The 121,896-nt window shown below is 46.6% G+C and overlaps 1 protein-coding gene and 1 non-coding gene across 2 annotated transcripts; one reads left to right on the forward strand and one right to left on the reverse strand.

Annotated features, from left to right (window-relative positions):
- The first annotated feature begins 5,390 nt into the window (after positions 1-5,390).
- LOC149350580 (A.superbus venom factor 1-like) lies at positions 5,391-121,579 on the forward strand. Its single transcript, XM_089579621.1, has 39 exons — positions 5,391-5,546; positions 22,957-23,114; positions 25,270-25,470; positions 26,144-26,214; positions 30,971-31,102; positions 31,371-31,413; positions 35,631-35,715; positions 36,299-36,404; positions 46,564-46,809; positions 50,250-50,402; positions 51,898-52,026; positions 53,032-53,103; positions 54,533-54,727; positions 57,614-57,769; positions 59,135-59,264; positions 61,927-61,980; positions 65,050-65,229; positions 65,568-65,691; positions 71,645-71,873; positions 76,848-77,060; positions 77,370-77,466; positions 77,735-77,833; positions 81,107-81,295; positions 83,092-83,167; positions 85,955-86,108; positions 88,147-88,224; positions 89,716-89,884; positions 90,305-90,474; positions 90,683-90,841; positions 91,543-91,653; positions 94,055-94,124; positions 96,742-96,811; positions 99,473-99,560; positions 102,751-102,925; positions 104,516-104,608; positions 105,176-105,295; positions 107,696-107,779; positions 119,516-119,660; positions 121,231-121,579. Exons 1-39 carry the CDS (start codon positions 5,476-5,478, stop codon positions 121,355-121,357), a joined length of 5,022 nt encoding a protein of 1,673 aa, XP_089435747.1. The 5' UTR covers positions 5,391-5,475; the 3' UTR covers positions 121,358-121,579.
- TRNAP-CGG (transfer RNA proline (anticodon CGG)) lies at positions 18,111-18,182 on the reverse strand. The gene has a single exon. It is a non-coding gene; the product is annotated as a tRNA-Pro (tRNA).
- Positions 121,580-121,896: the final 317 nt, after the last annotated feature.

Genomic DNA, 121,896 nt, shown 5'->3' on the forward strand with positions numbered 1-121,896 from the left:
AAAAGACCGCTCTTCTTAAATGTTAATAGCCCACGACTGTATTTCACCTCCAGCCTCTAATATGCTTGATTTTTTGTGCTCGCGTTTCAGTTATTTTGTTCGCATTTCATTTGACGCTGATAGTACATATTTAACCTCCCATGGGTACCTAATTCCTTCGATGTACATTTACTACCGGTATAAGCATGTATTTTGACACTTGGTGGATATCTTGGTCACCTGCCAACTATAATATTCTTTTCTGTCATTTGAGCGGGCGATCCTGGCGGCGCCGTTTAGTAAACAGCCGAGAAGCCGGTCACGTTAAATTTAAACGGCTTCTCTCTCCCCCAAGCCAAACACGCACAAAAGAAGCGGTGGAAAGATAGCAAGCTCGCTGTTTTTCCCTATTTTGTCTCTAATGGTAGTCCCGCCTGAGCCTCTTGGGATAAACTGTCGTTTCTTATTAATTTTTTTTTCTCGCTGCAGTGTTGTCAGTTCTGGCTCATGCTGCTTGCCGGGCAAACACCGTCGCATAGATGGCGGAACACTCGTGGCTTTGCCAAATACATCTTCTCCCAAGGACTGCAGCGCGCCGCCAACCGTTTCGACAGCGCCTGGCACAGGCTCTGGTTACGCAAGACAGAGGAGCGCCGTTGCTAACGCCACAGGGAGTCGCCGTCCAGGCTCCCCCTGTCAACGTGGGCACTGGAGTCGTCCCCATTACGAGCGCATCGATGCCTTCGGACCAGGACGCATGGCGGCTGATGTCGACATCGCCATATCTGCAGACAGGTAAGACACGGTACAGGTAGCAGACTGCTGACTCTGTCGCACAAGAAAAAATGGAAAGGAATCAACAGTATTGGCAGCTTTGATAGTTCTATTTGACTGTGTGACCAGAATAAAATGGTGTTTTCTGGAACCGTGTAACGCGCACTGCGTAAAATGGCTTGCAATGTAATAACATGCATTAAATTTCATAAATATACTTACAAGCTAAATTCAACACTTTATTTCAGGCACCAGTACGGCGAGTAATCGGAAGAGTGGCCTCGAGTATATGCTCAGGCACTTGTAAAACCGAGGAACGATACAAAGGCGAATACAGGCAGTAAGACACAAACAAGCCCCGCGACGCTTGTCTGCGTCTTCCTGTCTGTGTTCGGAAACCGGTTTCACAACAAACTCGCCCAGCAACAAGCTCTGTTACCGTGCGCTTGAATTCAATGTGCTAAAAATTCCTAAGTGTTGTTTCTCTCAGTTCTAACCTCAACAAAGCAATACGGCTGCCTAAGGCACACAAGAGGGACAAACCGGGACGATCGGTTCATGTTGTCAAAAGAGGAGTAAATGGCACAAAGTAGGACGAGACTAACATAGAGGCGCTGTAAACCCGTAAAGAATTGGCACTACTTCAGAAGTTGCCACAAAACGTAGCAACGCTGGCACATCAATGCGGTTGAAAGAAATCATCGTTCTGCGCAGTAGTCAGTACGTTTAGCTCGGGCATTCCTCTAGTCTTTGTGCAGTTCCTCAGCTGATGTGTCCTTCTCTTCATGATCCACAGCCGAAGGATACTGGATGCATCCGTCGTTTAAAATCTCGCAAAGTTTGTCTAAAGTCATGTCGCTATTTAAGGGGCGCTAAGCGCACGCTAAACCATCTTTCTTTTTTCTCTACGTAATTTTCTTTTTTCTTCCGCTTTATCTTTTTTCTTTCATAGCGCAAGAACCATTTTCAATAATTTCTTTATCTGCGCAGCTTAAGCGTTTACAGTCCAGCTTTAGTATTTGCTCTCAGTAATTGGCTCACACCTCTTGCGAACCATCGCATCGCTGCACGTCCCCTGCTTCGCAGGCGGGAAACCGTTCCACTTCGGTAGAGTAGGTATTGCTGCGGAACTGCTTCTATTCGCTTTCAGTCAGGCTATTACTTTTCCCCGGCACGTGTCCCAACAGGAGATGTGCTGCTGGCATTGCCACAGGCATATAGCACTGCGTGTAATTGCTCGTTGGCAGCCACTCTTGAGCGCTGAAGTACCAAACATTAAAATATCCTCCATGTAGACGCCAGTAATTAAAGAGAACTACCGTGTAAGCAGGAAATTATGGTCGTGTAAAATCGCAAGAAATTTGTCTAAATGTTGAGAGCAGGCGGAGTTTCGACCGGGAAATTTCTCCTAGAAAGATGAGGATCCTTAGGCAGGATGTTCTTTACTTGTTGTGTGTGCACGTGCTAGCGTGGATAGGTGCGTTCTTGTGATTGGAGGCCCAGCCAGCGGAGACAAGCCAGCCGGGCTGGCGCCATCGGGCTACGCTGACCTTTCGGAAAGCGCTGCTGTTTTTCGGAGAAAACGCAACGAAAAGCTGGCCTGGGGGCGGCTTCTGGCGACGGCGTCGGCGTGAACAAAGGCTCTAATCCCCTTCGCCGGCGATGCTGAATGCGGCTCTGGTGCCGAACTGCGCTCCTGGGGACAAGCAGAGGAGACAGCGAGAGGCGGTGGCGGCGGCGCCAACCCATTGCCCGCGTGCGCCCTGAGCAGCCGACAAAGCGGGGGTGGTCACGGCTGATTTGTCCCTTCCACCCACCTGAAGAGGTCACCGGTGTGAACCGTCAGCACTCGCGTCTCCCACGATCGGGATCGCCGCACAGCAGCGAACGACCTTTTGGGCCTGGTCGGCCCGCGGCAAACCAAACAGTTCGCGACTGTGAGGCGCCAAGTTCCTCCTCGCCAGTGTGTGTCTATGCGGTGGGCGCGGTCACGTGAGGAGGGCGGAGCCTAAGAAGAAGCTAACGGCCCATTGGACGCTCAACCAGAGATCAGATTCCCTAGCTGGGTGCCTGGGGAATGTAAACTGCATTTACGCAGCAATCTGTGGTGTGTCACAGAGCTTCCTCCCTGGCCTCTTGTCGAGAATCCCTTTTCTGACTTTTGGTCTCCTTGCTATGCTGTAAATAATGTAAATAAATCTCCAAGTTTCTTGCTTCTCCTGAAGACTTCTCTCCGCGGTCTGCCTGCTTCGGCCTCATGCAGTGAAGACCCCGGTCCAGATCCACCAAACACTTCAAATGGTGGCAGCGGTGGGATGCTGATGCCTCAAGCACATCAACTGGTGGCAGCGGTGGGATGCTGCTGCCTCAAGCACATCAACTGGTGGCAGCGGTGGGATGCTGCTGCCTCTAGCACATCAACTCGTGGCAGCGGTGGGATGCTGCTCCACCAAGCACATCAGCGTGTAGACGGGGAATAGCATCTGCTATACGTGGACGTGCACACACATTTGCTTTTCGAAGAAATTTCAGGTTTGGTTGCCGCAAAGTAGTTTCTCTGCGTGGTCTAGTTGAAAGTAGTCTCTGGCTTTGCTTCTCCAACGTTCCTGCCGTTACGCACTTACTTATTTATTTATTTATTTATTTATTTATTTATTTATTTATTTATTTATTTATTTATTTATTTATTTATTTATTTATTTATTTATTTATTTATTTATTTATTTATTTATTTCATTACCCTCAGGGCCAGAGGGCATTACAGAGGGGAGTGGGTTACACACGAAAGTGAAACAAAAATACAGCTGTAAATACACTTAAAAATTAGACATAAATGAAGCTCACAGAAAAAACGAACAAACAGGTTACGTCAAAACATTAAAAAAATTAACAGCGCATATCGCAGAATAAAAACAACAACAAAAAGCAACAGCATACAAGAAAAACAAAACGACAAGAGAAATCACGTTCAAAAGGCAGTAACATGCGCGCATATAAATCAAGTTGAACAACCGTAAAAAAAAAAAGATGACAGTGTTAAGGATTCTCGAGTTTATGACAGCAGCAGGTTGGTTAAAGCAGATTTAAACGTAGAATTATCAGAAATTTCGACGATAGATCCGGGAAGGTGATTCCAGCTTCTTTCCTTTCTCCCCCTGGCTTCACTTTTCGCCTCCTCAACTTATTCTTATCCCCAGTAGGGGAGGGGTCCACACGTGTCCCTTTCGGGAGCCCGATGTACGCCCCTCTTCCCTGTTAAGCCTTCTCGGCTGTGAATGGCACTGCGTGACCGAAGAGACGGAAAGTGCAGCGCAGATGAAACACCGTGACAAACACTTGCTCATAACATAAGCTTCGTTCCTCAGTACAGGAACTAGATATGAATGGCGCTTCTTCTATGTTCTTTTGCGGTGTCCGGTCCGCGCTGCTCATTTCCCTAAAATGTATCAAAGCGAATGTCAATCGAATAACATGCGTCTTTCAAGTCTTTGTCCCGTTCCTTACAGGCAGTCAAACGGAACCATCTTTGGATGACTTGCCCTGCCTTTCCGTACACTTTTTTGCCTTCACACCACAATCGCAGCTATCGATTTCTTATTTTCACTGTTGGAATGCAGAGATGTGTGTGCATTTTAGAACGCGCACAATGCACACGCAAAGTTACGCTGAACGACAACATGATCGCAATGGCACCCCGTCATGTTAGTTAATTTTCAAATAGGTCTTGCGCTACACCAATCAGACTAAATAATTAAGGATGTAACACGATTAAAACACTAATCATTTATCGCTTCAGGTCGCAAAAATCTTCAATAGTCTAAGAATAAACTTGCACTTTTCCTCTCGCGTAGCTTCAAGAGCTCCGGCAAGCGTCAGTAAGCCATTGTCGATGGATTAAAGTTTCAAAAACTCGCGTTTTTCGCCACGGCCATTGCAGCAGCGAGCTCAGTCAACTGTTGCCTATTCCGGACAAGGTACTTCCCAAAGCTAATTTCGCCGCTTCAAGCATGCCCAGATCCTGCGCCGTACTCTCCTCCTGTTTCTCCCAAATCCAGTAGCGCCACCGTCGGCGATTAGCTGCGTAGCATCTGTCACGCTGCTGCCGCCGTGACACTGATACGATGAACAGTAGGCAAGCTATCGCAACCTTCAAATTCAGCCTGCATCCTTTTGATTGTAACGTCCATAAATGCAACTGAATGGAAATAAACGTGTTTTCAATCAATAAACCAATAGAGTTGACCGGAAAACGGTTAATTCTTATTACATGGTCTTGTTCATCCGAGCGGAAATCGCGTTCAAAAGCTGGGACACAAGACCAAATGCCGTGCCTTTACCACGCGTCAGCTGCGCGATCGTATAACGATGGCAGGGATTCACGGAAAAATTCTCATAACCAACTTCAGTAGATCTTACAGGCTGACAAACAAGTTTCTCGACACACTGCAACAAAAATTTCCTCCGTCAAACGGAACTGGTTCGTTACTTTTTCGAGTTTTAGTTCTTCGTGTGTAACACGGCGCCCCTCGAGAGGCGAACAGGACACGCGCTATCTAGGCCTGATAGGGGGCCCCTGCCGCCACCTAACATTCTTGCGCCCAGTTTTGCAATCTCCCACAGACTGGAAGGCAACACGCTAAGCTGACCAGAAACTTCCTCGTCGATTGTGGCCTATAAGTCGGCTGCCACGCTGTCCGGCCAACTAGTCGCCCTCAAGCCAACATGGCGGGCACACTGGCACTGGTGTGTGTCCTCTTCGTGGCTTTATGCGCACCACGGGTGTCTGCCGAAGAGTAAGTACGACTCCGCCGCATTTTGCTCGACTTTGAGTACGCAAGAAGCCCTCTGTTCAAGTTGTATCCCATCCATCTAGCTTTGGGCAGTTTACTACATTTTTACTGAACATAGAGCCGCAGTTGTCTCTTTAAGCGATGGCGACTCGTAATAGAAGTGTATCGGAGAGCGTAACAAAGAAACGGGGAATAATCTAGCCGTACTTCTAACACCTGCTAATGGTTTTATTTTTGAAACTCAACAAAAATATTAATGAGCTTCAGCAAAAGTCTAATATTTGCTTTTTTCCTCAAAGCATTTGTCCCAGCGTTCTACCATAACGTTCCGTTCAGACACGTCGACTAGCGCCAGAACCGTTGCTCAGAAAAAGGTTGTGTGCATACGTCCTGCATACGTGACCCTCATTTTTGCACATTTCCTTGCTATGATCCTTGCCTCCTTTTGCTTTTTCATGCGTTTTCTCACGGTACAAAGCAATCCCAAAGCATACATTTGTCGATATTTTAGGTGCGCAGATGTATACGGAAGATAACTTTCCATAAGGCGGCCTTCCATGATCCTCCGAGAGAAGGATTCCAACAGCTACGCTGAAAACTGAAAACTGCACTTCTGAGTGGACTTTTTAGTTTTCAGGTTAACCTGAAATGTATTTACATGTCCCTACAATTAAATTCTGTTTCCTATATTTTGCCACAAGGCTACGGAACTGCTGCTAACACACTCAATCATAATTTAAATTAAGGAAATGATGATTACTAGAGGAGCTTGTTTTCGAAATGAGCAAAATCCGGAAACCAGAAATCCAGAAGTAAGATTAAACTGTAATAGCAAGCACATCCATACATCTTTCAGTTGGAAAAACTCTGATAACGAAATTGGCCCCTTAACGCTTAGCAAACCTGCCCGCCGATCCTATTTCAAATAAAAATGCGCCAGATCCTGCTGATGTACGAATCACAATGAATCAAATCCACTCGTGAAAACCTTTTTTGTAAACTTCAGTTTCATAGCTTGGACTGTTAGGAGCATGGCTTGATTTATTCCTGCTCCAGCGCTACTTTACGATTTAGTGCGTAGAATACGAAGGATTCGGCGGAAAATAGGAACCTAAAGGCGACAATAATGAAAGTATTATTAGCCCCACCACCAAGGAAACAAGGATGCGACTCTGCTACATTGAATTTTAAGCCGTTTAGTTGGCCTAGTTTGTATCGGGTTTCTAAATTCATTTACCAATATTTCACTTACCAATATTTGCCAATATTACCAATATTTCCAATATTTCAATATTTCACTTACCAATACCAATATTTTCACTTACCAATATTTGCGGCTCTTCCAATACGACAGAGTGTTGTGCATGAAACTGTTCATATACGGTTCATAAACACGCAGAAGGTTGAAGCCTTTATGTCTATGGTTGAGAAGGACAAGTGGGCAGATATATACGATATTATGGATCCTTCTAAAGCCTACAATGTATTTATTACTAGAATGAAAAAATGCTATAAAGATGCATTTCCCTATAAACCTGTGATTAAGCACAAAAAGGCTCGAAAAGAATGGGTGACTGGCGAGCTTTACAAGCGTATTAAACACAAGGATAGATTATTTAACTTTTTGTACACGTGATGCAGTACTACTGCAGGAATTTAAACAAATCAGAAACAAACTGAGCAGTTACCTAAAGAAGGCGAGTTCAGAATTCTATGCACGTAAATTTGAAGCTTGCAAAAATGACTGCCGTAAAATATGGAAAACATATCGCGAACTAACCGCCAGCAACGCGACTGGCATACCAGCTGAATTTATTCTTAATGGAAAGGCTTATAAAGGTGCAGCGCTTGCGGACGCATTTAATAACCACTTCTTAGACGCGGGGGCATCGACCTCCAAATTTCATGTTTCTTCACAACGCAGCTGTGAACGGTATATTAAGCAAACAATCAGCGACTCTTTATTCTTCCAACCCACGTCAGAGGATGAGATTATTTCTATTATTAATTCCTTAAACAATAGTTCGGCAGCTGGCGAAGATGAAATAAGAGTGATACCAATCAAAGCAGTTGCTGAATTTATAGCAGGACCTTTAACACACATCTGCAATCGCATGTTCGAGACCGGTTGTTTTCCAGAAAAAATGAAAATCGCTCGGGTTGCTGTAATTCACAAAAGAGGACCATATAATAATTTTTATTATTTTATTCATTCATTCGATACTGTCAATCCCATCAGGGATCGTAACAAGGAGGGCATTCAAAAGTACAGAGGCACAAAAATAGCAATGGTAATTAATCGAAGTATACAAAAAAAATATGACACGAGATTATACATTAGAAGATACGTATAACAAATAAACCAGAATGAGGAGCATGTGACAAGATTTTGGCGGACAAATAATACCATAAGTGAAAACACAAACGGAAGGAATAACTTCGCAACGACATATATGAACTCAATAAATACTAAGATATAATTAGTTGATTTTCCACACGTGTGCTGAAGGAATTTAATGATGGATTACTAACAATGGATGTGTTCAAGGTGTTCCATTCCCGTATAGCACGAGGGAAGTATGAATATTTGAAAGTGACAATACGGAATGAAAACTCGTTTAGAGTGTGTATGTGATTATTACGTGTTTGTCGCGTAATAATCGAAGTAATTATAGGCCTATTTCGGTTCTTCCGCGTTATTCGAAAGTCGCAGAACGTGTTACATATGTCCGTTTGACTAGCTTTCTTTCGTCACTGCATGTAATTACGAACTGTCAATATGGGTTCCAAAAAGCCAAGTTGACTGAATCCACATTACTACGAGTTAAAAATAGCATTCTTAGCAATATAGAGAGCAAGGTTTTTACAGTAGGAATTTTTTTAGACTTTCGAAAAGCATTTGATTCTATTAAACACAGCATTTTATTACGAAAACTTGAGTTATATGGAATGAGGGGTATTGCACACCAACTAATGCGCAGTTATCTTCAGTCGAGACTGCAGTATACATCAGTGCACGGTGTTTCATCCGCAATGAGTGTTATAAAATATGGAGTTCCACAGGGATCTATACTAGGGCCTTTACTTTTCATTATTTACATTAATGATATAGTAAACATTCCTTTAACCAATGACATAATTTTATATGCCGATGATACTAACGTTTTCTTTCATGCTGAAAATCTTAAACAACTTGAAATTATTTTTAATACTTGGCTACTGGAACTTAGAACGTGGCTTTTCCTGAATAAACTTGAATTAAATACATATAAAACGAAGTTTATGTTGTTTTGGGCAAAAAATAAGCCCATATCCCATGTTGTGCGACTGTCGTTTCGAACTTCTGAGATTGAACAGGTTGAAAATCTTTCGTTTTTAGGAGTTACTTTTGACAGGAAACTTAGTTGGTCAGATCATGTTAATAATGTCCGCATCAAGGTTGCAAACTCAGTTGGCATGCTATACAGGCTTCGTAATCTGTTGCCCGTTTGGCTCAAGAAACGACCGTATTTTTCTCTTGTTCAATCTCATATAAATTATTGTCTGTTGGTATGGGGAACTACCACAAAAACTGATCGCGAAAGACTATGTGTGCTCATTCGGAAAGCTGCACGTTTATTTCAGCCAGCAAATGGACAAGTTAGTGCTTCTGAGCTTATGATCCACTAAAATCTACCGTCTTTCATGTTTTCATATCACCTGAAACTGAGTCTGTATATATATAAAGAGATGACAACAAATTCTTCGGTGTTTTGTAATCTGTACCTTGATAGAGATACCGGTTATTCATTGCACCGTACTACCTTACTGACAGAAAGGCCAAGAACAAATTATGGTACACAAACTATCGAACATCAAATTTCAAAGTTCTGCAATTCCTATCCAGATATAATAGCTACTACAAAAAATGTTACATCTGTACATAAGTTTAGGCAAAGAGCACGTGCCCTATTGTGTCATTGATGTTCTTGTTTGTTTGTTTTTGTTAAATACTCCTGTTTCTTCATGTCGCTATTAAGCAAAGTGCCATTTATGTCTCGCAGCTTGTGCATATGTATATTGCATGTAGGATTATATAATCATCTGATCTGATCGTGATTAGGATGTATGCTTAAGGTGATATGTTATGTACTACTGCCTCTGCTGCGCCCGGCGAGGCCAAGACCTATTCAGGAGACTAATAGTCTCCTTTTGTCTTGCCTCGTGGGCAATACTTGTATTGCCTAAAAAAATGAATAAATAAAATAAATAAATAAATAAATAACAAATTGTTAATAGCGAAACGCAGACGCAGGCAGGAAAAGACAGGGCTAACGGCTTTTCTATCGTTTTGTGTCCTGTCTACGTCTACCGTTTTGCTACTAATCATGAATTTAGGACACTACAGGAAAGCAGAATAAATTCTAGATCCCATACGTTCTAGCTGGCTCACTTTTCCACTACTGAAGCGAGAACGCAGCGAGACAAGGCTATCACGTCCGCGCTAGTGACTGAAACCTGCTATTCACACTTACTCGCTTGTGTTGCTGAAGCACAGCAGCGCCCTTAATTGCACACAATAACGATTCTACTTGTTTTTCTTCTAAATTCACTGCCTATTTATATTACGCATTATTTTCACAAAGTTTTGCATTACTACTGCGGAAATAAACGTTTGGAAGAAAATGTCTAATGTGGAGCTTCCCCTCGAAAAGAGCCAAACCCGAAGTTTACAAGGCGATATTGACCAAACTATTCGGGTAATTTTTCAGTATATGGTGGTGCAGAGCTCCTTTAACTTACACGAAACGCATATTATATAGCAGCTTGCAAAGCACTACGATTTATGCGGATAAGAAACTCGCGTTTTTCTCAGTACATGTTTAGGTGGATTTAACTCACTTCGAAAAAAAGAAAACAAAAAACTCCGAATTGCACAATGAACCCAGTCTCGTTAAACCGATCAGAATATCTGTATATTAGATCTAGAAGTTCGGGGCAAAACCTTGCGCTTCTTGTAGTAATATCCACGAAATAAAGAAAGATTGTGAGCGCGCATTTCGAACAATCCCCGGCACCATCTTTTGTAGGTTAATTTTGTTGCCGTTTTACATCCCTCGCTTTTGCTCATATATCTGACAGCATATCACAACTTCAGGTGGGGCAAAATACTCTACGTCACCTAACACTGTGTCCTATATACCTGGCTTTTTTTTCTGGCAAGTAAAGAAAGAAAATATCAAATTTCGTTATAAATGCTCTAAATATATACCACTGGCTACGTGGTGGACCTGTGTGTCAACTGCATTCTGGTATTCAAAAAAAAAAAAACCAGCCTCGTTTGTTTTTGTTACAGAAATTTCTCCACTTCCTTTGAAAACCAGACAGAACAATTTTCACGACAACCGAGAACACATAAGCCCTTCTTACCATTTCGAAGTTATAAAGTAGTTTTGGTCACGACGTGTTTCTGTTTATGGTGAGGTGTCTTCTGTGAAGCGAAATTTAGCTTTACGACGCAGCAGAGAGGCCAGCCAGCAACTAACTTCTATCTTTCGCTTACTATAAATTCCTCGTCCCCGTAGCAGAATTCTGCATCAAGCTTCGGGCTACATACTCCTGGACAGAGCCACCGTGAATATACAGGGTTTTTTTTTTTAACCGTTTACAGATTTCTTTAAAAAAAAAAAAGACGCTGATAGTATCGTAAATGCCGCCTTCGCGGAATGTGTATTCGGCTCGGCGGACACAAGATAAGGACATAGCGGTCAAATTTATTTAATTAATTAGCCAAATTTCGTTAAATACCTTTCTAACTCTTCACTTTACGCTGAATATTAAAATCGCAGTATTGAAGACTGTAAAGATTCAAAGCTAATACAATTTGCAGCATGTCTCTAAGTGCAACTGATATTGAGATATTCGCGATTGAATTTTCAGACTTTTCTGATCCGATTCGAGAACTAAACGCTTAGAGTGCGCCGGAAATCCCGCCCATGATAATGATGACAAAACTCGACGGCACCAAGACTAGCTGCGACTGCGGCAGGAAGGCGCTCGAGAAGAGCGTACTGCCTCCGTGAGCAGCACGCGCTCTTTTTGAGGCCTTTAATGCCTCATCGTTGTCAACAGAAGGTTGTCAGCAGAGGTGTCACGCTTTTGACGGTGTCCACCAAGATATGTGAGACAGTTACTGCGTAATTTTCTAATTTTCTTTCCTCAAATACAATTTTCATTTTCTTCGTTTCGGCCCCTCTTTCACTTTCTTCTTTCGCTCCCACTGCCTACCTTCCTGTACGGTGCGGTTCGGGTGTCCACAGAGATGACAGAGAACTACTGCGCTATTTCCTTGCCTCCAAAAGCGTTGCGTTCAAAGGGCAAGGCATCGCGCCGATCGGGTGGTGGCGTTCCGTGGACTCCCTGGCAGCGCTACAACACGATGTCGCCTCCCACTCCTAAAGGCGAAGCTTTTTGCGGAAAACGCTTTCGCCTCTATGCACTATAGACAGTCAAAGTGCCCCCAGAATTTTTTTGTTATTGGCATTGAACTTAGAGGCACGTTTCCTGCCGTCAGCGGCTTCGAAAAATTAGGCTGTGGCTTAGCTGTGGTTAAGCCTGGGTATACAAGCGAAAAGCTGCAGTTATGCTTGGTTCGACGTCATGGCTGTCGCAGTTCGCGCACAATGCACTGGGAGCCCCACGATAACGGTGGAGGCGTTCGGCCGTCCACAAACTGCCTGTGCGGAGGCTTATCGGCTTGTGATGTATTATTTTTCACCGGAATCCCCACTGGTCCGCTGCCGGCTGCCGATTCCGTTAACAGAACGAACAAGGCTCCTGCAATACTATACATATGAACTCTGAATGCGGGTAGGAATGGCAGGGCAGCTGCAACCGCGATAATCGTTGACCGAGAAGGTACAGATGGTTGTCGCCTCAGTAAAAATGAATGGCAACGATCGCCTCACCTTAAAAAAAAAAACAACTGCAAAAATAACTGCAGTTTGTCAGAAGCTGACAACGCCAACGAGGCGCCAGGGCTGAATTAGGCGCAACGGTACACGGCAACCCGTCTCCAAGTCTCCGACTAGCTGCTGAGCTACCAGTTAGAAGGAGAGGGCAAAAGTAGCCTACACACAGCTGAAATAGGACCTTTTCATCGGGGAAGCGCGGGGGGGGGGAATGGAATGGGTGGGCGGTGACTTTCTCTCCTACACGTACGGCACCAGTGGAATGGCGGGATTACAATATGGCCCCATCCTCTTGTCTTAACTTTCACTGTTCATTTTTTGAGAATACAGGATTATCAGCATCATCGTCTTCATCAGCGCGATTGCGCCCACTGCAGGGCAAAGGCCTCTCGTGTGTCCCGCCAATTAACCCTGTCGTAGCCAGCTCCGGCCACCGTATTCCCGCAAACTTCTTAATGTCATCCGCCTACCTAACTTTCTGTTGCCCCCTGCTACGCTTGCCATCTCTTAGAATCCACTCCGCTACCCATAAGGACCAGCGGCTTCGCATTACTCGCCCCGCCCAAGCCCATTTCTTCCTCTTGGTTTCGACTGTGATATCACTAACCCGCGTTTGTTCCCTTACCCACCCTGCCCGCTTCTGGTATATTAACGTTACATCTATCATTTTTCTTTACATAGCTCGTTGCGTTTTCCTTAACTTATGCTGAACCCTCTTTGTTAGCCTCCCTGTTTCTGCACCATAGGTGAGCACCGATAAGATATGGCTGTTGTATACTTTTATCTTGAGGGATAATGGTAAACTGCCATTCATGATGTGAGAAAACCTGCCATATGCGCTCCACCCCATTCTTATTCTTCTAGTTATTACCCTCATAATCCGGATCAGCGGTCACTACCTGCCTTAAGTAGACATATTCTCTTACTAGTTCCAGCACCTCGCTACCATATGCGAACTGCACTTCCCTTGCTAGACAGCTGAACATTACTTTGGCATTCTGCATGTTAATTTTTACCCCACCGTTCTGCTCTACCTGTCTAACTCACTGATCATGCTTTGCAGTCTATGTCCTGAGTGACTTAGCAAGGCAATGTCATCAGCGAATCGCAGATCACTTAGGTATTCTCCATTAACTCATATCCCCTACTGTTCCCATTTCAGGCCCCAGAATATATAGCATTTGCGAGATCGTGTCTCTCTGCCTGACACCTTTCCTTATTGGAATTTTATTGCTGACTTTACGAAGGACTATGGTAGCTGTGCAACCGTTATAGATATCTTCTAATATTTTTACATAACACTCTTCTACACTCTGATTCCGCAATGTCTACATCACAGCTGAGGTCATTTCCCTCTCATGATCTGGATCCGCGGTCACTACCTGCCCTAAGTAGGTGTATTCCCTTACCACTTCCAGCACCTCAATAACAATAGTGAACTGCAGTTCCCTTGTGTGACTATTGAATATTACTTTGGTTTTCTGCATGTTAATTTTCAGACACGCCGTTTTGCTGTGCCTGTCTAACTATCTATTTCTCTATCACCTGATTCATAGAGTGAATATGGCCTATTGTGGATTATACTTTACGAAAGTCGGCCTGATCATTTGGTTGATTGTCTATAAGCGATTACCTTAGTAAATACCTTGTAGGCAACGGACAGTATGCTTATCGGTCTGAAATTTTTCGAGTCCTTGACGTCTCTTGATCAGGCTTTGCAAGTTGATCATGCTTTGCAGTTCATCTCCTGAGTGACTTAGCATGGCAATGTCATCAGCGAATCGCAGATTACTTAGTTATTCTCCATTAACTTTTATCCCCAACTCTTCTCAATCCAGGCCCATGCCTCGAAATACCTCTTCTAAACAACATGTGAACAGCACTGGCGAGTTCATGTCTCCCTGCCTGACACCCTTCGCTATTGGAATTTTATTGCTGACTTCATGGAGGACTATGGTAGCTGTGCAGTCGTTGTACATATCTTCCTGTATTTTCACATAAAACTCTTCTACATCCTGATTCCGCAATGCTTGCTTGCATGACTGCTGAATTTTCCACTGAGTCAAATGCTTTCTCGTAATAAATAAAGGCCATATATAAGGGTTGGTTATAATCTGTGCATTTCTCTATGGCCGGATTCATAGTGTGAATATGGCCCATTATCGAGTATCCTTTACGAAAGCAGGCCTGATCATTTGGTTGACTGCCTATTAGCGATTACCTTAGTAAATACCTTGCAGGCAACGGACAGTAAGCTGACCGGTTTGTAAATTTTCATGTCCTTGATGTCTCTATTCTTAAGACTAAGGATAATGTTAGCGTTCTTCCAAACTTCAGGTACGCTCGAGGTCATAAGGCATTGCGTATACAGGGTGGCTAGTTTTTCTAGAAGTATTTCCCCTCCGTCCTTCAAGCGATCTGTTTTTACCTGATCCTGACCAGCTGCTTTCAGTCAGTCAGTCAGTCATCAGTCATTTATTCAACAAAACAAATAAATCATAAATCAGAATCTGTTGGGCCCATAGCCATAGCTAGTTTGGGCCCATAGTTGCGCACACTTGCCATCACAAGCACAAATAGTGCAAATGCATCCCAGACATCATACAAAAAAGAAAAAGAAACAAACAGAAAATCGAAAACACTACATGTAATTACTATACACTGCTAAGAACAAATCTTTCTACTCAGTATTCAAAGTTCGCGGATATTTTCACCTCCAGCGGGATGTCATTCCAAATATTTGCACCATAAAACTGCAGTAGTCACTGACCATAAATATCCCGTGTTACAGGGAGATTGAAGTTGAGATGGCTAGCATTCCTAGTGTTACTGGTAGGTATAGTAAAAATATGGAGTGGGTAGTTGTTGGATGTAATGTTGTGGATTGTACATGGCACCTTAACCTGAAACACAAGCATGAACGTAAGTATTTTAAATTCTTGATAAAGCGGACGGCTTGGTTGGTGTCGATTGGAGAATTAATGTCACAATACGTATCGCCCGTTTTTGAAGGTGTATAACGGGATCCAAGCAGGTTTTGAAGGTAGAGCCCCATGAGTTGCAACAACAAGCGAGGTGACAATGAAATATGGAGTAAATGATTTTCAGGACAGTTTTGTGAAAGTGGGCTCTACTTCTGAGTAGAGCATAACATGATGATGCTAATTTGGAACACACATGCGCAATGTGTGGTTTCCAGTTCAGGTTGTAATCCAAAAGAATGCCTAGATATTTTATAGTGCCAACTTCTTCTAATAGAGAATTGTCAAAAGAAATTTTTAGAAATGCGTGTCAATATGCCACGTTGCATTGCTCCCATAAGGCTTTCTTTACTTCCTCTTTCGTTACTGGCGGCATGTCCCATTGTCTCTCTCATTAGCGTTCTGATTGCATTGGCTACTGTAAGATGTTTGCAGAACACTTCGGCTATTTTAACTATCTTATCCATATGGCTAATGACACTGCCGTCTTCGTCTCTTAACACATACATCTGGTTTTTACCCATGCCTAGTTTCCTCTTCAGCGCTTTTAGGCTGCCTCCGTTGTTTCGAGCGTGCTCGATTCTCTCCATATTATACTTCCTTGTGTCGGCTACCTTGCGCTTATTTATAAACATTGATGGCTCCGCCGGTTCTGTTCTGTCTATACAGGATTATACACCTTCTTAATTTTCAACCTTTTATGCACATATGACCTTAGCTTTGTCGTAAATAAGCTAACCGCAATTCCAAGCGCGAAATGGACATGAGGTTTCACGGTCATCAGCTATCTACTTTCCATTATTCACTACTATCAGCCCTGTGACGGATACACTCCATGCTACTTATTGGGCTCAAAGCGGACAGCCGCGGCGCCGTAACGATACGCCAGGATTCGGACTCATGGCTGCCGGTTCATTATCAGGACGTGCTTCTTTTAGCACACGCATGATGAATGCACTTCCTGGCGTACGCATGCATAAACAACTTCTAGTGCGTCTACAGCCCATATATGAGCAGGGTAGCGACCGTCCTGTCCCTTTCTGTATCTTCACATACAATCCGTCGCTCTGCTTTTAGATGACAGTCTGCACCAGCTAACCCAGATCGAGTTGTGTGCTGTGAGTAGCCTATATTCGATTCTTTCGCACCAGTTCTTAGGACACAGTTGTCAACTCCCTCGTTATTCAACAAGTTCGTGACAGCTCTGCCTGTTAACAAAGACCTGCATCTCGTATATGTCAATACCCAACAGATTTGGCGCCACTTCAATAGCTTGACGCTGCCGCCCTGCTCCGCCACGCTATTTGTCGCCGTTCATTGGCTCTGGAGTTGACTTTTCTTTTTTAATTACAATGGATGGGTTGTTACAGAAGGGATGTGAATACGAATTATACCTACTGCATTTACATGAAAAGCCTTGCAGTTTTTAAAAAAAAGTAAATTTCAGATTTCATACGCTCTGTATTTACACTTACAAATTACTTTGAGAGCCGTATTTTTATTCTCCACCTTTTTTCAGGGATACTCACCGAATGACATTGTTTTCTACTGTGTAGCACCGAAAGAATTTAAAGGATGGTACGAGGTTGGGGGATCGATTGGAAACATAAATGCAGCGCGAAAACCACGAGCACGTAAGAAAGAGACACGTACAGATTTCCGCAGACCTCCGCAGCGATGGTCCGTGTCTGTTCGCGTTTCTTCCTTACGTGTTCGTGGTTTTCGCGCTGCAGTTATGAGTCAAAAAAGCAAGGAACTTTATTGGAGAGGACAGGCGTCCTGTAAGGCGCTTGTGAAAGGAATTCGCTGCGACACTTGAGCCCGTTAGCTCACTCACGCTTAGCCTTGAAAGAGGCGGAGGTTATGGCCAGAGAAAAGAAGCGCAAACTACCACGCGGTGGCTCACTGGTTACGGCATTCGGCTACCGAGTGCGAGGACGCATGGATCAAATCTCGGCCACGACCGCCGCGTTTCGATCAAGGCGAAACGAGAAAGACGTCTATGCGTTGTGCGATGTGTGTTGTACGTTAAACAACCCGTTACATTAACGGGTTAACTTAAACCGCGGCCCTCAACTACGGCGCCTCTTTCTTCCTCCTTTCTCTCACTGCTTCATTTCTTCACAGTGCGGTTGAGGTGTCTAACCGAAGTAAGACAGTTACTGCGCCTCTCCTTTCCTCATTCTCAATTTTAATTTTATATTTTCCTGCATTACAAATACGGTAAGGCGCTTCAAGAGACACCGTGTGAAAACAAGATAGCCTGGCTGCCGCGAATACACTTATGTCCACCTTTCTTGGAGAAAAATTTTTTATACTACAATATTGTAACAAAGTGTTACGTAAATATTGAAGATAATGGCCCATTCTTGCGATGAGTAGCAAAATCATTATTTTAAAGTGTTTCCGTCACTCGCATCAGGCGGTTGAGACTTCCATAGGAAACCTATAGGGAACGTTTATGACGATAGATCTTCGTATATATTATGAAAGAAGCCAACAGCCACAGAAACCAAGGGGCACATGGGATTTTTAATCTATTTATTTATTTTGTGGTGTTGATCAATTTAGAATATTACTGAATATGTTGTCGCTTAAAGCTAATTGATTAGAAAAGCAGAAGAAAAAACAACCATTGCCGCCGGTGGGATCCGAACCCACGACCTCCGAATTCCGCGTCCGGTGCTCCACCTCTGAGCTACGGCGACGGCTGTCAAATCTTCTGCTTTCGGGGTTATTTATGTTTACAAGTAACCTAACCTTGAGAGTGTTCATCAGCGCCACCCACGTTCATAAGCGGCGGACGTAGAACGTCCTGAGATACCGCAGGTGTGACGTAGAACGTCATCGAACGGAGACAGTTATAGTGAAATCTTACAATATATGCAAAAAATTGCTTTCACGAAATAATTTCCGCTGAAAAATGATTTTGTCCAGAATTGCTGGGTATGTAATTAGAAAGTGGAGAGACAAATCTTCTTTTTTTTTTTACCGCTCTTGTCCTCTTGCCCTCTCAGCCTTGTTCCCCGGTTCTCGCGTACTCGCTGTCAGTGGCGTCGCCGTTATGCAGGCGTGTCCGCTATCACGCGATCACGCAGCTCTTTCCGCGCACCTCGTACACCTTCGTTGTGATGGGGAAGGGGGAACTGTCGCAACAGAACACCGCTAAACGCCTACGAAACGTCTCTCGGAAAAACACGCTGAAATTCGTGAAGTCCTCCCTCGTCGGTTTCCCTTGCACTTCGCCAATCGTCCTGGCTGGCCATTTCAACGCCGACGTCATGAAGCGCGAGCAATTCGTCGCCGACGTCGCGTCACGGTACTTTTAGAACCTTGCTAAATCTTGTAGGCTTGTTCTAAACGGCAATAATATTTATACTCTACTAGGCCAAAACTCCTTGGAAAGAAAATTGTCGTCGCTAAATAATAATCATGCCGCAATTTATTTTTATTCCAGTAAGACATTGGAAAGATCACTTTCCCTTAAAACGCGAATATCATTTAGTTAAGGTGCTTCCATAAACTCGGCAACAAAATTACCTGTGGTAAACTTAGTTACAATGAAGTTATTGCAGTGTGATCGGCTAATGGATCTGTATTAGTTACCTGCAGTGCATAAGCGAATCACAATGCGATGTGCAATTTTGCAGTGGGCTTTACCGCAAGATAAACTTGTGTATGCTTCTCAGTATTACTCCGATTTCGTAAATCACAGCCACTTAGAAAAATAAAAGTAAAGGAAACAATTTTTCGGGTCTACATAAAAGCAAGTAAACCCGATTTACTGCATCAAATTATTTAATTTCTGTCCACGGATTTTATAACCGATTAATACCTCTATTCGTCCTGTACTACTGGCCATCATGGGCACTGCTCATAGAGGGAAATAAAGGCTTCATACCACGTTAAATCGAAAGGAAAGCAAAGCCTCCATCGGCAGTGCTTATTAAATCTGAGCGAAGCAACTGCGTTTAAAAAAAAAAATGGTTAACACGAGGAGTTCGCTTAGGGCAGACCTTGCGTTCAGTGGGAGGCATATAGATCCTCTGACCCGCTCTCTGAAGTACTCATCCTGTTTGCTCGGCCGGCAACGTCTGCATGCACTGCTAAGCTTGTAAAACGAAGCCGCTAATGCGCAAAAGCAACGAGAGAAACGGGACCCGCTGCCAGTCGCAGAGTTCCTAGAAACCAGAGATACGCTCGTGTGGGGGTTCTTTCGCCAGGAAACTTTCGCCCTGCTGTTTACAGAAGCGCGTTCTTAGAAAGACGAATTCACTGCAAAGGGATAGAGCTACTTACTGGTCGTTCCAGCGCACCTCTGCGCGAAATCCTGCCAGGTTTTTGCGGCTAGGCAACGGGTGGTCACCATCACAATCGCCACAATACGTGCAGGCTACAGTCGAATTGCAGTGACGCTACTTCCGTACCTGCCTCAACTGCCAGAGACGCGCAATGCCAACCGTAACGTCACGCTGATTGCTGCAACAAGTAAAGGTGGCAGGAACGTGACTGCCCTAAGTGTTCACGGTAAATTACGCAATCCCGTCTTCTGAGGACAAATTAGTCATGTACATGGTAAATTACATCACACTCGTAGCAGCAGACGAGCAAGCCACTCTCCGACAGGACACCGGAACCGAGACAGGATGGCACCTAGTTAAGAACACCACCTTGAATCTATCACGGCAGCCAAGAGGACAGAGCGTGACGGCCCCATTCCTGAAAAGTGCTACTGTTGAAGCTTAAAAATTCTAAAATCTTCATGATCCTTTAGATTTGTTTGCAACTGCTTCCACAGAGTAATGCAAAGTGACTTCCGCAGCACGGGACTTGTCGCAGCTTCGGAACGCAGGTTTGTTTACTGAGGGGGGGGGGGGGGGGGGGGGGATTTTTTAGCTACAAAGGTTCGACAAAGCTGTGCAGCTTTCCTTTGGAGCCGTACGACCGCGTTCAGGCAGATGTCGGTAGACGTAACTCAGTAAATCCTTCTCCAAGATGCAATGGATCAGCGGAAAAAACATGTGCATATCTGTGACAAAAAAAAAAAGAAGAAATTGAACAAAATTATTTAAAAGCACCTCGTTGAATAGACTACATAAAACAACATTTTTTTTATTAAATAACCGAATGCTTACGACGCTTCAATAATGAGGGCCAGAACTATAAATAAATCGTCAGGATATTCAATGCTTCCAAACCGAGGAACCCTTTCGCGTTCTTTATAATGAGCATTTCGCGGTTTATTGCTGAGGACTACACATCATGAAGGCTTGGTTTGGTTTAGTTTACGTAGATTAACGTCCCAAAGCGACTCAGACTATGAGGGACGCCGAAGTGAAGGGCTCCGGAAATATCGACCACCTTGAGTTCTTTAACGTACACTGACATCGCACAGTACACGGGCCTCTAGAATTCCGCCTCCATCGAAATACGACCGCCGCAGCCGGCATCGAACCCGCGTCTTTCGGGTCATTAGCCAAGCGCCGTAACCACTGAGCCAACGCGACGGTGCATCATAAAGCCAATACATTTAAAACTTACCATATAACATACATGGTGCTTACAATTGGCCTTCACGGATTTTTAAAACATGACAAGAGCAGTACATAAACGTTACAACTGTAAATGGGTTACGCGGCCAGGCGGACATAAACGGTGAGAAAATATGTCATCGTAACCTAAGTAATTAGCTAAAATTCATTAACTTTTTATTCATTGCAGTATAGCGCGCATGCTTATATTGAAAACTTATAGGCAGTGGTATTCAGACTATTTTATTCTATTACTTTTCTATTTTGTACAGTTTTAGTTAAACGCGCCTGTGTCCTGCGGTATATATACGTCTCAAATTTCAGCCCTATCCGTGTAAGCACGCATGCGAGACCGCGGCGCTCGGCATGAAGCTCCTCCCTGGTGTGACGCAGCTGTTGCTTATGGCATGACAAGAATGCCCACTTACAGGCGATGGTTGTAAATTTTCGCTCTTGGCCAGCAGTGCTCTATCGCTCCTCTTGACTGCATGCGAAGTCTAAAGCGGCACCACGCTTCATCACCCACTCAAGTAGCAATCGCTTAAAGAAGCAGTGCTCGCCTCACGTCGCCGGCGCAGTGTTTCTGCGGTTCCCCTGGCCAAGAACGAGAAGTTACCACCGTCGCCTGCAGCTCCACACTCTTGTCAGGCGAAGCGCCGTACCGCGTCACATCAAAATCATTGTACAAAATATAACAGTCGTTGAATGCCGCTGCATCTAAGTTTTCGATAGAAACATGCCCGCTAACTACAGTGAATAAAGAGTTGATGAATTTTATATAGTTAGTCAGGTTAAGATTACAATTTTTCTCACTCTTTGCGTCCGCCTGGTCGCATAACCCATTTACAATAATGGCATTTGTGTACTGCTCTTGGTATTTTTTTCTACCCGTAAGGCCTAATTTTGAACCCTCTGTATGTGGTAAAAAAAGAAACAAATAAAGAAACAAACTGTACCAAATACTATTTACTCAGAGCTTCATTAGAATAATGAGTTAAACTGACTCGCATACTTTGCATATCAGTGATGCAGAAGTTTGGGACATAAGATCAGGGGCGCGCTAGAAGAACGCCAGTCATTTTCAAAGCACACGCACAGTGCCCTCATTCGGGTACACTCAAAGGCAACCACTGTGTTTAACGCCAAACGCATCCACATCACAAACGTAGCTGCCGGCCAACTGTCAATCGCTGTGGCTTCGAATTCATTGGCAGGATAGAGCATGAAAGCTATTCTCGCACTTGATGACAACGATGTAATCTTTGCATCTGTTACCGGATCGGTAGAGGTGGTTCAACAGGCCGTGACGAGGGAGCTAAACAGCATTCCGGTCTAGGCGTTCCTGGAGGCGTACGAAAACTGGAAAACTCATTGGCAGCAGCGTGTAGGTGCGGAAGGGTGCTACCTTGAAAAATTGTAATCGTTTGTGCTATTCTCTTGAATAAATTTTGTTTAAAAAAATGAGTCCTACTACTTTCAGAACAGACCATGTATGTCATACGCCCTGCTGTCAAAGGTGGTACTTATATTTATAAAAGATAAAAAGAAAAAGAATCATCCCCCCCCCCCCCCACCAAAAAAGAAGTTCGCTGGAAAATATGGCTCCTATTACCCTTACTACTTGCGCCTCCGCGGTGGCTCAGTGGTTATGGCCCACGGCTGCTGACCCGAAGTACGCGGGTTCAACACCGGCCGCGGCAGTCGAATTTCGATAGGGGCGAAATTATAGAGGCCCGTGTATTGTGCGATGTCGGTGCACGTTAAAAAACCCCAGGTGATAGAAATTTCCAAAACCCTTCAATACGGCGTCCGTCACAGTCTTGAGTCCCTTTGGGACGTTAAACCCCCATAAACCAAACCAAACGAAACCTTACTCTTTGCGGCCTGACCACAGCGTTGTTCCAATTTTATACGCCTCCTTCCTATTCATTGACTTCAAAATTCTTTTCAGGAACTGCTTCGTGGTGGCACCGAACGTCTTCCGGCTGGGCACAGACGAAACCTTTGCAGTGATGGTGGACGGTGCTAAGAAAAAAGTGACGGTCACGCTTCAAAACTACCCGAGTAGTAGGGGAGCGTTTTTCCATTGGACGCAGGACGTGGCCAGTGGTGAGTACCCGAAGACAGTGTTCAGTATCTGATGCTCTTTCAAGCATGCATTGGCAGGCGTTACATGTAAATGCAATCCTGCGCGCATAGAAAGAGCGGCGCCTGTATGCGACGCTTTGTTCTAAGACCGTGTGGCTGCCAACCCCTGGCTTTAAATACTACTTTCAGTGCATCAATTCGTGTTTCGCGCGGTTATATTTCATGGCTCACTTAGAGAACTCTTTAGCGTCCCTGGTTTACAGTGCCGATTGATGGCTCTTATGGAGGTTATACTTCAAGCCTTCTGACGCATACGATTCCGCCGAGGCACTAAGGGACGTAGGACATTCTTGATGGCCATACTATGTTATTTCGCATTGCTTCCTTACTCCCAGCTCTTTAGGATATAACATCGTTTCGTTTGCTTCTCTAAACGCCCGTGTTTTATTAGGGTTCAAACACAACTACAGTGCTAGCTTTCGAGGCAGAGCAGTCCAATCCTAGCACGTAAATTAGTCAGCCATTGAGCAAGTGCTACTGTACACTCGTGGAATGTGCAACGAGCGTTGTAGTGCGGCAGCTCGCGGAACACAGTGCTAGAGCCACCTGCTAGCCAGGCCTGTAAGGAACAACGACGCCTAAATGTCCTCAGATGTGAACTTCTGCCGGCACTTTACTAAACCACAGGGATTCAAAGCAAGCCGCAATCACCAGTCGCCCTTGAGAAACAGCTCTTCGACCGTCAGCTTATTCTTTTCCGCATTTGTTTTCCAGCTATAGGGTCGCTTCCAAATTCCGTGCTTCTGTATGTGATTCAGTGACGACCTATTTAGCAGACAAGGGAAGGGGAATGAGGGGCTCGCTATAACATACGTAAGACGGAAGCCAACAGCCACCGAAACCAAGGAGCATGGGGGAGTGTCCCTATTATTTTTTAATCTGTGGTGTTGATCAATGGGAGATTAGCAGCGTCATTATTTTATCGCTTAAAGATAATTTATTAGAAAGTAGAAGAAAAAATACGTGTCGCCAGTGGAATCCGAACCCACGCCCTCCAAATTTCTCGTCCGGTTCTATACCGAATTCGGATCTCGTAAGTTCGTATCCCATCGGCGGCATGTGGCTTTTTCTTTTCCTGTCGAATCAATTAGCCTTCAACGATAAAATAATTACACTATTATTCTCCCATTGTTCAATACCACAAAATAAAAATAATAATAGAGACATTTCCCTACGCTCCTTGGTTTCGGTGACTGTTGGCTTCCTTCTTATGTATCTCATTACGAGCACCTTATTTCCCTTCCCTTGCCTGCTTAATAGCTAAAGGAGGGCCTCTGTTCTGGCAGCCTTGATGCCATAGGTAGCATAAGAGGGCTCTCGCACAGCTTCCGCCTTCACCGTTCTATGACGTTTTACGTCACACTCGCGGTAATACAGGACGTACTATGCCCGCTGCTATGGACGAGGGTGGCGCTGGTGAACACTCCCAAGGTTAAATTGCACGTAACATAAATACCCCCCAAGCAGAATATTGTAGAGCTGTCGCCGTAGCTCAGTTGGTAGAGCACTGGACGCGGAATTCGGAGGTCCTGGGTTCGGACATTACCGGCGGCATGTGGTTGTATAGAATGGTTCCAACCAAAACTCTCGTGTGAAGCCTCAGAGTAACTCAGGTAAGCTCGTGTTAGTTCGGAGGAGCGTCGCGCCAGCTGTAGCCAATGAGAGGGTGACCTTGAGGGCGACCTTGCCCAACCTCAAGGTCCCTTGCTTTCGCACGTCTACTCGGTTTAACTACGTTAAAATCCTAGCACTTTTTTCTTCTGCTCTCTAATCAATTATCTGAAGTGATAAAATGATTACTCTATTAATCTCCCATTGATCAAAAACATAAAATAAAAAAATAATGGAAACATTCCCCTATGCTTCTTGGTTTCGGTGGCTGTTGGCTTCTTTCTCGTCAGTGACGACCTGTATTTTTTGTAGCATTGTATAAGCAAGTGCCTTTTTACCTTCCCTCTTTTCAGTCCTTGTTTTGTTAGACTCGCATTTTGTGTTTACTTTCAATACGTCCTCCCACTTACTGAGCTCCCTGGCGCCTGTAAGGTATAATGAACCATAAATAAATTTCGACACAACTTCGCACGGGTGCTCATCTAAGCTCGCTTTGCGTTTCCAGATACTCCACAAATACTGGACATCGTCGTAAAAGAAACCGACTTACCTGAGCTACACTACGAACACGACCAAATCTACGTCACGCTGGAGGTCTCTTGCGGCAGGCTATGGAAGAAACAAACGCAGGTCTTGGTCAGCCCAGCATCTGGAGAGCATTTCTTCCTCCAGACAGAAAAGCCGATCTACCACCCGGGAAGCGAGGGCAAGTATCTCCCGCCTTTGTGTTGTGTTGACGAAAGGCTTCGGGCTTTGTGCGCCGTCGCTTCAAGTATGTCCTAAAATCACTGATGTTGGCGCCGTGCAGATAACTGCGCGCGCACGCCCGACTCTCAAGCGAAGAAAGTGTCCACAAGTGCATGCAAGAGTCTTGCTTGCGCAATCTGCAAATCCTGCCTCGGCCAGAACGTTGTGGTTGGCTGAAGAGCCAAAATTTCGAAATTTCGGAGTTCGTTTTCCAAAAGCATGTATCAAACGATACTTTCCACGCGCTGCAGACGTGTAACGGTGGAGATATAGCGCCAGCAGTGACGAAAAAAACGCAATAACTGAGTATTTCGCAAAAGCTCCCTGCGAAAAGTCGCGAACAAATCGAATATCTGCCGAAAACCTCCTGCATGCGGGCGATATGAGCTATGCAAAGTCGCGAGAGCTGAATTCTAAAGCAATGCACGCTGTGGTTCTTGTTTCTATTCACATCCCTTTTTCAGGACAAAGCGGGGCTTGAGGATTACAGTTAAACCTGGCTCGCTTCCGATTATACTCTACGCCAGAGCGAACGCATTGCGAAATATTTTTATTATCCAGAATACAGTTCTTATTCATGGAGTGCATGCTTCGCCCCTAAGTCTTTAATCCTGCTTGTCTGTTTCTCGCAGTTAACATCAGGTTCCTGGCTGTAGATGGAAAGCTGAAGCCATCGGCGAGTTCCTTCAGGCTCGAAGTTAGGGTAGGTACCATTTACTTATTTTTACTTATTTATTGCAAGTACCTACAGCGCCCATGAGGCATTATTGTAGGTGGGATAACGACATGTATTATCACACGCAAAGAAGATATTGGGAACGTGTCAGCAAGGTAACACAACATAAGAATGAAAGAAGAAATGAATTCACAACTAGTTAGTATCAACGATAACATAAGGTACATGAAGTTATCATTTAATTAACTCTTTAAAAATTCGGTGCGCAAACCCCATTCGGCAGATTATTCCAGTCAAGAATGTGTTAGGGAAAAAATTAATGCTTTAATACATTAATACAGCATTGATAACTCTTAATCTTTTTTCTGTTGTCTACTCTCCGATATGTAATGTGGCTGCTTCAGATAAGCGCTTTTATTAATACCAGTGCCTTCAATATGGTCTGTAGCAGCGCCATTTACGGTCGAGATGAGTTTGCAAATGCGCCAGGCATAATTTAGTCTATCTGCATTAATACAAAAAAAAAATAATTCGAGAAAATGAAAAGAACTGCGCCATATTTTGTCACTGGGTCGTTTCCTATTTATTCGCTTTCACCTCCTCATCGGTGTGTCCCACCTTTGATACGGTAGCCTGCGATATAGATTCCTTTCTAGTTATATTAGCCATGATCTCACGTGCGGTTGCGACTAATAGAAGAGGGGAAAAGAGGAACGGTTAGAAGAATCATTAAAAATTACAGCCCCTGTTTTCCTTACTTGCTTTCATTTTTTTTTTCGTAACGTCTGTTTGAGAAACCCTAAGCACTCTCGATCCAACACCAATCCAGTTTTCGACAATGTTCTCAGAAGAGTGATTTCCGCGCGTTTAGCGATTCTCTTAATTTAGTTCGACTGTGTAGCATTGCGTAGCTTCCTTTCTACTGACTTCTCTTCTAATGAACTTGAATTTGTACCTCGATCGTGATGACGTAACAATTCTATTCCAGTTAGAGTCCATTTTTATTTTATTCGTATGTCGTCACTGCCTCAAGGCGGATTCTACGTTGCCGTTGTCACCTTGATGTTCTAATAGGCGCGCCGCACAATAGTGATGCAACAGAATCGAAGAAATCGTTATGTTGTGTTGTGTTACGGGCGCTCGTGCGGCAGCCGCCCGTGCTCGAACATTCTTTGGCGGCCGCATTGCGCCTGCTGCTGCATACCATGTTGTTTTCTATGTTTGAAGAGATGTTCGTGTCGCTGTCATGAAACCTCCACGGAGGCAATCAACGTGACGAAAAAATAATAAATAAATAAAAGGCACCGACGAAAAGAAAGATGAAATGACGTTTCGCCTCCCACACGGGAACCTTGTTCACAATTAAGGCGAAGCGGAAATTGTTGCCTTAAATGCGGCCCAAGCCAGATCCCAGACACCCAGCGTATGCTTGGGGTAGATTGCCATCGCTAGGGTTCAGCGTATCTGTTGTCGTTTGGATAATCAGCGACTCGAGATAGAGCCGCGATTTTCGGTTCTTTTCTTTTGCAAGGACACGTGCCTGTTCCCAGTCAGTGTTGTGGCCGGTAGATACCGAGTGTTCGGCAAGTGCGTTTGAAGCCTTCAACGTGTGCAGGAAACCAACTCATACCGGCCACTACCTTCATTTGACTTCCGCCCACCCTGCTTCTCAAAAGCGTTCCGTGGTTGTCTCGCTCCTCCGCAGAAAAGAAAGAATATGCACAAAAAGCGAAGACAAGGCCGCTTACTCGTTGCACACACGTCACGATTGGTCTGCATGCGGCTACCCAGGGCATTTTATTGACTGCGTGGAGCGCCAGCTCGCCTGTCCTGAACTGCACCCGCCCCTAGGCACCCAAAAACGGGCTTCAATTCCGTATGTCCCAGTAGTCAGCGAGACGCTGGCGCGCATACTGCGTCGGTATACGACGTACAGATTGCGCATGTGCCAGCTCGCAAACTTAAGAATGAATTGGTGCGAGTGAAGGATCCACTGAAGAAAGAAAAGTTTCCTGGCGTGGCATACGCAATTCCATGCGCCGACTGCGCAGCCGTGTATATCGGTGAGTACGGGGATTTCGCACGAAGATTTCGATACCACCACAATGACGCGAAGAATCGACGGGTGGCTTCAAACGCACAAGCCGAACACTCAGTACCTACCGGCCACAACATTGGACGGGAACAGGCACGTCTCCTTGCAAAAGAAAAGAACCGAACATCGCGGCTCCATGTCGAGTCGCTGATTACCCAAACGACAACAGATACGCTGAACCCTAGCGATGGCAATCTACCCCAAGCATCCGCTAGGTGTCTGGGATCTGACTTGGGCCGTATTTAAGGCAACAATTTCTGCTTCTTCTTCATTGTGAACAAGACTCCGGTGTGGGAGCCGAAACGTCATTTCATCTATCGGTGCCTTTTATTTTTCGTCATGTTCCCGAAATCCAGGCCAGACGAGCTTCCGTCAAACTCTTGACATCGAGGCAATCGACGACGTTGTAAAATATTTTTTTTAATTCTTGTGATTAAGTGGCACCTCAACTTCATGCGCCGCTAAAAAAAAAAAAATCTGAAACGTGGAAAGGGATAACGTAGTTGCCCCCAACATGTATACCGATAACACGTCATGCGTGCATATGCATGCATGCTGCCTTTTGATATCGGGACGACTACTACGAGCAATTTTCCCTGACTGACGATTAACGATACGCTTTTTCACGATTAGGTTACTCTCACTATGCGTTGTTAGGGTACGTGTATGTGTCCTTTGCCTTTTCTCCACATGTTGTAGAAGGGGTAGAGTAAGTGGCATGGTGAGACGAACACGACACGGAAGCCAGAAAGAGGAAACTGACTTTAGGTAGCGCCATTCGTCGTGGTCTGGAGACACTCGTGTAAATGGCCACTTGCCGCCACCGAAAGCACGGGCGCATACACAGGCACCGCTGGCTTCGTCGTTGGCGCACTACAGCTTTCTGGGCTTTCACAGCCGCATTACGATTGAGTGTGGCCTCTACTTTTTACGCTCACACCTTCATGCGCGAACTGAAAGGGAAGAGGGCAGGCTAGTGGCGCCTCTCCTCCCCCGCCACTTCTCGTTCAAAGGGAGCGGTATCCAGAAGCGAGTCGCAAACTCGACTCGCCTGTGTGAACATCTCATGTTGCTCGGCGCCCGTCGCTAGTCGGCCAGAGCAAGTTGCATCGCCTTCGCGACTCGCCAGTGTGAACGCGCCTTAAGCGAGTGAAAAGCTCAGAACCACCACAAGAGAGGAAAATTTATTGCTACTGGACATATGACTAGAGCTTAATAGGCAGCATGAAAATAAAATTGTCCAATCGAAACTTGACATAGCGAGCAATTGTGGGCAAAAGCATTTTTGATCGGTAAACCGTTTATGAACGCAATTTTTTTTCATATAATGTAAGATTTCACTACAGCAATCAATATGTCCGCAGGTCACCCGACGGCAGTCTTGTATTTTTTTTTGTCTATTAACGCTTTCATTATCGTCAAAAGCATCCCGCATTGGTTTTCTATAGCAGTCTTAAATCTTCGATGCGATCGATGGAAACGCTTTAAAAGAACGACTTTGCTACACATCGGAATAATGGACCATTACCTTGAATATTTCCAGAACAGTGTCTTACAGTTTTCCAATTTTCCAATTTTTTTGTCCGAGAATGTTTGTCATGTCGTGTTTTCGTGTGAGTGAATTCAGCTAGTTAACACAAGTCGATCGCACAATCGAAGTCACAAAGCTAAGGCATACCCCTCCTCATCAATCCAATTGATCATTTGCGAACTTTTACGAGGCGCGACCGCTGTCAGGCGATTCGATTTTGCGTTCAAACGGCTGACGTGCGTGCCCAAGAAGGCAGGTCATGCAGCTACCACAGTAAAAAAAAATTGCACAGGGTTGCTAAAAAGTCCCAGGGCCATAGAGTCTGTTTTAGAGCCGTAAGCCCCCGACGCTCCAGAATTGTTGAGGGTGAGGAGGGGTCTCATCCTCACCTCTGATGACCTGAGTAGTTTGGGGTAAGAGCGCAAAGACGCCGCTCAAAAGCAGACCTTGTGGCCTGGGTACATATGATCAACCTTATACCTGTCACTAATCAATCAGTCCAACGGCGCCGGTACCTGTGTGCACGTACAGGGTTGGTCAAGAGGTATCAGGCCACAGGGTCGCTTTTGATCGGCATATACTGGCACTTTTGACATTTTTCGAAGCGCTAAAACAACATGGACGCAGAGAGAACAGACAGGGACGAGCGCTCGTCCCTGCCTGTTCTCTCTGCGTCCATGTTGTTTTAGCGCTTCGAAAAATGTCAAAACTGCACCAACTAGCCCTATCCGCTACCCTTCTGATACTGGCACTTAAGATGCCGATAAAGCTATCAAGGTTCTCACAGGCTGTAATGATACTTTGGCTACTCTCTACAGATGTTTTAAGCTTCGAGGGTGTCGTACCTGCTCGACTATACTGCTCAAAAGCAGACCCTGTGGCTTGTGAACTTCTGACCTATACATCCGCAGTCACAATTTTGTGAAACAAATTATGAGCGAAAAACACTTCCTTTCATCAGGGTCTCTGCACGCAGCCTGGAAACGGAATGTTCAACGAAATTCGGAGTGTATGTTCAATAGTGTGCATGCGTGGAAGAGCGCGTTTAGTTGATGAGCGGCATCGCGCGGTTAGTTGTGTTGGCTCCGGGTGTTTTTCAAGATGGGCTTGCGAGCGAGGGCAGCAGCGCATTCTCAGCCTGGCTTGTTCTTTCGCAGAACCCCCAAAACGTGGTTGTGGAAAGGACCGAGTTCCGGCCGACAAAAGAACTGATGCTCACGCACACCTACCGGCTGCCCGAGCGCACGCTGCTGGGAGAGTGGGTGCTCGTCGTGAAGTATGGCTACAACGTAAGCCCCCACTATCTACTTTCTCTTCGCGATAACTGCGGCGAAAGAACCGGTGCCAATAGCAGAGTCCGCCCGAAAAATTAGCGCACAGAATTTATTGTCTCAGTCACTGGAGACTTGTGCCTTAATAATATCCCTTAATTTAATCGGGTCCAATCCTGGCACCTTGCAACTCTCTTTATGCACGAAGTATCCCCCAAATCCTGGTTCTTAGGGGTTCTATAGTATAAAAATGTAACGTTTTTTTTTCTCTCTCTCTCTCTTGCAGTTTCAGCAAAACATAACAGCCACGTTTCTGGTTGATAAGTACGGTATGTATAAAAATTTCATGGCATGTTATTAATAGGCAATAGTGAGTTCCATCCATTTAGACATATATAGGTGGGTACTACACAAAATATTCGATACGGATCGGGTACGTTCTGATTTGTTTCGCACTTAAATTAACAATCTCGCGCGTGTTATATCAATATACAACCACCAATGAAGAAGCAGGAAAAAGCAATTCGCGCGAGCTGCGAATATGCCAAGATAACCAACAAACTGTACACACGTGTAGCAGTACTTGACGTGCCATTTATTTGTTTCATACCTCCGATCCACATTGTTTTCAGCGCAGCGCCAGTGATCTTCTGCGAAAAGCATAATCCTTCTGCGAAAAGCAGTAGTTTCTACTACACTATGTATATTGTTTGTATTTTCAAAGTTTGTTCTCTTCACTAATTACAGTGGCGCACGAAAGGGATTACCCAGAAATACTACCACCGCCCATTTGGCGTCTTGACTAACAGAAGCAATGTCGTTGATACAAAAATTGATGCTGTTGGACTTGAAAACTTGTACTTTCGTCATTAACTTGATAATCTCAAGTGTAGGCACTATGCAGCAGCAGCAAATTTTCTCCCTGCATCGAGAGTGGCTACGCGCGAGAAATGTTATTCAGGTTGTGTATGGTTCTTGAGTTATTTATTACATGCTGGTGTACGAATATTCAATATTTAACGCCCTTTCTCCGTATTTCTTCCCTCCAAATATTTGTTTTAAATATTGTTTGACAGTTTTAAACTCTGCGCATTCAAAATTAACAAACAAAAACTTGGAGGCCTTCTTAACCGCATTTTTAAAGAAAATGCTATAGCATTCAGTCTAACCCCCGTCACACGGGCATTTCGAAGGCCCTCGAACCGGTAGACTATCAACTCAAAAAGCCCAATATTAGCGCTGCTACACGGGTGGTCTCAATGGGCATCGAGCGAAGGGAGCGGAACCAGATTTCGAGGGCCTTCGAGCGGCGGCTGCGTGCAATCTCGGACGACGCGGAGCGCTCGCAGCAACGCGCAGGGGAATAAATTTAGAGCAGTATCATTTCAAAGCGATAGCTCTACTATAGTCGGATACCACTCAAGAATGAAGCGGCCCTTCCCTGTCAAAGGACCCATTTCCAGCCAGTGGCGTCGGCCGATTCTCATGAACCTCTTAGCGTGAAAATGGGAGTGACAGATGAAAGGGAATAGTATCCTCCCTACGTGGTCCGGAGTAGACTCCTTCCTGCATTCTCCCACTAGCAGGTTTATGAGAATCAGCCGACGCCTTTGGCTGAAACGGGGTCCTCTGACGGGAAAAAGCCGCTTCGTTCTTGAGTTATATCCGACTATAGATGCAAAAGTTGATCTGCGTGTCGGTGCGATCCTTGACCTTGACTGACCTTGATAAGTCGCTTAGCAACAGCCTTAAGTTAAACGTCGGATGTCAAACTATAAGTGACCGAGCCCGACACTATGCTGACCTCCAAACTTGGCCCGAGCCATTTCCAGAATTTCACCTTGGCTATTTTGTAACGCTTTCGCACTGCAATAGGTTTAACCAAGTTATAACCCCATGTTGTACCGTGTCTACCAAAGGTACACCATGGTGTCTCATGTCCACCATGGTGGCTTGACTTCGGCATTTCACTTTATATGAGTTCGTCGAAGTGGTGCTACTGTCAGCTCAAGTGACGTGACATCAACGTGAGGCTCGTATATAGACGCCGCGTAGCCGCGTTTGCCTCATTATCCATGGTAGAAGAGGAGACGGGACCGCCTGTCTAGCCATGCCAGAGCTATCGCTCAACCTTTGGGTATAACCGTGCTTAAACCCTGCCCAACTTTTTTTAAAGACATGGAACTTCAAAGTATATAGCTCATTTTGCAGAAGAAAAAAAGACAGCCCACGCGTCAAAACAGTGCAGCACGCATAAAACCATTGTTGCCAGCCATACAAAAACAACCAACACCACCTTCCTCAAAAGTACATGAATGCTACTATACATCTTGTCCAAGAAGGCGAAGTTCATTTCAGTAGTGATTAATACTACTGTAAAGATTAAAGCTTTTGTTTTTAAAAATGTCAATGTCACCTGACTGTTTAGTAGGATACAACTTTTAACAAACAGCAGTTGTTAGCACTGAGCCACGGCACGCGGCGTCCTATATTACTCCGCTAGCCAATCACAACAGTAAATGAAATATGCTTTATAATGTTTGGCTTTACTAAACAAGCCAGGTATCAAAATTATAGGGCTTAAAATATTTTTTTCTGATTAGCTTTTTTTTTCGTCTTGAATAAACAGCGCGAACGAAGACGAGCACAAAAGACGAGAAAACGGACGACACAGCTCGGGTAACAAGAAAAGTTTTAACGAACAACTTTATTGTCGTGGAGGAATTCTGTGCGGCGGTCTTGAATACGGGAGGAGCTTCACTGCGGACTTAAGTTGTATCCGACTATAGCCGGTGACGGTGGCGTCACATCACCTTGGCGTGCGATGATCGAAACTTTCGATGGCGATCGAGTTTGCTGGGTAGCAGAGACACGATTCTTTCGAGTTTCGATAGCGATTGAGTCTCAAAGTCTTTCGACTCGATAGCCTTTGAATGTGCTCGTGTGACAGAGGTATAATATTGTAATATATTCTCTACTGTCTAATCTTCTTGAGATTTTCTCTCCAAAACTATAGTTGGAGCCGGTTCCATTGCCCTTGCATGGTATGCATGAGCCATCACCTTCTACAATGTTCGAATACCTTACATTGCATTATCATATGGGGTTTTACTCACCTGACTTACTAATCCACCTTTATCCATTTTCTTGAGTGGGCGCACTTCTAAATTTTTGGGGATCCTTATGAATATATCAGGGTGGGCCAACTCTCAAATTTTTGGAGGCCCTCATGTTCAAATTTGGTCCCAGCCGCGGCGGTCGCATTTCGATGGAGGCGAAGTGCCCGTGAGCTGCGCGATGTCAGTGCACGTTAAAGAACTCCAGGTGGTCGAAATTTTTGGAGCCCTCCACTACGGCGTCTCTCATAGCCTGAGTCGCTTTGGGAGGTTAAACCCCATAAACCAAACCAAACCAGGTTGCTTTCCTGCGCTCCCATAAGGGTCCTGCGCAGCGCCACGGTGTGCAGGTGGCAGCTGCATTGAATTTGCTAACGGTGGGCAGTTGTCTCACAGTACCATGGGCTGGTTGTGATGATAGCATGAGGTCACGTGACCTCGCTCGACCACTCAGGAAATTTCAAACCACAGTGATCCCCAATAGGTCAATTGGGGTCACGTGATCCTAATGACATTTCGGGACATTGACCAATCAGGGAATTTTGTTACCTAGAAGCCGGAATTTCTTTGTGCGAAACGACATCCTAAATGTTATCCCATGAAAATGAGAATAATTGGCGTAATTATTGCCGGGAAGTCACTCCTGCGTTTATTTCCTAGTCCGTATAAATCTTTAGGATACTTTTGGGTGTGCGCATACTATTGCTTGGAACGTAAGGTGAATATATTTACCACCTTACATTTAGCTGCGTCTTATATTTTATTACAGATAACTACGCAGAGTACAGTACGAGAAAAGCTTTGTAAAGAAAGTACTTTTATTCTAGCAACGATGGGACGGATTCGAGCAAAATGGTGCCCGCCACTACCGCTAACCCTTACACACTACATGCTCTTAGCCTTTAAACGACACGAATATGGGAGGGCAAAGATAACCGCTCATTATATAATTTTTCCTAGACCAGTTTCCAGCAACAATGTGCACAGAGTTTCTTTTATCTCCTGTAACTTCCCTCGTCTGTCAAAAACCCAGAAATGTAACAGCCGACTTAAAAAAAAAAAAAAAGACAGCTCGGACTGAATAGAATTTATAACCTTCGATCAGCTACATGAACACAGTACGTTTATAGTATTTCTCATTCTTTTTAGCCTCAAAAATTTTCTGCGTCAAAGCATGAACATTCTTTTACGCTGTTCCACTCAACGCCTACAAAAGAACGAACAACAGTTGCTTCTTTGATGTTCGTGTACATCTTCTAGAAGAAACGCACAGTTATAGATGGGATGCCACAGAGGGCAGCCTCCTCGTAAGATCAACGACACAAATTATCAACTAGCGAGAATTTTAGTTACATTTTTAAACAGGATATTATGTGAATGGTGCGATTTATACCAACTACTCCTGGTAATATTTCCCCCTTTCGGTGCAGTGCTCCCCAGGTTCAAGGTGGACCTGAGCGTTCCGGATTACGTATTGGACGATTTTTCCACAATACCCTGCACAGTGAAAGCAAGGTGAGTCGCAACCTAAATGTCACCCCCCCCCCCCCCCCCCCCCCTCTCAAGCCTGCTCCTCTGACATGCGAAGAAAAACAACTATGTTGAGAACGTATAATGCAACTTTGCCAAGCCCACCTTGAACTGTTTACTTCTTTTTTTGACACCGAGTGTATAGAAGTATAAATAAGACTAAAGTAATATATCTGAGGTGTTCCTTTCAAAATAAATTATAACACGACAACAACAAAGGTAGCAGTCAACGTCCAAATATTAGCTTTGTAAACAATATTGACCCTTTACCTTAACGTTCGTTAAGCAAAATCTACAGGAATGCGACTACGGCACTCTGATTCACATTCAATCATAGAAGATACGTCGAAATGTACATATGGGCCGATATTACATACAGAAGTCAATACTGCACCTCCTGCCACTGCATAGGTGTGTTTCCTTAATTTCGAGCACATATCAGGTGTCATACAGAAATCTTCCTCATTTAACTCGCCAATATGCGCAAAGTCAATGAACATCATTGCTTTGTATCTTTTTCTTTGCAAAAAAATGAACAGCGATGAAATTGCAATGTTACGTTTCGCAGCTTCGTGAACAAAAACCCTGTCCATGGAGTTGTGCTGTTCGATTTTGGGCTGAGGCACGAGGTTGGAGACATCTGGTGGTTTACCAGCAGCAAATCGCCGAAACTTGTGAGAATGCCGTCATTTCACAATTCCTTCTCTCAAATTCATTAGCCTCAGTAGTGGATTCGTGCATGAGAGCTGGCGTACGCACCCACTACAGCGGTACGGCCGCCGTCCCTTGAAAGACAACGAACGGCTTATCGGCCGAAAACTGACGCCGCCCAGTGACAGGCCACATCGACGGAGTGCGTCTGATACGGATACGTTTCTCAAGCTCCCACGGGGAAATTATCTTGTAAGCTGCATGCCGTAGAGCCTACCTACCCCCACCACCCATACTCTCCCGTATGCCACGCCCACGGCGGAAGTCATAAGTGGAGACACATCGGCCCGCGCCCGTCTCTAGATAAAGTTCCCAAGCTGCTCTTAGCGCCACGAGACGATTCTTCACTAAGCGGCCTGTGACGTAGTAGCCGGCAATGCTTTACAATGGTGAATACAAGCTTTTTCAAGGCACTCTCGGAAACTGTTGCTGATGAAAAGAAGAAAATACTTTGCCGCATTGTTTTCGTTATTGATTCCAGTTTTGTGAAACAGCGGCCTCGTGCTCGCTTATGTGAAGGCGCAGGCGGCGATGAATTTTGGCGCGTTTTTTGAAGTAAGCGCCAGAGCCTTGACAACCAATTAATAACTACCACTAGTTCCGTTTGTTCTCTAGACCGATGGCTCGTTGGTTCGTGCGTTAGTTTGCCCGCTCACTCAATAGCCCGCTGCACGTCCACTCGTTTGTTCGTTGTTCGCGTGTTAGCTAATTACTAAAATAATTTCAGCATATGCTGCTGTTTTCGTACCGGCCGTTCGTTCGTACTTTCGTTCACTCGCTTTTTATTTCGTTCGTTCACTCAATCGTTCTCTTGCGATTTTTTTCTTTTTACGTTCTCCCGTTCGCCTGCTCGAGCGCGCGCATGTTTTGCGATATGCTATGCCCAGCTTCATGGCTTTAATTTATGGTCACTAAAACGTGAGACAACTGTTTCCCGAGCGCCTACAGTAGAATGACTATTATGACTGAATGTTCAAGTTATACGCTCTTCACTCCACAACACTGCAACACCAAGCGCAACATCAACCTTGTCTTCGCTTCGTTGAAACTAATGAAAAGCCTCATTAATTTAACGTGCGAATGACAAATTATTCTGGTTTCCCTTCTGCATTGATGCATTAGGTGTTCTCAAACTACTATGGGCCGCAAGGTGCGCCGAAACGAGATACTGACTTTTGATCATCTACTTTTTGCCCCACATCCATGCCCTTTTTTTTTTTTTTTGCGCCTCACTGCATTCCGTTCACCTTGCCTTTCCTGAGCATGCCAACAATTCGTGGCACTGCATTTACAATATTTTTGCTTTTGCTCACAAAGGCAATAAAATCGCTACTCTCCGATACTTGACAACGCCTACAACCAGTCATTTTTCGTCATGAAGAGCTATCGCTGAAAATGTATGCAATTCGGAAAGCTGGCGTGTCGTTTACCAACGGTTTATTCATTGCCACAGGGTGGGCTCCTGTTTCAGCGAGTTTAAAAAAAATTGGCGGAGGCTTAGCTTTGGTTAAGCCTGGTAGGTTGCGAAAGCAGGTGTTTTATACTGCATATGCCGCGCCTCTAGTGAGAAGAGCGCGGCGCGCCGTGCCAAGCGGCCGCCGTTACCCGACGAGCAGAGTTCGTAGCCAGTCTCTCGCTCCTGGTATGACGCCACGCTGTGGCGTCACTAGGCATGGTATGAGGTCAGGGGTCATTCTAAAGGTCAAACGTGCCAAGCGGCCGCCGCTACGCGAAAGGCCGTTCTTGGGAGTAGTATTGCTTTCGCAAAAAAACGCTATGAAAAAAATCACCTCATTGAAAGACGCTTTATTTTTTCACTGCCCTTCATATAGTCAGCTGAGCCATAAGAGTACATTAATATTTTTATCTGCCGAAACAAAAAAAAAATATACATGCGCTGTTTGATCAAGCTGCACAGACAGGCTACTTGTTGAAACACGAACACATAAAGGAAACTTTCCCCAGTTTTGTTGGCTTTTTGTATGCAGAAGGCCCAAGCATGCACAAGACTTTGGCCACTTGACATTCTGCACTTTAGAGTGGACCAAAGAGCAAATGGTCTTTTACTCTTCCATATAAGCAACTGAAAGGTATACTGAAATAAGAAATTTATACCACACTGAAAAAAAAAAATCTTCGGCTCAGTGCAACCAACATGAGTGAAGTTTTCACAGTGCCTGGACAAGAAATGAAAGAATTTTGCACTATTGCGCAAGGAGACAACAAAACTAGCTTTGATATATAAGCAGTGGAAAGGTGGACATATGGCTTGAGTAAATCGCACTGAAAAAAATGGCCTAACACAGCCTACATGAGCGTAACAATAAGTATCACCTTCAAGTAAACAAAAAAACGGTCAAACTTTCCGAGCGCACGAGAAAGAAACGAAGATTGACAGAAAGGACACACACCACAAAGCGCCACTCGTGCACTCGGAAATTTTGAGATGTGTAACCAGCTAGCCCGCGAGTTCGTCCTGAAAAAAACGGTGTCCGTATCTGTGTTAACACTACCACATCACAACCTTAAAGGTAGAGCTTAACTGCCCCCAATTTTTTTTTCTGCAAAGGAAGTCAATCTGTTATCAATGCTGCGTCAATGTATTCGCAGTACAGTCACAATGTTGTGTCAGTGTGGTCTCAGTGTTCTGCAATGCAGTCTCAGTATTCTGTCAATGCAGTCTCAGTATTCCGTCAGTGTAGTCTCATCTTCCGTCAGTGCAGTCTCAGTGTTTCATCAACAATCTCAGTGCTCAATCAGTGTAGTTTCAGTGTTCAGTCGTTGTAGTCTGTGTTCAGTCTTTGTGTAATCTTAATGTTCCCGCCAGTGTATTCTTCATGTACTATCAGTGTAGTTTCAGTGCTCCATAATTTTTTTTTTGTACAGGAAATATTCCGTGGTGTTACAAAGCACCAACTAGCCCAGCTGTCTACTCTTAGTGATATCCTTTCTAGTACACTGACAATGTCATGCACCTAGTCCGTGCCAAGCACGGTTTTCAAGTCTTTGCGTGTAACAGTGTAGCCCCAGCTGCGCTTGATCACCCTATGCTCGCCACTGCTGCACTGCAGCTCTCTATGGACAGCTTCTCGTATCCAGTCATCACTGGCTGCTGCTGCTCCTGTGGTGAATGTATTCTTGACGTTCCATCAATGTAGTCTGTGTTCTGTCAGTGTATTCTTCGTGTACCGTCAGTCTAGTCTTCGTGTACCGTCAGAGTAGTCTTCGTGTACCGTCAGAGTAGTCTTCGTGTATCGTCACAGTAGTCTTCGTGTATCGTCAGAGTAGTCTTCATGTATCATAAGAGTAGTCTTCATGTATCGTCAGTGTAGTCTTCATGTATCGTCAGTGTAGTCTTTGTGTATCATCAGTGTAGTCCTCATGTATCCTCAGTGTAGTCCTCATGTATCGTCAGTGTAGTCCTCGTGTACCATCAGTGTAGTTTCATGTTCCATCAACGTTTTTTTTGTTTTTTATTTGTAAGAAAAAATGTCATAGTGTTACAAACCACCAACTAGCCCAGCTATCTACGCTTAGGGATATCCTTTCTAGTACATTAACAATGTCATCCACCCAGTCCGTGCGCAGCACGGTTTTCAAGTCTTTGCGCATAACGGTGTAGTGCCAGGTACGCTTCATCACCCGATGCTCGTCACCTCTGCTTCACTGCAGCTCTCTATGGACAGCGCCTCGTATCCAGTTATCACTGGCTGCTGCTGCTCCTGTGGCGAATATATTGGTGTTGCATCAGTCTAGCCTTGTGTTCTGTCAGTATATTTTTCATGTACCGTCAGTCTAGTCTTCGTGTACCGTCACTCTAGTCTTTGTGTACCGTCAGTGTAGTCTTTGTGTACCGTCAGTCTAGTCTTTGTGTACCGTCAGTCTATTCATTGTGTACCGTCAGTCTAGTCATTGTGTACCGTCAGTCTAATCATTCAGTGTAGCCTTCGTGTACCGTCAGTGTAGTCTTCGTGTACCGTCAGTGTAGTCTTCGTGTATCGTCAGTGTAGTCTTCGTGTAAAGTCAGTGTAGTCCTCATGTATCGTCAGTGTAGTCCTCGTGTACCATCAGTGTAGATTAATGTTCCATCAACGTTTTCTTGTTTTTTATGAGTACGAAAAATGCCATGGTGTTACAAACCACCAACTAGCCCAGCTATCTACGCTTAGGGATATCCTTTCTAGTACATTAACAATGTCATCCACCCAGTCCGTGCACTGCACGGTTTTAAAGTCCTTGCGCGTAACAGTGTAGTGTCAGGTACGCTTCATCACCCGATGCTTGCCACCTCTGCTTCCCTGCAGCTCTCTATGGACAGTGTCTCGTATCCAGTCATCACTGGCAGCTGCTGCTCCTGTGGTGAATGTATTCTTGACGTTCCATCAATGTAGTCTGCGTTCTGTCAGTGTAGTCCTAATGTTCTCACCAGTGTATTGTTTGTGTACCATCATGTAATCTTTGTGTACCGTCGGTGTAGTCTTTGTGTACCGTCGGTGCAGTCTACCGTCGGTGCAGTTTTCGTGTACTGTCGGTGCAGCCTTCGCGCACCGTCGGTGCAGCCTTCGTGCACCGTCGGTGCAGCCTCCGTGTACCGTCGGAGTAGCTGCACTCGACCATTCGTTTAAAAAGCAGCCTGTGCCAAGGTGCACTTGAACTGCCGGAACTGTCGCTGCATGCTCGAGACACCGCCGCAGAACTTTACACAACTGGAGCAGCAAGCGCTGGCGAATCGGACAACTTTTACGCTGTAGACCGTCTAGCAGAGAGAACGCATGTGCAACGGTTCAGGTCGCGGCTGCTCACCAACGACCGATGCAATTATACGTTCTTTTACGCTGTAGACCGGCTATCAGAGGGAACACATGTGAACGGTTCGAGTCAAGGCTGCTCACCAACGATTGAAAGTTCTTTTAGCGGCAGAAAATCGAAACGCTGCGCTTTGGTCCGCAGAATACAGAGTTACGTACCTGTGGCAGGCTTTCTCGCAGTTCACTGACGACAAAGTAGATCGAAGGCCGTCTCCTTCGGTACCCGCGGAACACACGGCAAAAAGCTCGTGGAGAACGTTCGAACCAGCGTTGCCAACGTCTTGACAACAAAGCGCGCAGAAAACAAGGACGAAGACAAGGCACACACAAGCGCTGTGTCAGTTGCGCAGTTCCGCCGCTCGGGAGACGGCTGAAGCGGTGGTCATGGGAACTAGTAGCGCTGTAGTCGGGCTTTTTGTTTTTTTGCATCGTCTGTCAGTGCGGAAGTTTTGTTCGCTGCAGTAACGACAGGCATGTCGGGTTTTCAAGCTGGTTTTTGTGTAGATGTAGAAAAGCGCGACTGCAGCGCCGTTTGTTTCCAGCGACGTAGCCGCACTAGTAGGTGGCAAGGTGCGAAACTGATTCCCATGCTGATTGCCTAAAGGCGTTGGCACGAACCTCGTGCTCCGTCCGTTCTCTGTTCGCGACGTCTAGCGATAAAGCGCGGCACTGATAGCATGCCCTGTCTTTTCGCGGCTTCCTGGCCGACGTGGCTTAGCCACCTCCTTTCGCCGTGAGAAGCGCTGTCTACGGTGCCACTAAAGGCGTTGGCACGAACCTCGTGCTCCGTTCTCCGTTTACGACGTCTAGCGATAAAGCGCGGCCACACTGATAGCATGCCTTGTCTTTTCGCGGCTTCCTGGCTGACGTGGCTTAGCCACCTGCTTTCGCCGTCAGAAGCGCTGTCTGCGGTGCCGGCAGCGAAACGGAAACTGCGAAAACTAAGCGGCTGGACGCGCGATGCTTGGCTTCTTTTAACGCGAGAGCGTAAAGGAGCTTGTAAGGCGGACAAGCCGGTGTCGTCGCCGTTGTCGGATCGCCAGAAGCCGCCGCGGCTCCGTCTCGTGATTAGTGCGCGAAAAATCCCTGGCACCAGCGGCGGGGAAAAAAAAAATGGAAAATTGTTTTCTGGGGAAATGAAATGGCGCAGTGACTGTGCACATCACGGGGGAGACCGGAACCACGCCGTAAGGGAAGAGATGAAGGAGTGAGTTAAAGATGAAAGGAAGAAAGAGGTGCCGTAGTGGAGGGCTCCGGAAAATTTCGACCGCCTGGGTATCTTTAACGTGCACTGACATCGCACCGCACGCAGGAGCTTTTTGCGTTTCGCCTTGTTTCGCCTCCATCGAAACGCAGCCGGCGCGGCAGGGTTCGCACCCGGGGACTCCTGCTCAGTAGCCGAGCCCTAACCACTGAGCCACCACCTTTCGCAGCTTCTAAGAACATAAGCTTTCCACTTCTCGCGGAGGCCACCAGGAGCGCTGTGAGTGAGTGTGAGCATTGTGAGTGAGAATTGACAACACAGTAAAAAAAAAAGAAAAGCTGAGCATGGTGGCAATTGCCACCACCCAGTTTCAAAGGGGGCGCTCCTATCTAATTATCCATCCATCCAGCATCGTGGCAACAGCCACCACCCTGTTTTGAAGGGAAGGCTCCGATCTTCCATCCTCCATCCATCCATCCACGCCATCGTTCGTACTTGAGGAAGCGAGTCGAAAGTTCCCATTGCGCACGGGGGCCTTTTTTTTTTAAGCGGAAGCTTTACTACAGCATGTTCCGCGAGTTTCGCCGACCGCGTCGCTTTGACCTCGGGCTACCTTCAGTCGCTCTGGAGCTGCGCCGAAAAAGGTGAAGAGTGGGAGCTTCGAAAACAAAGGCGCTTAAATGATCCCCCTAGGACAGTGGACACCTCAGTCGCGCTTTAAGCTACATAGCGGTAGTGACAGATGTGCGCTGCATGTGTTGGCATTGACAACGCTGTGGCAGAAGCGCGGCACTGAAGCTATAGGCCTTCGGCGTTCGTTGTGTTCATTGGCGTTGGCGTTGTCAACGTCCTAGACTCCGATGATTTTGAGGAAAGGATGGGCGCATAACTGGCTCCCTGGGCCAGTGGACGCCTCAATCGCGCTTTGAGGTACGTAGCGGGGGTGAGATAGAAATTTGTGCTGAATGCGTTAGCGCTGACAACGTTGTGGCAGACACGCGGCACTGCAGCAATAGGCCGCAGCATCCATTAGGCGAGCAACCTCTCACGATCTATACCCACCTGCCAAGGTGGCAGGGCGGGCGCGCTGCCTATCCAGTATCCGGAACGCACTCAACGTTACAGTCACCAAGCCACGTCTAGTTGCCCGATAGACCGCAGCTGTCGCTCTCTAACCAGGTTCAACATCAGTTAAACCGCAGCTGTTTTTTTTTTTTTTGGAAAGCAAAATGGTAGGTGTAATGTTAAGAGGTCGGAAGCGGGTAGAGTGGGTGAGAGAACAAAAGCGGGTTAATGACATACTACCTGAAATCAAGTGGAAGAAATTGGCTTGGGCAGGGCAGGTAATGCGAAGGCAAGATAACCGCTGCTCCTTAGAGGTAACGGAGCGGATTCCAAGAGAAGGCAAGCGTAGCAGGGGCGGCAGAAAGTCAGTTGGGCGGATGAGATAGTTTGCGGGGATAGGGTGGCCGCAGCTGGCAAGGGACAGGGTTAATTGGAGAGACATGGGAGAGGACACGTTTTGCGGACACTTTTTGCTCACGCGACATAGCCATATAATGCTTAGGATTAATAAAAAAATTATTCTGGTCCTCCCTTCTGCAGTGATGCATTGGGTGTTCTCAGACTTTTACTCTAGGCCGCAAGGGGCGCAGAAACGAGAATAAGATACTGACTTTCGATCATCAACTTTTTGCGGCACATCTCATTCCTCCCGTATACTTTTTTTTTGCACATCTTTTTTTTTTCCGTTGCGGCATTTCGCTGGTCCTGCCTTTCCCGCGCAAGCCAGTAACTTGTGACACTGCATTTTGCAGTATTTTTGGTTGTACAGCCATCAGCAGGCCTGTCGGAGCACTGGGTAGTGGTCTGCTGCGGGACAAACAAATTGAAACCTTCATTTAGCTCATCCATTGCTGATACAGTGCAATTGCTGGAGCAAATTGCATGTCTATGCAGCTTCGCTCCAGCGCGGGCATTGTCTCTAGAACCGCACACCTGCTTAAAAATTTCCCTTCCTTTGTGCGCCAAGGCGGCGTTCGAGCGCTCTATAGACAGGAGTGCTGACGACTGTATACTTACAACGGCAATAAAATCGCTACTCTCCGATACTCGATAACTCTTGCCACCAGACTTTTTTGTTTGTTTGTTTGTTTGTTTGTTTGTTTGTTTGTTTGTTTGTTTGTTTTTGTAATGAAGAGCTATCGCTGAAAATGTGGGCAATCCGAAAACCTGGTTTGTTGAGTTTACCAAACGTTTCTTCTTTGTCGCTGGGTGAGCTGCAGTTCGAGCGAATTTAATCAGAACCCTGAAATGAAAAACATATGATCTTGTTGAAAAACGTTTTATTTTTACTTCATATCTTCAGTTGAGCCATGAGAGGACGTAAATAGGGTGTCCGCCAGAAAAAAAGCAACAGACACGCCTTGTTTGATAGACGTGTGCGCATGAGGTGGAAGGAAGTTGTCAGGCCTCCTATCGGCAAGAAACTTTTAGGCCATGCGAACGGCTCGTGCGACAGAAGCGAGCCATGCGATATCATCAGCCTGATCGCTGTTGCAACGAGAACATTCATGCACGTTTGTGTTTCTTCTGGCGAAGTTTCATCCCTAGGCCGACGTTGACGCTCCGATCAGCGGCACGGTTCAGAGGAGCGAGGCTGGTATACTTTATCTGGCTGCTTGCGCCCAGCGCGTCAGCTGTGCTGTGTTCCCAGCTATAATCTTACACCATGGCCACGCCTACGCATCGCGGGTAGTTTCCGGCGAGGGATAAAGGGTTATAATCGCCACTCCGAATGGGGTTGCTGTTCCTGGTTCCAAATGGCAAATTATTCTCAAGTTATCAGTTAAGAAACGAGCCTGTACTGTTCTCCGCGTGGATGAAAAGAGCGAGGCTCCTTGAAAGTCACCTCCTTTCAAACGTAGCCGAGTACATCCCGTGTACTGCAGGGCGAAATTTTTTACAAGGCCACGATTGGCAGCCTAATGCGGTAGTGCGTTCGGAAACGCCCAATGACACGTGGTGATTGTTGGTTTAATGTACGCTGTTATTTTAACAAGTAACATCATGATTTTTAGTGATATTTCTGTACCAGTAGGTCTACTTCACAGCCACTCGGTGGCTACTGACCCATCACCCCTCCAAAAAAACCTTGCGCATTATTCGGGAGCAAAGACGCAGGAAAAGAACGCGGAGAGGCAATTTTAAACGCAGTCTAACCCATTCGCCTGGTAGACCGCGATGACGCAACTATAGGGAACCAACGCTGCCAAGGCGACAGCTGCGATTATTAACACGATAGTGTTAAGGCGCCCGTTCTGCGGAAAATCAGGGCGTCTTCGGCGATGTGAGGGGAAAATGCTCGGAGAAGCAACCTAGGCCATGTGGTCTTGTGGTGTCATCACAACCTGCCCACCTGATTGTGAGCAAACTGCCCACCGTGGCAGGTGGAAGTTAAATTAATGATTGGTCGCTCGGGAAGAGCTACATGGCTCTTACAAGCTCCACCGGTGCAGCACCTGCCATCGCAGGGCAGTGGCGCATCGCTTAACCGCTGCACCACTGCGCCAGAATTGGTATGAGGACTCCCAGGGATCTATGAATGAAGAGTCGAGAATGACCAATTCCGCATATATGGGCATTAACCCATTATCGCTATCGCGTCATACCCTTAAGGCGGAGCTTAAGTGACCCCTTCATTTTTTCCCACTGCTTAGCTAAAAATTACCGCCGATGACATGGTTCGAGACTGAACTCTATTACGCTGGAGCCTGACAGGTAGCGTTCCTCATTGTTCGTACGCCCAACACTGCCGTGTCGACTGTTCAGTCTTATGTTCCACATGTGGCTTCAGCAGGACGTGAACATTCGTGCCTCCAGAAAGGCCCGCCCAGGCACAGCGTGGTGAAAGAGCCTGATCAAAGCTTCATCCTCCCCCAACTGTAGCTATGCGTTCCGGCGGCACGATCGGCCAAGGAACCGGCAGCAGAAATTCTCTCTAAACTTCTGCCACGAGACAGCTCTTAATGCATGCCGCATGACCATCTCTCATAAATCAGTGTTCAGGGGGTTACGATAAGGTGCTGATTCAATACATGTGCTTCGCAGCTCGAGGGCGGCGACGCTCAGTATACGCTGACGCGAGAAGCCCTGCAGCCATTCATCGGCCGCAAACTACAGAACTTATTCGCCACCCACGGTCGTCTCGTTGTGAGAGCAACGGTCACAGAGGAAGCCACCGGCGCAAAAGAGTCTGCGCTAAGTGAAAAGACAGTCTTCTGCAGCACACCGTTCGTGGTTTCTCTCAAGAAGAACCAGCGAAGCTTCAAACCTGGCTTGAAGTACTATATCACCGTAAGTATGAGCCGAGGTCAAATTCTCTTTTCCGATTTGTACCGCATTAGAAAACTGGCATTGCGCGCAAGTAAAGACTCCCTAATGTGGCGCACAAAAGACGGTCTCCCATGAACGTGTCCCACGTGCAATACCATTGAAAGCTACAAATAAAGAACCGGGAAGTGAGAAAAGATGTGAAGGTTAGCAGGGGACAGATGTTTCTGACAATGCAGAAGTCGACGTTGGAGGTATACTTCAGAGCTATAGAGGTATGGGTAGATTAGATATGAGTATTCTCACGGACGAGCCGGATGAAGTGGTTCCTAAATAAACTCATTATTGGGCTCACTTGTGCCACAAACAACTGAACGAATCGGCGGTGGTGATAGCAATGAGCCTGCAAGGCGGTTGTCGAGGGGCAGAGTGCCTGCCGCTCTCGGCCGCGCTCAATTTATAGCTGACAAAAAAACTTCCGAGATAAGACAAGGCCCCAAAAGCAACTACAACAATCTGGAACTATGCGGAAGCAGTTTCCCGAAGCGGCGATAAATAGAGATAAGTGGGGTCGCATCTCGCATCGAAAACAAAATGACAGAGCCGCGTGCCGGCGACTTTGAACGTGAAGAAACAGTACAAAGCTTAGCGGAAGTTTAGACAAAAAAAAAACATTCTGCAGAATATTTCCTTGTTGTTAGCCTCAGAAATACGAAATATCTCAGAACTATGCACAAGGGAAGTTCAACAAACCAGCTCGATTACGCTGGCAACGTACTATCGGAGACAGAACTAGTATACTCCACGCGTCGGGAGCCGGTGCAACGGAAAACCAGTGTTCCTGTATATGCTCCCGCAGGGAGCAGAGTTGCGCGTCTGTTTTCCCTCGCCGTTCCGAACGCCATTCGCCGAGAGGCGATCACATGGTTTTCGTGGCGCCAAGTGTTCAACACTCCGCGGAGAAGCTGACTTCACAGGCGCAGAGCCGAGCGAACCCTTGTCTGCTCGACGCCTCATGTGGGCCCGCGCTGTCGGCTGCATTTTATACATTTTTCGTGCACACCTGTGGCGTAAGGTTTGGTGTTCTGCAGAGTGGTAGTGACGAAAAAGTTTCGCAAATCTTGATGCCAAGAATAATTTCAGCCAGAAGACAGCAAATCAGCCTACAACCACTGCTACAAAAAATGCAGGAGTCGCGAAATGTTTTGATACTGCGACCTAAGCCTAATCTACGTAGAAGGAGTACAAAAATGCACAGTGGAACGTGAAATTATTTTTTCCGAACAATAAGGATGAAGTAGGCAGGAAACCTACCACAGTAATCAACAACTATTATAATTTAATAACTAAGGTGAAGAGATAATGATTTTTAATATAAATGAGGAATGTTTGTAACATAATCGTGTAAGAGTACTTTCAATGTCCTTTAAAGATTCGTCCTTTCTCTTCATTTAGCAACGGGGTACAATTTGTGAAATTACTTGTTCCAGAAAGAAAAAACAAAAACTCGCAGTCCGTTTCCATTCTTCTTTCGTCAGTTTGTCATCATTACGATTTGCTGTTAAACTTTGGCAATTTTTTTTTTTTTCATGCTGTACGCCCACCCTAGGAAAATCACAGATTAGTTTTCAGCGTTACGTTTAGAAACTTGCATTGAGTGCAATTTGCACGCAATTGAACGAAAAAAAAAAGCCCAAGCACTCTACACAGCGAGCTCATGAACGCAGCCCCTGTATGAATGCAGCCTAATACGTGACCTTTATTATCAGCAGGCATGTCGCTTGGCTCGTTTCAATGTTTCGTGCTTTAGCTAGCCAAAATGCCGCAGTTTTCCGTTGCTCCGGCTCCCGCCGCGTGGAGTATACCACTTTTGCCCTCGATAGTACATGTCAGCGAACTGCAGCAGTCAAAAACTGTTTGGTTTATGGTTTATGGCGGCTTAACGTCCTAACGTGACCCAGGCTATGAGGAACGCCGTAGTGAAGTGCTCCGGAAATTTCGACCACCTGCCACCGAAATGCGACCGCCGCAGCTAGCACCATAATCACTGAGCCATCGCGGGGGCTATTGTGGGTTGCGTTTCAGGCAATTTATACAATGTGGCTATTGTGGATTGTGTTTCACATAATTTGTACAATGAGAATTAGAAATATCGAACTTTTTGTGCGCTGCTTTTGGAATAAGCACGAACGAGCTAGTATTCTCAATTTCCAAAGCATCGTCATCAAGCTTGAAAAAGCCGTAGTGGAGAATACTATACTGACTCCGTGAAATAATTGAAAATAAACACTTTTGTGCTGCATGTTTCACTCATCTCCGGAAAAAAAAAATTCTCAGACAACAGAGTGGGGTCTCCAAGCTCTATCTCGCGGTTTTTGAGGCCGCCACGGTGGCTCAGTGGTTATGGCGCTCGGCTGCCGGACCGAAAGACGCGTGTTCGATCCCGGCCGCGGTGCTAGCATTTCGATGGAGGCGAAACTCTAGAGGCCCGAGTACTGTGCGATGCCAGTGCACGTCAAAGAACCCCAGGCTGCCGAAATTACCCGGAGCCCTCCACTACGGTGTCTCTTATAGCCTGAGTCGCTTTGGGACGTTAAAACCCATAAAGCCATGAAACAATCCACAATAGCAATACCGGCTCGGTAGCTCTAGCTTCTCTTCGGTATTGCAGAGTGCGTGGCAGCCCTTCCATGAAGCAACATTTACCAGCGCCTATTTGGTCTCGTACACGGCTGAGAGCGCAGCCGGCAGTTTCGGGGGACGACAAGATGACATGGCGTCTTCTTTGCTCTTGAAGTTGCTACAGTGAGCACAGGCACGGATATATGTCAGTTGCACGTGGCTGACCACCCGCCATCTGCTAGAAAGGTTCTCGGTCACAGATCTTACGCGTCAGGGAAAACCCCCAAACGCCTGTGACACGCGTATGCGGTGTGTATAAAAGTGCGGCAAAGTTTCTCACGCCTTATCGTGGGTCCCCTTCTTTCCGTTTCCCTCCCCACTTGTCGCTACCGCGTCTTCTGGCCCCGTGTCCAGATCTAAACGCAAGGCCTGCTGCAGTTAACATCTCCGCGTGTTCTTTACTTCATTCTCTCTTCCTCTTCAGTGATGTGTCTTTAGAGCTACGCGCTCTAAATTCCATCAATTCTCGCAAAGGCACCTTACTCTTGATGCAGGTGAGCCCTCTTTACTTAAAGACAAGTCCTATGATTCGCTTACGTTCTTGTATGCTGCTCAAAAATATTAAATGTTTCATTCATGCTGTTCAGTCACCGGTAGGTAGAATTATCAGCACTGCATCTCTGAACACCTGCGAAAATGCGTCCAACTCAGTGTTTCTCTTGTAAATACCACAACTGAAGTTTGAATGAATCTAAGTTACAACCCTAAACTCAGGAAGAAAGGTGTTGCCGGAGACTAACAAGCTAATGAGAAGCTAATTACAACATGTTCGCGCTGTGCAGGCTGAAGTGACCTATGTGAACGGAAACCCAGCCGCAAACGTGCGGACCAAGGCCACGCACTCAACAAAAACCATCACGGCCATGACAGGCCGTGACGGCCTGGCAACCTTCTTAATTCCGACGGTTTTTGATGATAAAGCACTGTCCATCAAGGTAAGGAAACGTCGTTGTTTGGCGCTACCACAGCCCAATAAGCTCGACCGGTAAAAAAGCGGGTTGCTCGTACAAGCTGAAAAACTTGCTTTCACTGCCCGAGTAACAACAGCTTCAGTCGTAAGTCACGCCACGTCTCGGGCACAAAGCAGCGCACCGACACTGCAGATCGAGCTCGGTACGCTATGGCGGCGGTCTCCATGAGCAGAGCTCTAGACACATTTCCCTCCGGACAGCCGCCGTACCACGGAGTGCGTGAGGAGACGGACTGACGGCTGGCACCACGCCCGCAGTTCGCTTGACTTGGCGTTGCAGCTTCGGTAGAAAATTTGCTGCTTTTCGTCGCTCAGTGCACAATCAGGAACGCGTCTGCAGCCGAGAAAAAAGGAATCGCAAGTCAGTTAGCTGTGTATGTTGCAGTCACTGAAGAAAGCAATTTCCGCAGAATCCTGAGACAAACGACCACCAATAATACCGGTCAGCCTCCGCATGCATGGTGATTTATCTGACTCAAACGCCGTTCATATGCGAGCAGAGTTTAAAGTCGTAAACATCAGGGCTTCGTTCTGTTCAGTGCAGTTATGCTTTCTTTCACGCCGCACAAATGCAAGAGTTGAGCAAAAAGCCTAAAAATGCCAGTCACTTGGCACACTGCCGCTATAACTAAACAGTTCATTGAAGCGCCTGTCTGAATGTGTTTTTGGCTGACATCGTCAGAGGTAACTATTTGCACAAATGTCTGCTGGTACTTGAAGTACGACTGACACAATTTGGGGTCTGATTGCATCGCGGAACCCAACAAACGTTTCGGATGGAAAGGTGTAAGCTTCCCAGAGATGGATCCGGCAACCGGCTAATATCGAGGCGCATTCGCGCGTTTGACAATACAGTTATTAAGTTTCGTGGGCAGTCGAAGTCCAGCGAAAGAGATGAGCGATTAGCATCTCCCTCATCATCCCAACGACAAAATTTCGCTAGTACCACAAGTTGTCATTCATCACTGAAAAAGAAAATGCCTTAACGATAACAGTGCACTGGTGTATAGGAAGCAGAAAGCCAGAATATTCCTCGGATATTCGCGAAAGGAATAACTTAGCTTATGTAAATAAAGATCTACAGTTCATTGCACTAGGTCCTCAGTAGGTACTGACGCAATATAAAAAACTATGCTCGAACAAAAAAAAATACAGACACAAAGCATTTCACTCATAATTTCACTCTTTTGCGTGAAGTGAAACTCCTGCGAGCCTTAACAGCACGCACACTGTCGTATACCAAGCCTAGCTACTAACAAGAACTGCGTCTTCTCTCGCCACCTTTCTGAGCGCGTAGGCTTTTTTTTCACATGTGATATCGGCGTTGATACAATCACCCAGTGGCTGAGCAGTACCAAAAATGTGTGTTTTTTTTTGTGAGTCTGCGTTTTCATTGCAGCAATGACATTATATTCAGCCACTCATTTGCCTTTCCCACTCAATGCTTCATTTGTTACAAGGTGGAAACTGACGATGACAGATACCAATCAAAGCACCAAGCACGAGCGCAAATTAGCCTGGAGCGGTACTCAACCGTTAAAGACGGTTTTATTGCCATTGAAAGGAAAGACCCAAAGAACTTCGCAAAAGTAAGTCCTGCCTTCCTTGTTCCCAACTTGAGTGGTATTTTAGGAAGCGATTTGATTTTCTATGAAACAATGGACTTTTTATTTTTTAGTCACGTTTTCTCAAACCACTCCCCACTCTCCCGTCAGTCGGTGCAGAAGGTAAAATTAGTAATAAGCATAAACAATTAATTAGATGGCACGCCCCATATCAAAAGGAATTACGAATAAATAGTATGTGATGAGCAAGCTGGACGCACTCAAGCTGTCAACAAAATGTTCCTTGCGTGCGTCACGTCCGGGGCAGTACACACGCAAAGCCGGGAAAGGACCGCCTAGAATCCTCCCTGCTGCTTCCTTGTAAGCTCTGACATACCACGAGTAAACAAAAAATTTAATCACAGCCTCGAGAGGATGTGTTAACTCGTTCGGAAGGAAAATATAAAAGTGTCCGGCTCTTGAATGCATTTAAAGAGGGCTTAGTGTCGTTTCTGTAGCTTTAACCCCAAAAAAGGTGTTTAAATATCAGATAGACTTTCGCAGTCTGCCTGCAATCCATGCGGTCGTCATGGACAGGTCCTCACAAAACCTTACAAATATAATCGTTATGACAATATTTTGCACAATCGCAAAGCGAAATAAAAGACGCCTTAAAGCTGCGCTCCGCATCTTTCCCTCTGTCAACAGAGTCGATTGGCCCTAAAATGCAATAAATACATATGGTTCCAGCAGACGAAAGAATGTGCAAAGTCCACGAATGGCCGGCACTCTTCGCATCGCGCGCCGTGCTATCGGGACTGTCGGAAGTAACGGAGTCAGTCACGAACCGTTTTTGCGTGCAAGATTCCTCGTAAGATAAACCCCTGATTACCTGTCCGGAGGTGCGGCTTCCACTTCAGTACACAATTGCGTGTGAACTGTGTGCATGATGATGGCGCGATATTAATTAAGAAGCGTGTCTTATGTCTCACTCTTTCACAAGGAAAAATATCAGTGAAACTAAATGGAACTCGCAATTTTCTCTTTCAGGGAAACGGACTATACGAAGCCGTGTTATTCACACATGGTTTCGACAAAATATCTTCTTCGGTCTACTATGCGGTAAGCCATATTTCACCGTCTTCTTGCGCGTTTTATCGACTGACATTGTGTGTTCGTGCAAACGCTCAATGAAAACAACTGCTCATGCCAGAGAGTGAGGGGATATAAGAAAAACGAGGCAAATAGCGTTCGTATCTGCATAAAGTATATTCAGGCAAAGCTTCCTGACAGCCAGCCGTTTAGGGACGAAGTGAGCACGAAATGTTGCAGATATGCAAAAGGACCCAGAATGGTATGGATGAACGCTCACTCACTCATTTACACAGTCACTCGCCTACCCACTCTATTCCCATTCTTTCTCACAGTTGGTTGGCACTGGAATGGAGCCAACAGCTGCTGCCAGCAAGTCAGAAGAGATGGGTCATGCCAAATATGACAACTACGCAGAATGCATTAGAACTGTCTTACCAAGAGCCAGCGTCAACGGAAAAGGGTTGTGGTATACACGCAAAACTGAATGTGCAATTTTACAACGACAACCGTATATGGCGCGTTCGGCGAGCTGATATCATTGATATCATAGGAGGAGGCGCCGTCCGCGCTCTCCCCAACTCCGCTCACCCTGTGTCTCTCGCTCTCTACTCACCCGTTTCGTTCGTTGCGCCTGTCACTGTTCCTCCCTAATATCTAATTTTTTACCCTCGGGCGCATAAGATTGCCCTGTGGTCTCTCTTTGGCGGATTAATTTATGATTATTACCTTTCAGGCCTGCTACAATTAGGGGTGTGGGCGCGAGGCAGTTCCGTTCTTGTTTATCAAGTGTCGCGCCTGTCGCGAGCCTTACATAGATGAATGAGCAGCCGCGTGTGACCACGGCTGACCGTGCGCGATGCCCGCCTATTCTAAACCACTACCCCATCACCCCATTCTGGTTACTGCACCCGGCTACTCGAACCAACACTCTCAGCAAAAGCCAGTCATAAGGGCTTACCCATGGTGTGAGTGGAGTGGCATAAACGAAAGAGACATCCCACACCCTAACCAAGTTACTGAACGCTCTCGCTGGCATCAGCGTTTCGCAGCACCCTAGGGGGTGCTGAAATTCGCACTGCAACAAAAGAAGATATTCGGTGATGGGTTTCTTTAATTACATCTGTTTGTTTTTTGCCTAATGTAAGCTTCAGTATTAGCGTGTCACACAGAAAAAGTTGTCGGAGGCGACACAGAAAAACAAGTGAAGAAGCCATACCCTCCTATCTGGAGTGGCATTTGGCTAAAAAAAAAAAAAAAAAGATAACGACGAAGATCCTGTTGCAAAGGGAAGTAATGTTTTTGTGCCTTCATCGGTTTCAATCAGTTCCTATCTCCTCCGCACCAAAGTTTTGCATAACGATGCTACGTGGCCATGCGTTCTTTGTTCCACCATCTGCGCCACAAGAAGCACAGTATCAAGGCTTGCTCAAGCTCTATTACACCTACATTTCTTCAGGTGCTGTCCAAGGGGAGGATACAGCGGATCGAAAAGTTGCCAGAAGGAAGAAAAATCGAAGAAAACATAGTTTTCACTGTCACACCGGAAATGACACCAAGCTTCCGGGTGGTGGTGTTCGCCATACTTGACGGGCGCGTCGTAACCGACTCTATTTACGTAAATGCCGAACCGGCGTGCACAAGGACCTCTGAGGTGAGTGAGACGGCATCGAAACGCTGTGTCGGCAAACAGTCGCAAACAGATGCTTTTTTTTTTTTTGGTGGACGCTGATCAGAGAGTATCGGCAGGGAATGAGAATGTAGCTCAAGGGTACGCTATCTGTAGTGCTAAAGACGCTTAAATTTTTGGCCCTCACTGTCTTTACAGCCCACGTCAGGCCAAGATCATCTGTTCCTGTTTTCACAGCATAAATAGCACTAACGGTACCATATCTATGGTAGATACTTTATCTTAATTGTTATTTAGCATTATATGGCAGGTAATGCTGTACTCCTGACGAGGAAATAGTTGTAAAGTGCATGCTTTGTAATGCAATCTTCGAAAAGGAAGACACACACACACAAAATCCAAATCCTCCACCTGACTGTTCAGCGCAGCTGAAGCCATTTCGTTCAAAGGGCGGTTTCAAACAGACAAATACGTTTGCTGTTACTCTACAGCCACCACTCACATTAAACAATAGAAAATCCAGTCAACATTACTCAGTTGAGTTCACCAGTTCTCTAGCATTTGGAGCCCATAGCTCCGGTTTAGATGGTTAGATTTCATTCGAAGCGAGGGGGGGGGGGGGGGGGGGGGCAGCTTAAAATGGACAGTCTGGTAGCCGCGGTGGCTCAGTGGTTATGGTGCTCGACTGCTGACCCGAAAGACGCGGTTTCGATAGCGGTCGAATTCCGATGAAGGCGAAATTCTAGAGGCCCGTGTACCGTGCGATGTCAGTGCACGTTAAAGAACCCCAGGTGGTCGAAATTTCCGGAGCCCTTCACTACGGCGTCTCTTATAGCCTGAGTCGCTTTGGGACGTTATTCCCCATGAACCAACCAACCAACCAACCAACCAACCAACCAACCAACCAACCAACCAACCAACCAACCAACCAACCAAAAAACCAAAAACCAACCAAAATGGCCAGTCCAGATAGCATCATCATCAGCCTGACAAAGCCCACTGCAGGGCAAAGGCCTCTCTCATGTCTCTCCAATTAACCCTGTCCTTTGCCAGTTGCGGCGACCGTATCCCCGCAAACTTCTTAATCTCATGCGCCCACCTAACTTTCTGCCGCCCCCTGCTACGTTTGCCTTCTCTTGGAATCCTCTCAGTTACCCTTAAGAATCACCGGTTATCTCGCCTTCGGATTACATGCGCTGCCCAAGCCCATTTCTTCCTCTTGATTTCGACTAGGATGTCATTACCACGCGTTTGATCCCTCACCCACTCCGCCCGCTTCCAACCTCTTAACGTTACACCTATCATTTTTCTTTCCATGGCTCGATGCGTTGTCCTTAACTTAGGCTGAACCCTCTTTGTTAGCCTCCACGTTTTTGCCCCGTAGGTGAGTACCGGTAAGCTGCAGCTGTTGTAGACTTTTCTCTTGGGGGATATTGGCAAACTGCCATTCATGATCCGAGAGGACCTGCCGTTTGCACTCCACTCCATTCTTATTCTTCTAGTTATTTCCCTCTCATGATCCGGATCAGCGGTCACTACCTGCCCTAAGTAGACATATTCTCTTACTACTTCCAGTACCTCGCTACCAATTGCGAACTGCTGTTTCCTTGCTAGACTGTTGAACATTACTTTGGTTTTCTGCATGTTAATTTTCAGCTCACTGTTCTGCTCTGCCTGTCTAACTCATTGATCATGCTTTGCAGTTCATGTCCTGAGTGACATGAAGGCAATGTCATCAGCGAATCGCAAATTACTCAGGTATTCTTCATTAACTCTTATCCCCAACTGTTCCCATTTCAGGCCCCGGAATACTTCCTGTAAACAGGCGGTGAATAGCATTGCCGAGATCATGTCTCTCTGCCTGACACCTTTCCTCATTGGAATTTTATTGCTGACTATGTGGAGGACTATGATAGCTGTGCAGTCGTTATAGATATCTTCCAATATTTTCCCATAACACTCTTCCACACCCTGATTTCTCAATGCCTGCATGACAGCTGAGGTTTCCACTGAGTCAAATGCTTTCTCGTAATCAATTAAGGCTTTATATAGGGGTTGGTTATATTCTGCGCATTTCTCTATCACCTGATTGATAGAGTAAGTATGGTCTATTGTCGAGTATCCTTTACGAAAGCCTGCCTGATCATTTGGTTGGTTGAAGTCTAAGGCTGTCCTGACTCTATTAGCGATTACCTTAGTAAATACATTGTAGGCAACTGACAGTAAACTAATCGGTCTGTAATTCTTCAAGTCCTTGACGTCTCCTTTTTTATGAATTAAGATGATGTTAGCGTTCTTCCAGCGTTCGTCTAGATAGCCGGACAGGGCATATTGCTAACTTGCAGTTCTTAAGTTACAATTTGAAACTGCAAAGCTATACGCCAGCATCGTGTACTGCCCTGCACACTACGCCGTCCGTGCCCAATCGTTCAAGCTGTGCCCCCAAATCGATTTCTAGAATTTCTTAGCCTGTGGTAAGCGCAGCTCTAGTCGCGTTGCTTTCTACCTTAATTCAAACATATGCTGGTACTAAATTTCAGCTGCCGACAGCTGTAGCGCAGGTACCGCCAAGTCTACGTGCAAGTTCGTTCAGAACTGTGAAGTCTTCAACGAATAACAGCTACTTCTAGAAGTCAAAACCAGTGGACAGAGGCGTTGAAACGCTTTTGTCTATCTTATTAGAGACTTAGTAGTCACTTTCGAAGCAGCTTTTTGGATAAACGGGTCTTGAGGCAGTGCCTGATACGGTTGGATTGTTTTAAGCAAGGTGTTGCCTAAATTAGTTCTGCTTGTGGTTCACAGCCACCAGTAGCGTGTTTTCATATCTGTATGCCGTAGGTGCTTCCGCACTGAGGGCGGGGGTTTTAAGATTTGCATATAAACGCGAATCCCGCCGTCTTTCTGTTCCAGTTCACCCTTGAAAGGAAGAATGCCCCAAATCCATCCGAGCCTATGTCCGAGGAAACGCTCGTTCTTACTGGAACACCTGGCACGGTTGTCGGCTTGTTGGGCGTCGACCAAGCCGTGTATCTGCTCAGGAAAAAAGACCTTCTGACGAAGGACAAGGTTGGTCATATACAAATGGAGGGAGCCCGTGAGCATATTGGAACTTATCCCGTAGACAAGTCTTTATTAACCGAATAGTGATTTGCTTGAATCCGTGTAATTAATTAAGAATGTCACCGAGCATTACGAGGCCTCTTCCCTCAGGACTAACAGCTGCAGGGGACTATAGTTGTCAACAATTGGCCTTTTTTTTCACCACTTCAATTTCTAGAACGCCGTCAAATGGTGCATTTCTATATGAGGTGGTTTCAGGTCTGAAACGCTTTTCATTGTGGAAGGATCATGCTAGAGTGCAATGATATCTACTTTTTTTCGACAGTCTACTAGCTTAATGTGCTGTTAATTGTTAAAGGTGCACTGAAGAGGAATCTGAACTCGTCTTTTTGCCGCGGAAACCCAATCTACACGTTCCGAGCATTCTTAGAAACTTCGATTTATTGCCCTTTGTGGTCGATTTTCGTAATTAAATCGAATTAACGTCCGGCTCCCGCTTTGTTTTTTTAATTCTCCCCGTACGGTGGGCGCAGTCGACCAACGCGTGGAGTGCCTTTCACCCAGTCCCGTGGCGGCTTGCCGCTCTGCCATCGGCGGAGTAATACGTAGTAATCCGTAGTAGCAAATAGGCCGCGCGTATTTTTATTTCGGCGGGCTTATTTTGCGGCTATACTACCTGCGAATGAAACTATTTACTCACGGAAACCTAAAAAACAAAATAGAGCGAAAGCAAAGCCTCCACGGAGCTGGCTGAAAGGCACTCCACGCGTTGGTCGACTCCGCCCACCGTACGGGGAGAATTCAAAAAATAAAGGCGGAAGCCGGACGTTAATCGGATTTAATTAGGGATATCGGCCACACAGGGCAATAAGTCGCAGTTTATAAGAAAGCTCGGAACGTGTAGATCGAGTTCCGGCGGCAAAAAGACGAGTTCAGATTCCTCTTCACTGCACCTCTAAGCTTAGGCAGCCACTCCAAGAAGCGTCGTTCTAAGCCCTCATAAGGGTTCTTTAAGTCGCTGCCGTGTCATGGCTCAAGCTTCTTATTATTTTTTTTATAATCGCGAAAAATGGCCTAGTTGTTAAGTTGTGTACCTTGTTTGGATAGATTCCACCGCCATAGAACAAGCCCAGCTTTTCACCGGCTTTGCAGGAGTGTTTGGGCCTTTTGAGACACAAACGTGCTAGCAGCGGATATATGAAGCAAAATAGTTGGCAGCTTGTCGTCTGTGCTGCGAACCCTGCTAAAAGACGGCGAAAATTGTGCGTGTGTGTGTGTGGGGGGGGGGGGGGCGCAATTTAACACAGTAAGTGCATGCAGACATATGGGACCACTATGAACAATACGATGCACGGCACGTGTCCTTCGCAGTTGTTCCGGTCGCTGGACTCCAAAGACCTCGGTTGCGGTGCGGGCGGAGGCAAGAACGCGACCGAAGCACTCCACAGCTCGGGCATCGTGCTGATTACGCGGGTGGACGTCGGCAACCCCAGGAGAAGCGGTGAGGTCGTTCTAGCCGAATTGCAGTGCCCGCACTTTTCTTTTGAAGGGACGTAAACATTCCCGTGCATTAACATCATCCCACAGAGCAAATAAAGTATCATATATGGAGCATAGGAAAGCGCAGAATCCGCTCAGGAGGTAGAGACGGCAGCGGTTTCCTGTGCCGCAAATCCGCCTTCGTTAGCTTTATCTTTATTCAAAGAGGAATCATGGCAGGTGGTGGATGCCTTGGTTAGAGTTAAACCACTTCCATCAGTTTCTTTATCCATTTCGTCGCATTTCGACGGAGGTTAAATTCTGGAGGTCCTTGTGCTGTGCGATGCCAGCGCACTGGAGAGAACCCCAGGTGGTCGAAATTATCTGGAGCCATCCACTAGAGCGTCCCTTACAGCCTGAATCTCTTTGGGACGTTAAACCCTATAAACCATAAACCAAACAATCTCAAAGCTCAAGTCTGCGGGTCAGTCTTGGGATTCAAAAGTTTGACTGTGCTTGCAAAAAAATGTACCCTAGAAAGTGCTAGAAAATGTACCATACGTCAATCAAGGCGCTTGAAACTCGTCGATGTAACTCGAAAGCTCGATGTAACTGCAGAACAAAGACTCCACGTGGTAAGCCTTAGTTCTGGTAAACTTGTTGGCTAGAGGGGTGTTAACCATTTAATGCCCAGTGTCACAAATTCGCGACATAGCGTTTGCACACCGCGTACTCATTACTACGTAGAGGGTGCGTACAAAGTTTGATGCCAGCGTGTTATAATAACCATAATAATCTTTATTTGCACTTAGGTGTTGTCTTAGGAGGCGTGCGAGGCGAAGACAGCAGGGCAGTTGCCCGTACGCTAGTGCGTCTGCTGGCCGGCCTACCCTGGACAGGGGGAAGGGGGTTAAAAAAAGAGAATCCTACAGACTCAGTAGTCAGCGCTTTCCGATCAAACATTTTGACGTCGCTCTGAGGGAAAGATGTATGAAGAAAAAAAGGGGGCACGAATGTGCAACTTCTCGCCAGTGTTCTGCAACTCATCGTCCCTCTGATATTTTGGCTGGAAGAATCGGAAGACATATGTTGGATAAAAATTCTCTACTGCCCCCGTGCCTTCCAGTTGCTCTCTCACGCAACTCGCACTAGCTGCGCAAAGTGGACCAAATGACCATTGTTGCGAATTCGCGACATACAGATTTTTTAAGTTTTATCGGTGCTAACAAATTTTGCATTTCGCTTTTGAATGTCATTCAGCTAACATATTCTGAAGGTAATGACTTTGGGCATTAAAGGGGTAAATTAGTGTTGCCACCTGGAATGCAAAATTTTGCGTTATGTGACGGAATAGAATAAAGATTTGGATAGAATGTCGTCTTTCCCTAGCAAAGAGTTTTCAAACCATTTTCCCACCGGCGCTGAACCACTTCCGCTCCCCGGTGCACAAGTCTCAACATGCTGTCGTAGAAGAATGAGGGCGGCTGTTATCTGACGACAGCAAGGGAGCAGTGCAGCCTAAAGTCCAGATCTCTCGGTAGGAAGTTTCGGCTGTTCCTCAAAATGAAGGAGAGAGAGATAGAGATGAGACTTTATTTTCGGTCAAACTAAGACCTGTGGGTAGCTCTCCGTCAAAGGGACCACGGCCAGCAGTTCGGCGAGGGCCGCCGACGCTGCCCAGACCTGCCAGGTGGGAGAACGGGGTTGGGAAATTGGGGATTGTACACGGACATCTGAAGGGTACGCGCTTCGTGTTCGACCAAGAGGTCGCAAAGGAAGGACGCAGTCAGTACCCTCAATAACCCCCCTCGTTCTTATACAACGGCACGCTGAGAGCAGTGCACCGGTGGCATAAGTGTGGCGCCCTTGGCGGGGGCTGTATCAAACAGTGGTGGGCTTCTGCGATAGACGACGCTCTAATAAATCTTCATTTAAATGCAACGTCTTTTAATTCCACTGCATGAAAGGAAAGCTGCGTCGAGGAGACAACACTTTAAAAACACCACGCGTATTAGGCGAGGAGCACAGTGTCATTCGATTGGAGGACTAAGAGTAGGACTGTGCCCTGCGACAATGCGTGCACTGCATCCCTGCAACCTCATACGTAATGAATTCTTTGCGTAGTTCAAAAATGTTAGTTGTAGCCCACGGGGATTATGCGGTGACATCAGCATAAGCACCAAAGCTTGACGCAGCAGTTTGTCAGCTACAGTGAACTGCACGTTGTCCCTTCATGGCTGGCCCTGCCCTCGAAGCCATGGTGCTTTCTAAAAGTCCAAGTCATCCTAAGTGTTTCATTACGTTGTCTTTAAATTCTGTTTTCGTTGATTGCAGACTTCATAGCGTGGTATGTACTGGTGAAATAATCTAAATATCGGCAATAAAATATGAAAAAATATCAGCCTTGTACGTTGCACCTCACCAGCAACGCTAAAGAATACACCTGTGCCTTTTGGTCTCCGTAGATGGCTCTTATGACATACCCGCGTTTCATTCCCATAAGCATGTTTGATAAATCAATACAGCTTTTTCTGCACGTGTGTGCATGTACGCAGCCTTTTGTAAATGATTCTGCCCATGCTAACTGCAACGACCGCGGGGAAAGTAGATGTGCCCTACAGTTCAAAGTCGGTGCACTGCGTGTGGACAAGCAAACAGCTCACACTTGTTCCTGCAACTTTCAGGTGTAGGTTGCCACGAGGAGCGAAGGCGGAGACGACGGTCTGCACTGAACATACGTAGGTCGATTGTTTACTTTCATATGACGTTTTTGATTTGTGTAAAAAAAAAACAAGTAAACTTGAATGTGACATGCAGTAGATTATCAACCATGTTTTAGTGCGCTAGCACTATATAGTGGCCATTTCCCGCGTTTGGGCGTTGTTTGTGAATCTGTCTGTCTGTCTGTCTGTCTGTCTGTCTGTCTGTCTGTCTGTCTGTCTGTCTGTCTGTCTGTCTGTCTGTCTGTCTGTCTGTCTGTCTGTCTGTCTGTCTGTCTGTCTGTCTGTCTGTCTGTCTGTCTGTCTGTCTGTCTGTCTGTCTGTCTGTCTGTCTGTCTGTCTGTCTGTCTGTCTGTCTGTCTGTCTGTCTGTCTGTCTGTCTGTCTGTCTGTCTGTCTGTCTGTCTGTCTGTCTGTCTGTCTGTCTGTCTGTCTGTCTGTCTGTCTGTCTGTCTGTCTGTCTGTCTGTCTGTCTGTCTGTCTGTCTGTCTGTCTGTCTGTCTGTCTGTCTGTCTGTCTGTCTGTCTGTCTGTCTGTCTGTCTGTCTGTCTGTCTGTCTGTCTGTCTGTCTGTCTGTCTGTCTGTCTGTCTGTCTGTCTGTCTGTCTGTCTGTCTGTCTGTCTGTCTGTCTGTCTGTCTGTCTGTCTGTCTGTCTGTCTGTCTGTCTGTCTGTCTGTCTGTCTGTCTGTCTGTCTGTCTGTCTGTCTGTCTGTCTGTCTGTCTGTCTGTCTGTCTGTCTGTCTGTCTGTCTGTCTGTCTGTCTGTCTGTCTGTCTGTCTGTCTGTCTGTCTGTCTGTCTGTCTGTCTGTCTGTCTGTCTGTCTGTCTGTCTGTCTGTCTGTCTGTCTGTCTGTCTGTCTGTCTGTCTGTCTGTCTGTCTGTCTGTCTGTCTGTCTGTCTGTCTGTCTGTCTGTCTGTCTGTCTGTCTGTCTGTCTGTCTGTCTGTCTGTCTGTCTGTCTGTCTGTCTGTCTGTCTGTCTGTCTGTCTGTCTGTCTGTCTGTCTGTCTGTCTGTCTGTCTGTCTGTCTGTCTGTCTGTCTGTCTGTCTGTCTGTCTGTCTGTCTGTCTGTCTGTCTGTCTGTCTGTCTGTCTGTCTGTCTGTCTGTCTGTCTGTCTGTCTGTCTGTCTGTCTGTCTGTCTGTCTGTCTGTCTGTCTGTCTGTCTGTCTGTCTGTCTGTCTGTCTGTCTGTCTGTCTGTCTGTCTGTCTGTCTGTCTGTCTGTCTGTCTGTCTGTCTGTCTGTCTGTCTGTCTGTCTGTCTGTCTGTCTGTCTGTCTGTCTGTCTGTCTGTCTGTCTGTCTGTCTGTCTGTCTGTCTGTCTGTCTGTCTGTCTGTCTGTCTGTCTGTCTGTCTGTCTGTCTCTGTGTCTGTCTCTGTGTCTGTCTCTGTGTCTGTCTCTGTGTCTGTCTGTCTGTGTCTGTCTGTCTGTGTCTGTGTCTGTGTCTGTCTGTCTGTCTGTCTGTCTGTCTGTCTGTCTGTCTGTCTGTCTGTCTGTCTGTCTGTCTGTCTGTCTGTCTGTCTGTCTGTCTGTCTGTCTGTCTGTCTGTCTGTCTGTCTGTCGGTCGGTCGGTCGGTCGGTCGGTCGGTCGGTCGGTCGGTCGGTCGGTCGGTCGGTCCGTCCGTCCGTCCGTCCGTCCGTCCATCCGTCCGTCCGTTTATTTATTTAAACCCCCCACGTTTATAATGCAAAGAAGATGGATTGGTCGGCCTCAGTGGGGCTATATCATACTGTGCTCTCCGCTGTTGCCTCCGGGAGCTGTGAAAAGGCGGCGCTTGGGATATATTCGCAGGATTTGGCTTGGAGCCATTCCGTTCGTATCTCTGATTACACTCCTATATTCTTTACAGGATGTTTGGCTATTGGTTTGTCTCTTCTCAAAATTCCGACGTATGTAGCACAGGTTCTCATATTTGCAGACTGCCTCTCGGTTTTAGTCTCTCTCGAAACTTCAGAAAAAGCTCTATTGAATCGTTCCTTTAGGTTTTTTGTTACACGCTCTGTGAGACAGGTCCATTTTGTCTGGGTACTTGGTCATTCGGGTGTCTACTTTAACGCGGTGGCTGATTTGTTGGCAAGGCCAGCTCTCAGTGCCCCTACAATTTATCCCGTCCCTCACCTCAATTTGTTAACAGATTTCCCGTTTAAAACGGTTTCAACGTATCTCAGCTAGCTTCAGTGATCTGTGAGCGGATTTTCAGCACTTAAAGTACCCTTGGAGTGTGCGGTCATGCAAATCAGGGCTGTTCGAGGTGTCAATGACGCTTCGGCAATGCCGAATCCTCCTCTTAAATTTGTACTTATGCACATGCGGGTTCGCTACGACAAACCTTTGTGACTCTGTAAGGAAGCTGAAACAATAGAACATTTTCTCCTCTCTTGCCGGCGGTTCGCATTTCAGAGAAAGACATATCTGGAGGTCCCTCTTTCGAAGTTAGGACTCCCTGTGTCACTTACAGTTCTTTCTTTCTTTCTTTCTTTCTTTCTTTCTTTCTTTCTTTCTTTCTTTCTTTCTTTCTTTCTTTCTTTCTTTCCTTCTTTCTTTCTTTCTTTCTTTCTTCCTTTCTTTTCTTCTTCCTTTCTTTCCTTCTTTCTTTCTTTCCTTCCTTCTTTCTTTCTTTATTTATTTATTTATTTCCTTCATTCTTTCTTTCTTTCATTCTCTTTCTCTCTTTCTTTATATTCTTCTTTCTTTCCTTCTTTATTTCTTTCTTTCGGTGCGAGCGCCGAGGGATTCGCGTTAAGTAGGGTTTGCGGATACCTTCATGATTACATTACTGCAGCCGGAAGGTTACTTTATTAACTGTAAATTTTTCCGCAGGTCTGAAAATGTGTTTTTTCTAATCCTGATGCTTCAAAATTATTTTATTTATTTTATTTTTCATCAGTTATCTTTTTTTTTCTAGTTTGTCTTTTAACTATCCTACTTCTCCGCCTCATACTATTTTTTTCCGCGCAAATACTATATGATTTTCATTGGCATTATACCTTGTCCAATCCCCCCACGTGGGTATGCGCCATGTATACTGAGGTCAACAGCAACAATTAAGCAGGGCACTTCAAGAGCACTAACCCAATGAACGTCTTCGCAGTGGAGGAGTACGAGGACGAGACTGTGCGAAAGTGCTGCTCGTACGGTCAGCGCCCAGACAGGTTCCTTCGCCCATGCACGAAGAGGGTGGACATCCTGAGGAAGTACATGGATCAGGGTAGTGCCAACATCACGCAGGAGTGCGTGGAGGCCTTCGAGCGGTGCTGCTACATTGCTGAAGGTAAGGCGCCAAGGAAAAGATGATAGTTCGGCCGCTTTTATTATGGCAAAAATCTAGCCCGTCACTTACAGTGTCAAAGTATTTTTTATTCTCTAGTCAAACGAAGCCCACAACGGCTAAGATAGCATTATTGCGGAGGGTGAAAAACTTTACAAAACTGATCCGCAGTATTGCGGCTCACTACAACTACGTCCAAGGCGACTGAGAGGCTAAGTTCGCGTAAATTTGTGAGGGAAGTCATACTCAGAATCATATATTTCATTTTTTTTTTTACTTTTTTCTTTGAAATAAATTCCTCTTGGAACTGTTAAGAGCATGCACACCCCATTTTCTTCCAGGCGACGCCGCTACAAGATCCTCATTCGCTGGAGGCGATGAACTCGCAGACGAGCTACGCGAAGAACACAACGCAATTCGCAAGGACTTTCGTGACACGTGGTTGTTCCAGAGCATGACAATTAGGTGAGACAACAAAAAAACTAGCATCAAGCCTCCTGCCTCAGATGAGTACTTTTGCATCTTATCAAGCAGAAGAGCTCATATTAATGCAGTAAGCAGTCAGCTTGACTCGGTTTTTAATCTTACGTACGGTCTAAGTGTCGTGTGGGCGGCACATCTGAGGACGCGGTAACGCGTCGCCTAAGCAAGCATTTCAGATCAGTTATGGACAACAAAAATGCACTTTTTAAATTTCGCTCCAATAAATATTAGCATATCACCGCGCTTTGGACCACGAGCATTTCTCGGAAAACAATTTCAAGTCAATGTCACCACCACTCGTGCTTTACTCTGGTAAATTCTGCGCAACCTCATGGGAAACAGGATTCACGAAAGCTTGACATAGGATAATTACAGTAATGTTGTCGTTCTGGACCTGTGAGTTGCACCGCATTGACGCATGTAGGCAGTATACACTAGTACGTCAGAAATGTGAGCGGCAGCAACCCAGATTTTTTTTATTTTTCTCAAGAGCCGTAGTAAGAGCGCTTGGACAACAGACAGGGATGTGCTCGTAGGAACTGAACCAATTGGCTGTGAAACAGACCTGCTTACCGGAAGCATGGAGCAAGCCAGGAATAATGTACTCGGTTTATCTGTACATATTTCTTAATGTACCAATTTTGTTGAGTGCGCCTCAGAAGACTTCAAACTTGACGCACTCTCAAGGACGTTCAAATCAATCTAAAATCATGACGATCCAAACATGGGCGTCCGGAGGGGGGGGGCAAGGGGGGGCGGCTGCACCCCCCTGGAAAATCACTCACTCGAACCGTGAGTGATGGCCGCACGTCAGGGGCGGCGGTGCGCTCAGCCAAAAGAGTAAAAGCGGCCCTGCTTCCACGCTTTGGGTCACATCTGCAAAGTGCCGCGTCCGGGGACGCGTCGTTGCAGACATACAGCGGCACCGGCGAGCATGTGTTTCGAGCCGTCTTGAGATGTGTGCCTGTTTCTTTGATCTCTAGAGAGATAGCGACACGGAGGCAGACAGTGCACACCCCGGCCACCGATGAATTCTTCAGGAGGGAGGGACAAATCAGCCGTGTCCATCCCCGCTTTGTCGGACTGCTCAGGGGCAAGCGGGCGATGAGTTGGCGCCGCCGCCGCTCGCTGTCTCCTCCGATCCACGGGAGAGCGCAGTTCGGTACAAGCGCCGCTTTCAGAATTTTCGGCAAAGGGGATTAGCTGCTTTTGTTCACGGCGACGCAGTCTCCAGAGGCGCCCCCACACCAGCGTTCCTTGCGTCTTCTCCGGAAACCAGCGCCTTTGGTCAAGGCAGCCCGATGGCGCCTGCCTGGCTCGCCTGTCACCTCTGGCTGGGCCTCAAATCCCAACAGCGCCCATGGACTGTGCGATGTCAGTGCATGGTAAAGAGACCGTCCGTCCCTCATAGCCTGAGTCGTTTTGGGGCTCTGAACCTCATAAAAACACACAAAACAAATTTTCCCACCGGAGTGGCGAGTGTCCCTTCCCCTCGGAAGTCGCGCGGCGTTCCTTGCGTGTGCGCGCCTCTTTGTTTGTGCTTGGGTGTTTTTAGTGGCCGGTTGTCAACGAAGCTGAGAACAACCAAGACAGCGGACGAGAAAACGACGAGCGGCGAGTAGTGTGTGTGCAAATACTCGACTGTGCGGTTGCGCGAGCAAGATGGAGCGAGGTGTATGAAGCTGCGAGCGTGCATTTATCTTGTAAATAAGTTTTCGCTGCATACATAGTCATTTTTTGTTTTCAACGTACGCATTCAACCGTTTTTCCAATCAATGTGTATATATTTTTAACACTACCAACCCCGAGGAACTCCATAGCCAGCTTTGTCTCGCGCGGTCCCGAATGATGGATATTCGACGCTTCTTCAAGCGTCAGCGGTTGTCTGACGAAGCATTATCCAAATGCGCCCCTGCAGATTCTGGTGTGACATGTGACAACGGTGTAGCATTTGAACAGAGTGATGAGAGCTTTTATCACCGGACAGTAGCTGATGTCGTCGACTCCATGGAAGGGACTCTGTCAACAGTGAGTTCAGGTGATGCAGCAGGCCGAGATGATTCCATTTCTCCTTTCTTGGGATTCAAGTCCGGATTTGATCAGAGCGATGCAACCTTTCATCACCGGACAGTAGCCGGCGTCGTCGTCTCCATGGAAGGAACTCCACCAGCGAGCTCCGGTCACGCAGTAAGCCGAAACGATTCCCTTTCTCCTTGCTTGGGATCGAAGTCCGGAGACAACATCAAGAAAACAAATAACTTGCCTCAAGAATATGACTTAGGAGAGTTTCTAGGCAAAGCTAAACTCACTGGCATACCGGAATTTTTGAAGTTACGTCTTCTTACTAAGCCATGGTCGCCAAATGTCACATATGATTTTAAGAAGGATGTAACACCTGGAAAGAGGCCTTTTCGACATCAGTGGCTGGGAGATTACGCCCCCTGGCTTGCGTACTCAGCGACAGCGAAAGGCGCCTTTTGTCGTTTTTGCGTCATTTTTCCTCCGCGTGTTCACCGGGGTACTCAAGGTAGTTTTATCGTGCGCGCTTTCAGTAACTACAGAAAAATGCACGAGGCGTGCAGGGATCACGTAAAATCCCAATGGCACCAGGAGGCAATGACGGCCTCACAGAACTTTATGGATGTGATGAAAGGCAAGCAGCTACCCGTTGTACAGCAGCTGAACAGAGCACTGCACGCGCAAGTTGAAAGGAACCGTGAGAAACTATTTCCAATAGTTTCCACCATTGTCTTTTGCGCGACGCATGACTTGCCGATTCGCGGCAAGCAGTCCGATAGTGGAGTCTTCAATGATCTGCTTGACTTTCGTGTAGAAGCTGGAGATACTCTACTTCAGGAGCACTTCGCTTCTTCTGCTGGCAATGCCAAGTACACTTCTGTCCGCGTCCAGAACGAGATCATCACAATCTGTGGCGACATCCTGAGAGAGCAGATAGTTACCGAAACTAACAAAGCGTTTGCTTTTTCCGTTCTTGCTGACGAAACTGCAGATATTTCAGGAAAAGAGCAGATGTCTATAGGCGTTCGCTTTATTGACAAGGCGGAAGTCGAAGTGTGCGTTCGAGAGCAGTTTTTGGGATTTGTAGAGCTGGAGCAATTAAACTCCGCTTGCATCGCCGCGGCAATCTTGAAGTTTTTGACGAATGTCGGGCTGATTCTTTCGAACCTCGTTGGACAGGGGTACGATGGATGCTCTACAATGGCTGGAAAAGAAGCTGGAGTGAACAAAATTATACAAAAACAGTTCCCGAAGGCACTATTTTTCCACTGTGCAAGTCACAAACTAAATCTCGTCATCAACGATCTGAACGACGTCTCTGAAATTCGAAACACAATTGGCATAATCAAACAAACCATAAACTTCTTCCGCGAGAGCGTACTCCGGAGAAAATTGGTGCCGAACATTCCGATGCTGTGTGAGACAAGATGGTCTGCAAAATATAAGCCTATTAGGATCTTCTCTCAGCATTACGTGGCCATAGTCGAAGCACTCGAGGAGCTCGCGTCCACGGAATCATGCTCGAACGCTGCAACTAGACAACGAGCTCACATCCTCTACTGCGCAACAACAAGCTCATCTTTCATCGTCTGCTTGCATATTGTAGCGAAGTACAGCGCTCGGCTCGAACCAGTTACGAACATTCTGCAAGGTGTATCCATGGACTTCCATTCTGTGCATGACCACATCACTGAGCTGCAACGTATTTTTCGCGGCCACCGGACGAACGCTGTAGAGGAGTTCTCTAACATCATGAATGCAGCAAGGGAGGCAGCCAATCACTTAAATGTGGTGATATCTGTGCCAAGACAAGTCTCTCGTCAGGCCCACCGAGACAACTACGTGATTCAGTCGCCGGAGGAATACTACCGTGTGGCAATATATGTGCCGTACTTGGACTCCCTCACTGCTTCTTTAGCTCGGCGCTTTTCTGAAAGCAATGAGAGGAGCTTCAAACTTCTCCAGCTGCATCCATCAAAAATGAAGCACTTGAGCCGTGTTGAGTTCGCTGTTCTCGCCGAAGAACTCCAGTGCTTTTACGGCATCGACAACTTCAAGGAAGAGGCCATCTCTTGGTACGAGATGTGGTGCAACAAAACTGGGGACCCATCAGAAATAACTTACTACGAGCTTCTACATCAGGCCAAGACATTCTTCCCTGGTGTTGCAAAAGCCATTGAGGTGGCTCTGGCTTTGCCAGTTACTACCTGTACGGTCGAACGCTCCTTCAGTACAATGAGGAGAGTGAAAACGTGGCTACGCTCAACGATGACAAACGACAGACTGGACGGCCTTTGTATGATGAGTGTGCACCGAGAGCGTGTAATGAAGCACAGAAATGAATTTATCACCCGTGTCATCACGCAATTCGCCCAGAAAAATCCGAGGCGTCTACAGTTTCTGTTCAAGGAAGACTGACTGAGTGACTGTCGTTGCGTGTTTGTGAACATATTGTGCTGTGTGCTGGTCATCAATCCGGGTGTGTCGAGAACCCGTATGCAGCAAGACTGAGCACTCTTCTCCACGAAGTGATAGTATCTTTTTGCATTTTTATTAATTTTAATTGTTTCTTCGTTGATAAACTCCAATGTATCTCTCCTAGCCTCGCTTTAATTTGCTGTTTGTAATTTTTCTTTCATGTGTGTATTTTACTTATTTATTTTATTTGTATATAAATAAATAAATTTACTCCGCAAATAGTGCCTTTTTGCTACGAACATACCCCCCCCCCCCCCCCCTCCGGCGCCAACAACCAATGGGGCCCCCCCCTGCAAAAACTTCTGCGGACGCCCTTGGATCCAAACTGGCTTAAATAACGCCTAAATGTGCGAAGTCAACTTTGGATGATAAAGCCTAAATGCTTGCTTCGTTTCAGTAAAGCTTCCCTCAAACAGATGGCCTGATGGTAGACTAAGTGATTTTGCACTGAAATAGGAACTGCGTACGTTTTGCAAGTCCAAAAACTCTCGGCAACGTAGACCGAGCCACGCGACTGAAGCTCAGTTATAACCTGAAGGACGCGATGGTTATTTTTCTATTAATCGGTGCTGTCTTCAGCAGGAACAAAGCTAGCGTGAATCCACGAAAATAATAGTCCATTGCTGTGCCGGGAGCGTCATCATTCTTTATCACATCCAGCTTGTACGCAGCCTGTATGACTTCAGACGATACCGTTAATTGCGCTCCACGAGCCATAGATCCTGTAATGAGTGCGAAAAAGAGGTAAAGATATTTCGCGCGAGGGATACTAAGGTCTAATCAAGCTTATGTAGCTCATAGTTCGCCGAAGGCGCTGCATAGGAAGGTGGCCTGGAGTCTCTGACAAGACAATCTTCCAAAATCCAAAATCTTCGACGAGACACTTTGAGGTCCCGTCTAGCATCCGGTAACTGTATGTATATGCTTCCTTTTGAGACGGGTAAAACCATTATAGTGAGCGGTTGTGCTGGTTATAACGGGAACGTTAGGTATGCTGAGTTCTTTCGGAGACCACATTTGCATTAATGGTAGCATAAAGAGCAGACACCCTGCGCAGCTTCAGGTTTCTGTCCTCGTCTACAGATAGGAGAGGCTCACAAGTGCAGTGTGAACAACGCTCTGATTTTCAAAAAATAATTTTCATCTTGTGGTATAAGATTGGCTTAGTTTTATGTGCTACTTTATACGATTCGATGTTCTCGGCACACTAAGTGCAGACAGAACAGATGTTTTAACGAGGTGTGAGTCGTCAGAGGTAATACCGGCATTTGCGCAATCGGGACGGTCAGGAGGTAGATGAGAACGTCACGGCACTACGGCATACCCCTCTTAGCGGAATGTATTTCAACAATGGCTTCTCTCTCCGGAGCTTGCATTTCTTGATATCGCATATTTTCAGAGAATTGTGCAACTCTCATTTGATCGGTGCCCCATGCAGGGACGACGGCACCGCCGAATTCCCGGCCAGTTTGCCGGCGTCGGTCACCACGTGGGAGGTGAACGCTGTGAGCGTGTCGCCCAGCGGAGGAGTCTGCGCAGTGGAACCTCTCGAAATCGTGGCGACGAAAAAGTTCTTCATCGAGGTCAACGTTCCCTACTCGGTCGTCAAGAACGAGCAAGTCGAGATCCCGGCCACCGTCTACAATTACGGCACGAAACCCCTAAAGGTGCGCTTAATCATACCACAACCCTCTGCGCTCAGGGAACACTGGGCCCACTGAACGTCCTCTGAACGGACAGATGACTATGTTCATGAAGGCGTTGCAGTTAGCCTCGGACGTGAGCAATTCAAATTGCTGTGCCATCGTCACCTTTTCTCTTCACTACCTCCCTATTTCCATCCTTTCCCTTCCATTCTTCCAGAATGGGGAGTAGCAGTTGATAGGCGTGTTACTCCGACCCACCTCTCCACCCTTCCTGGAAGTGAAGCTTTTTTTTATCGCTCTAGGCCCCGTAGCGACCCGTGAGGCTGCTGAAACCTCGCGTCAGCATGAGTTGCAGTCAAAGAAAAAACTACCGGGGGTACTACTACTGTTTCTGGTGGTGCGTTTGTGGTTGATTATGTCTGCGGTATTCTGTGCGTTTGTGTAACCTAGTTCGCGTTGGTCACCAAACCCCACACCATTCGGAACTCCGTGGGTGAATGCCCATATATGCAGAATTAGTCATTCTGTACTTAACATTCATAGATGGCGGGGAGTCTTCGCTACCGGCGCAGTGGCGCAGCGGTTAAGCGATGCGCCACTGCACTGGCAGTGGTATGAAGACAGGTGGCTGTTCTCGTCACAGCCGCCGATAGGGATTGCGCGGCCCATGTTGCTCTTCCCGAGCTACTTCTCGCGCAGCTGGCGCGACGCTCCTCCAAATTTACCCGAGCTTCCTCCCATTGGCTGCAGCTTGCGCGACGCTCCTCCGAACTTACCCGAGCTTACCCGAGTTACTTTGTGGACAGAAAGTGTGGAAATTTTCTGTACACGCCACGCATGTGGCAAGTAATATGCTTATGCATTAATATCATAACTGCGAAAAAAAAACAAGCGAAAGTGATGTTGCGCAGTTATTACGTCCCATTCCTCGCTGCACCCATCGAATCGCGTTTCCAGCCGAGATCAAACGTGCGCGCTGCCCTTCACCACAACGTTATCGTGCTGCGTACTGGTCTCAGCCTTTTTCCTCGCTGCCGTTCCTATCTCCAGTATTACGGCTCTATTAAAAATTGCCCACGCTCGTTCTTCGTTTCCTTTTTCCGCGACCGTTCACTCGCGAACTCGCGAAGGTCTTCCGGCGCCTGAAAGTCACTCGAACGCGGCGCCGACGAACCGGTTTGAAAGAAAAAATATAAATCATATGGCTGCTCATGTTTTCGTCGTTCGCGCAGCGCAAGACAATCATATCTGGCTCTGCAGAGGGAACGGTCTTCACCTAATCCAGCCGCAAGGCACGCTTGTTCGCGACGCGTCAGATGTCTGCCTTAGGAACAATTTACGAAAGCCCTTATTGGGTTTGTCCCCTTAACATAGAACACTTATAGCCTGGAGCAGCTAAGAGCGGATAATGTTTGAGAGCATCGTGAAAGCAACGTTCCCACTGAGAGGGAAATGAGGGCCTCGTTATAGGAGGTACATTGGAAAGCACTCAACAGTCACTGACAACACGGAGAACATAGAAGAATGTTGCTTTTTTTGTATGCTTGTGGGGATTACCGGGGAACAATTACGCTACTAGTTTCAACACGAATCAGCGCCACCATAAAAAAGTAACAGTCCCCTATGCCTTCTTTCAGTGGCTGCTTTCGACTTCCGAATTTGTAATAAGACCGTAGGATTATTCGAATGTTCCGGGAGCTGCATTACTTCTAGCGCGCGCCGACTTGCTGAAGGGCAGGCTTGACGACATTTCTTACCGGCGCATTCTCTGTCTGCGTCATTTCGACGTCGTCTTTGACTGTCACATGCTGGTGAAAGCAAGGAAGGCCAGCTCGATCTGCCATAAGATTTATGGCGCAGAAAAATGGACGAAGCTAGTACCTTGAAAAGCCTCTTTCGACTGAACACCATCCTCCTGATATATAGTCTCACGCGATAATTTATTAGCGGTCCCAGAAAGGCGAAATTTCATTATCACCCAACGTGGAATGAAGGCATCTGGCTCAGCCTTTCTAAATTAAGCACAGAGTCTTAGTGTGGTTTCGAATGCCAACGCAGCACCGTGGTTACGCAAGGTGGTGCGGCTTGCTATTACGCATGAGCTTCGGCTGCACAAAAAGTTGTGAAATCTGCGAAGAAATTCACGTTGGACAGGCCCGTTTTCCGTTTCGCTCGCCTTAAAGCACGGCTGCTGCAGCCACGGATTAGATTATGCTATCTCGCAACTGAGAGGCATAACACCCCCGTCGCACAGCCCGTGCGATGCGTGTAGCTTATGTAAATGCGCCTATGTATCTTCCAGTATGTAGTAAAGCAGAGACTGTATCTTGTTTCGTCTCTTCTCAGTTCCACAGTAGACGCCAGAAGGTTTTAAAAAAATTCACAATCCCACTTCCACGCGAATTGTTCGATCCCGGCCGCCGCGCTCGCATTTCGATGGAGGCAAAATGCTAAAGACCCATGTGCTGTGAGATGTCAGTGCACGTTAAAGAACTCCAGGTGGTCGAAATAATCCGGAGCCCTCCACTACAGCGTCCCTGACAGCCTGAGTCGCTTTGGGACGTTGAACCCCACGAAACTAATCTAAACCAATTTTCCAAATGAATTAGTGAGAACACACACCGTGAATATGGCCAGAGGTGAAGTTTGTCTTTGTGTGCGTGTATATATATATATATATATATATATATATATATATATGCGAGCACGTGTGCGTGTGTGATCTCTTTTTAGTGCGCTAGCACTTGATGCTTCGATCTTGAAAAAGCAGCCATTCGTTTGAGTGTCTGGCTCGACCTGCAGAAATCAATACATAAGGCCGCGACGGTGTCGCGCCTGGATAAGCTTCGCTGGCCACTGCACGAGAGCACTATGCTATCGTCGCAACCGACCACCCCTCTGATGCTCTCTCGCGCTGTGCATTGCATATCGTCGTCTTGACCAATATCCATCCGTGCTCAATGGATCCAGAACACATCGCTCTCGCAGTGCACACTTAGGGCGCCTTAAGCGGTCCGAAAATTTTATAGCGCGCGACAGCTAAGGTCCCCGACAATCGATTTCGCCGGTCTTTGCCTGAAGCCTGAACTTGAAACCCGATCCTCGAACCGAAACCTAAATGACACGCGACGTGCTAGCGCACATCGCATTTGGTCAAATAAGCTAAATCGGTTGTGTTTTTTTTTTGTTTTGTTTCTTTTAAAGGATAGCCGGAATTCTGTCCCTCCACGAAAGCAGCACGAAAGCAACGTCTGTCCCTCCCAGCACTTAAGCGGATTCAGCACAATAGAGACAATCTCGTAGTGTCATCGAGCCACACGTGCTCACACGACACAACTTTGACCAATAGGACGCTCCCTTGCCGACGAGTAACTGACTTGGTTCAGCGTAGCATTCAGCAGCTGACAGCGCACTGCAGCAGGTGGGCACTTGTGGACGCTGCTCCGTAGTGAAAAAAAAGGCGGAGGAGAAACGCGTGAGCAGACGTTCAACACGCGAGAAAAAGGTGGGAACTGCGCCATTTTTAAGCCTAAGCGGAATTTAGTATCATCATCAGTGTCCGAAGTATGGCAGGCTGCATTTTGTATTTTTGTTTCCACTGGGTTTAATAGGCAGTACAGGCAGAGCCAAAAAACAAGCCTTTTCGCCATTTGCTGCCTGACCACCTGGAACGGAAACAGTAATTGGCAGCTTGTCCATCTCCTGCGCTAAAGGACGTTGGAGGAATGGGTTCGATTCACACCACCGACACCCCGCTTTTCTTCTTTTGTGTCCGCGCAACTCTGCATGTAGCCAAGATTTGTGTGATGAGCAGAAAAATCGGTCATACGACTCATTCTGTTGTCAAAAAAAAAAAGAAACGGCAGCGTTTCCTAACAGTCAACAACGCGGACAGCTGATAGGAACAAGGCGCGCCTGTTAGCTCTGCTTCTGGCCGCTGTCATGGCGGGCTCGCGTGCGCAGCAGGAAGCGCCAGCTGCACATGAGCGGTCACGATCTCCACGTCCGCTGGCTTCGGCGAATGAAAGAAACCAGAGCCTTGCACGCCTTCATGTAGTTTGACAATCTTTTGATCCTGCCGACGCTGAAGCAACAACAACGCAGAAATATCTAGCAATAACAGCCTCTGAACGCTGCCGTATTGTGCCGAGGCTGTCGTGGCTGTGTACACACGGGCTGAAGGGCGTTCCCGCATCAAGTGCCCTTCAGACGCTGTCATAAATCCAAGCATCTTTCAAGAGGGATACGCAGTTTTGCCTGGGAACTGCCGCAGTAAGGGTGTTTAAACCTGTTTAAGATTTTTTAGACCTGCTTTTATACACTCGGCTTTGAGGGTCTAGTTACCTTGACGGCAAAAACAGAGGAGGATCTAATGATTTCTTTCTTCTGTTTTCTCTTAGTTCGATCACATGCCCCACCAGACCACTATTATTGGCAGAATCGCTTAGCGTGCGCGGATCACGGGAGGAAAGAAATAAAGAAACGATGACGGCATTCACGTTCTAGCGTGAGATGATTATCAGCGGCTGTTGAATGTCCGCTGAAAATTCGGAATCTTTTCAATGGACTCGCCGGCAACTGCCGGGAAAGTGTGTTGGTGTCCAGTCTATGTTCTTGGCGCGCTAACTGCTTGGCAGTTCCAGCTACGTTTCGTTCGACGAGCGCCTCCGCTTCCTTTTCTATGGCTTTTCGGCAAGCCTCGGGTTTTCTGGCGTCCATTCACGGAAATAACAGCGGCTAAAGTTACTGGCGATTTCTTTCATAGCGCAGAAACTGTACCTATGTTAGTACCTTGGTGACATTAGGTAAAATGCGTTAAAAAGGACTTCAGCACTTTGCGTGAGTTTACGCACTTTCACCATGTTTCGCAGCTGATTTTTTACTCTCAAGAATCAAACGCTCAAATTCAGTAGGAAAGCGAAACTACACAAAGCTTGAATTTAGTGCTTAAAAATGCCCGTAAATGAGGGGTCGCCTGTTTTCTGCTGCTTTCAGGCTAAGGTGATCCTGCTTGGGACTCAAGACATCTGTTCTGGGGCCAAACTAGGAAAACCGTCCGCGGTCCGAGTGCTGGAGATTCCACCGGGACGTGGCCGTACCGCCATATTCCCAGTGGTGCCCCTTGCCGCCGGAACCAAAGAGATCCACGTGAAGGCCCGCAGCGACAGCGGAGAAGGCGACGAGGTTAAAGTGGTGCTGAATGTCCGGGTAAGAGAGCGCAAACCAGTCGAACGGGCAGGTAGCAAGTTTAGCTTCCATTGTCGGCAAAATTAAAGGTAGCTTACTTTTCACAGTGATGCCTGCAAAGCTTGGCACTCTGCACATGAAACACGGGAAAATCTTAGGTAGGGTGACGTTCTACGCGATGACTGCAGGGGGAGCAACACAAACTCAGAAGTTGAAAGTAACCCGCAGTGTCAAATGCACTGATGGTACCGCTTAGTTGTGTACCAGTGACAGCTAGACAGCACGAGGAACGGCTTGTCAGAAGTGGCTCTCGCCATTTTTATCTTTCAGCCTCCGGGAGTGCAGAGAACACGATCGTTTGCCGTCACCTTGGATCCCCGAAACCCTAAAAAGCGAAACACGCGAAACAACCAACAGCACTACACAGGTGAGAGACAACTGGAGTTTCATCCAATCTCCTCGCGAATTGAACTGACTTCCCAGGCGCCACAAACTTCGCCCAGAAAAGCCTGTTGCTGAAACGCAAAATACCACGGCGCGTACGTGTTTGTCTTGCGTTCTAGCAAAACTCGTCAATAAAATGCGACGGCTAATGCGAGATGCATTCAAATGGACGCTGGAATCACTAAGAAGTGTCAGCTGGTGGGTTTTAGCTACTTGGGCTTTCGATGTGACGCTTAATATTTTTTTTTCAGAGACCTTTGGTACAAATGGAATGCAGCTGGTAGAAATTTGGACGCCACGTCCTGATTTTGCTTTGGCAAACACAGAGCGCTGCGAAATAGACATCGTCGGTAAGTACAGGCCCCAAAGCCCTTTCTTGCGATTCCATATTAAAATCTTCCTACATCAGTCTACTTCCATATTATAGAAACGGCTTGCTTCCCAGTAAAAAAATATAATAATAATAATAATAATAATAATAATAATAATAATAATAATAACAACAAGAAAGTGACAGGAGCTAGGCATCTAAATAGCTATATTACTTTCGCTTTGCGTATAATCTCAAACCCAAGTACCATCATGAGTTTAACATCAGCACTGCGAGCAAAAGAAAACGACGTAGTCTTTAGTGCGTTGCTGAATTGAGCAGTGCCATGCAACTTATTGCCCCCAGACATGCTGTGAAATAACAAATATGTTAAAAATTCTCATTGCATCCTGATAGCACATCTTCCGCTGTAGAGGTAAGTTTAATTTTAATCGTCGATTACGTCACCATTTCAAATGCTAGCCCAAAGTACTTGAAATGCTTTACATGCAAGCTTCACACATTCGACCCCTTTAAACTCCTCGAATTCTAAAACCTCTGCAGTTGCCCTTTAAGGCGCGTAAAACGCAAAAAAAAATAAAAATCGTACATGGTGTTGTACTGCAAGCAATTTCTTGCGCACGCTGTGGCTGATGGATAAAATTTCATGCCTTACATGAGTTCTATGCGTTTGACTAGTACCCCAGTGCATCAGTGGACGCGAATGTGCCCCACGCAACTTCATGCGAATGTCTCAAAATGGTAAGATAGCTTGCTTGTTATTCTTTGGTGAATCTTTTACAGAAAAAGCCACAGAAACTTTATCAAGCTTCAAATATATTTTTCTAAAGCTGGATATTACTGGACCGGAAAATCTATTCTCTACCACCTAAACACTAATACGTAAAACCATATCTAGAGGCAATAGGCGGTCATAAGTAAAGTACTTCTCTACGCAGTTCGCGGCTTTAGTAAGAAAAGGGTCGTCTGAAGGCGCATGATGGCATTCGAGAGGTGTGCAGGCGCCTGCAGAAGATTTCGGAACGCGTAAACTGCGAAAAAAAAAACACACAAAATGCGTGGTAGTCAAGCATGCAACCTCAAACTCAAGGACGTGCTCTACACTTCCCTTAGCAACCTGTGCAATGCACCCTTCAAAGCTAGGTCATGCCTCTAGGTAGTGAGGAAATTCAGTTGCCTTTTGCATTCCGTGTTCCGAAAATATGCAGACATTTACGTGCATCTTCTAAATCTAAAAAACCACCGGACCCTTCACACCCTTCTTTCACGCCAATTCATAGTCTTTCATTTTAAGTTTTTTTATTCCTGCTTTGTGTTAAAATTGGGGTCTAAATTTCTGCGTCCCTTGTTTCAGTAGTGGGTCCCATATCCCAAAATTTTTGTTTGTATTGTTTTATCTTTACTGCAATTCGGTCTTTCTAGTATATCAGAAGCAGTCAGTCAGAAAACCCGCAGAATCTGCGGTGCTTTACGTGTTTAGTTTTTCTCTTCTTGAAATGAGCCCAGTATGAGCTCCATTTATCTGTTAAAATAAAAAAGGCTGTGTGCGAGCTTATCGTGGTTATAAGCGATGTTTCTGTAATTGTGTATGGCTCGTGGTATATAAGTGATATACGAATTCATTCATTCATTCATTCATTCATTCATTCATTCATTCATTCATTCGGACATATACGAGGTCTGTTAGAAAAGTATCCGACCTTATTTTTTTTTTTTTTGCGAACACCTGATGGATATGAAACAAGCGCGCTTGCATCAGCAGACCTTGAACCGTCCTGCGCATGCACGAATTTTTTCCCGCCTGCCGAATGCGTCAGTCGCTGGGAGGCAGCGTTTGAGTGAGGCAGTGCGCAGTGCTCTCGTCGGTTTTTTAGTGCAAGCAAAATGGCGGTGCGACAGGAGCAGTGCTAATGCATCAGATTTTGCCAGAAACGGGGCGACAGCCAAGTGGAAACCATTCGGAATATTTAGACGGTTTTCGGTGATGATGCTTAGAGCAGCACACAAATTAAGCAATAGTACAACTGGTTTAAAGATGGCCGCACATCGGTGGAGAGCGAGCCACGCTCCGGTCGGCCATCAACATGCCGAAATGGCCAGGTCATTGCCGAAGTGAACGCTCTGGTGATGCTGGACCGTCGTGTGACTATCCGAGAAATTGCGGAAGAGGTGGACATCAGTAGTTTTTCTGCACATTCCATTATCACCGAAGATTTGGCCATGAAGAGAGTTGCGGCGAAATTCGCGCCGAAGCTGCTCACGGTGGAGCAAAAGCAGCTTCGTGTTGAAGTCTCACAGGACACGCTGGATTCCACAAACAGTGACCCCGACTTCATCAACACCACAATCACTGGTGACGAGTCTTGGGTGTACGGGTACGACCCGGAAACCAAATCCCAGTTGTCACACTAGAAGCATTCCACGTCCCCAAGACCAAAGAAGGCCTGCCAAATTCTCAGCAACGTCAAAGTGATGCTGACTGCTTTCTTGGAATCTCGCTGTGTGGCACACCACGAGTACGCACGCCCCAGGGTCAAACAATGAATCAAGAGTACAACAGGGATGTCTTCCGTCGCCTACGTGATGCTGTGCGGCGCAAGAGACCAGAGTTGTGGTCAACAGGAAATTGGCGCATCCATCACGACAATGCTCCTGAACATTCTTCGCACTTGATTAAGACTTTTTTGGCGAAAAACCAGACCCCTGTAGTTCAACAGGCTTCTTACTCTCTTGATATGGCCCCCTGCGACTTCTGGTTGTTTCCCAAAATCAAGAGGTCATTGAAAGGAGCGCGATTTCAGACAAGAGAGGACATTATGGCTGCAACGACAGCTGAGCTAAACTCCATTCCGAAAAAGGCCTTTTCGGAATACTTCCAACAGTGGCAGCACAACTGGGAGAAGTGTGTTGAGTCCCAAGGAGACTACTTTGAAGGTTATTAGGTTTCCAACGCTCCAGTTATGCCATTTTTTTTTTCTTCGGCCAAAGGTCGGATACTTTTCTGACAGACCTCGTATAGATGGTAAAGTATGTCTACAACGGGCGGCAAAAGGAGACAACAAAGCCTCCTGACAAAGCCTTCACCTCGGGATTGTACTTCATGTCAGCAAATTGGCGCTCTAAGCATTATGTAAGGTACCACTTACAATACTATACAATGTTCATTAAGAAAGCAAGGCATACAAGCCGTTTCAAAACGGTCGGGCGACAAGACACACGAGACGACTGTTATTCCAGCTGCTGTGTAAAATCACCAGTGCAAATATGTTTTTCTATTTTCTCTGCTGCGCAGGAGACGGAGTGACGGCCGTTCTCGAATCTGTAATCAAGAAGCCCGGCCAACAGGTCATTAGGCCTAGTGACTGTGGAGAGCAGACCATGTCCAAGTTGGCGCCAGTACTGTACGCCTACGAGTTTTTCAAGACCACCAAACGCATCAGCATAGCTGATGAGAACAACGTTCTTGCCTATATTAGAGGAGGTAGTCTTTTTATTCACAAAACGTTGTTTCATTTCAACCGCTGTTTTGACGCTGCGGTATCTTCCGCCTGAAATATTTCCATCAGCAAGGATTCCTGCTGGGTGGGCTCTGGCGAGTTTCGGTGCTCTGTCAGTGAGGGGGCAGACAGTCTCTTGAGGAACCTTGTACCCTCCTGATATTCACACGAAATGTGTTCACATATGCGTTGCGCTGGCATTCGTGCTGACGTAAACTCACGTACAACGCATAACCATTAATGGAGGTCAGCTATGTCGCCTGTGAGTTTTCAGAGAACTTTCCAGTGCTCCCTCCTTGTTCGGGGCACAATATGTGGGGCATAAAAAGGCCTTGCATACAAGAACACATACAGGCAGTGCTTGTACAGCCTCATCTGCACATTGCACGTTAACTTGCTTTACCATGCAAACGTGAAGCGAGAAGGAAGCATGCCGTTCGATACACTGATACGCGCTATGGGCGCATACTTTTTAACATTTTCTTCAGCCACGATCACTAGCGATTATAAAATATGCCAAAGAGCGTCCTTGGTGTTCCTATCCGTAGTGCATAGTGGATATCTGAGTACAACTCTGAACCTTCAGTGCGGCAGTACTGCGCCTGTCATTTCAATCAGCAAAGATGCAGAATCCATGGTAGAGGGAGGATAGGCAGGTGGTTTCTTGACTCTCACAAAGTGAACAAGGGAAAGGAATGCCTCAGGGTGGTTGCCAACGTTTCGACAAGAGGACTTGTCTTCGTCTGGACTAAGCGTTCATCAGTGGCGGGGTTTAAATAGGCCTTTCACTGCGAGGAGGATCGCCCGGTGAGGGGGAGGAGAGCGTGAAGTGGGCAGGGTGTTAGGATGAGGAGGGTGAATCTTGTCCAGGCATAATGGCTGCTAAAGAGGATCAAGCGGTTGACCTGCAAAATTGTGAGGCCAGCTCAGCCGAAAGGAATCCGGGGGTGCGAAGAGACAGCGAATGTCAGTTTGAAAAGCTGTGTGTCCAGCTGCGACAAGTGGCTTGGTATGATTGGCTGCGTTGACCTAAAAACTAGGATAGCTCAGGTTCGCTCTCTCTCCGCGCTCCACATCCCCGGATTCCTTTCTATTGAGCTGGGCTTTTTCTTTTCACAGTTTTGCTCGTAAACCGATTAATCCACTATAGCAGCCATCATGACTGGACAAGATTTACGCTCCCCATCCCAACACCCTTCCCACTTCCCGCATTCCTTCCCCTCACCGGGCCTTCCTCCTCGGAGTAAAGGCCTTATTTAAACCCCGCCAATGATGACCACTTTGCCCAGGCGAAGAGAAGTCATCTTGTCGAAACGCTGGCAAGCACCCTAAAGCATTCCCTCCCTTGTTTACTTTTTTGAAAGATGCGGTATAGGCAGTTAGCTTTAAAACTTGAGAATAACCGCTTGGTTCTGCAGAGACTTCATGCGAGGAACGTTTATGACGTGTTATCCTGTTTAATTCGACTCAACTACAGATTCGTTGACAGAGCTGCAGTTCTGAGCGAAACTACATGCATAGCTGTGTCAATGTGGAACCGATTTCATTAGTGGGTAAGATTTGTGATAGCGATAGGAGTGACATATAGTAGAGTACGAAGACACACCGCTACGATTGGGCGAATCTGACGATACATAGGAGATATATGAGTTATCCCGATAGGAGACAGTAACTTTCATGTGGCACTTAGTCCTGAGTACAATGTGACAACAGAAGGGCCATAACAAAAACTAGCTGCCTCTTTCTTCCTCTCTCTCTTTTCTCTCTCCCTTTCTTTCAGGCTACAACAAAATACTCGACTACAGGAACACGGATGGCTCTTTCAGCATTTTCGAAGGGTATAGTTCTAGTCTATGGTAAGTGTTGCACTTCGAACATTTTGTCCAAAAGAACTCTCTCATTCAAACAACAAACTCGAGAATTAGCACCCCATGTCGGAAGAAACTGTCCGATTGGTTCTAGAAGGGGGGGGGGGGGCTTCCGTATAAAAAGAAAGAAAAAAACAGAAACAACGATTTTTAGTTGCACTTTACTTTTACAACAATTTTTGTGAACTTTGTTGCTGAAAAATCAATGGCGAACGATACGATGTTATACAGTAACTCATGCTTTGAATGCTAATTAACGGTTACATGAGCAATATGCATATGTAATTCGTATCTATTTCTGATTTATATATGAATATTGCTCACGTAACCGTTAACTTATATAATTCATTTATATTTACGCAGCGGTCGAATTTCGATCGAGGAAAAATTCTAGCGGCTCGCGCACTGTGCGATGTCAGTGCACGTTAAAGAACCCCAGGTGGTCGAAATTGCCGGAGCCCTTCGTTACGGCGTCCCTCACAGCTTTAGTCGCTTTGGGACGTTAAACCCCCATAAAACACACAAACAAAACAGATATATTTATCTCGCAATATTTCAAATTGAATGATTGTGCCACTCATGAAGCGCAAAAAGTAACTGTGAGGGCACGGCAGGACCACGATACCTCAACAGTCACGTACGAATTGCGCTCGTATAACTACCAACCTGTTGTATAACTGATACTGTTGTAAGACAGTATTAGCTTACAACATGACTTACTATAGCAGTAGGAAAATTGTGTGAAAAACGACAAATGTCTTTAAATATTGCTAAGTGTAAGGTCTCCCTTTTCCATCGCTCAAACTTAGTACCACATAGCTACTTTATCTGCGGTTCTCGCTTACATGCTACTAAATCATGTATATATCTTGGATTACACCTGTCTGGCGATCTTACGTGGTCAACGCTCATCAATAACATCACTGCAGCATCCAGCCGACCCTTGGCTATCTTCAACGCTCAATGAAGCTTGACCCATCACATGCAAAATTACTAGCCTACACCACATTAATGCGCCAAAAATTACAATATGCAGCGGTCATTTCGAACCCACAGGAGGAATACCTTTCTAAGAGCATAGAAACTATCAAAATCACGCCATTAGATTTGTTCATGCCGATTATTCATCCTACACAAGTGCAACCGATCTGAAGAACCGATCCAGCTTGCCATTATTAAAGCACTGTCGAAAACTAGCTAGTTCAGCCTTTTTTCATCGTTTTTACTATTCATTTCCGTTAAGCACCTACGTCACAAAACACTCCCAGTTTTCAGCTCGTCACAAGAACAGTCAACAGGTGTCATACCCTTGCCCAAAAACACAAACATTGGCGCAGTCTTTCTTCATCCGAACAGCAAAAGATTGGAACAGCCTTCCCAATGCCGCTGTAATAATAGAAGGCACGTTTGCTTTCAAAGATAAGCTTAAATCTTTAGACACATTTTAGGTTTTCGTGTATATTTCCCCTCTAACGTTGACCTATTGCACTTTGTTTTACTATGCGGTTTTACTATTCTCTAATCTGTTATTGAATTTTCACCCAACGTTCAGCGCTTTTTCCTATTTTATTCTTGTCTTCTTTTTTTCTTTTCTATACAAAAGCATTTGAGCGTTTTGTATTTTGATTTTCTGAGCCGTTTTCCTGTTTCATTTGAATTTTGAAACTTTATGCTCGCATTTTACAGTATGTTCGTTTTTTGTTGGTATTCCTGTAAAATCCACCCCTCGCGTAATGCCCCTTGTTTGGGGTCTTTAAGGAACTAAAATAAATAAATAAATAAATAATTCTGTAGAACGCAGAATTCTGTGAAATAAGGGAGCGGCTAACACGGTTAACGTACAAAGAAGGGGACTGCTTGACGCATTACAGACAAAAAAAGCGTTCCATTTCTACGTCAAAAATCAGATCTCGCCCTATGAGAGCCAGAAAACGGACGTTCGGGAAAATGTGCAAAGGCTTTGGGAGGGGGGGGGGGGGGGGGGGGCGACCGCGACCGCGACCGCGACCGCGATTGTGTTGTGTGGCGAAAGGTGCGCGACAAAACGGCTCGCGTAGCGCTAGAGAACGACAACTTTACCTGCGAATGGAGTGGGCCTGCGCCACTCGCGTCCCTTGCGTGGCCGCGTGAGACTCGTGTGCGTACAGCACAACACCACATCACGGTCGAATAGGATGATGATTATGTTGAATGCTAATGGCTCAGAAGCAGCTCTGGCGAAACAGCACCATAGGACAAGATATTTTTCCTTACACGAGGTGGGGTCAAATACCCATTTTCCAATAATTTCGCCCTGCAAAAGCCCAGCACCAGGCCAGGGAAAAGATTGTACCTCTTGTACCACCGGTTGGTAGCCGGCGGCACTGAGGATCGAACACTGCAACTCCCGCATGCGAGGCGGATGCTCAAACCACTAAGCCATCACTGCGGTCACCGCAGTCGAGTAGCAGTGACTACTCTGTCGCTACAACGCATATACGGCTGTCTCTAATGACATGCGACACTGAAGCTTGTATTGTGAACCAACCCTCCAATATTTCGGATACAATTTCAAACTGCGGCGCATGCCAGCTTGTGATGTGCAATTCTGTTTTTGTTTTACCTTGGATATTCAACTTTTTGTTGTTTTTTTAAATTCCTTGCTTTTTCTGTGCCGAAATAATTGTTATGAAACCGGTCCGTTGCTAGAGCAATATAAAATATTCAAAAGCAAAAAACAACCGGCATTACAAACCTGGTGCCTACGTTTCACTTGCCACTAACTGTTGTGCGCAGGCTGACGGCGTTCGTCATTCGCAACCTGTGCGAAGCTACGAAATCCATCATGATAGATGAAAACGTCATTCGAAGCGGACTGCAGTATATAACTAGCCGGCAGCAAAAAAATGGGGCCTTCCAGGAAGATCACCCATATCTCCAACGAAAACTGGTTAGTAAATATCCTCCTTTTTTGTTCTTCTAGTTGGCGTGTTGTGTGGTCCACTTCCCTAGATTATGCTTTTTAGCGCCCAACCAAATATGGGGTCTTCACAATCAAAGCTTTAACAGCATCTCACGCTTAACTAATAACCCCCGTAGAGAAGAACGCTGTGCTATTAAACTGCAACAGCAAGTGTAAATATAGGATTCTGTCTCAAATAATTCTGTCTCAAATAATGCACCATCTAGCCCAAATTGACGTTCTTCTAAAATATAGGATGCACAGTTTGTCGTCCATTTCAGCAATAGTCGTCCATTTCGACTGGCAAGCTGCCATCAAAGGGAAATTGCATAGGTTTTAGAAATCAACGAGCTTAAGAGGGTCGAATGTGCGAAACTTGCAGGTAAAGCATGCTAAGTCTTTTTGCGCTAGCACTTGAAATTGTGAAATAATCGCCGATTAAAATCCGGACGCCCTTCAAGCTTCTCCGCAGTGCACAACACCAAGTGGGGGGGGGGGGGGGGGGGGCGCATGATGACGTCATCGAAGGTATAGGTGAATTTCCAACGCACAAACGCCTGCTTCAAAGGAAAAAGCCAACGCCCCCGAAGGCAAACCCTACCGAGAGTTGTTTGGCAGCGTCTAAAGAGTTAGAGCAGGGTGTGGCTGACGACAGCGGTAATTTGAAATCATATCTTCCGTGACGTCAAGCTGAATTTTTCTGCACTCCACTGCCTCATTGAGGAGAAGCGCAAAATTCAATCGACGATTACGTCACTATTTTAAACGCGAGTGCAGAAACACTTGGCATGCTTTACCTACAGCCTATATAGATTTGAATCCTTGAATATAGTTACGTATAGTCTTATTTTACGCTGGTATACCTCACTCTCCACAAAATGGGCTAGACCGGATTTTGTCCTGATTATACCTGTTTCTATGCATCTATTATTTCAACAGTGTGTAGCACGCCGCATTAAGAAAGACAAATATTAGTACGTTAACATGACACAAAATTAAATATTAATCCACACCTAGAGCTATGGAAATCAAGGCACAGCACATGAGGCAGAACGCCTTGAGTTTATTGCGCCCTTGCCTTTCGGGAGCGAAAATGAATGCAGACGTATTATAGCACCTTCTACGAGTGACGGAACCCCCCCCCCCCCCCCCCCCTTTTTTTTGCCTGGTCGTCGAAAATAAAACAAATAGAATAAAATAAGGCCAAGTCAGGCAACATAAGGCAGCACACACATTCTTCCAGGATGATTCAAAATTCACACAAATCAGGCGGCTGAAAGGTAATCGCGGAACGTAAGATGCTTGATCACGGTTAAGATTACTTTTCTATTGTGTCTTACGACATTATGCAGCCAAAAGCCCCCATATTGAGAATTTATCGGAAAGAATACTTCCGTAAAATGTAACAGCGCTTTCGTAGAGTTAGACTTCCAAACCTGTAATGTCGTTAGTGTGAGGAGGAAAAGAGAAATACAGCAATAGGCTGTTGGGTATCAGCTTCAAAAGTGCCTTTGTAACTGTCATTTCAGGGAGAAGGCTTTTATGCTTCCTTCTGCAGTGCAAAGCGTGTCAAGAAGTCTTTTATAGGTGTTTTATACTTTATAGTCTCTGTAAGCATTGTAAATAAACTTTGCGATAGAACCGCCGAAAATATGCCTTTTCAGAAATGTCAAACTGCCGATTCACGTAAACCATGGCATTTTTTTCCGCGGCCGGCGATTAGACTAAAAACCGCGCACACGGCGGCTCAGATTTGCGTGATGTACGCTCCCGTACAAAACAGCATGGACTACGCTTTGGTGTTCCAAACCTTGCCCTCCCAGTGTGCAGCAAAAACTGAAAAGCTACCTTCACGCGGAAGTGCACAGGCAGCAAATACTTGCACGAGCGTCACGCATCGATTTATTCGCGCTAGGCAACATGTCAGAAAAGGTTGATCGAGTTTGATCATAATATTCTCACCTCGACTGCGCATGATGACTCGACATAGAGGCTGACACCACGCTTTTCCATTCCAAATGTGCAGATAAACTTCCACCACCCAACAACGCTGACTGCCTTCGTGCTCACCACCCTCGAAGAGTGCGCTGAAGGAGGATACTCGGTAAGCGTACGAGGATGGCTGCCACACGGTGTTCACAATGTCCCAGACTTGAAGTTGCTATATAGTCGTACCCGGATATATCACCGAACTCGAAGGGGATCGCGAAATAGTTTGATATATCGATAATTCGGTGTAGAAAAAAGTCAATAGAAAAGCTTTTGTGTAACCTAGAAACGAGAATACATTGCACCCACGCTTGATGCAATCTTGCAGTAACGTGCTGCCCGCAGGCAGCACCACTCGCTAGGCGTGTCTCTCTGCCTAACCTGCTGCTTCGTAAGTTTGGAACTAGCCACTGCCTGTCATCAGATGGTTGATCATGTTACTGGTAAACTATAAATACAATTATCTCATTAAAACTAAGGCACAGGTGGTTTCAGCAGCGACTTCGTCAGCGAAGCACGCCAGCCGAGGGCTGCCGCAAGGGCTTAGTTATGTTGGCTTCTCCTCATGACAGCAATGTGGCGTGGAAAATGAGTTCAAGAGACCGCAGGTCACCCTGAAATACTCCCCTCATTCAACTCGTCACACGGTTTCGCAGCGCCAACACTGCCAACAGCTGCCCAAGGCTGCGCAGTCGGTCCGCCTCCGTGTACGAAAAGGGTTCGAAAAGTTCCGTTAGAAGAAGTGACACTTACGGGGCGCGGAGCACAGTCCAATATATTGAATGTTCCGGTGAACGCAAGTTCGATATACGCGAACAATGGGGCTATATTTCTCTCTTCTGACATACTTCCGGCGTTCTGGCTGTTCGATATAAATAATAATTCGATATATCCAGGTTCGATACATCCGGGCTGGACTGTAACAGCCCAGTGATTATGCGACAAACAAGCCTAATTATGCTGCGAGCGGGGCACAGTTGCTATGCCTTTCCTTGCACCACAAATGCATGCGAAATATTTCCTACATTTACACTGCCGCCATGTTCCACGGCAGCCCTATGCATCCACCGCTTAATTATAGTGACAGTAATTAAGTGTGTTAGCTGTAAAAAGTGATTTCTCAATTAAAGTTTTAAATTCGCAATGCTAGTTAACATCTCCGAGTTAAAATGATGTGTTATAACTGGCACTTTGAGCCCTAACGCCGAGCGAAAGAACTGCTGTTGCGGATGTCTAGGCATAGCTTACAAGAGCAATCAGAGATGCGTAGATTTCTACAATGCCTTGGGGAGTCCCCCCTCTGAAGAACACACCACCACAAATTTCATAAGCCTCTGGGGTCTCACTCGAAATCATAACCAGTGCTTGCGTACCAAGCCTACTTTTTCTTAAACGTGGAGACCACGGACATTTTATTATATCTAGCAGGATGGTCTATCCGGGCAGCGTGATACTGCCGTCCTCTAATCGACATGTTAGTGTCTTCATCATAGATGCTTTGTTGCTTCGAGCATTAGTGCTCACATAGTCTGTACCTACAGAGAAAATGGTCATCTGTGAAAGCTCGCCGCCACTGACTCACAACCACCTTCCATGCGCCCTGTAGATTTCTCAAACCTCGAGCAAGAGAGCAGCGGCGTTTTTGGAGCAGAGTTTGCAGCGGCGAGACTCACCGGAAGCATTGGCGCTGGGTGCCTATGCCCTGTCCTTAGCCAACAGCCCGAGGAAAGATGGACTGATTCAGTGGCTGATGGAAAGCGTGCGCTACGACCAAGGTATGGCCGCTAAGCCCAAAGCATGCAGTCGCTGGACACAGCCATTTCGGAATTGCATATTTAAGGTTTAAAAATGAGAGCCTTATGAATGCGGCTTCGAAATTTTGTCGCGTTGAGAAAATGGCAGCATCTGCAAAAACAAAGAAAGTCGCATAATTGAGGCGCCTCATTTCCTCCGTGAATACATAAACATATTAAAATAGATAAATAAATAATATTTGTTTTATTTCGGTCATCCTTAGGGCCAGATGCGTTAACGAAGATAGCGGTTACAAAATTATACACAGTAAATCATTTTTGCCGCAATATATTAATACAGAATAATGTCACCCTGTCTGGATATGTCTGCATATGACCTTTGTATCTGCCACAATTGAGCCAGCAGCATGTTGCTACAACTTTGTCCTCTTTCTGCCATAGACACTGACGACCGACACGTTCCGGCAAACAACGAACTCATGTCTGCTCAAGCAACCGCATATGCACTCATGGCGCTCATCAGGCAGAACGCGCAAAGCGAGATAATAACAAGTTTTCAGCGTTGGCTGAGCAAACGGACCAGCCCCACTGGGTCTGTTCAATCTACGCAGGTAAACCCACCTCTGTGCACTGACTCAAACCCGAACCTGTATACTATGGGCAAGGAACGAAGTGGTTATCAGAGAGCAGTACTGCTTGACAATGTTTCTTCCTGGCCTCTTCTACAAATTGTCGCACTTGGTCATGAAAATGCATTTTGCTTGAGTGTATACGTGTGCTAAAAGGCAAGATTTATTCTCCGTATCTTTCTTTGCTCAGGACACTGTGATGGTTTTGCAAGCGCTCACCAAGTTTGCTGCCTACGCCAAGGAAAACAACCTCGACTTGGCATGCGAGGTCACCCTAAGCAACAACAAACATTTCAACAAGGAAGTGAGGATCAAGCGAGATAACGCCACCGTCTTGAATAAGATCGAGGCAAGTAGCATGAGCCCACGCAGACAGCATGCCAGCATACGCAGCGACTGAATACAGGCGGTTTAAGCGAAGACTGCATTTCTTTATTTTTTTGGTAAGGACATAGTACTCTAACCGGTGACGCACACCAGTAAACATTTCATTATTAACTATTAGGCTGCCGTATACTAAAATGTAGTATATTTTAAACCATTACAGTTAGGTGCCACATTGGAATTCGAGGTTTGTAGCTCCTGTCGATTACAGCCACATCAGTTTTAGACACTGGAAAATGCGATTCTCGTCAGTGCTTCATCGCAAGGACTTCTGACTTTCCGGGCATGCCAAACCGTAGCCGGCTTGCCGAAGAGCGCACGCAATCATACGTCACTCGCCGGCGTACGCGTCACGTGCTCTTTTCCCGCCGATTGCGCTCTTCCTGTCCTGGAGAGCTGAATCTGATTGGAGCAGAGTGTGATGCCCCGCACAAAAAGGTACACGTCTTGAACCGTGATGCTGCGCACAAAAGCGTTATTACTCGAGAATTGGTTTTGACAACGGCACGCCGATTCCCTGACTAGGTTGCTTTATTTTTATTTTCACAGCTTTAGTCCAAGTGCAAGGGGTCAAGTGTGAGCTCAAAGCGAAATCAACGAACGTTGTGCCAAACTGCCATAATTTTTTCGAAATGCTTTTACGCTAACTGGTACTTTTTTTTCTAGATTGAAAAACCGGGCGAGAAAATCTTCGTCAAAGTCAAAGGATCCGGTACCGGCATCCTGTACTTTAACTACACGTACAACGCCAAAGTTCTTGACAGTGAGCTTTGCAAGGTACGTTTTCATCTCAATTATGAACAAAAAAAGAATCAATTTTTTTTGTCGCACCTAAAATATTTCAACCCACGCACCGACTGGGAAAAGACAGAAGGGGGAAAGTACAAAAAGAGGTTTTTAACCATGGTATTTCACATAGACATGAGAGACTCCCTAATCGAGGGCTCCGCACTAATTACGCCTTAGATACGTGCTTAGATAAATCCCCCAGGTGGGCGTTTCTGTGGCGTGTGTATTTAAGATCGGGGCCTTGGGCATTCTTGAAATAAAGTTGATAGTTCAGCGCTCTGTCCTGTCCGCCTTCTGTCTTTTCCTAACCGTGTTCGCGCTGCTGAAATCGTATTAATTACGCCTACCTGGGATTCTTTAACGCTCCCTGGCATCAAACAGTACACGGGCGCGCCTTGAATTTGGCCTCCATTTAAACGCAGCGGTCTGGGCGCTACTACCGAGCCCGAAACACTGAGCCACCGTGGCGAGGCGCAGCCAAATTGCGAGTTTGGTCAATAGCTCCGAATGCTTATTTTTTGAGGTAGAATTCGCTGCCGTGAGTGCTGCTGGAGAGAGTTCAGGAAGCTGTCACTACGTCAGTCACTCACGTGTCACAAGAGCAGCGCCACGTGAAGTGAAACAGTAGCCATACAGATATAATTGCGAGCAGAAAAGTGTGCGCAAACGGCAGCACGTTCCCGGTAGCATTACCCGTTTTGTGGTGCATGTATCGGCATTGGTGTGCCTCGGTGTTTATGGCGTAGTCGATGCTGTTCGTTCGGGTATACGTCTATACAATATGAAAGGGAGTGCCTTATAAGCATGCAGTCGAGGATTACTCCCCAAGAATGAGTGAGAAGCCTACTTTGTTATTCCGAAATAGTTTTCCTTACACGCATGATCTCCCTCATGTCGCCTCAAGTTTGATGCAAATGAAACAAATTTCTTTCCTGAGTGTGGAATTCATGCTGCCCCTGAAGTCTCTATTCCTCTTAAAACGCATCTTGCTTAAAACTCACATAGCAGTTAACACTGTGTAACGCGAAATTCAGCGACAGCTGTTTGTGGTAGTGAATGTAATGCCGTTTATTCACTAATCGAGAGATTTAGCACATTGGAGACGCACTAGCGTAGACGAATACCGGTTTACCGACGCCTCTTGCGCACGCGCAGTGGCCCCGCCTGACCCCACCCATGCCAATGCGCGCGCGCAAGAGGCGTCCGGTAAACCGGTATTCGTCTACGCTAGTGCGTCTCCAATTTGCTAAATCTCTTAATATTTGTCCTCCTCTCTGGTACAGTGCACGTGACGTCATGTGCTGTTACTAATGACGCCAACGTGTCCAGTGCACTCAACGTGGGGCGTTGCAGTGATGCCGTGAGAGACGTTACTGCATGCTGACAGTTCAGCGTGCGGCGCCATTACACCAACGCCGCAGAACCTAGAAACGTGCCCTTAACACCTGTCACTCTAAAGCAGGCTTCTATGCCAGAGCATGTATGGGAGAACAGCCGGTGTAAGCCTTCTAGATGTGTCCCCATAGATTATCAGAGCACATGTATCGGTTGCGGTTAAATGCCCAATTAAGGCGCATAGCCTCCGATTTCCTAGAGGTGCACATGGGGGACATATTTACAGTAGTTTGTTTTGTTTCGACCAGTCGTCTTGTCTTCAAATGAAATTTTTCGCGTTTACCTTCGTGTGGGACGCCGTCCATTTGATATAATAGTACGTGAAAGGTAAGCTAAGGTCCCGTAGTGATACCAGCAGGCAGAAAGCAGGCAGGCATACTCTTGTGTCATGGAACGTACAGCTGGCCAAATCTTTAGCTGGCGTGCTCGACGGCCGCTTTTTCTGTGTTCCTGAGCTTTGGGATGAAGCAAACTTGTGGAAAGCTCAATATTAAGCACGGGCTTAGTGAGCTTGTACTTAAATTTGATATTTTAGCAAGTTTGCTAATTCATAAGCTACAGGAGCACGGAAAACGCGACCGTCACACACGCCAGCTAAATATTTGGCCGGGTGCACGTCTTACTTAGTAGACAGGACAAAAAGGAACAAACCGACGCACACCACAAGCGCTTGGGGTGTGCGTCGTTTTGTCCATTTGCTTCCTGTCTCCTAAGTAGCGCATGCATTTCACCATGGTCAATCAGCTAGCCGCTTGTTAGCCTACTTGCGTGGGACTCGAGGCTGCTTATACGTGCGAACTTTCGCCCTTGAACGAAAGAAGTTTGATGGTGGCGTTAGTGACACGTGCACTCAGAAGACATTGGAATCAAAATGACCCGTGATAATATGCCGGCTTTATGTCTGTTTTCTTTTACCGAGCGTCACGTAAATAAAACTAATGTGGATCCTTAACTAGCTCAAAACTAGCTCATGTTATCTGCTTTCTAATTGCAGTTTGACATCACAGCAAACTTTGTGGAAACGCAACCGGACAGAGAATTCGTGTTCACGCGAGTTTATCGAAGTAAGTATCCATGAAAGGCATCTTTCCTTCTCTTTTTTTTTTTTTCAGCGGATGTGCATTAGTCAGCTTATGGAAGGATGCCGCGCTGACCACGCACGTTCTTCGAGTAGAGAAGAGTCAAAAACCGTCTGCGGTTCTCGCATTCGTCGCCTGTGTTGCGTGTCCTTAGTGCATTGGAATATCGCGACAAGTTCAGCAGTCAGAACGCGCTCAGTCAGGGGGTCACCTGGTGTTCCTATTGGAAGCATGCGTTTAGCAGCCAGCCCGCCCCCGTAGCGCTCTCTCAGAATGGCGTAAAAATACGTGCAAGTACTCCAGAAAACAAGCTACTCTGGCGGCTTCCTGCTGTACCACCCGTGAGACACACTGCGCATATATACACTGGATGCAGCAGTGCGTCAGTACGCCACATTCTTTGAGAGTGGGGAACCACTGAAAGCCATTCGTGTGCAGCGCCACCCCGCGGCCGTGTCAGCCTGGAAGACCGGATGTGGCATCGCGGCGATTCCAAAAAAAAGACGTTTCAGACGTTATGGGGCTCCGCTTGCGAGGCCTCCAGAGTGCAGTGCAGTCAAGCCCACTAATAAGGGCTGAATTTATAGCGGACGCTCGTTTATTACGAACGAAGGTGGCGCTGCCGTCAAATAGTGTAAAAAGGCAATGGCACTCCGTCTCAGATACAACGAACAACCATGGCCACACCACTCGGTTAGATCGAACAAGGAGGCGCCGTAGATTTGCTCCCGTAGTCTAAAAAGGCTCTTCCCGCAAACACTTACACAGAAGAGCGTCTCGCAGCACTGAAGGCACCACACCGAATGGAAAAGCGTGGCACTGGAACTCTAGATAACCGCCGCAATGCCACCATCTGCACTACGCAGAGCAAATTTGGGCAGCCACAGTACACCGTGTATTCCTGAACGGAAATAAATCCAACAGTTTTTGTCTAATTCGTCACTAAAGGCGGACTTGCATAGGTTTACGCAGCATCCACTACTAAGAGGCACCATAATATGGCATTAGACCGCAGAAAATAATTGCTGGGCAGGTGAGCGCGCATTGCCAGCGCAGGTATGCTAGAAACATAATTGTATACTTCCCGTCTTACGGAAAGGAAGTGCCGGACCAGTTTCCGTGAATATTCTCTAAGGGAAGAAAGCAAAACACTGTGGAATCAGGCCGTGGCTTTAGCCTTTTACTCTTTTATTGGTCCTCTAAAAAAAAGGTAAATAAACACAAAAGAAAGGGAGAGGATGCCTGGACCAGCAATGCTTTGCCAGGCTTAACGCCAATTCAAAATAAATGAAAAATAACTAAATGTTCCAAAGAAGAAAAACAAATTAAGCGAATAACAGAGCATTAAAAAAAACTCAAAAGAAAAGAAAACAAAAGGCTCGTCACAATAAAAGTTAGCCGCAGGCAGATAGCCAAAGCACAGCGTGCAGTCCGCGGAATAAATAATACTAATAAAAAAAAGAGAAAACCCAAGTCACTGCAAAGTCATGGTCACCATAACAGTCGAAGAAAGCACTAGGCGCCGGCCACAAAATAAAAATCAGAAAAATAAAAACATGATCAAGACAAAAGAAAAAAACCGAAGTCACAGTCACACAGTCAAGGACACATGAAAGGCGAACTTTACAATATACACGTAAAAATATATTGAGCCTCTTCGCTCTCGCCTATATCCGCAGAGGTAACTATGGCAACGCCTACTATTTTCAATACCTTTCTGTTCAACAGTTATTCTTACTTACCAATGCGTTGTTTGCTGTTGCCTACTATGATGCCACGACTGATACGCAGCAGGGCACTCTTCGCACCACCTGCCCGCTTTGGCTGCTGCTTATGAAGACATGTTCTGACACGACCCGTCATGGGCTGACTCGCTTCGAATCGCACGTCCTGCGTTTGCTGCTCATACCCCCAAAATGGAAAAGGGGCAAACTAAGAACGAAAATTCGCTTGTGAGACTTCATTTGAGGTGGATAGCTCTTTTTATTCCGCTCTCAAGAAAAAGAAATGAAATGACTGCTCCATGCTCCTTCATGTCTCTTTCATCAAGATCACCAGTAGGCATTGCTTCATGGTATAAAAATGGTAAGGCAAGGTAAGGTAAGGTAACTGTAACGTCCCAAGCGGGCCGCCGTGACCGGGATTCGATCTCGCGTCCTTGGGCTCAGTAACCAAACGCTATTTAACCACTGTCACCGCGGCGGGTAAACCTCCCAAAAGTCAAAATACATTTAGGCCGCCATCTGTAATGCCCTTGCTTTGCTCCTAGTGTGGTCGCATATGTAACACGTGCAAGATTAAGGAACAGTGCAGAATTCTAGTTTAAATGTTTAATATTATTGTGCGTGTGCGCGTGCGCGTGTGTGCGTGTGTGCGTGCGTGCGTGTGCGCGTGCGTGCGTGTGCGCGTGCGTGCGTGTGCGCGTGTGTGCGTGTGCGTGTGTGCGTGTTTGTGCGCGCGTGTGTGCGCATGCGTGCGTGTGTGTATGTGCGCATGCGCGCGTGCGTGCGTGCGTGCGCGCGTCTTCTCGGGCTCCCGACAGCGTTTGCTGCTGAATCATTTAGGCTGCGTGTGTTCTCACGTCAGCTGGTTCCGTTCTCAGGTGTCGAAAAAACCGGATCACATCCACGATCTGACACGAGGCGAAACTACCACATGGAGGTCTGTGCACGGTAAGAATCCGTGTTGAATTGTTGCGCATATGCAAAAAGAATTTTTCAGCGCGCAGTTACGTGAGATTCGCCTTCCGCATTTCATTTTATAGCGTGCTTCGCAAAAAAAAAACACTCAACTGTCATCAAAAATAGATCAGTGCCTCGCTGCACTGAGTTCCCATTTGGTTTTTTCTTTGTTTTTTTTCTGTTGTTGTTGTTGGTTTTGATCTCCTACCGTCCGGGTTTCTTCGTGTCTACATGTCTATTTCAAGCATTGTGTGAGTGATAAGGAGTGCACTTGTAATCTGCCATGCCTTTGATTGACACTCTGCCAATCTAAGAGGTTTGCAGCCTCTATACGTATAAACAACGTCGCATAAAGAATTCGAACGAATTATGAATGTGCTTCGTTGAACCCATTCCTAAATGTTGACGGTACTGACGATACTTATACGCACACCACCCTTACTCGCGAAAAACTTAATGCAGCAATGCCACTGAATAGGCGGTGATAAAGGCCGGTATCCGCGTTTTTAAGTCATCCACAAACAGCCACTTTCTGATCCGTAATACGGAAATGCCAGGTGCACTTACGAGCTAATACTACTTTTTTTTTTTTTTTCTAAATGAAGATGTCATGCATTTTACGAGTACTCAGTATAACTTAGTGCAGCAAAAGGCACATTTTCACAGTAGTACATAAATGCATTGCAGTGCATTATGCACTGCAGTGCATTATGCACTGTTTAAACACCAGTTAACTTCACATGCTCCAGAAGTAATAAGAGCTCAACAAAGAGTACGTTGCTTTGAGCATGATTTTCAGTCGTAATACGAAGAAGAAATAATCAGGACTTGAATTTTCATGTTCCAGTTATGCACCAGAATTATCAATAAATAAAACCGCAAAAAACGCACACACAACTGTATATTTAGCGTAATTGCACCGGGTGGTTCTGCATGTCAGTCGCGCCAAGAAAAAAAATAAACTAGCACTAACAGCGCAGTACAGCACCTCAGTTGTTCAGTTGCTGCATTAACGATTAGTCAAAAGCTAGAACTAGAATCATTGTCTTCAGCTCTAAGTCACAATTTTTAAGGAAAGTATTTCAGCGTCAGTAAGAAAAACGTCTAGTGATACAATTCCCGCAAGTATTTCATTATGATAGAAGCATCTTCCTGATCGCTGCGCATGAGGCTAAGGTAGTCCGTGGCGTGAGTGCCTGAATTCAACCCCGCCTGTGCAGAGGCGCTGGCACCGTTGCTGCCAAATGACACCCAGCTGTGCCCACCCTGTAGTATCTGTACGGTGCAGCAGACATTAGCATGCGTAAAGGGCTGCGATTTCGCGTTCGTTCAGCCCTGCTTAACACCATCATCGAAATGCCGGTGGAATAATTTTTTTTTCCAAAAACAGCCTCATCAGACTTGTTCCAACGCTATAAACCTTTCCCACAGGGCATGCTCCGAACAGGATGCTAGAAAAAACCTGCATCTCTTCCAGAGTTCTGCAGAATATACATAACTCCGACCAAATGAATCGTATGCAATAATGTCTAAACTACGAGGTGCCACAGCGCCGGTACCATGGGAGCCCTAACCATTAACATTTTACCTTGCTTTGTTGGTGGGTTAGTACCGCACTTTCCGTGTAACCACTGCAATATACCCGGCCGCGGCGGCTGGAATTTCTTTGGAGGAGAAATTCTAGAGGCCCGTGTACTGTGCGATGTCAGTGCACGTTAAAGAACCCCAGGTGGTCGAAATTTCCGGAGCCCTCCACTACGGCGTCTCTCATAGCCTTAGTCGCTTTGGGACGTTAAACCCCATAAACCAACCATAAACCAACCACTCGAAGCCGCCGGCGTGCGAGAACAAGCGACCGCAAGAGGCGGAAAGAGGATCGCCCACGTGGCTGACGGTTAAAGTACAGAGGAACGGTTGTCACGGTAATGACACGTGTTTGCACCGTGCCAGTCCGAAGCATGTCTACCGATGCATGTAACTTACCCGCCGGTGGTCTATGTATTTTGGAGACAGTTCATTCAAAACATTAGGCTGCCTCGCGGGATTGGGAAATTAATCAACGCTACTGGCTTGTGAATAAAAAATAAGAATACCCCACCTTGAGTAATGCCACTGATAACGACAGTGATTTTGTTGCCATGCAAATATCCACATTCCCTTTTTTTTTTAATACGGGTCCTGCTATTTTGAAACAACGGGGGGGATTGAAAAAAAAACTTTTTTTTTTTTCGTGGAGATCTTGTTGGGGCCTTTTTTGCCGGTGCATACAGTGTAGTTCTTTTTTTTTTTTTACTACTTGCCCATTTTCACTGCTCCTCGACTCTAGCGCGTGGGAAAATGTTCACCCTTACCTTAATCCGTCACTGTAATTCGCAAGCTAGTATGTACACTGTAAAGGGTATGAATAACACCTGAGGTTGAATATTCCGCAATACTTAGATTAAATTGGGCAAGGTAGTAATTCATGTAAAAAAAATGTTAGATTGCGAATGACTATTGCCTACGGACTAAAACTAAGCGGTGACCTTCCCCCATACGGACGAGCCTTTCCACATTTTGAAATGTATTTCTGTCTCTGCAGTCGGTGCAGAAACAGTCAGTCTTGTTTCCAGCGATGCATAACGTTAATACCGCGCTTGTCTGCGTGTGCAGCCCACTCGAGAATACTCCAGATGGCATGGTCATGTTTGAAGTGGGTCTTCTGACTGGATTCAAGCCCAATGTTACCGAGTTGGATGAGGTACGAGTTGCCTGTTTTTGCTTCCTATCACTTTACTGGACCTGTTTTTTCCACTGTTGTATTCTCCTGATCCTATCAATGCCTATGTATCCTGAACGACTGTCATACACCAAAAAAAAATATAGCGTTCTAAGAATTACCCTCCGTCAACCCTCGGGGAATCACTGAGTGCACATGATACCTGGTACATCGCCGCCGCGGTGGCTCAGCGGTTATGGCGCTCGGCTGCTGATCCGGAAGACGCGAGTTTGATCCCAGCCGCGGCGGTCGCATTTCGATGGAGGCGAAATGCCAGAGGCCCGAGTACTGTGCGATGTCAGTGCACGTTAAGGAACCCCATGTGGTCGAAATTGTCCGGAGCCCTCCACTACAGCATCTCTCATAGCCTGAGTCACTTTGGGAAGTTAAGCCCCATAAACCAACCTGTTACATCTCTCCGCTCAAAAAACAAACCTTGGACTGTAGTTTGTAACGATTTTTTCTCCATGCATCCTTTCACTTCATTGTCATTGGTAAGCATCGCCTTTGACACCGTAGGTAGCGAATGGCACGACGCCCTAGCCATCACCCCCGACGTCACAGGCGGCACCTACTAGTGGTAAAGAAACAAAACTTTGAATCGGGAGAAAAGAATATTTACCGTTTCTTTCCATTCATCCGTTTCTCTGCCATTAGTAGCGACCGCCTGTGAGGTCAGCTGCATTTACTATCTCAAGTATCAAAGGCGATGCTTACCGATGATTAAGAGGTGAAATAATGCATCAAGAAAAGAAAAATGTCGCAGATTGCGGAACCTGGTGAACGTCACTGCACGCAATAGTTACTTTAAGTTTTATGCCTCACTCTTTTTTTATTGGACCCGGTCTGCCAACCAAAAACCATTTTGCGCAGTGCACGAAGGCGCGTTACGAAATCGCATAAACTGATGCCCCATTCGCAACTGGAAAGAGAGAGTCAGGCTTGTTTTAGAGCAATGGCTCTTGGTGCGGCGTTCCTCAGGAATGCGTGGCCGCTGTCTCCATTGCGAGGAGACTTCACACTTGCTGCCCAAGTGCGGTCCCATAACGATGTCGAGGGCCGAGACAACTTCAGATTTAATCGGTGTCACCGTCGCTTAGTCATCGCTGACTTGTCGAACAAAAGTGCCTCGTGGAACACGCCACACTTTAGTGCCTTAGGCCATATTCGAAATATTTTTCAAAACGGCATAGACATGCAAGCTTTCAGAAGTCTATTTGCGTGCTTCAGTAACACTTTCAGCGTTAGTCTCGCAGGCAGCTTCCATCTTACTTGCAAAAAACGCCAGCCTTCGATAAGCAAGTAGCGCTTGTCTGATGAGAAACAGCATCCCAGCAAGCCACTATGTCACAGGTGGCGTCAAAATGTTGGCGGCTCCGAGCATTGAGGGATATATATGTTTTGTTAACAGGCTATAGTAAATGGTATATTTTAACGCGATATCGTTAAAGGCCTCGTTAACCAGAAAATCCGGTGTCGGCGTTGTCAGCGTTGTGAGTGAATAATCGCGAGCATGGATGTGGCACGTGGTCCTCAGAGCGTAACCTAGGAGGTAGGTGGCCCACCCAGGTCACGTGACCTTGCGGCGCCATCGCAACCTGCCCACCGGATAGTAAGTAAACTGCCCACCGTGGCAGGCGCAGTTAAATTATTTTTCGCTCGGGAAGTGAAACCTGGCTCGCACAAGGCCCACCGCTGGAAGCACCTGATATCGCAGGGCAGTGGTGCATCGCTTCGCCGCTGCACCACTACGCCAGGAGAGGTATGAGGACTCCCAGGGATATATGAGTGTAGAGTAGAGAATGACCTTCTGCATATATGGGGACTAACCCACTAAAGCTATCGCATCATACCCTTAAGGCGGAGCTCAAGTGTGCCCTCCAACTTTCTTTGCTACATATGTTACTCGACTGTAGCGAATACAAAAGGCACATCGAAGAACCCGGTCAGAGCCTCGGTTTTTCTTTACTACATCCGCATATTAACCATACGGGGGCTGATTATACCAAGGTTCTGCTGTAGTACCTACGTTCGTGCCTGTAAGCAGAGGCTTCATCAAGACATGTCATTTTCCTAAAGTGTTTCTTATTGTGTTTAATGGCTTTTGATGTCACGTTATCCTTTTTTTTCCGGTGCAGACCTCTAATCAATAACTAAAGCAAACGAGTAGCCTGCTCTACTGAGGAGGCAAAGGTTCCTACAAACCTAAAAACAAAAAAGGAAGAAGCGAACTCAACCACGACAAAATGTAACGGCACTCGTCTGCGGTCACGTTGTGAAGTGCTAAAAGCAGCAAAAAAAAAAAACAACGTAACAAAATCAGTTGCTATGATAGATGAAGCTGGTGCCTTCAAATTACAATAACACACTAAATAGAGCTGCATACCAGAAGCGGAATGACTGGACAAGCTTGTTGGAACATGTTATCACATTATGACAAGGTAGTGTCTGTGTTCTAATTAACCCCCGACCGAATCTAAGCCACCGCAGACCAAGTTGTTTCAAATCGAACAGCTAGATACGCCTTCTCCCTGCAATAGTACCATTGAAGCCTGCTTTATTTGTTGTAGGATGGAGAAACAATGCGCGTCACACTATGCAGTGGAATCCATGGTAGAGAGAGGGTGCGGTAGATGGTCCTTGGCGATCACAAAATGAACAAGGGAGGGGAAAACCTCAGGTTGCTAGAGCCAACGTTTCGACAAGGGGACTTGTCTTCGTCTGGGCAAAGCGTTCATCATCGGCAGGGATTGATGATTCCCTGCCGATGATGAACGCTTTGCCCAGACGAAGACAAGTCCCCTTGTCGAAACGTTGGCTCTAGCAACCTGAGGTTTTCCCCTCCCTTGTTCATTTTGTGATATGCAGTGGAATGCAAGTCGCGATACGCCCGCGTTCTAAGATAGGTTAAGCTCTTACATAGCCGCTATAGGAGCTTACAGGCTATTCTTTACGCGATCACAATTTCTAAAAGTGCCGTAAACACAAGTCTAGATAGTACTACAGATTTCAATTTCCTTCTGCAGTCATCACTCCAAACAATAAATTATTTGCAGTAAACCTAATATTATGAGTCCAGAAATATTCCACATCCATGTTCAGTTCGTTTTGCCTTTCTTTTTATATTCTGAATGCTTATTTACTGTTCTTTTTTTTTTCCACTCCCCTGCAGTTCGTCAAAGAAGGAAAGATTGAGCTATATAATATCGCAAGTCGCCATGTTGACTTTTACGTACCCTCCATTGCTACAAACATGACGCACTGCGTTAATTTCTCTCTTGAACAAGAATTCAATGCTGGTAAATTACAGTCAAGCTACGTGAAGATCTATTCTTACTACCAACCAGGTACGTTTCTGTTCTGCTGATTCTTGATATTTCAAAATTTTATGCGTTAAACCATAGAAACAGGTCGTTTCAGTAAGAAGTCATTTGAGCCCTTATCTGGTCTCCAAAGTTATTTTTCATGCTTTTTGGCTGAACTTTGTCCTAAGCTCAACTGCGACACGTCGAAACGAAATAAAAATTAAAAGAACAAAATCCCCGTCCGCAAACGAAGGACGACGGCCCTCAGCTTAAGCACCTGACTACGTTTGGGATAAAATCTGGCCGAAGATGAGAGGCCCCCATTCTTCGTCAGAAAATATGGCGCTGTTACTCAAGATGACAGGTAGTCGGCTAGATTGATTTCGAATAGTTTTGAACGCAAAACCGAAGCTCAACGGTAGAAATGTGCAGCCAGTACCAGTGGACAGCCCTCGCCGATCTTAGAGATGGCGGACGGAACCTACGGGCGCGCCCCTTGTTCAGACACGTCAGAGTGGGGTGTCTCGTCTGGGCGTTGCTGTGGCGCTTGTTGCCCAGAGCGTACCCGCTTCGCGCGTCAGATGAGCCAAAACATTAACAAGCCACTGCACCAAGTAGCGTACATTGCCTGGATATTTAAGGACAGTTTGGACGCTATTCAGTGGGGCCTGCGAGCTGCAAATAGCAAGAAGCCTTCTCAGTGCATAGACTGAAAACTATTCAGCAGATTTTGAGTATTCAGAGCGCTGAAACGTTCTCATTACGTCTTCTTTCTCGCAGTTGCAATGATCTGAAAGAAATGTCTCGAATATCTCACGCGGCCTATTTTCTGTACGCATTTTTGCACACTTCAGATGTAATACCATGCATCACCGTGCATATGGAGATTTTCACTAGGACTTTATTTAGCTGTGAATACTGCTACAGTACATAGAAGGGATGAATTATATGAACGACAAAGGTTTGCTCGACGAATTAAATCCATAAGGGAGCGATGATGGGGTCCCAGCAGCAAAGGATGCTGCACCGTACTGCTTTGATGCCCTTTGTTACCACATTCCGAATTCCAGTTCGCCCCACTAGTATTGGGGAGTATTGCGTAATGCTAGTGACGAGAAGCAAGCGCCGTGCAGGCTGCAAAGAATCATCTCTGTAATCAAGAGCACATTGTTTATATTTTGCGTTTCCACTTGAAACGTTTTATTTTTTTTATTCTCCAATAAATGCCTGAGAGATATAGCAGAACGCCCTTGCGGGCTAGTTGGTTCATTCCCGATAAAAGGTAGGACTGCGCGGTTGGGACACGACAGGCGAAAGAGGAATGACACTGCGCCTGTGTTGTCGTTCCTCTTTCACCTGTCCTGTCCCATTCGCGCAGTCCTACCTCTTGTCTGAGAGTGAAATTAGCTCGTGATTTCCCTAAACAAGCCCACCTCTCCTTTTTGTTTTTAACTAGCACAGCTAGTAAATCTCTCATTACCTTAAGTACTGAAGGCTTGAAAAGCGAAATGAAACAAACGACCATTTCCTGCGTCCATGTAGTTGCACCGGACACTCAAACGATAATCGAGGTAGTTTTTAAAAGTACAGTGCATTTATCTACACTCAATGCTGTATTTCTTGCCTGCGCAGACTTTTCTTGCACACGATTCTACACGCCCGACAAGACAAGCCCCTTTCTAAAGTTCCACTGTGACGACTCCGACGTCTGTACTTGCGCGGAAGGTAAGCCAAGAGCGGACCGTTCAGATCGAACACCTCACCTACTCATTACTCAAATCTCGGTTCTGCCCCGACCCTTTTTCATATATCAGCGATAAAGGAGACCAAATAGGCAGTTTCTAAGTGTCCACGGGTATCCTTCCGCTGAACTACCTTTACACCTCGAAACCAGTTTGTTCCTTTTCCACAGTTAACCTTGACCGATGAGTATGTGCAGCAGCATTTCAAGCACATTGTGCTTTAGCTGCAGCACAACGCGTATACTCGCGAAGCTTTTTTCACTAATCTGTCAGCACAGAAACAGAAGATCATTTGAAATGTGCATGTTCGGGCGCAGTTTGAATACATGAATACTGCGTCCACGGTATATCCTGGACGCAATACCCATGTGCTTTCCCAAACGATAGGCCCTGCGTCAGTAAAGCATGAGACCACTAATTATGAAGGTTGCGGTTTTTTTTCCCTCCCATAAAATTTGTGTTTTCCCTGCACAGTTATCTCGCAACACGACCTGCAGAACAAAATGTTTATGACATGCGCCTTTGTATTGACCTCTCTTGTTTCCTAAAGGTGGTTGCCCGCCGGAGAAACCGCTCGACATGTTCATGAAAAAGAAGGAGGACGAATACTTTGAAGACGACGAACAGCATGAGCTCCTGAGAGAGTTCGCCTGCGACAGCGTTGACTACGGTACGAACTCGGCCCGATACGCCCTCTGGCAGAGGTGACGCGCTGGAAAAAGCGCGGCAGGTGACTTTGTGCAGGCGCTTCTTCCATATCCTTGACCTTACAGCATCGGTACAACTAAAGGTACCCCTAAATGTGCACTTACCTGCTCCACGCACCTCTTACGGCCACTTAAATCCATAGGCAGCAGAGCATTTCGTCGCAGTTACAAATGCGGTTTCAAGCCCCGAAGGTCCACAGTGGATTAAAAGGTGCTTGACGGTTAGTCAGCAGCCGATGTTAGGGTTTCGGAGCCTCAGCCTCAAGCCCCCTCTTCCGCAGTGTCTCACAGCACATATCTAGAGGCGACTACTGTATTCTTATCTGCATCGACGACTGTTTGGCTACAGTGTCAATAGCGGAACTTTTAGCTTTTAGGAACTTTTTTTTTCTTCAAGAAAGAGAAAGTTTCTCAAATTACTTTTTACTTCATTTTTATCCACCTGCGGTGCTTCGCGGAGGGCAGACACATGAGGCGAAACAAGAATTTACTATTCCGATGCAGTGGCAAAGTAATGAGTGGCTGATTATGTCGCGACTTCAAGCATGGCATTTCCTATGGTGCGCAGTGTTTGCGCTTCCGGTACCTGGGATGCTAGTGCTCCTTTGATCCCTCCTTTATCATTTTCCTCGTCATTTTTTTTTTTTGGTTGCTGGCACCTTACTCTGTCCTTATAATGCAAGTATTCTGCACGCTCCTTCCTCCTCCGCGCTTCAGTTCACAAGGCGTCGCACGCAAGGAGAGCGAACTTAGATTCACACTAAGAAGAGCACGGGAGGATAGACCCAACTCTTGTTCGCGGTCGCCGTGCGCAACTAATATTTTTAGCTCTCGATTTTCAAAAACCTCAGGACCAAAACCTAAGCAACCCTGGCATAAAGCCCAGATGCATCACGGGACATGCCTTCGAACAGCACGCCGCGCAGGTACGAGCGTGTCGCTGCCATGGCAACCGTGCCTGGCCAACGGATGAGTTGGTTCGCGGCTCTCGACGCTGTTTCCGTGCGCCGCATCTGGGAGCGTCTCCGCACGGCACGAGCAGGGTTATCTGTCAAGCACTGCCTTTTTTAGAGTCAGCCATTTTCCCCGAGCCGTTCCGCGCTAACTGTTAGGGCGGGCTAGCCCTCGTTACCACAGCAGCAACGCTATAGATAGCGATGAGTGGTAGCGAATCGGTAATCCAGTTTCACTACAAGGCTGGGTATGAGATCGCAGCAGCTACTCACTCCCCAAGCAGCCGGCGCTAACGGGGCATGTGCGCATGCGCCACAGCGCCGAGTCCCGTGCCGACGTACCGAGCGCCGTGCCAAAAACGGATTCCTCAGTCTGTCTGTTGTAACACTCCAACACTTGGTGCACGTTTATCATTGGAACCTTAAAGACTAAAGGCTAAAAGAAAGTTTGTATCAGACTTCCTGAATAAAACTATTATTTTCGTAGTTTTTTCCACGTTCTGAGAGAGCGCAGGACTTCGCTCCCCCGAGATTGTGGATGCTGGAATGGGATGCCGACTGGCGCGGCATATAGCACTGGCAAACATGAGCGCTTCTTTCTAACCAAACTCACGGCGCAAGTTGTTTGAAGCTCGCGCTGCGGTGTTTACTATTTTTTCCCGCTACAGGGTGGGGGGGGGGGGGGGGGGTTGGAGAAGGAGGAAGAGGAGGGTGAGTTTCGAGGCGGACTTTTCTGTTGCGGATTATTTTCGATAGCGCGCATTGCTCTGGCAGTGTGTGTCCACTCTTATGGAAACGTTTAACCAAATAAAGCAGCTGATGCTCTTATAATACAGTTATTAACGAATATCAACACGCAAGGTCATGTCCCATTTTTATGTGCTGCGCGGCAAGCAGCGAGCCTGTAAGAAAGGCTGTCGTTCACGAAGAGTAAGAGCCTTCGTCGGGACACGGTGCTTCGGTGAAGGTGTTTACTTTTTCACCCCAGCAAGAGGTACTTGTTCGGTGCAAGCTCCCCTCGGGACATGCAAGAAACTGTGTTCACAGCTTTGTAAATGTTTGATGATCTGGATCGTCGTTTATTCTGTTATTAAAACACTGTTTTCAACGGGTGAGATCAAGGTAGCTTGGCCTAGTTTCCGCGCCCTACCTTTATGATTTCTGTACGTGGCAGTGTGAATGTGACACGTTTTTGCTTGCCCGTATTTCTGTACTTTTGGTTTTGGCGTTCATAAGCCGCAGCAGGCGTGCCATAAACGGGTTTGTGCATGAAATGGCAACTTTGCCATGCGGGGGGACATTCTTTATAAACATGCGCTGTGCAGCGACGTTTAAATAACTTTTCGTGAGCAGCATAGAGCTGACTTACTAATCATGTTTTTTTTTCTGTGTGATTTATTACCTTCACAGTATGGAGCGGCAAGTCGAAAAGGAATGAATCGAAGGACGGCTTCATAGAATTTGTTTTCCACATCACTCAAGTTCTCAAGCCAGGTAAGCATTTTCAAAGGGATAAACCTATAGAATACAGCCCCTTGCACTTCTGCCAATTTATGCCAACCATGGTTTGCTCCTTTGATGAGCAAGGAAAAGTTACCGGAAAAGGCGGTCAGTGACCGATAGTCCATGGGATTGCACAGGTGCGTCAAGGCGGTAGGGCAGTCACCGGGCTCGGCAATCATCAAATATTCTAGGTTCAATTCAATACACCGATTCAGTTCTGATTCTTTTCACCCTTCGCCACTGCCTAAGCACTGCTACTCCCTCGCTATCGCCAAGATCGGCGCCTCACTGCAACAGATAATAGCGATTGAATAGAAACGATAAGAACAAAAAACTACGACGGCTAAGGTACCGCTATATTAACACGATTAATGCAGCGCGTCGTCCCTGCTGATGTTTGACTTTTCGAGCATGATGTCCAACAACGTTAGAATCCGTTAGCACACATTTAGCAGACAGCGGCTAGGTTGACGGCCCGGGCACGGCCAAGGAGGCAGCTAGGCCGGATGCTTCCTTCTTATACGCTTGCGATACTCCCAAACGTATGGCTGCGTTCATCTGGCGACGGCGTTCGGTTTCATGTTCCGCCTCACGTACGGTTCCCACGCTCACGACTATGTAGAATACCAACCCATCCCACTCGGTCATCCAGCCCAGACTGGGCGCCCGGGCGAAGCGCTAAAGGGAGGGCTCCTGGACAGTTAGGAGCTCTTCTGCGCGGCAAGCGCCACGCTCCTACAGTAGATAAATTTTACTCCTCCTCCTCGGCTGCCGGCTGTGGCTGGTCTGACTTTTCCTCGTCTCCTATGGCGAAGGAGATGCACACCCCGCGACTTCCGCTCTGAACCGCAAAGAAGACGAAGCAGCCACGGGCGGGCGAGCACCGCTCGTGCTGGCTTGAATCTGTTGCTTTTCCACGGCCTACGCTGACCCCTTGCTGGGACAAGGCTCCCTAGAGTATCTTTTCGCTGTAGGGAAAGTAGAGGAATTCAGGATTTCGCGGAAGAACAAATATTCCGCTTTAACTGAGGAAGACGACCGTAATTTGAAACAATGGAAGATAACCTCACAGCTATCGTTACGGAGGGCGCCGTAGATGTAGGTGGTAGGATGGTTCGACAGGATACCAGCAAGCTATCTCAGGAGACGAAAGATCTGATTAAAAAACGCCAAAGCAGAAGGCCGTCTAACTCCACCGACAGAATAGAACTAGTAGAGCAATCAAAGTTAATAAATAAACGCAAGGTAGCCGTCATAAGTTTAATATTTAGCGAATCGAGCATGCCCTAAAGAACGGAGGTAGCCTAAAAGCGGTGAAGAGGAAACTAGGCTTAGATGTATGCGTTAACAGACAAAGAGGGCAATGTCATTAGCAGTATGGATAAGATAGTTAAAATAGCCGAAGAGTTCTACACACATCTATATAGTCGTCAATGCAATCAGAACGTTAATGAGAGAGCCAGTAGCGCAGAGCAGTGGGACATCCCTCCACTAACGAAAGAGGACGTAAAGAAAGCCTTAGGAGCAATGCAAAAGGGGAAAGCAGCCGTTGAGGATCAGGTAACAGCAGATTTGTTGAAGTACGGAGGAGAGATTGTGCTACAAAAACTAGCCACCCTTTATGCGCAATGCCTTGTGACCTCGAGCGTACGAGAAGCTTGGAAGAACGCTTACATTATTTTAACTCATAAAAGAGGAGACGTCAGTGACTTGAAGAATTACAGTCCGATCAGCTTACTGTCCGTTGCCTACAAGGTATTTATTAAAGTAATCGCTAATAGAGTCAGGACAACCATAGACTTCAATCAACCAAATGATAAGGCAGGCTTTCGTAAGGATACTCGACAATAGATCATATTCACGCTGTCAATCAGGGGATAGAGAAATGTGCAGAATATAGCCAACCCCTATATATAGCCTTAATTGATTACGAGAAAGCATTTGACTCAGTGGAAACCTCAGCTGTCATGCAGGCATTGCGAAATCAGGGTGTGGAAGATTGTTATGGGAAAATATTGGAAGATATATATAACGACTGCACAGCTACCATAGTCCTCCACAAAGTCAGCCATAAAATTCCAATAAGGAAAGGTGTCAGGCAGGGAAGCGCGACCTAGCCAATGCTATTCACCGCCTGTTTACAGGAGGTAATCCAGGGGCAGAAATTAGAACAGTTGGAGATAAGAGTTAATGGAGAATACCATAGTACAGGGGTTCTCAAACTGGGTTCCGCGGAACACAGGGGTTCCGCGGGCTGTCTTTTTGTGTTCCGCGAGAACCCTCACCGGCCCTGACCCGGCAGCTGATATGAGACTGGCTCTGAGTGCTACTGAGCCACGCTTTGACTTGCTGTTAAAAGGGAAGCAGTACCACCCATCACATTACTATTTGCATTAATCTGTGCAATAAACATTTAACTTTTGCAACTCTCTCTTTGCAAAAATGCGCTCGACAACATTGCTGGTAAGTGAAAGCGGGGTGGGGGTTCCCTGGAACTTATTGAAGGCTTTTGGGGTTCCTCCAAGCAGAAAAGTTTGAGAACCCCTGCCATAGTAGTCTGCGATTCTCTGATGACACTGCATTGCTAAGTCACTCAGGACATGAACTGCAAAGCATGATCAATGAGTTCTACAGGCAGAGCAGAAAGGTGGCGATAAAAATTAATATGCAGAAACAGTCTAGCAAGGGAACAGCAGTTCGCAATTGGTAGTGAGGTGCCAGAAGCAGTAATAGAATATGTCTACTTAGAGCTGGTATTGACCGCTGATCCGGATCATGAGAGGGAAATAACTAGAAGAATAAGAGTGGGGTGGAGCGCATATGGCAGGTTCTCTCAAATCATGAATGGCAGTTTACCAGTATCCCTCAAGAGAAAAATTAGCTGCGGTTCAACTACTGCTGAACCTGGTCAGAGAGCGAAAGCTATGGCGTATCGGGCAGCTGTAAGCGGCTTGGCGTCTGTAGCGTTGAGTGCGTTCCGGACACTGGATAGGCAGAGCACCCACCCTGCCACTCTGGGAGGTGCCATTTAATGGTTGATCGCGAGATTTTGCTCACTGAATGAACGCTGCGGCCTATTGCAGCAGTTCCACGTGTCTGCCACAACGTTGTCCGCGCTAACCGAAGCAGGCCACATCTCTCTCTCACCACCCCACGTTGCCCAAAGCGCGATTCAGGCGTCCACTAACCCAGGGAGCCAGTTATGAGCACTTCCTTTCCTTAAAATCATCGAAGTGTAAAACGTTGTCAACGGTAAAGCCAATGAACACAATGAACGCCAACGGCCTATGGCTGCAGTGCCGCGTTTCTGCCACAACGTTGTCAATGCCAACGCATGCAGCGCACATCTGTCACTACCATCACGTAGCTTAAAGCATGACTGAGGTGTCGACTGTTCGAAGAGGTCAGCTAAGCACCTTCTCTTTGCTTTCCAAGCTCCCGCTCCATCGGTTTCGAAGCTTAAAGCGCGACTAAGGTGTCCACTGTCCCATGGGGTCAGTTATGCGCCTTTTCTTTGCTTTCGAAGCGCAAGGTCATTTGAAGGTGAATACTAGGCACCCGGCGATCGAAGAACGAGGTCCCGTAGTGAAGCTTTCGCTTCAAAAGTATACAACAGCTGTATTTTACCGGTACTCACCTATGGGGCAGAAACTTGGAGGTTAACGAAGAGGGTTCAGCTTAAAAGGACAACACAGCGGGCTGTGGAAAGAAAAATGATAGGTGTAACGTTAAAAGATCGGAAGCGGGCGGAGTGGGCGAGAGAACAAGCGCGGGTTAATGACATCCTAGTCGAAATCAAGAGGAAGAAATGAGCTTGGGCAAGGCATGTAATGCGAAGGCAAGATAACCGCTGGTCCTTAAGGGTAACGGAGTGGATTCCAAGAGAAGGCAAGCGTAGCAAGGGGTGGCAAAAAGTTAGTGGGCGGATGAGATTAAGAAGTTTGTGGGTACACGGTGGTCGCAACTGGCAAAGGATAGGGTTAATTTGAGAGACATGGGAGAGGCATTTGCCCTACAGTAAGCGTAGTCAGGCTGATGATGATGATGACGTAAAAAGTAATCGTATTATACCAGCCCTTGTTTTCAGGACAAAACCCCGCATGTGTAGCAGTACTTCGAGGGCTCTCAGACCGGGTACCTAATGCTCTGGAAATCTAATTGCCGGCCTATCATGCTTGCTTTGCACAAAATATCTCGCTTTTTTTTAAGCCGCGCAGAACCAACATTACTGCCAGCCTCGAGTAGACCCTGCAGCGTCGTGCAAGGTATACCTGACATTAGCGGACCCATGGACCAAATTCGCGAAACCGATCGCATACGCGCGAACCCTTCGTGACTGACCCCTGCGCAAGCCAATAGGGACAGCCGACGAAATGACAGCTGAGATTTTGACCTATCCCAAGCTGTTTTTACGTGAGGACTGTTTCCTTATTTAGGCCCATGATGCGCTGATGGCAGAGCTATGTTCAAGAATACCGCACGGTTATCAGGAGGAGCAACACTGTATTCCGCGTTGCGTCCTCGTCGGCTGCAGTGTCTGGCGTCGGTCCGCCGTTGCTCTTTGATCCGTAATCGGGCAAGTCTTTGGGCTTCTCCTCGCTGAAGGTAGGCGACGACATCGATGTTATCTTTTTCGGTAACGTTGGGCAGCAAGGCGTCTAGCGTGGTCGTGGCCTCCCTGCCATGGATGAGCATAAGAGGCGTTATCTGGGTTGTCTCTTGGATTGCAGTGTTGTAGGCGAAGACGATGTATGACAGGATGACGTCCCAGGTCTTGTGTTCGGCATCGGCATACATGACGAGCATATCGGCGATAGTTTTTTTCAGGCGCTCGGTCAGTCCGTTGGTCTGCGAGTGATATGCAGTTGTCCTCCGGTGGCTGGTTTGGCTGTAACGCAGGATGGCTTGCGTCAGTTCCGCCATGAATGCTGTTCATCTGTCCGCGATGAGCACATCGGGGGTGCCGCGTCGCAGAAGAATGAATTCCACGAAAAATTTGGCGACTTCTGCTGCTGTTCCATTCGTTAGAGCATTTGCCTCGGCGTAGCGGGTCAGGTAGTCGGTCGCTATGATGATCCACTTATTTCCAGACGTTGACTTTGGGAAAGGGCCCAGCAGGTCCATGCAGATTTGCTGGAAGGGCTTGAGAGGGGGTTCAATATGGTTCAGAAATCCTGCTGGTCGGGTGGGAGGGGTCTTTCATCGCTGACCATCTCGGCAGGTTTTACATAATGTGCGACATCGGCCGACAGTCGGGGCCAGTAATGCTTGTCTTGAATGCGGCGGAGGGCGCGAGAAACTTTGCCTTCCAAGTACTCGATGAGATGTTACAGGACGGTTTCTAAGCGTTGCTGCTGTGCTTAATAAACACCAGGAGCTGGTGGGTCCCAGGAAGGCGTCTTCATCATCGTCCGGCGGCAGTGCATCTACAGGGGCTCATTACAGGCAGTCGGCCTCACAGTGCTTGCGTCCGGACTTGTAAACGACTGTGATGTCAAACTCCTGGAGGCGCAGGATCCATCGAGCGGGGCGGCCGGAGGTGGCCTTCAAACTCGCAAGCCAGCAAAGTGTGTGGTGATAGCTGACCACCTTGAACAGTCGTCCGTACAGGTAGAGGAGGAATTTCGACTTAGCCCAGATGATGGCAAGACAGTCCTTCTCAGTTTTCGAATAGTTAGTCTCGGCCTTGGACAGGGAACGGCTAGTGCATGTGATTGCTTTCTCCAGTCCGTCGGTTTTCTGAACGAGGGCGGCGCCTAAGCCCACGCTGCTTGCGTCGGCATGAATTTCAGCCTCGGCGTTTTTGTAGAGATAGTTACACTACGCCAGCTGCTTCACGCGGTCAGCGTGGCTGTGCGCAAGCCGTGGCACCACCGCTGCTCCAGCTGTGTGCATGCGCGGAGTGACGACATAGCCCGCAGCTGGTGTGCGCGCCGCGCGCCTCGCCGCTGCGCCGACGGCGGAGCAGACGCCGCCCGCCTCGTCTGTTGTGCGCATGCGCGGAAAGACGTCAGAGCACTCAGTTGGTGCGCGCTCCGTGCGCCCACGTTACGCTAGCATTTCGAGCCTTCAGCGTGGCGGCGCTGTGGTCACCGTGGCGGACGTGGCGGCGCCGTGGCCGGTCACGTGGTTGGTCACGTGGAGTGGAGCAGATGCAAACAGATTGGGGAGGAGTGGAGATGGGGGGAGAGAGAGTGAATCCATGTCCAGGGACGAAGATAAAGAAGGAACGCCAGCGAAACGGAACGGCGAAAGACTGACTTTGCAATCCGACTTAGCGAGTTACACTCGGCCAGCCGTAGCTATCACGTCACTCCAGGTTTAACCAGAGCTAAACCACAATCAATTTTTTGTGCACTGTCCATTGGATTTGTTTCTAGTCGCCTTATTCGTTTTAGAGCATCGGGTCGATGCTCCTTTGAGAGGGGAGTAATGCCGCGAGTCTTGATACTGTTCGTTCAGTCTTCAAAGCTGAAGGCACGCAGCTTTATCGCTTTATTTGTGATGCAAGACGCGACGAGATTTATCTTGAAGGGTCGCTGCCAGGCTGAAGTGATTCTACGTTGCTCCAGACTGCTGTAATAACTTTGCACGAAAGTATATCAAAAGTTCGCTATCAGCTTTAAATTTATAGCACGGCCGAGAGCGGCGAGTATTCTGTTCGACGACCGCCGAGAACGCTTGTTGCTTTCGCCATCGCCGAATCATTCAGTTCCTTGTGGGCGCAGGTCAGCCCAAAAAACAGTTTCTTCTGGAAGCCTTCTTTCGCTGTCTTCCTCACTGCCTGGACTGCCGTCACTACTACGTGATAAAAATTCATGGGGGCACTTTGTTGACCTTAAGTGCGGTGAGGCGAAAGCCTTGAGCGCAGTGTTGCTGCTTGTGTCACTGATGTGTGATTAAGATGTTAAGCTTCGCCTCTAAGAGTGGAACGCGACAGTGTCTTGCAACGCTGCCTGGGAGTCCACAGAACGCCATTGCCCATTCGGCTCTACGCCTAGCTCGACGATAAATTCGTTTTTGAGGAAAGGAAATGTATCTCTCTCGCATATCTCGGTGGGCACCTGAACCTCGCCGTAAGGGAAGGAATGAAGATGGGAGTGAACGAAGACGCCGTATTAGCTAGACACGCCTTTGTTCATTCCAAACCATCGAGCTGGCATGGCGGAGTGGTTAGCGTGCTCGTCTCGCACTCCGGAGACCCTGGTTCCATTCCCCAACTCGACCAATTTCTTACTCGGTTTTGTTTATTTATATGCTCTGACCAGGAAGGTTAATCAGGCTAACTAGTCTTTACCATTGTTCTAATGCCATGCATCATGTCCTGTCACTAACCTGTCAAGTGACGGAACTCTCTAGAATGTTCGACACAATGTCTATGAAACGTCTAACTATTAATGGTGGTTAATGACAGTTAAGCATGACTTGCACATTTCGTGATGCTAGTTAATGTATGGTTAGTGATAGTTAACGTGACCTCAACTAGTACACTGCTTAATTAGTGAAGCAAACAAGGGAGGGGGAATGAGGGGCTCGTTATAAATATAACAGAAGCCAACAGCCACAGAAACCAAGGGAAACCGGGGATTTTTTAATTTATTATTTATTTTGTGCTGTTGTTCAATTTAGAATATTACTGAATATGTTATCGCTTAAAGATAATTGATTAGAAAAGCAGAAGAAAAAACAACCACATGCCGCCGGTGGGATCCGAACCCACGACCTCCGAATTACGCGTCCGGTGCTCTACCGCTGAGCTACGGCGACGGCTGTCAAATCTGCTTTCGGGGGTATTTACGTTTACAAATAACCTAACTTTGAGAGTGTTCATCAGCGCCAACCACGTTCATAAGCGGCGGACGTAGCACGTCCTGAGTTACCGCTGGTGTGACGTAGAACGTCATCGAACGGCGAGGGTGGAAGCTTTGTGAGAACCCTCTTATGCTTCCTATGGCGTCAAGGCTGCCAGAACCGAGGCCCTCGCTAAGCAATGAAGCAAACAAGGGAGGAGGAATGAGGGGCTCGTTATAAATATAAGAGAAGCCAACAGCCACAGAAACCAAGGGAAACCGGGGATTTTTTTAAATTTATTATTTATTTTGTGCTGTTGTTCAATTTAGAATATTACTGAATATGTTATCGCTTAAAGATAATTGATTAGAAAAGCAGAAGAAAAAACAACCACATGCCGCCGGTGGGATCCGAACCCAAGACCTCCGAATTACGCGTCCGGTGCTCTAACGCTGAGCTGCGGCGACGGCTTTAAGCGATAACATATTCAGTAATATTCTAAATTGAACAACAGCACAAAATAAATAATAAATTTTAAAAAATCCCCGGCTTCCCTTGGTTTCTGTGGCTGTTGGCTTCTCTTATGCTTAATTAGTGTTAGTTAAGGTACAGGCGCAGTGCACAGTCCCACATGCCACTTCTTAACTACTAATTACCAGTTAGACATTTAGTCATTAAGTACAATGATATAATCATGAAATCCCTTTATGTCATGCTCCGATGTCTTTCGATTTCACCCGATTAAGTATCGAGTGCCTATTGATTGGCATATGCCCATATAAGGCATGCATCCGAAACGCGGGCAGATTTGCTAACAAGTCTTGGTGACGACAGTATGAGGCATTAAAGGCTTTCGCCTTAATATATAGGCGCCGGATCGCGAATTGTCCGCCCGCGCCGCAGAAGGTATAGGGTTTATCTTGATAAAAAATACAGAAACGACAAATCCGCGGCTATTCGAACCGAGTGAATCGTTTGGTTTATTGAGGTTTAACGTCCCAAGTCGACTCAGGCTATGAGAGACGCCGTAGTGAAGGGCTCCGGAAATTTGTACCACCTGGGGTTCTTTAACGTGCACTGACATCGCACAGCACACGGGCCTCTAGAATTTCGCCTCCATCGAAATTCGACCTCCGCGGCCGGGATCAAACCCGCGTGTTTTGAGTCAGCAGTCGAGCACTGAACCACCGCGGCGGCTCCGAGTGAATCGTACACACAAGAAATTGTATAAAATTTACGTAATTAACATGCAAGAAATTACATAAAATTTAAATACAAGAAATCACAAGCCAGAAGCATCCAGATACCTGTTTAACAGCTTGCTGAATTTGGGCGCTGCCAGTATAATACAACGACCAAACGGAATTTCGTTCTCTGAACTGAGCCTGTGAACCCTGCGATAAAACTTATTCATTGAACCAAACACTTCCCAATTCGGAATTGTTGACTCCAAGACAAATTTTCGTTAAGTGCTCAATTTCCCGCGGCAGTCGGTTATAAATCACAATAATAAATTGTCGAAGGGTCAGGGTTCGGGCTAGTGGGTAGTCAATTGGGTAGTCAAGTGGGTAGTCAATTATCGAAATTGTCAACTGTCAATTGTGGGGTTCAACACCCCAAGGGAAACGTAGTGAAGGGCTGCAAATTAATTTAGACATCCTAGGGTTCTGTAACGTACGCTGACATCGCACTGCACCCTGGCGCCTTTTCCGCTTCGCCTCCATGAACCGCGGCCGACGGCTCCGGGATTGAACCCGTGTACTCCGGCTCATCAGCCGTGTGCCCTACCCACAGCGGGACAGTAAACTGCGAAGGACTTAAACAGACACTCACTCTAGTAGATACAAATCGCCTGATATCCACAGCTTAAAACGGTTCCCAGAAAAAAAAAATTGGCTGTGGTTTGACCAATGGACATCCCGAGTAGAATTGCGGTAGCAACGGCGCGGCAGTCGCAGCGGCGGCGGCACCTCTCAGTCACCGGCGTAGCGGAGAAGTCGGCGGTGGCCCCAGCGCCGCAGCTGTGTGCCGTGTGACGTCAGTCCTCCTGGAGAATGCACTGCTGGCGCAGCGGCGACGGCACCTCTGAGTCACGCGCGCAGCGGTGGAGTCGGCGGCAGCTCCGCACTGCTCTGACGTCAGTCGCTCCTCGCGCATGCGCAGTTGGGGCTCTCCGGGGCTCCACGAAATCCCTCACACCTAGCGTAGTGTTGCTTCCGCAACAAAAATTGACCAGGTGGCGTCACTTGCACTGAGTCGGATGCAAGCACGCCAAGCAGGCTGTATACACTACGGCTTCGAAAGTGCTCCAATAGTATGAATAGTGCGCAAAGTACCAAGGAGCTGAGGCATTTCTCCGAACCAGTATATACTGATCCAAGGTATGGAACAAGCAAACACAAAATCCGAATGTAATTTAGGTTTGATTTGGTTTATGGAGGTTTAACGTCCCAAAGCGGCTGAGGCTATGAGGGACGCCGCAGTGGAGGTCTCCGGAAATTTCGACCACCTGGGGTTCTTTAACGTGCACTGACATCGCACAGTACACGGGCCCGCAAATGGTAACATTCTCTCATACAATCAAGTAAAAAGTGTCTCGCGAGTTGTAAAAATTACGCACGAAAGCACGTCAAACGCGGCTATTTCTCCGAAGCTGCGTGCTCGACGTTTCTCGATAATCCACGCTTAGCCCCAAACCTCTTCGCGGAGAGAGTGCACTTCCGTTTTAACAGTGTGAGAAAGTACTGTAAGCAGATGACGCGGCCAGTCCAACGTAGATGGAGAGTGTTATTAGAAACATTCTCAAGGACCAAACAAAAATCCTCAAAACCAGTAGTCTCTGCAACGCCCGTTACGCTTTTACCGACCTTCCAACGCAGAGATTCCGAGGTGTTGTAAGGAAAGGAACCAACATTCTTGCTATATACATTGCGCCAGAGAGAAAAAAAAAAGATTTTGCAAAAAAAAAGAAAATTAATCCCCAGATCGATCTTCGGGCTAAAATTACCTCACAATGAGCCCTTCCAGCAAGGAAGGACTTGTCCTCAACGCAAAGTTTTGCGTACATACATGAAGCTAACACGTTTCGACGAATCCCTCTCCTCGGGCTGCGAGAATCACGCCAAAGTCGTCATTCATAACGAGCTCTCAACAGCACCAAGAACGTCCTTGAGCTGCGGGCTGGGAGAACTGAAAATGCAGGCACTTTAAGACTCTTCCTGGAACGCCAGCTAACTTGCTATGCATAACGGGGACCTTCGTTTCGTTCTCTTTGCTTTTATTAATAAAGCGCAGTCTTTTCTTTTCTACGGAAAGCTGAAAGTCACACACATGACGTTTTTTGGGCTATGCAGCTGTGATATATGCTGCTGATAGCGCTGCTGCCAATTGACGAATAGACAAAGTTCACTGATTACCTTTTGTAACGGCGTTTTTACGAAGAGCTTGCTCCGACCTAAGTAGTGTCAACTAAGTGCAGGATGTCCCAACTGACAACTCCTGCGTTCACGTGCTCTTGCCCAAAGACAGTGTCGCCCAGGTGGGCCTGAGCCGTAACGATGATATATGGGCTGGGGGGGGGGGGGGGGGGGGGGGTGCACTCTTGAGAGTGTGATCTCAGTGGTCTTATGGTCTATGTGTGCATGACAACCGGCGCGCACATGGCGGTGGGGCATGAAATGCGCTGCACCTATCTATATATTTCCTATCTATGTACCATGCACATATGAGTCGTTCAAGTACGGACTTTCATGCTCCATTGTCTTCTTTAATTGTCCCGGCTTAATCGTGCCGTCCACGGTACTTCTTTCAACTTCCCTTGATAAACGACTCCCACTGTAACATTCTAGAGCAAACATGCTCTCCCGAGAAAGCGTCACACATTGAGCGGCTTTGTTATATTATGTAACTTTTTCTCTTTTTTTTTCATTCTTTCAGGCCAAGAAGACAACTTGGTAGACCAGATACGTCACATCAGGGCTCGTGATAACTGCAATACACTCAATATTCCCGATAATGAACCGTTTATTGTCATGGGAAAAGACTCCAAGTATATCGTAGAAGACGTGTTCAAGAACAAGCAGTAAGTAATGCGCCGCGTCTTGACTTGGGTTGTCGTGCGCGTTGGGCGTGGACGAGTTTACATCATGTTACGGCTGTTTCCGTCGCTCATGCATCTAAAGGCGTCCGTTTTCATGTTTCATTTTCACTGCGCTGCATATTGATCCTGCTTTAATTAAACTGACAGGGCTTGATAAAAATTTCGTCGTCAGAGAACATTGTTGTCATGATGTATAGAATTCTACCAGTGGGCACTCCATGAGTTGTGCTGTTGTGTGAAAACTACAGTGAGGCAACGGACCCGGTGGCACGTATCAAATTCCAGCATGGGCGCCCGGAAGGGGGGCAAGGGAGGGGGGGGGGGGGGGCAGTTGCCCCCTTCCCCTGGAATTACGGATATTATTTATGCACTAGTAGAAAACAACTACACTGCTTGATTAGCACGCTTAGGTGATATTAACTTATCCGATTTTGCTTACTGAATTCAGTTCTTTGTTCATTAATAAATTCCAATGTTTGTTCTCCAAGCCTAGCACAAATTTGCTGTTTCTAATTTTTGTTTCATGCGCGCCGTTTAGACCACAAATAGTTCCTTTTTGGTGCTAACCTACCGCCTCCCTCATACCCGGGCATCGGGTGCCTCCCCCCCCCCCCCCCCCCTTTTCTGGAAAAAGTTCTGCGGATGCCCTTGAATTCCAGTATTAGTCTCAAAACACAAGCTTGAGCTTTTTACGTTCCTTTGTAAGCAATTCAGACGTCACAACTGGCGACGCAAAGTACCCGCTTAATTTGCAGCCCACTGAACAAAACCCCTTCTGTTCCTTCACGTGAAGTGATGAGCGTGATGTCGAAGTCCATGCTCCCTCTGTTTAGACTATGTGCAAAGTTTGTGAAGCTGCTGTCATGTGCTACGCACGAAGTTTGAAAAGCGTGGCTGGTGCTTTGGCGCTCTACCATCATAAGCACAGGGAAGGAGAGCACTCAGACCTCTAAAGACCGGCTCTATACAACAGCCTCCTAACCCCAAAAAGTAGCATAAAGTGATAAAAGTTAATGTGCCATGAGCACCGCCAATTCGCAGATTTCGTCTCACTACTAATCAAGGAGTGATCTGTTTTGCTTCTTGCCTTACTATTAGTGCCATGTATCCACTGCAAGACGTGACCGCGAGCCACCGTTAAGCAGATCGCACGCAAGCTATTATCCGGCGCTAAAAGTGGAAATATCGTTGTTCTTATGTGCCAGTGCACGCTTTCATAGCAACTTTATCAGTTTGGTTAGGCTTCTAGGATGCAAACAGGTACACAACCGGGTAGATATAAACCCCATGGTATTCGCTAGTTATAACTGCTCCCAGAATGACGCCCAAGCGAAAATCAGCCAGTCCTTTTGCACCCACACTGTCTAATGTAGTTCGCGGCCTGTAAGCGAACCGTCAGAAAACAAAAAAAAAAAGTATCTGGTGTCGCCCACTACCACACGCAAGTCCGTGTTAGCGCGAGTTCCATGAAATTACCGCTAGACTTCCTTGGTCTCTTCGCATTTGTTTAAAAACTGTGGTGCCGTTTCCCATTCTTTCTTTGTCTTTTCAGGTTCCTGTACCTGATCGACAGCAGTTCGATGGTTTTCCCCGCGAAACCCAAGAACAGAAAACAGAACAGACTTGCGGCGTGGTTCATCAGAGAGTTTTCCAACGAGACAACTCGCTGTTACTTATGAGTGGCCCGTACCTCGATATGGCTATGCCGGTTACGGTAATAGCTATGTGATGTTTCACCATCGTAATTCCGGTATATATTATTAACTTAGCACACAGATGGCGTGCGTTCGTTTTGGAACCATTCATGCACCGAATATTGGCAAGTTCTTCGAAACTACCTGATGCGAACCACTTGCCCCAGCTTTAAAAAGCAGCAATAAACTTCAGCGATGGCTCACCGATTATTGCATTCATTCTTTGTATGTATGTGTAATTATAGCTTTCAATCTTCGTTGTTCACTGCGTAGTTCTTGCCTCAACTCTGCTCCCTCTTGATCGAATGTAAAAGGTGAGTTCCGGTGGCAAACTTAAGCAGAGGCGGATTTAAGGCACGTACGGAAAAACAGGTCCCCCCCCCCCCCCCCCAAAGCGAGAAATTTCGTGCTGAATCCCATTTTGTCGACGAAAAATTGTTCAAATACATGGCTCCAATTAGACCCCCCCCACACACACACACACACACACACACAACCGCTCCCCCTAGGAGGAGGAGGAACAA

This window comes from Amblyomma mixtum, chromosome 3 (assembly GCF_055824585.1).
Source record: "Amblyomma mixtum isolate Tamu chromosome 3, ASM5582458v1, whole genome shotgun sequence".
In the NCBI taxonomy this organism is placed as follows: domain Eukaryota; kingdom Metazoa; phylum Arthropoda; class Arachnida; order Ixodida; family Ixodidae; genus Amblyomma; species Amblyomma mixtum.

Excerpts from the sequence above, each read along its gene's own strand:
- LOC149350580 (XM_089579621.1), top strand. The coding sequence starts at position 5,476 with ATGGCGGGCACACTGGCACTGGTGTGTGTCCTCTTCGTGGCTTTATGC. Across the intron at positions 90,475-90,682 it reads GGTCTGTTCAATCTACGCAG|GACACTGTGATGGTTTTGCA; the intron begins GTAAACCCACCT and ends TTCTTTGCTCAG. Across the intron at positions 99,561-102,750 it reads ATGTTACCGAGTTGGATGAG|TTCGTCAAAGAAGGAAAGAT; the intron begins GTACGAGTTGCC and ends ACTCCCCTGCAG.